Source organism: Pteropus medius, unplaced genomic scaffold (assembly GCF_902729225.1).
Source record: "Pteropus medius unplaced genomic scaffold, Ma_sr-lr_union100, whole genome shotgun sequence".
NCBI lineage: Eukaryota > Metazoa > Chordata > Mammalia > Chiroptera > Pteropodidae > Pteropus > Pteropus medius.
The window spans coordinates 9,517,458-9,624,557 of record NW_024352785.1 but is presented as its reverse complement, the minus strand read 5'-3'; the positions used below and the strand labels follow the sequence as shown (position 1 = coordinate 9,624,557).

Here is a 107,100-nt window from a genome sequence, read left to right as displayed (position 1 = left end):
CTACTTCTTTGGCATATGCAGAAATTCCTAGATATTTATGCTTGAAGCACTGTCATCATTTTATATATCAAGGCACTTCCCGTCCACTTCAATGCTACCAAGCCACCCTGGATATAGACATAAGTTAAGACTGTCTCCCAGGACTGCAGCCTCTCCTAGACTATGCCTGAAGAAGCAGGTCAGAGGGTCACTTTACATGCCAGTCAAAAAATGTAAGAGTTACAGGTCAAACTAGGAAATTGCTCTATCTTCCTTGGTTGACAAATATGACAATTTTGAAAAAATAGCAGGTCATACAAAATAATTGTGAATAGCACAAACATAATTAACTTCATTTTCCATCCCAGACCATGATTTGGCAGTGCTGGGCTGGAGCAGAGTGGACAAAAGGAAAAGATTTCTCACTGGCTTGCTGCCTTGCCAGCCAGGCACCCTACAGTCATTGGGGATATCCACAGAATAAATATCCGCTTTCTCTTCTTGGAGGGAGGGTAGGGTGTGGTTCTTTCATCCCTACTTATCTCTTCGCCCACCTGCACCCCCTCTATCTGATGACAAGGTTTCTCTTTATTCTACACAGTCTTGAGTCAGGTCTTTGCTCACAACACATGCCCAGCCTCCTACCCCATGAACATCACCCTTTCAAGCAACTCAAAGGAACCTGAGGCTTAAAGGCCAGGTTCACATTTAGAAATCTTGGCCTCCTTAGAGTTCCTAGCCCAAGGCCAGTCCTCTTTTTCCACTCTCGACACCCTCCCACACCTTGAGCTCCCTCATGCTTGTGACAAGCTCCACATCACCTCCAACTCCCCTAAACAGCTGTTACATCATCACACCTTGGTCCTAGGGGTACACACCCTGGTGCAATCCAAAAAGGAGCAGGGAAGAAGCCCATGCAGGCCCTGGAGGTGGGCTCAGGTGGGAATGCCTGAGGCATGCTCTAGAAGGGGCCCTACCAATTCCTCATCTTATGGGGAGCACTGGAATGGGATACTCTAGAGCAGCAATCTCCAACCTTTCTGGCACCAGGGGTAGGTGCTCCTGTGAGAATCTAATGCCTGATGATCTGAAATGGAGCTGAAGCAATGATGCAGGCACTCAGGAGCAGCTACAAAGCGCTTGCTGGCCACTCACCTCCTGCCATGTGGCCCTGTTCCTAACAGGCCACAGACCTGCCCAGGAGTTGGGAACCCCTGCTCTAGAGTACAAAGTCCCCTCTTGCCCGGACCTAAGGGTAGTACCGATGGCCACCATTCTCTATGTTACTAGATTCCTTCATGCCTCTGCGGACTTAGCTACTAGAGATTTCATGTACCTCCACTGTGCCCATCTCTTACCCTTTCCACACTTTCCCAGGGCTGAGAGTAAAAAGATTTCCCCTCTTTATATGTGGCAAGGACTTTACTGTCTTCATTTCCTGAGTTTTCTCTACCACTGCCTTGACATGTTAATTGGAGTTTAAGAAATTTAGAAAATTCTTTCTCTGGTGACAAAGCCTGGCTTTATAATTCTTACTTTGCTGCAAACTAAGGTTGCATATTTCCTCCCATTCTCCTTGCTCAAATATTCTATACCTCTCAAGGTAAATTACCTTTGGTGGAATAAGAAATGCAAAGCCAAAAAACATCAAAGATTTTCAAAGTTAGTATCCCTGACACATCACTTTAATAGAAGTAGGGTAGCTAAAGTGAAGGAGGTGGTGACAGCACAGTGTTCTGCACTATGAGGATACCACTGTAATTTAAAAGGTCAGAGATATGAAGATCAAGCTTTCCAGTGGACAAGGAGAAATGGGCCATGTTGACCATTTCCAAATGTATAAAGAGCTGTTCTATGGAGAAGGACTACATTCAGTGGCAAATTCAGAATTTCTGTTTAGGAGAGGCTTAGGGAGTGGTCACCAGTAAGAAAGAAAGGCTCAGAGAACTTGTTCTGAAGGTGATTTGTGTATCACTGTACTCTATTTATTGCACATTTACTAGAGCTGGCTTTAGAGCAGGTGAAGATTACAGGTTAATCTTAACATATAACCATCTTTAGTCTCACTCTGGATCTAGCAGTAATGGGACTGCTGGAAACTTTTAGCGCGTACAACAAATGTTTATTGAATAATGAAATTAATAAATGAAGTACTATGTGAGAAACAACTTTGCAACATCAGAGCTGCACGAGGCTGGAATGGCTAACCTGGGTATAAGTCTCCTGCTGCTGGAGGAGGTGAGGCTCAGCAGAAAAGCAGGGATGGAGCAGTAGGAGTGACTGACTACAGGCTAGCAGTATGTAGCTAGGCTCACTTTCAGATAGCATTCAGTTTAGGCAGGGAGAGTGTTAAACAGGAAAACACAGTTTAGAGCATTAGCCCATTTCTCTAAAATAAGCATTTACATTGCCTGTTCTGAATAAACTGCATTTTCAGAGTAAATAAATTATTCGTTGATAAGGTAAAGTTCCCTTTTTCAGAAAAGTTCTCAAGTGTAGAGGAATTATGGGGGTAAAGATGAACTATTTTGTAAATATTGATTGAGTTTAGGCAACAATCATCAGTGGACGCTGAAACTATTAGGAGAAGTTGATGGAGAACTTTCAAATGGAAGGCTCCCCTGAACCTACAGATCAATCCTATAGTCTCTAAAAGTGGAACAGACATTGCAAGCCTCCAGATATAAATCTGCTAGATCTAACTTCTAACAAGTGAAACAGCAACAAGTAGAATGGGAGCAATCAGCCATATCAGAAGGTAGGACAACCTTAAAACAAAGTGGTTTCTTGAAGTCAGTGGCATGAAAAATGGAGAGGGAGGGATAAGGTAGACTGTTTTAGATTAAAATAAATATTAGGAGACTTAACACATGGACTTTCTTTGGGTCTTCATTTGAACAAACTAAGTTTTAAAAGGCATTTTTGAGAGGATTAGAGAAATTTGATAATGAATTATTAACTATTTTTAATTTTGTGATAATGGTTTGTGTTATATAAAAAATTTCTTATATTTTAGAGATACATTCAGCAATTAGATTGACAGATTCAGAGCTTTGCTTTGAAAAGATTATAGTGGCTTACCTCCAAAGCTTTTTATTCAGAAGGCTATGGTAGAGACAGGAATCTTTTTGTTGTTTTAAGCTTTATAGGTATTTCTGATGAGAAGCCCAATTTAGGGATCACTGTATTAAATAACTCAAAAGATTCTTTCTCACATGGAGAATACATAATCTTAAAGGTGACTTCTGGCTAATAAGTATGTCTCTTAAATAGTTGGGAGCAGTGCCTTTAGTGGGTAGTTAAGTTTCTAGCAAAAAAAAAAAATTTCCTGAGAGGTTCATCAGTGATAGGAAACCTGAGGATTTGGGAAAGAAAAAAAAAACAAAAACAAAAGAAAAACAAGGAGTCTTGCAGCCCTTGCCTTTCTATGTCAGGCCTAGCTGGAATAGGCTATGTCCAACACTGCAGAAGGACAACATTTAAAAAATGGGGATTGACTCAGTATTAGTTATAGTGACAACATTGTTATTTTATCTCTGCATCCCTCATAGATGAAACCTAAAAATGTAGGAAGAATTTCTAAATACAAGGCCTATTAATATGGAAGCAGACAAATGAGTTCAAGAAGCACTGCTTTTAACTTTTTTTCAAACAACATTGAGTGCCTACTAGGAAGACAAAACTAATTACAGAATGTAGAGCTCCAAAGCAAATTATTTCAGCTTTCATGTCAACAACAGGCATGCACTAACATTAGTGTCTAAATGAGTTCATAGAGCATACTCAACTTTATTAAAATGAGATTTTAAATCATAGGAGTTTGCAAACTGCGTTATAACTGTTAAATGTTTAATACTCAGAGACAATAATGCTGCTTCCGTGCTTATAAATATATAACAACATAATGGAAGTTATCCATTAAATGTTAATAGTCGATATAGCATATATCTGGAATGTGCCTTTCCCCAGAGTTCTATGATAGTATATTTGTGGGAGGGGACATCAATGAAGATGCTTGACTGTTAAAAAGAAATGTCTTTCTCTTCGGTTCCTTTTTATTTTGTAATATTACTTCTCATTTCGATTATGTTTAACTGTTTTCTGAAAAGAGGGCGGAAATTTTCAACTGAGGACACAACTGAAAAAAATTCTGACTTACAGGGGATTTTTTATTTCAAAAGAGTTATTTCCTTACTAACAGACTCTGAGTAATTTAGCAACCTGGCTTTAAACACAGGAGACCTAATGACTTTCATCTTTTCCCCTTAAACACCCAGTACAAGAAGAGTTTCAGGACTCGATGTCCCAGGAGAAAAGTGATTGTTACTACCCAAACCGGTGCTGCCATTGTCATCATACTTTTCAACCACTGACACAACTCTGCCTTTTCTGCTGTTTTGTTTGTTTGTTTGTTTTGTTTTGTTTAAGGTAAGCAATCATATTAGAAAAATGTTAAACAGGACAATGGTGACCCAAAGACCAACTAACTCAGCAGAAGTTCAAATTTTCATTTTAACATAGTCTGGCCTTTTCCTATTTCAGATATCTATTACTAGTTCTTAGGAAAAATGGTCAACTTAATAATCTGTTATATTTTGAGAAAAGACTAAGGAATGGCTTAACAAAATAACTCTTAAACCCATAAAAATAAGTAAACAATAATAACTGGAAGGTGATAGCACAGGATTCTAATTTTTTAATTCCACCACTCCTTGCCACTGCATAATAAAATCCTTTAACTTTGAGCATGATAGTGTTGGGCTATTGCAGAAATCACCACAGGCTGAGATGAACTAATTCTCAGTGCAGAGGTGACCTGGAGCTGAGATTTCTATCTCAAAACACTTAATGCTTGAGGAGAGAAGGCTCTGGGCCATGCCAACAACCAACATCAACTGCTTTGTGTGACTGGGACTATTTGTTGCAATACTGTAGCTTCTTAGTAGAAAGCCAGATTGTGGTTCTTACAGCGCAGACCTGGTTGTTTGTACTGGCTTTGCTTCCCTACCTTTTTTATATCATAGAACATGTAGAAAATATTGTTCGCGGGGTACCTGCAGTAAAACTAGGAGGCAGCTTATGGGCAGAATCATCCTGGAGGCTCTGTTGGCCTTGGTCCCACCCCAAACCCTTCTCAAAGGGCTGAAGGTACCATATTTTAGACAGCGGTCCCCAACTTTTTTGTAACCAGGGACTGGTGTTCCTATGAGAATCTAATGCCTGATGATCTGAGGTGGAGCTGAGGCAGTGATGCTAGTGCTGGGAGCGGCTACAAATACAAATGAAACTTGGCTTGCTTGTCTGCTGCTCACCTCTTCTGCGCAGCCAGGTTCCTAACAGGCCATGAACCAGTGCTGGTCTGCAGCCCAGGGGTTGAGGACCCCTGTCTTAGCACACAGGAGTGCATTCCAGGAACTGGCATTTGTAATCATTTGCTACTACCTAAGTGAGGCCTGCAGACCACTTTATTGCAGCAGCAGCGTCACCGGACCTTGTTAGAAGAGCTGACACTCAGACCCATCAAATCAGCATCTACAGTTTAACAAGCTCCCCAGGTAAGTCTTGTGAACATTCAAGTCTGAGAAGTGTTAATCTACAGGTAGAGTCTACCTCAACATATAAGGCCCTTAGAGAGCTAGGACCTCCCTACCTTTCCAGCCACATATTTGGTCATTTCCTTCTCTCAACTCAATCATAGGGAAGTATCTATACCTAAAGACACTCTGCTCTCTCTAGTCTTTGGTTTTCAGCCTAGAATGCCCTTTACCTGCCCTTCTGAACTTTTACTTATCCTTCAACTGTCAATTTAAAAGTCAAGCTTCATCTGCCTAGTTGAATTAGGCAGAGCAAGACACTGGCTTATCTTCCACCCTGTTGCTCCCTAGTTCTGAGGATGTGCCCCTGTTATAATGCTCATCACAGTGGACAGTTATTATCTGTTCACTGTCTATTTTCTCAAACAGACATGGGCTCTTGGTGTCAGCAGCTTTGGTGTGCTCATCTTTGAATTTCTAGCAGATAACAGCGCATGGATAAATCAATCAGGAAATCCTTTTAGTGTATGTACTGCTGAAGTGAGCACCGATCAGGGAATTTTGCTGACCATTTCTGCCAGAAAACTATTTTCTCTAAAGACAGTAGTATAAATAATATTTATACATCATTTCAAAATAATTCTGTTTGTATTTCTGATTTGCAGTTTCATAAAATGCAGGATAGCATGTAAACCCATTTCTTATGCCTCAGGCCAGATGTAAAATTATGATCTATCTTTTCACAATTTAATATATTTTAACTGTAATAAAGTTATTGCAAAGAGAAATTAAATCATAGCAAAATAAGTTATAGATGAAAAACATCTGATGACTACTGTCTACTACATCACTGTTTAATGCTTTTTTTTTCAAAAATGTAAGATTAAATATTGATCATTCACTGTCTTTTCCTTAAAAATATTAAAAAATTCTTATCTCTAGCTGGTCTGAATTCACTTTAAAAATTAGATGCTCGTATTGTACTCCTTTTCATCCTCAAGCATCGTAAACTTGCCTCCACACACATCCTCAGCTGACCTGCATGCACCACTTTTTTATTCCTCATTCTGGAGACTAGGGCCATCCCACCATCTTAGGGAGACACATAAAAGGACGATGTCATAAAAGATCAATTTCCTCCTTATGCCTGAACAATTATCGGTGTAAATTTACCAAAGAATTGCAGCTTGTGAGACCACACCAAGCCAAGCTGATAGTTTCTTTTCTGAGTTTAAGAGAGTAGATATGAAGGGAAGGATGTTCACTCTTTCAGGACATGATGTACATAACTGTCTTTGAGAGAAGGAACTTCTAGGACATGAGAGGGGGAGGCAATGGTGACAACAAAGACTCTAAGCAGAGAAAGAAGAGGATCCAACAGTGTGCTGTTTGCCATCCCTCAGGAAACATGGAAAGGGAGCAAATAATTTCAAAACAATAAAACAGGCAGCACTGACAACTGATTTAGGAAATTGCTTTTCTAATGCAGAGACACTCAATTAAAAAGCAAGATAATATCACATCTGCAAAATGGGCTTTTGCAGTGCTTCAAACCAAGGCCTAGAGGCCGAAAGAGTTAATGTGGCTCCTTAAATCTCTCACAGGGAGGAAAGGGGCCCAGAGAGTGTCTCCCAGATCTGGTTTACAGCCTAAAGAAGAAATGCCTAAGCCTTACTATCAAAGGGCATAAGAAAATAGCATTAATATCCATTGTCCTAAGTAGCTAATCAGTCACTGAAAATGTAAACCAAAAATTTAGGGCTGTCACACACTCCTAGGAATGCCAACATATTTTACAGTCCAGAAAATCCTTCACTTACCTCTTTTCTTCATTCAGACCTCAGAGACACAGGAGTAAGCCAAGTTACTTGGACCATGATTTTGCTATTGGTGTATATCAAGAACTAGGCCACTGAATGCAAGATTCATGCCCTGCCAGAAAATCGCTTCTAGTCCCACTGCTGTCACCAATGAATTCTTCAGAAGAGCCCTTCAGGCTATAAGAATTCAGATGCAGCAGAGCCCCTATGAAACTAAGAAATATTCTTCCCTAACCAGGATTCACCAGCACTTCAGGCTGAGATTCTCCGCCCCTGCCCCCGCCCCCATGGCTAAATAGCCACCTTCTGTCTGGAGGTACCTTTCCTTCCAGGTCCCTTAATGCTCTTTACACATCTGCCATGACACTTAGCTCCTTGTATTAAAATTACCTATTGATATATTTGTCTCTCCTCAACTGCACCAGGGGGGCCCTTGAGCAGAAAACTGAACCTTAATCAGTTTCAGATTCCCAGTGCTTACAATATGTAGTAGGTGCTTATTAATGGTGGTTGAATTGAATGAAATTGAATTCATCTAAGCCACTTTTCCTGCCCAGCTTGCAGTGATGCTGAGAAAGGTAAACGGACAGGACTCCCCACCCAGCTATGTCCCCATCCTGGTGACCTTTAGCAAGCCATTCCCTATGCCAAATCTCATTACCGTACAATACAGGAATCACAAAATGTGCCCCCGAATTGGTAGAAACAATAACAACTGATGTATCTCTGTCTATAAAGTGCCCAAAGCTCTTCAGAGGAGAGGGGGACTATTTGGTTCAGAGTTTCTATAACCGAGAGGACAGTATGTCATTCAGCCCGGAAGAATCTCACAAATGTGACAGGGCGCTACATTGCCCACGTTTTTGTTAATAAACTTTTTATTTTAGAAGTTTTAGATTTACAGAAAAATTTCAGCTAGTACAGAGAGTTCTCAAATACTTGGCACCCAGTTTTCCCTATTATCAACATCTTACATTGGTATGGTACATTTGCCGCGATTAACTCATGTTAATGCATTATTATTAACTATATTTAGATTTCCTTGAGTTTTATCTGCTGTCCTTTTTCTGTTCCAGGACCCTATCCAGGATACATTACATTCAGTTGCCATGTCTCCTCTTGGCTGTGACAATTTCTCAGACTTTCCTTGTTCTTGATGCCTCTGACAATTTTAGGAGTATTGGCCAGGTATTTTGTAGAATGTCCTTCATCTGGGATTTATCTGATGTTTTCCTCATTATTACACTGAGATTATGGGTTTTGGGGAGGAAAGTCACAGAAGTAAAGTACATTTTTATACCTTTCTACTCTTTAAAAAGCCTGTGTCAATTCCTCCCTCTCCCCTTCCCCCAAACAAGCTGTTATTATATTGATAGCGCCTTTTAGGATCAAAGAAATATGGGGCTTTATTCTGGTATGTGTTACAAGAAGTCATTCTTACCTGATTGGATATCACTAGCAGGAATGGACTCTTCAGAGAGAATTTCCTGGGAGGAGTGGCCTTAGAGCCACAGACCCGAGGCTCTCATGGGCTTTTGATTGTGAGCTGAGAAGAGGGACCAACCAAAGGCACCAAGCCCCCTGCATAGAAAACAGACCAATCCTGGTAGTTAACCTGAAGAATATCCTGCCTGAGGGATTTCCTAATCCTTTATGAGTAATGAAAGACTGGAATATGGAACAAGTGATAAAAATATGGCCAAGATCCAAGTCATTATTTTCAAAGAAACACACCCATGCCCTCCCCTCTCCAGATTGGCTGAGGCTTGAAGAGTGAAGGCAGCAAGTGGAGAGTTTATGGATATAAATTGGATATGGGGTGGTGACTAAGAGCATGGCTCTCTCCTGGCTCTGTCACTGCCTCTCGCAATAACTTTGGGCAAGTCACTACTCTTTGTGTCTCAGGGAGACAATCTCTGAAATGGGTAGAATAGTACCTGCCTCATAGAGTGTTGTGGGGATTAAATGGGATGAAATGAGTAGGCACTTATAATAGTGCCTGAGCCATAGTGAAGGCTCAATATATATTAGCTATTATTATTATATTAAGATTAGAATGGAGCTGATCTGGGAGGTATCCTAAAATTAAAACCCTGATACTCAGAAGACTTCTAAAGGAGCTAGCCAGAGAAAGTGTCAAATTTCTGGGAAAGATTCAGGAAAACTCTCTCTTTTTAAAAAAAAAAGAAGAAACAAACTATATTTACCATCCACCCACATGCACCTGCTGTCAGGTAAAGGCAAACGCTTAAGTTTCTCAGAAGTTTGGCTGAGTTATTCTTCCTCATGTCTTCTCCCACACAATTTTAACTTGGAATCATGTTCGAGGGCCATTAACCAGGGCTAAGTATGCTGCACTGGCTAGGGCCATGAAATGGAACCAAGCTAACTGGCCTTCACTGGAACAGTGAATTGGGACTCTGGCCACTCAGCCAGCCAGCTAATGACCTGCCAACACTAGCTTCAACATTCGCCCTCATTTTAGAACTCTGGTAAGGATTTGGGAAACTAGTTTATCTGAAAGTGCTTGGTTATCTGGAAAGTGCTTTTAACTGAGAAATATTATCAGTGTTCTGTTAAGCTCTTTGCCCAGGTCTCTGTCTCTGAAGAATGTGGCAAGAAACAAGTGCAATGATTTCTCCTTTTCATTACACTCTTTTCTTTCACGTTTATACTCCAGGTATAACAAAGAGGATTCATTGAGCCTTCAGTCTTTGCTGGTTACAATTCTAAGCTTTTTACATGTATTAATTAATTTGGTTCTTTTAACAGCTCTGTGCACCATTACCGTTATTGTGCCCATTTTTACAGATGAATAAACAGATACGGAGAAGTTAAATGCATTGCTAAAGGTCAAATAGCTATAATGTGGCTATATCCATTGGGACTAGGTTTGGTTTCATAACAGAAAACTCAAGTAGCATGGTTTAAACAAGTTAGAGTTTACTTTTCTCTGGAGTAAAAGGAGATGGGTGGCAGGTAGTCAAAGGCTAGAATAGCAGCCTCACCATTCTTAGCACATGACTCTATCCTCGGGTTCTCTCCAATAGCCGGGAATTCCTCAAGATGGGAGTGGGAATGCCAGGCATTAGAACTGCGTTTCAGTTAGAAGAGGAGGAAGGAAAGGGCAAGAAGGCTTTCTCAGAAGCTTTACCGAACCACTTCCACTGACATCTCATTGGCCACCCCTAGCTGCAAAAAAGACTGGGAAATGTGTTTTGCTTTTTTTTTTTTAAGTTGGGCACATTTCTGAAGGTTCTATAAAAGAAATGAGAAAATAAAATTTAGAAAATGCATCATAATTTCTCAGAATAATAACTGTTTTGTGTTGGCAGGTGAAGATAAGTCTCTATTACTGTTTTTATTTCCTACTTGCCATCGTCATTTGGAAAATACAAACAAGGTAGTATGTACAATTTTTTTAAAAAAGTTAAAACTTTATTTAGATTTCCAGTTTTCTTTATAATTTAGAGTTATAATTGAGATTTTATAACTTCATAGTATTTAAGTGATTATTTTAGATTCTTACAATTAAGAGTAAAAGAAAGAAGTGGTATTTAGATGAAATAATTTTCTTATTTTTTATTCTGAAATTTTAATCTAAAGTTTTTTTTTTTCCTGCAAGACATTACTCTCAAATTTCTTTTTCAAAGAGTCAATGTCCAATATTAAAGCTTTCATTTTTCTTTTAAGGCAAGAAAGGAAAAGAATATTTAAATTAGATGTTTAAAGGATTTCTTAGTTGGATTGTACTGTACTTATGTCTAAAAGCTTTCTTTTGACCTCTGTATCTCCAGTTGTAAAGTAGATATATTCATTCATTCATTCATTGACTAAATACCTGTGGGCTTCATAGGTGTTAGATCCTTTATATGTGATAGTTATTTCTGTCTCATTGTTAACAAACTAATTGGGTAATGTGGAACAAATTATTAGTTCCCAGCGAGTACTTTTATGGTTAACTAGAAAGTATGTTTTTCATACAGGTAACCCAAATTTGGTATATTAAAAAAGACACTTAAAACTCCTTTTGGAATTATGAGATACAACTATTTCAATCAAGTACATATTATACATAGAAAAACATACATTATGAATCTTTACATATAAGGATACTAAAAGATAAATATGAACAATTTTCCTTTTTAAGAGTAAACAAGGGGGTGGCTCCATAGTCTAGTGGTTAGCATGTCTGTTTTACCCACAGAAGGTCCTGGGTTCACGCCCCAGGCGGAGCCACGGACTATACCCCAGGGGTGCCAGGCCCCAGGTGCACCCCTCGAGTGTGTGGGAAGAGACGCCACCCCCCAAAAAAGCCTCGCCTTCAGAGATCCAGTTCTTAAGGGGAAATGGCAACATCCATAGATCAGGGATGGAAGTGTGTGTGTGGGGGGGGCGGGATTAAAGAGTGGAAAATTTTTTAAAAATAAAAGTAAATAATAAAAAAAGAAGAGTAAACAATATGCTGTGAAATGCCTTTGTAAAATATAGTGCTGTCCCCTAGCAAATTGCTATAACTCTGAAATGGATGTATTTGTAGAAAATATTCTCTCATTTATATTAATGTAGCCATATTGTTTCTCTAAGGATATGTTTATAAATATTGCTACTATGTTCCAGAAATGTGTTAGGAATAAAAACATAGTAGATAAAGCCTCTACAATGGAAAATACAATAACCTTTCCCCTGATGGAATTCAAAATTGTGCATGTCAAGTAAACAGAGAGATATGAGTTCTGAGTCAAGCCTAAGGCTATGGCTGGGGTATTGTGGTTTATTTTCAGTTTGTTATTAATTCTGATTGCCTTCTGACTAGACAAGCCATTTAAACTCTTTGATTCTTTGTGTTTCGTTTGCCAGAGTACACAGCCAACAATGACTGTGGGAGGAACCTCAGAGCACCTAGAAGCTTCAGTACACCAGTTGGAGACCTGTCTAAATGTGTGGGCATTGAGAAAAGGGCCACAAAGGTAGCTTGAGTCCTTAAAATAGAGTGTATTTATTTCAAATTATAAAAGACACAGAACTCTCCATCTTAATTATGGTTTGAAATAAGCAAATGAAGTAAAGCAGTGTCAGTGAGGAGAAGGGAGGCAGCAAGAATAGCAAGACTTTGAAGGAGTGTTCTTTGGAAAGGGAGTAAATATGGCAGTTACAAAAAGGCAGCAAACAGGTTAATAAAATTCTGAACATGTTTTGCCCACTGTGCCCTTGATCTTATTTAGAAAAAGTTGATTTCAAAATTTTAAACGTACACCAAAGCTCCTCTCCTTGCCTTGTCTGGCTAGTTTATAGTCTGGGAACTGGTGACAATGTGCCAGCCTTTTGGCCAAAAGCTTGTCCTTCCTGCTCAAAGTCAATGTTATTTTTATAGAATGATGTTTATAGAATCCCTTTCTTAGCATTTTTTTCTACTTGGCAAATTTCTTCCTAGATATTTTTCTCCTCTATGATAGAACAACAGTGCTGGAGCCCTAGCAAATACTTAAATTAATTAATAAATCAGCAGCCTGTATTGGTGGTGTTAACATTCTTAATTTCAAATGAATAGAAATGACGAGCTGTGCTCTTTGTTGAGGTATGCTGATACAACAAGAAAGAGATTTTAAAAGTATGTCTTGGTGGCAAAATAGAACAATAGACACATTTCATCATTTTTGCCAAAGCCAGTCATCTCCTTGTCTGATAATCACACAGCAGCCAATCTTATACTAATTACTACTTCCTAATATCCCCCAATTCTTCTCACTCACTGCCACCAAGAACAATACTAAATCTGAATCCGAGATCCGATAAATTATCCTGCCTCCCTATGCCTTCCCTCCCCCAACACTCACAAAACAAACAACCTTCTAAAATAAATATGGAATAACAGGAAGATTGCTCTTAGAGTCAGCTCATTTATCTTATTACCAGCACTAATAAGTAATTCCCTTTATCGCTAGCTTATAACATCTCAAAGCAACAGTGTACTCAGGAACCTTCAGGATGGTAAGACACACTGATGCTTAGAATGAGGCAGGAGGAATAATACAAAGTAGACTTTTGCACCAAGACTATAACTGAGATCCTGAGGGGAGGTTCTTCAGCCTTGCAGAGAGCAAACTTTTGTGGTGGTAACACAACCTGGCATGATGAGAGAAGCAGATCAAAGAAACTAAAAACGGAGTATGTGGCTAAATTATTTATGATAATGCTGCAGCTGTATTGATCAGAGGGAGCTTCTTAACCCTACCTTCCCCGTACCTTTAGAAGCTGTCATCCCCCAAAGAATTACGCCCCAGTGTGAAAGGGTGTGGAATGGGTTACTGGTCAGGACCTTAGTTAAGAAAAGACTGGTTATCCAATATAGTTCTACCATATCTAATGACAAACAAACTGATGATCTCTCCACATATCTCATTTCCTAGGAAAGAAATGGTGTATCATTTCACAGTGTACCCTGAAGGAAAAAAGTTTCTGCCCTCCCTACCAAGATCATATTACCTCAGCATCAAAAAGCCTAATACAAAATTGAAGCTTTCAAAACACAGCACGGCATCGAAAGGACATTTATATTTTAAGCATCTTTTTTATCTTGTTCACTACTGAATCTGCACCACCAGAACACTAGAGGGCCTATAGCAGACGATCGGTCATATTGAATGAATGAATGAATGAATGAATGAATGAATGTTGGTATATTGGGATTCAGTGAATTGATCTGGGATTCAGGCACTAAAGGCCATGTGCTCAGCAGCATGTGTTAGGGAACTACTGCCTTCTCTTGATAGCCTGGATTGGCTATCCTAGACTTTCTCCTGGGCAAAGTCTTGCTTGCTAGAGGAATAACTTGTCCTCTAAGATTGAAGATGATGAGTTTAGGATATGTGCACACAGTTCCAACTTTGCCATTTTGAAAACTCTAAGATAAGGACGATTCTTTGTCTTTAAACAAACAATCTCAGAGTAGTTTGCCACCCTCCTTAGACCAAAGATTGTGTGTGATAAACTTCTGAAGAAAAGAAACTGTTAGAAGATACATGTCCTTTTTATCTCAAGGGAAAAGGGACTTGAAAAGAAAACTTAATGCTACTGAGGTGACCAGCACTTCACGTGGAAAAAAAAATCTTATTTGTCGTAGAGGAGAAAAACATATTGATAGCTGACCAAACTGATTTATTCTAAGAAGAAATTCTAACAGTTTGTCTCAGATGAGTGTTGAAAAGCCATCTGGGAAAGGTGTATTGTGATGTATCTTCATTACAGACAGCTTTGGCTAATGTACTACCTGTCTTCTTAACAGTTAACATCTTATGGAATTAAATTTAAAAAGCACATTACTGAAAGAGAAGAAAATGTTAGGTAGATGTGCTTAGTCTTCTGGTGATATTTAAACCCATCAGAGAGTACTAGAACTAATCAGGTTCTAACAAGAGCCTAAAAATGGCATTGATCTTGGATTTTGGACAAAATAGAAGGTAGAGCTCATACAAAGGCTTCTGTCTTTCTCATCCCAAATTCCTAGAAATTACAGATGTTTTTCTGTTTTTGTTTTTTCAATTCACAGCAGTTCTAGAATACGGAAATAGATACACTGAGGGGCCAGAAATTATAAGCAATCCTGAAATATGCAAAACAGAAAAATGTTAACAGACGAAAAGTACTACTTAAAAATGAGAATGACTTTAAATGTGCTATTGACTCGGAGCAGATAAAGAAAACAGGGAGAGCCCTAGGCCAGCAGAAAGTGATCAGATGGAACAAATATGGACATTAAAGCAAAAATGCTGAAGAACATGTTAGTGCATCAGATTCAGTAATGTATTAATAGAATTATAGATCATAAGCAAGCAGGATTAATGCCAGAGTTTCAACATTGGAAAAAATATTAATGTAATTCAATCTATTACTAGATTAATACTGGAAACCATACAGTCCTATTAATAGATGCCTCAGAAAAGCATTTGATAAAATTTAACATGGATGTTATTAGCCCAAAGTCCTTATTCCTCAAAATCCTCAGCTACAAAGGTGAACTATTAGGATGGTTTCTATTAAAGTCAGAAATAAGACAAGAATGACTGTTATTACTTCTGCTATCCAACATTACTCTGAAAGTTCTAACATGATAGGAACAAAGTAATCTATATATTGACAAAGAATAAGGGGAAAATGGCCTAAATATATTCAGATAATACATATTTTTTAAAAAAATCAGAAGCATCAACTAAAAAACTATGAGAAGTAATAAGAGTCCAGTCCAACAAGGTGATCAGAAACTAGATCAACAGATAAAACCTATAGCCTTCAAACTTACTAGCCATATCCACATAAAGGATGTTGGTATAGACTAAATGAGTCTCATCAGAAATTCATGTATTTTTGAATATATGACCCTTGCGATGTATATTTTGAATCCTAACCCCCAATGTAATGGTATTAGAAGGTGAGGCCTTTGGAAGGTGATTAGGTCATGAGAGAAGAACCCTTAAGAATGAGATTATTGCCTCTATAGAGAGCTCTCTCACTCCTGCTCTGTGAGGAAAACAGAAGACCTGCCATTTGCTTGTGTCTAGGTGTGGACCTCTTTGTGTTCATCTTTCCAGAGGTTTGTTGAATTCCTGGATCTATAGATTAATGTTTTCCAACAAATTTGGGAAGATTTTAGCCATTTCTCCATGTATTTTCTCTCCTTTCCTCTGTTTTCCTTCTCTTTCTCAACACCCTGTATATATGGATACAAGTATTTATATATATAATTTGTATGCTATATAGAGTCCAAAATATTGGTATAGCATAAATTATTCAAGTATTCCTTTATTGGTAAAGTGAAATTGCTTCCAATATTTTTACTATTATAAATAATGTTGCAATCAATGTATTTATATATGCTTCCTTGAAGGATGCTTCTCTGAATAGATGCTGAAAAGTGAAATTGCTGAGACATTTAATATTTTAATTGCTGTTGCCAAATTGCTCTCCAAAATAGCCCTATCGATACTCAAAACCAAAGGTTCTTAAAGGTACACATGTCCTTACACTTTTACAAAATTCGTATTACCAATTTCTTTTCATTGCTGATGACTGACAAATAAATGATGATGTCTCATTGCTTTCATTTCTGTTTCCCTTATAACTATTGTAATTGTGCATCTTTTCATGTTATCGGTCATTTGTTTTCCCTTCTTTACAAACTGTTTGTTCATATTCCTTACCCATTTTTCTATTGGGTTGCTTGTTTTCTTATTGATTTATAGGAGGTTCTTTATGCATTCATAAATGTATCCTTTATCTGTTGTATATGTTGCAAATGTTTTATCCCAGTCTCATTTTTTTTTAACTTTAGTATCTTTTGATGTACAGAGGTTTTCTCATCACCATTTGATTGGTCCATCGTTTCACCACTAATTTGAAATGTTACCTTTATTTTTTAGTAAATACAAATCATATAAAATCTAATCACAAGTTTTTAATCTAGATTTTTCTACTCTGTTTTATTGATGTTTGTCTACTTTGATACCAATTTTTCTAATTATATGGCTTCATTTTCATATTTGCTAGAACATAGTTCTTTTATAAATTGTCTTGGGCATTCTTGTGCATTACTCTTTTGAATTACTTTTAGAATTAACTTGACAAATTCTTGGAAAATCCTTGAGAGTTTTATTGTGGTTGTTTTGGATTTACAGATTAATTAAAAGAATGAAGAAATTCATTGCTAACAGACTGTCTTATAAAATATACTAAAGGAAGTCTTCAGAATGAGAGGAAATGACTGCAGATAGCAAGAAATGATGAACACCAGAAATGATATACTTGTGGGTAAATAAATGATATGCATATATTTTTTCTCTTCTGAATTTCTTTAAAAACATGCAATCTTTTATTAGATTGTGTAAAGCAATAATTATAACACTGTATTGTTGAGTATATAACATGTAGATGTAATATATGTGATAATAGAAGAAAAAAATTAGAACTATATTGTAAAGTTGCTGTATTTTACCAGAATTAAGTCAGTATTAATCTAAAGTAGATTGTGATCAGTTAAGATTTATATTATAATTCCTAGAGTTTTAAAAAATAAAAATTTTGTTAAAAGTCAACAGAAGAAAGAAATAGGTATACTAAGAAATATTTAAAACACAAAAGACACTAAAAGAAGAATAGAGGAAGAACAAGGACATAAGACATAGAAAACCAACTTTACCTAACATACTCATGGAACACTACACCCAACAGCAGAATACATATTCTTTTTAAGCACACATGGAATATTACCCCCCAAAAGATGAGGGTAATATTCTAGGCCAGGTCCAGTACACTACAGCCCAAGGCCAGTCACCTCATTTTTAAAAATCATTTTTAACCATTTTTAAGTGTGCAATTCACTGGTATTAATTATATTCATAATCTCATGCGACCAGTATCTAAACCCCAAACTTTTTAATCATCCACGACATAAACTCTGTACCAATTAAACAATAACTTATTCTCCATTCCCTCCAGCTGCACAAATCTACTTTCTGTACCTACGAATGTGTCTATTCTAGATAGTTCATATATAATAAATAACAATATTTGTTCTTTTGTGTTTGGCTTATTTCACTTAACATAATGTTTTCAAGGTCCATCTATACTGTAGCAGATAGCAGAAGTTGATTCCACCTTATAGCCTAATAATATTCCGTTATATGTATTTACCACATTTTGTTTGTCCATTCATTTGTCAATCAACACTCGGGTTGTTTCTATCTTTTGGTTATTGTGAAAAACGCAGCAGTGAACATTTGTGTACAAGTATCCATTTGCATACATTTTCAATTCTTGTGGCTATAACCTAGAATTGGAAATGCTGGGTCATATGGTAATTTTATATTTGACTTTTGAAGGACCATTAAACTGTTCCTTATAGTGGTTGCACCATTTTACTCTCCAACCAACCATATATGAGGGTTCCAATTTCTCCACATTGTCGCCAACACTTATTTTCTATTTTTTAAGTATAGCTGTTTTAATAGGTGTGCAAAAATGATTTCAATTGTGGTTTCGATTACATTTCCCTAATGAATGAATAAGCATCTTTTTATGTGCTTATTGAAAGCTGCCTATTTTCATAAATAAATGGTTTTTTAATTTTCACTCATTTGTTTACCTATTGTTGATGGTTGCTTTCATCCTATAACAGCAGAGTTGAGTAGTCAAGAAGACTATATGCCTGCAAGTGTAAAATATTTACTATCTTACATGGTAAGAAAAAGTTTGCTGATTCCCATTTTAGACCATGAAAAAAGCCTCAATATTATCTTAAAAACATTGAAATCATTCAAAGGATGGTATCGTTCAAAACAGAATTAGATTAGAAATCAACACAAAGAAATATGGGAAATCTAAAATATTTAGAAATTTGAAATAATTTAGAAATTAACATATTTGTAAATAACCCAAGTGTCAAAGAAAATATCACAGGGGGAAATTTGTAAATATTTCTAACTGAATGAAAAAAACAGCATATCAAAATTTATGGAACGTAGGCAAACCAGCATTTAATTATTAAAGACTGAATGCTTCTGCGCTATGATTGGGAATAAGGCAAAGATGTCCACTTCTGTCACTTTTATTCAGCATTATACTGGAGGTTCTAACCAGAACAATAAGACAAGAAAAATAAATTAAAGGCATACAAATTGGAAAGGAAAAATTAAAATTTTAATTACAGATACAGGTGGTCCCCTGACTTAGAATTTTCAACTTTACAAAGTTGTGAAAACTTTCAGTAGAAAGTTTTCTTTCAGTGAATTTTGCTACTTTCCTAGGCTAGTGATATGTGATATGAAATTCTCTTGTGTTGATGGACGGGAACAGTGAGTCACAGCTCCTAGTCAGCCACCCAATCATGAGGGTAAACAACCCATACTTCACTTTGTAGTAGTAAATGCATTTTCAAATTATGATATTTTTGACTTATAATGGATTTCTCAAAACTTAACCCCATTATAAGTTGAAGCGCATCTGCAATATAAGGAATCTACAAATAAAATCTAGAGTAATAAATTTTGTAACACTGCAAAGTACAGCTCATTATGCAATTATTAGTTGTATTTCTGTGCACAATTACCAAGAAGGTAATTAAGAAATCTGTTTCATTTACAATAATAAAATACTTAGCAATACATTTAACAAAAGAAGTGTAATATATCTGAACACTAAAAGCTATAGAGCATAACTAAGAGAAATTAAAGAAAAATCTCAATAAAGAGATATTCCAGTGTTTTAAAACTGGATTATGAGATGGTTGTACAACTACATAATAAAAAAATCACTAAACTGAACACTTACAGTTGATGGGTTTTATGGTATGTAAATCATACCTCAATAAAGCTGTTTAAAAAAAATTAGTTTTTAAGTGATCATTCTGAGTTTAGGTGCTAGGATGTATTTGTGTCAGAAAACTATATTTTATGTTTGCATCTTTGAAATAAAAACTGTTGAAGTAAATATAAGGGTTTATTAAAACCAAGATCTTTTTAGATTCCTTATTCTAGTCTCTAACTCTTAAACTGCTAAACATTAATCATTATAGATTTCAACTTCTAAGCCTTCATAAATGCAATTATTTATCTGTGTCCATAGTTTAAAAAAGACTTGGAAAGTGTATTTTGTCAGTGTTGATTACCAGTAGATAGGAGAAAATAGAGAGTTGTAGATGAAAATGAAGTCAAAAGCTGTGGATCGGGTTACAATTATTTTATTCATTGGCATGGTGATAGAGTAGATTAAATTCTACTAGTTTTGCAGTTAAATTGAAAAGTTTTCTCCCTTAGATGGAAATTGGAAAATAGCAGATTTTCCACAGCATGCAACCCTTTAATATTGCTAGTCTTCTCAGTGTGAAAAATTCACACATCGCATAATCCCTCCATTAAATATCTTTCTCTAAGGTGGAGAAGTTCCCTGTGAAGCAGCATCTGTCATGTTAATTTCATGACTTTTGAGAAATATGAATTAACTTTTTTCTTAAATTTGGTTCCTTTGGAGAATGAAGTTGGACATTAATCTTTATAATATTAGTCTTACTTTGTTCTTACAAGCAAGGGAAATAATTAAGCAACTTTTATTTGGTTCCTATTGACTCTCTGACCCTGTGTCTTTGAAGTCCATGCATAGAATTTCAGGGGAAATTTTAATGTGGTCTTCATTTCATTTGCTTGCCATATTTGAACGGTCTTTGCTGCTCCATAGTGTTCTTCACACACTGACAACAATAAAGAGTGATAAATGCCACTAGGTATCTGAGTAAATGCTCAGGACCCAACCCAGGTTCTAACTTCTGGACACTAATCTGGACTCAGGCAATTCTACTCCCTGCCACTGCAGTAGCTTATTCTAAGACCCTTACCCCCATCCTCATCTTGGTCTTGGGTAGAAATCAAGGCAACTGATAAGGATATTTTGCCTGGAGGCTTTCCTAGTAGCAAGTGATCAGGTGGGAAGACCTTTTATAATAGCGACATTTTCAGGGGAAAGAGTGGCAGCTAGTGTTGCTACATGGCAAAGGGATCCTAGAGGTATTAGCATTAAGCAGGAAGGGGCAGATACAATTTAGTTCAAAACCAGTCATTTTACAGAAGAGAAAAAATGAAACTCAGGAAATTGAATGGATCTACTTCAGGGGTAGCAGAAACTAACAGTTCCCTACCTAATAACTGTCTCATAACAAATCCTTGATTTTGTTTAGAGTGGCTATCAGTGTTTCCACAGTGGAATAATCACTTTCCCTGCCTACCTTGCAGCTAGGAGTGGACATGTGACCCAGTTCTCACAACAGAGATGTAAGTGGAAGTCATCGAATGGGGTTTGGGTAAGGTTTTTAGGGGAAACGTTTGACTTGTATGCCCCTTTGTCTCTACTTTTCTCCACCTTGCTCATAAAGCAGATATAAGGTTAGTTGTTCAGTCTAACACTGATTTTTATCATGTGCCAGAAGCCATTCTGGGCATGAAAAACTCACTTTTAGAGCAATATCTATTTCTGGCAATCTGCCAAATATTACTAATATTAGGAAAGAATACCTTCATAAATGCTACAGACCTTACTTGAATTCTACTAGTTTTGCATATGGAAGCAGAGAGCATACACAAATTCTACACAACCTGAGAAGAACAAGCACCTTCTAAGCAAGAAGCATTATGATTGTTGTCTTATCTCCTGCTGAGCCCCAACAATGAATACCCAGCACATTAACTTTTGCTGCTTCTTCTAATAGGCTATCAGCACCAAAGCAGAGAGGAAAGCAACACACTGAAGAGGAGCAAAGTTCTGGTAGAAGAACAGTCAAGGAGCAACATTAATGGAGGAAAAAATAGAAATTCTAATATATTTTTGGACTTCTGGGCCAGAGAGAAGAAATTAGAAAATGACCAAAAGAAGAGACAAACAAGAAAACCCTGTCTCATCAAGCCTGCAAACCTCCTCTGCTCCTGCAAATTAGGTCATTTCCATAGTCCACCCTGCCACTGATGCTGAGCCCAGCACAAACTCTGCCAACCTGCCTAAGGAAAGTGATTCACGCTTGTAAATCTTATATTTGTGTCTAATCTATTGCTGGCATTTTTTTTTTTAAAAGAAAAACTCAAACCCTTATCACTTTCTGTCTTTTCAAGAAAGATAAGACTGCTTAGAGCAACGTAGTAGACGAGGACTGACATTTTTCAGCCAAGTTTTGTTTTCAGAAGCAAGGATTGTCAGTTATGAATGAATCAGGGAGAAGACTGAGAGGCCATTTCAGCTGCAGCCTCCTAGAGGAGCTGCTATTTTTTAAAAAAAGTATAAAAGATGAGAAACATACACTGAACGTTTATCTCAACGAAACGAACAAATTGGACAGCGAGTTAAGTCTTAACTAAGGGTGAAAGTGTCCACGAACCTTGCTGGCTGGAATACTTTTTTTTTTTTTTTTCAAATTATGGGAAAGTTGAGTATCAAGAGGATATAGAGATACATCGACTCTTACACTTAGAGTGTTCAAAACACAATCATTGTATTTGTTCTCATCTCAGAAGCTCTGGCTTTGTCTTGTCACCTATTGGATTTCAGGAAGGCTGATTGAGATGCAGCTGCTATGCCATTTCCTGGGCCCCTCATTTTTTTTTTTTTTTTCCCAGCGCTGGCAGCCAGATCCTTTGTTGTGCCTCCTCTGCATTCATTCTCTCTGCCCTCGCACCTCCAGACAGTGTGAGGGGGAGCGTTCCTGGCCTCACGCTGAGAGCTCAGACGGCCGCCTTCTCTCGCACAGGATAAAGCACCTCTTTAACTGTCCGGTGGATGTCGGCGCTGCGCCGGGAGTGGCCCCGCTTTTGTGTGGGTGTTTGTCTCGGCAGCGGTCCGACCCCGCGGGAGCGCGGGCAGCGACCCCCGAGGAGGCGGGGCCTCGGCGGCGGCTCCGCCTGGTGATTTCTCGGCCGCCGCCGCCCTCGTCTGTTCCGTTACATCGCGGGGCGCGACAGCTTCACCCTGAGCCGAGCACGCCGGCCGCCGCTGCCCAGAAGCCCCTATGGCCGTCCTCCCACCTACCCCCGCCTTCTGCTTGTTTCCCCGCTTTCTCATTTTTCCTCGTTAACAGCATACTGGCGGTGCGCTTGGCAAAACTCAGACTAAAAACAGAAAAAAAAGGACAAAGTCGATGCACCCGCCTCGCTCCTCCAGAGTTTGTGAAGGGTCGTAACCATGTCTGAGTCGGGAGAGATAAGTGAATTTGGGTACATCATGGAATTGCTAGTCAGAGGCAAGGTAAGTGCTGGGAAGAGCGGAGCAGCGGCCTGGGCCCCCACTTCAGGCACTACCTGGCCGGTAGGTGTGGGCACCCGAGTCATTCCAGGGAGGGGGCTGGGATCCCGGGCGCGCGCTCCCAGCCCCTGCGTCCCGGCAGCTGCAGAATGCAGAGTAGCTGCCTTTTCTTTATTGCGCGGCGTCTCTGAAATGAGTCAAGGGGGACTTTCTGGCGTGTTCGAGGCCAGCGGGGCGACTGCGGGGGCTCCTGAGATGGCGAGGGGCTAGACCTCAGCGTGCGAAGATGCGGAGGAGGGCCGGGCGTCGGCCGAGGGGGCGCTCCCGGATGCGCCCAGGGCTGCCCAAGCGTGATGACTCCGAGTGGGTGACCTCGCCTGCCCAGGGATGGAGGGCGGAGGGAGGGTCCGAGCAGCGGGTGAACAGGCGGGGAGGGCAGAATCAGCTTGAGCGTGAAGTCCTACTGTGCGGCTGGTAAACAGGAGCAGAATCTTGACCACCCGCCTTGGCGTTTTCAGCCCTCCTTCCAGGTCCTTATCTGCTGCCCCAGGCAGGGAACATTTCAAGCCGCCTTACTTTGGTGGGGTGGGGAGATTTCAGCCCGGCTCCTGTCCGGGAGCCCCTTCCAAGCCCAGGCTGGCGCTGTCGGTGGCGCCTCGCGACCACGCCCTCGGCCGGGTCGGTTGGCGCCGCGCCTGGGCAGAAAGCCTTTCAGGGAGGTCTCCGCGCAGCATGCAAGAAACTGCCCAGAGAGGCTCCTAACTGGTTTGCAGGAGGGAGGTGTCGAGAAATGCAAAGGCCACCCGGTGCGCGGTCCGCCGGGAGTCGCCGGCGCGGAGAAAGCGTGAAACGGCATCTGCATTTGCGCTCTGCGCCTGGAGTTTCGAGAAGAGGTGATGGCACAGGGGAGCAAAGGACTTAGGGCTCGGGGTCATTAGAAAGGAGAAGGATGATTCTGCAGGCTTGGTGTGAGCACCTGAGACTTCAGTCTCATACCTCACTCACTCCAACTCCGCGGATATAGAGTGTGGAGCGGTTTTAGCTTCAGGCCAGAGAGTCCTGTGGCTCCGGGGGTTGGGGAGCCGGTTTAATGCACTTCCAGTCTAAAGCGTCCCAGGAGAACCGTTCGCATCCCGGAATTCTCTCCCTTGTTGTGCACTCATCCGAAATAGAATGTGGATTAACATCTCTAAGGTGAGGGCTGTGCTTTGGCTCGCCCCTAGCAATTACAGCTCGAGACCAGAAATACAAACCGAGGACCCTTGTTCACCTTTTCTTCCTAGCCCAGGCTCTATCCTGCTCCTGGAGGGGCCTCCCAAGCATGCGTGGGAACAGACTGGCGGATATACCCAAGCACCTTGTCCCCCCAAATAGCCTCCTATTGGCCACCTCCCTCCCCCCACCCTCTGGAGGACTGATCTGGGGAGAGAAGTCCGGAAAGAAGTGCTGGTTCAGAGTAGAGAAGAGGCACGCAGTCAGAGGGCCAGAACCTGGCCCTCTAAAGCGCACAGCAGGACCCCGGCGCACAGGAACTCGGGTGGCAGGAGGGTGGGGGCAGGGGAAAGAGGATACCTTTGTTGATTACAAAATAAATGGACCACTCTTGATGGATGGAATATAGGATGATTGAGAGGTGAGTTTAGGCCTGTGGTGCTCAGACATTCTTCGAAATAAGCTGGCTAATTTCCTTAAACAGCAGGCAAAACTTTACATTCTGAGAGAATAGTTCAGGGGTAGGACCCAGGGATCTGCATATTGACACCCCAGGTGATTATGAAGCAAATAGGTTAACTTCACATAATGGGGAAGTAGGGCGGAACCATTAGTGAACACTTAAAACTTCTTATAATAAAGTCAGGTAAACTAAAACAAACCTCTCAGAATTAGTAGTGTGTTTACCACAGTATGCTCACTAATGAAAGAAAAAAAACCCAAACCTGGTTTCATCCTCTGAACTTCTCTGCCTCACTCTTGATTAGCTAGGCACGCCCTCCTTACTAGGCTTCGGCAATGGGCCTCCAGCAAACACAGAACATTCTCAGCTGACTTCCAAAGTTAGAGAGGCTGGGTGTCCCTGTGGAATCTCTGAGTTTGGAAAGTAGGCTTTCATAGTAAGAACTTAAGACAGTTCCTCCCTCTGCCTTTTAGTTTATTTGTTTTTGGTGGTGTGTATCATGAGTAGCCTTCTAACTATTTCAGCTCAAGCTTATTCCCTGCCCACTCTCTTTACCACCCCCAAACTCCATTTAAAACCCTCATTTTATGTGTGATTATACAGGATTTGAATAGTGAATACCTCTCTATTAGCCATGGATAGAAGAACTTTGAGATTTACTTGCTTTAGGTTCCATTTTGTAGTTTAGGTTTGTAATGTGGAGAATAATGTGAAACTGGTCTAATTATGCTATGTTTGCTGAGTTAAAGGCAAGGAAAGGCCTGTCATCCTCCTGCCCGCTTCCTCTCCCTTTCCCTCAAAGTCGAGATCAGTGGGTCGGCCATCATCATAATTTCTTTCACTTTTCTCTGATGGTTTTAAACTTTACAAAATTAATACATGCTTTTGCAGAACAGTCATCCTTTGGGGAAAGTTTTACAGAATAAAAGGTTCAACTTCACTCCCACTTCCAATCCACTGCCTTCCCCAGTGGCAGCAGTTTGCTGTGTGTCTATTTTAAATTAAATTAGTTTATTGTGTGTTGTCTGAATGTGGGAGGGGAGCCTTTCATCTTAGGGTAACCTAAAACCCACATGGCAAACTTGATCAGGTTATTTTACTCTGTTGTGATGATTACTTTAATATTTAAAGTACACAGTGATCTCTACCAATGCGGTCTTTCTGCTCATCAAACGATACTCTCTAAGTATGGATAATACCTATGGTAACTCTCAAGAGGTTTAAAAATCAATGTAAATGGAATTCCTCATATTTCACTATCAGAGAAATTCGTATGATTTCTGGAAGCTGCTTTTTGTTCTTTTTTAACTTGTCTCTTTGGACTAAAAGAGAACTTTCAAATCTGTGGTCAATATCTAGAAACTGTTTTAGTCTCTAGAAAGATTTGCCTCATTATTTTTTTATCATCTTCCTACACCTCTTCCCTTCACACCATCAGACACTCTTCTGGAATCATATAATGAAAATTGGATGACAAGGAACATAGAAAAATTTAAATTTAGTATACCTTTTATATTTAGGATATTTAACATAGTTATATTTATGTATAAATGGCCAGAAAGTACTTCTTGTTTCTCATCATTCCGTAGTTACTGTTCAGGCTCTTCCAAAGGGTACAACAGTTTGAGCAAAATAAAAGAGGCTTTGGAATGCTTGCATTGAATAGAGAAACAGGCAGTGATTCCATTACTTGGTGAATTATTACTTTTAACATCTTTTAGGCACAAAAAATTCAAGAACTTTTATAAACATAAAATTTATTTTAAGACAGGAAGATACTTATACTCTGAAAGAATTAGGATTAAAAACCCTCATACCTAGACTAATACAAAATCTTAAACATCTCCTGAGACCAAAACCAAAATACCACCAAAGGATCTGTTTCAGAAGGCTCTATAGATAGTTGCTCACACAACTGAAATCTAAACTGGGTGATAATACTAAGATTGTGTCCACTGCAAAGTATTCTTCTAAAAAATGTTTTTTTTCATACATTAGGATTGGGTAAAATGTGTATGTTGTGGAAGGTAGGGAAGGCAAACAGAAGATTTAGACTTCAGCATTATCATTTGAAAATAGCTATTCATAAATGTCATTATAATTTTCCTCTGATGTTTTCACTACATTTTTCAAAAGATAATTTGAAAAAAGTATCCCCCACACTAAAAAAAATGTTTAAATCATATTTTTTATGAAATTGTAAATTTCATGTTTTATACTTACCTGTGGGCAGTGTAATAGGGATGCTGAAGTGAGACCCAGGTTTAAATCTTGGCTCTCTGGTATCTTCTCACGTGACCTCGAGGATATTATTTAACCTGTGGGTGGAGGTACGTAGGGGTTATGGTTGTTACATGTTCCCACTGAAGGGAATTATACCTATTTCACGGGGTTATTTCAAGGCTTAAATGGATAGTTCAGGCAAAGTTCCTGATTCTGTTATTGGCACATAGTAGGCCCTCAATAAATGAAAGCTGTTACATATAGCCACTATGACAACAGGGTTAGGTCTTGAGACATCTTATATCCAAACTGTGATCATTACTAAGTGGAGGAAGAGTTGCCAGATAAAATATAGGAGGTAGAATATCATTTAAACAACAAATATATATATTAGTATAAGTACATCCCATTCAATATCTGGGACATATTATACTAAAAAAATTCTTTATGTATCCAAAAATTAAATTTAACAGGTTGTATGCCCTGTGTTTTTATTTGCTAAACTCAGCAACCCTAAGTGGAAGAATAATAAGGTGATCAAAGGTAACCTGCTAACAACCTCTAAATATTACTAGTGTTGTTCACCTCGAGGTGGTCAAGTGACCGCTTTGTCCACCGGTCATGCAGCCATTACACTCCTGCTGGAGCAGCACTCTGTTCCTCTCATCGAATTTTAAATGGTCGGTCTGGTACTACCATTTAGTGGGTAAATGCTGACTGGATTTTATCTTGAAAGAAACAAAAGCTTAAGTGGATGGGAAGATAAGATTTACAAAACATCAAACATTAGCATATGAGATGAGTGTGTGTAATTGTGTTAAACTGAGTGGTAAGACTCTTAAGTACCAAAGGAGTTCAGAGTAAGAGGAGCTAATCAATGAAAACGAGACTAATGAGGAAGGAAGCTCTAGATCTGCTGCTTGAAAGATGAGAAGGATTTGGCTAGGCAATGGGAATCTGAACTGCTTGGCTTGATGGACTGCCTCCCCTGAGGTGGTTCCCATAGAAACACTTTATGACAGGTGAGCATGGTATGCCCGAGTCTTGGGTCAATAATTGATAAATGCCATTTACTGTCCCTATTGTAACTTCCTGATACCCATCAGCATAGACAGTATGTGTGCCAGTCATTGTGAAACCCTGTGATTTACTTCATTTATCATCTTCCTTGTTTCCCCTAAGTCCAGGGCTCTCTTAATTTGGTACCCAGGTTGTTAAATGACCAGGAGTTTCCAATAGGGGGCAAAGTTTAGGAGTATGTGGCCATATTTCTTTGTTGTTACTTCTTGTTCAGACATATTAACAGAATGGGACCCTAGTTGTTTGATATCAGACAAAACAGATTAAGAGCCAGTGATGCCTCACACCACCGACTGAAACATGCACCAGGAGTTTAATCTCTTGTTAGGTATTAGGAATCAATATGGAGAAACCAGGTCAGTTTAGTGAGTAGAGTATAGCCTAAAGGGTAACAGGTTTATATTTTAAATGTAAGATAATAAACAATTATTGAGCCTCTGTTTTACCTTACCTAAAGGGTGTGTATGTGTGTGTGGAGTGGTGGTTGGTTGGCAGGTAAAGTAGGAGAAAAGTGATGACATACATCTTTCCTTGACCTTTTGGACTTCATGAAGTAGATAGCTCATGACTCTGAGAGAGAAGAGCAATTAAGTAATATCAACAAGTGGGAGATATACTAATGAGTAAATGTGTACATAAAGTTAACAAATACATAAAGAGTAATTTATATGGACTTGGGGGGTAATAGGCATGGAATAGATTTCCTTGTGTTGATTTTTAACATATATTTTAAAAGAAATTATTGGAAAAAGGAAGTGCTATCATACTCCAAATTAAGGTACAGTAGGCACCAAGGGATAGCATGTATAGTGCAAATGGACAGAATGAATGAATGATTTAAAAACCAGAACAATACACATCTTTCATGTCATTTCAACTTACAAGTCTTTAAAACCTTTCCAACGTCTACAGAAAAGAATCATGATATTCCAGGCCCTCCAAACTATAGTAGACTCATTTCGTATTATTGCAAGTTTACCTCCCTATCCCCTAACGTACATTCAAATATATTCACATGCACATACATTCCCTCTGTTATACTCCTACGCAAAGTTGCTTGTAGTCCAAGATCATAGCTTATTCTGCCCCTGTACAAATGAGTTATAAGGACAGCAACTTACACATATGGAAAGTCATTCATAAATACCTAATTGGTAGGCTGTTATTGTAATCTAGACATGGGGAGAGGAGGCTCAGCGTGAGTAGACGAATTAGTTGTGAGGATGAGAAAGGACAGAATCTGAGAAAAAACAAGAGTATTTGAAGGCTGACCAGAGGTTCAGGGGGACAGAGAGAAAAGGATTAAAAAAAAAACCCACAGGATTTTAAGTTGAGGAACTGGGAAGGATTTTGGTATATATTTGATAACTGGAAGGCTGGAATGTATGGATGTTGAGAGAAATGGATGAGATGATCCAAAGCATGGCCGCCAAGGGGAGGTGGGGGGTAAAAATGACTAGGGAAGTGGGTGGGAGAGCGATGGTTTAGAATGGTTTTCATGTTTGCTATCTTCTTACCAACATTCCTCTTCTTTTTGCTTTAAAAAATTTATGGATTAAATTACATTAAACAGTTTCTGGAAGTATAACATTATAAAGTGCAAACAATACAATACAATGAAAGTGAAAAGTATCTTCCACACTGGATTCCTTCCTTCCCTTTACTTCTCCACAATACTGTTGCCATTTTTGGTGCTCTATTTCAGAGACTTATTTGCCTATATAAGCATATATGCCTATCTTTTTTTTTTTTTTTTGCCAGTGGCAATATACAGAATCCATATGGTTTTGTACTTTTTTTTTAAATCACTTTATTTTAGAAATCCTTTCTCATCAGTACATTCACTTTAACTGCTGCATACTATTCCATGGTATGGATGTACATTATGGGTGATAGAAATTTAGTTTCTATAAGTAAGATCATTGTACACATGTTTTTGTGCACACATGTAAATCTTTAAATGGGAAAATTATTAGAAGTATAATTGCTTAGTCAAGATATAAGCATTTACAATTTTTAATAGTACTTAAAAATTTTCACTTCAAATAAGCTGTACCAATCTACACTGTCAAAAAAAAAAGATTGGACTTGCTTAGTTCCCCACATTCTTGCAGAGTGTATCAACATAATTTTTGAACTTGGAGAATCAGTTGGAAAATGATATCTCATTGAAGGTTGATTTGCATAATGGAAGGGCTTTCAAATTTATTTTCAGCCAGATATCGTCTATACAAGTTTTATCTTTAGTTTGTGTTAATGAAGCCTTCTAATTTCTTTCACTCTCCTAACTAGTTTTGGACCAAAGTGCTATTTAAGTGTGCTAATGTGAGATTACAGCTAGAGGGGAATTATTTAACCCAAGACCAGTATTAAAAATAGAAACTGATTAATAATGCTTTTTAATGGTCGAACTTCTAAAAATCTATATGGGAACATGGTGTGGTACGTTTAGGTAACTAAATTATGCAGGCATTTTCCTCATTTCCCTCCTGATGAGGACGCTTCAGAACCTGTAGGAAGCAAGCCTCAACTTCAGCACGTGGTGCCACGGAACACACATTAACCTGCACCAGAAAAGTCCAGTCATTAGTTGGCAAGGTGTTCATCCTCTCTGCACCTCATCTGTAAATTTAGGGTTTGCATTAAAGACAACTGCTGTGGTCCTTTGCTGTTTTTCTACACTGCTACACTGTTATTTAATTACTGGGCTGGAGAAGATGCTACCACTGCTGACTGTGCTGTGAGAAGGCTGCAGAACTTTCCACAGCGAGAGACGCCTCCCAAGTAGGAAATAGAAGTGGGAAGCATTTCAAAACCTAAACGGGATATCGCGCTACAGCTCTGTGGTCCCTTAACCTAGCTGTTTAGAGCACCTATTTCCGCAGTCTTTACGGAAGGATAGACTTATATAGCCAGCCCGGGAGGCGGTGGCGTGATCTAATACAGCTTCCCAGGTTAATTGGTTTCTCGTTTGTCTTCAAAACTAGATAGAAGACACGCGCTTAAGCCGCGATGGGTAAATTTTACGCTGCTAGTCCCTGAGCTGTCCAAGCCTTGTCTTAACACTTACTTGGCCCGCGCCCACCACGTGGCGCCGTGGGTGCCGAGGCACCTCCGGACCAGCTGTCCCTACTTCCCCGCGCCCTCTGTCCGCTGGGGAAACCGCAGAGCAGCTGCGGGGTCGGGGCGGGAGCTTTCTCGCTGCCGTCTCTTGAATTCAATTCCTGTCCAGCACCCGGGAGAGCGACCCTATACTGTGGCCTGTCCCCGCGCCACTTGGCAAGAACGTGTCGTGCGTGACAGCCCCGCGCCCTGGTGTGTAAAGCAGAAGCAGAAAGCGGAATACGAGTAGTTAGCGATTAGTCAGGGAATGCGAAGTTCATCCTACGAGCCGAGCCGCAAATGGAGGAGGAGAGCCAGGCGGGGACAGGGAGGAACCCACTTGGGGAGACCCCTGTCCTGGGCCGGGGCGGGGTGTCGCGCTGGTTGTCTCCCCATCAGCGCGGCTCTGCGGTGCTGGGTGTGACGGCGCAGGGAGGCGGCCCCGGCCCGCCGACACCCCGCCGCGGGGTAGAGTCGGAGTCAGGAGATGGGATGCTTGGCACCGCGCTTCAGCAAAGCCCAGAGAAAGCAAAGTGAAGCGCAGGAGGCCGCCGGGGCTAGAGGCCAAGGCTGCAGTCTGCCGCAGCCCCGCAGGACGGATCCGCCCGGGTGTCGCCCCGGCGCTGCCGTCAGCCTCCGCCCTCCCCTCACTTCCGCCTCTCGGAGGCTTCCTACCCCCGCAGGGGGCGGTGGCCGCGGCCGTCGTGGGGGTGCAGGCGTGGCGGAGGGAGCCGGGAGCGCACCTCGCGCCACACCCCCGCCCTGCGGCTGGGTCGCCTGGGCACCGCGCTCCCGCAGCCCCGCCTCCTTTGTGCGGTGGGCGCAGTTGCCCGGGCGACGGCGCCGCCCCGCCCGGCCCCGCCCCTCGCTGCGCCCGAGTCCGGGTCTCCGCGCGGCAGCCCGCCCCGCCGCAGTCCGCAGGAGCCGCCGCCGCCGCCGGCCGCAGGGCGGGATTCCGGGGCCGTCGCAGGGAGCGAAGCTGAGCTCTCCGCGCCTGTGCTTTCGCCCGCCCTGGCCTGCTCGCCGCGTCGGTCCGCGGGCCGGAACCGGCGGACCAGCTCTCCCTCCGGCTCCCAGCCGAGGCTCCGCGGCCGCCTCAGGGACCCACCCACAGACCCTGCCCGCCGCTAGTCTGCCTGTCTGGACCCTGCCGTTGATGACACCTGGCGGGAGGCTACCATGGAGGGGGATGGTTCAGACTCTTTGGTGAGTAGGGGAGAGGGGTGGCCGCCTCCCCTGGTGATGGCGGCGCCCCGGGGCCCCTAGCCCCTGGGAGGGAGCTACCCCTCCGCCCCCGGAGGCGCGAAGGCTGCAGTGCGCTGGCCCTGCTTCCTCTTCGCCTTCTCCGCCCCGGGCCGGGTTCCGCAGACCAGGGCGCCCCCATCTCTACTCCTCCAAGGGTCGGACTCTGGGTCACCTGTGCCCGGAAGAGGGCGCCCCTCGGATGCGGTTGTCGTCCACCTGAGCACCTCGGGGAGTTTAATGGGGTTCAGGTTTGTAGAATTAATTCGCTTCAGGGAGTGAGGTGCGCGTGGTGGAGGGGGCGCGTGTCCTGCCGCTCCTTGGGAGGGGCGGACGCTCGAGTCCCGCTCCGACCCCCGCGGTCTCGGCCCCACCCGGCTAGCAGTCGCCGAGAGCAAAGGCTCCTCCCCGGCTGTGTGTGCTGGCGGGAGGCGGGCTCGCTCTGGCAGCTGTCGGGGTACAAGGCTTTGTTTGAAGGGCTCGGATATGCAAACTTATTAGTTTACCGTCGAACCTCATTTATTTAAAACAGTTTAATTTTGGGAGCCACAACATCACATTTCTCTTAATCAGATTGTAAAATGAACACTAATTTTTCTTTTGGGTAAGAATTACTTTATATCCACTGTGCTTTATGTACAAGGAAAATGGAAATGATTTTAGATCTTCCAGTGGGAGGTAAACCTCCCATAAAATGGGATGCGAGAACCTATTTTGGACATTCAGGACGATATTTTCTTTAGATTTAGGCATAAAATCCCCTGCGAAACGAGAGGATGCGAATATATTCTTTGATGTGAATTGTGAGGTGCGGCTATCTTCCAGATTTACCCAAATTGTGACATGACGTGAGCTTTTATTAAATATGTATTGAGTGATGCAGCAAGAAACACTGCAAAGGACAGTGATAAAGCCAGTTCGTTCTAGAGCTGTTATGGATTATTAAAGCACTTTGTGTCACTTGAATAGGATAGTATACATTTTTAATTAAAATATGTGACCTAATTCAATTTTAATTCTCTATATTTTCAGTAGTTGAAATGATTGTACAAGGTTATGAGTATTTTAAAGTTAGACTGTCATTAAACATGGAGGGATGCTGATATAGATTCATAGCCACTGAAGTTTGAGTTACACGGGGGAAAAAACCTACATAGGGAAAAGGTGGGAAAACTGATAGAGATTATCAAAACTTTTTAGTTGTGATAAGAGTCTAAATGTTTCTCATTGAAAATAATGCATATTTGTAGTATTGAGGGCACTTATAATAGTGCTTTCTAATCTTATACACCTTTTCAATATTCATAAAGTGCTTTTAAGATAATTGCTTTGATATTGCAGCATGAGAACTTCAAGCATTTTACCTCCACTACAGTTGCAGCATATGAAAAATGGTCATGTTTAATGTAGAAATAGATTTCAAGTAGGTTTCCACGAACATCTTGGTAAACTCACTTTTTATCAGCTTTTATTTGCCAGTCACAAAGTTAATGTGCTAAATAGGAATAGTCTTATTCTTAGTGCTATATCCTTAATTTTTTATTGAAGTAATCAGCTTTCAGGATTTCACGGAAGTTCTAAATCAATGAATTAACAATGCTTTGAATAACTTCATAATTGATGAAATACTATGATCCCCTAATATTTTCTGCTAATTTTTCTCATACTTTAGTTTTTGCCATCTCATGTCCCTTCAGTTCTAGGCTATTAGATGTTGAGGGGGATTGATAGTATTAGAATTTCATAGCCAAAAAGGAACTTCGGATTTAAAGAAAAAATTTGTTTCTTAATTCTTTTTGGAACAGTAAGCACATATGCTTGCACAGGAGATATAAACATGTTAATATATTCACCTACTAATTACCTTTGATTCTGATTTCTTTTTCTCAATTTAAGGTTACCATTAAGAATATCGAAAGAGAGCTTATTTGCCCAGCATGCAAGGAGCTGTTTACCCACCCATTGATTCTTCCTTGTCAACATAGTATCTGTCATAAATGTGTAAAAGAACTCTTACTGACACTTGATGATTCATTCAATGACATGGGATCAGACAACTCCAATCAGGGCAGTCCTCGACTTCGTCTCCCCTCTCCTAGCATGGATAAAATTGACAGGCTTAACAGACCAGGTATGTGGAACAACCTTGGGGTCAGGGAGTTTCAGTGATAACTATGGAAGGGAAATTATCTTTGTCATTTTGAGGGTTAATCTTCACAGCAGATAAACTAAAACTGTAGTTATAAAGGCACCCCCCACCCCCATTTTAGAATGTCAAAATGAATTCTTATTGTTTTTTCGTATGCACTTAAAGTTGGGTGTTGAATACCGGCTTTGTGTTAAACCTGTTATTAACTGTGTCTGTATTTTAGGAGATGTTCTTACGCTGCGATGTACTTTAATGAGGGATGAAATAATGGACTACTGAAGTACTTACTAGGGCAACATCTATATATAGTAATGTGTAAATAAATATGCACAATTAAGGGGTGAGACTATATAATGACCAGTCGTAAATGACTTTTTAGAGGAATTATTTGGTATCATTTTATTCTACCTGAGGATTTTATTTTCTTCAGCCATTTTTAATCCATTTTAAAAATAAAGGTTTTGAACATCAACTAAATAGTAGTGGATTTCTGTAGTAATGATAGAAAAAGGTCTAATTAGATGTATAGCACCCAGATTTCAGGGCTTCTGAAACCTCTGCCCAACTTGGGCTTTGAGGTTTTAAATTTAATTCTTTTCTCCACTCTGTCCATTTCTTCTTCTTATAGTATGAGAATAACGTATTAATCTTATTAAAAAAAACTTATCAGAAAAGAATCTTTCTGCACATTTATCTTTTAGAGAATGTCCTCTTTTTTTGGTTCATGCTGTGATACGGAGTTTCCTCGGGCGATGTTTATGTCTTTGTGCCATGTAGGAGAGTGGATTAAGAGTAGATTTGTTGTAAGAATAAAAGTATGCTATTTAAAAAACATGTATTTTTCTTTAAATGGTAATCACTAATTACTTAGAAGATATTTTGCACATATAAAAATTATACATATAGAGTCCTGTGCTGCTTGATGATAACCTATGTTCTGAAATGCATCATTAGGTAATTTCATGGTTGTGTGAACATCATAGAGTGCACATAAAACAAATCTAGATGGTATAGCCTACTACACTCCTAGGCTCTACGGTATAGCCTATTGATCCGCTCCTAGGCTACAAGCATGTTACTGTACAAAATAACACAAGATTAAATGAAGGACAAGAGAAAATGATGCAATCAAGAGATATAGTAAGCACAAGATGTATAAGGCTGCTGCTGGTATAATATGGCATACTGTTTTATGGCAAACTTTTTTTTATAGAAAGAGTGAGTACACTCTAAAATAATGATAAAAAATATAGTAAATACATAAACCAGTAAGTTGTTTATTGTCATTATCAAGTATTATGTATTCATAATTGTGTGCTATACTTTTCTACAACTGGCAACGCAGTAGGTTGTTTGTACCAGCATCACCACAAACATGTGAGTAATATGTTGCACTACCACGTTAGGACAGCTGTGACGTCACTAGCAATAGGGATTTTTCAAACCCTTATCATCTCATGCGACCACTGTTGTATATGCAGTTCGTCCTTGACCAGAATGGCATTATGCAGTGCATGACTATATACAAAAAAAAAAATTAGGTAACTGAGAGTGCAGGGAGTATGAGGTTGGAGAGGGTTATACTCATTGCGAAGTCATCATTTTTATGTTTCCATCCTGCTAGGAAACTGGCACAGTGAGGAAGGGAGGAAAGACAGTAACAGCTTGAAATCATCCTGCCAGATAAAACTTGATATTCTTTTGATAGAACCTCTTTGGCTAATTAAAGATCCTTGCCTGATTAACCAAGGGAAATTCCCTTTTTCTTTGTTGATATTTAGTATAGACCATTAAAAGGAATTTTAGTTATATACATTAGTATTTCTACCTGTAATTAGATGAAGCTCATATACGTATTTTATGAAAGCCTGTATTTTATGTGGGCTTCTAATCTTAAGCTTTGGTTAGTTTTTATATGTGATTAATATGAAGTAGGAATGAAATAGGGATGAAATATGGTTAACTAGATGAAAAACAGTCTTCAGGAACTCATACCTCACACAGTACTAGGTACATGTTTAATAAATATTTGTTGAGTGAATGTCGAATGACAAACCTTGGCTACAAGAGTTGTACGAAGCATACCATAATAACCATATTTAATAAAAATGGCATTTTTTTTTTCAGAGCAAGACAACTATTCTACCATACTTTGTCTAGATCAGAAATTACTGAGATGTTCCTCCCTTTTGTTTAGGAAGAACCTTATTAAGTTGGATTATGTCCCGAGGGAGGAAATTAGAAAACTTTTCTGTGAAGAACAACTACAAGAAATAATATTTAATTTGGAGAAGGGACAACAGCAGAATATGATGGCTGTCTTGTGGAAGAGAACAACAATATACTGGGTATCTTCATGGGAAAGATTACAGATCAATGAATAGATGAAATAGGAAGGCAGACTTCAACCTAGCACAAGAGAAAGCAAATACCTAAGGCTCTCCAAAAATGAAATGGGCTGCCTAATTTTGTCAGATCTGTCACTGGAAGTATTTAAATTAGAGGTGAAATTTAGATGCTTCAGGGGCCAAATTAATGAAGCAGGCTCCAGAAAAATACAGGACCCTCTTTCATTTTATTGCTTTTGAGATAGGTATAGAGACAATAAATTTTTCATTTCCCCATTAACTACTATAAGAAAATCAGTAGCCCATGTGTCAGCAGCCATCTGATGAGGCTTCTGTTGGAGACAGTGGGCTGGTTCTGGACTGTGGAGACCAGAATAGATGTCTTGGCTAACGAGGCAATAACCACTTGGCACTAGTGGCTACTAGTATGGGTTTGGGAGTGCCAAACAGTAACCCCCACCCTGCCAAACAACAGCAACAACAACAGCAACAACAAAACCCGATGTGATTTCAGTGCAAAACCTGTTTTTTAAATGTTGGCATTTAATTCAAATTACTTAAAAAACACCATGCCAACTCAAATAGGCTAGGGCAGCCAAAACACATCTTTGACTCTGACCCATCCAGGTTTTGGGCTATCAGTGTTTGGAGTCTTTCTTTTAAACAATGGATGGATGACCACTGTTTGCAAATATTATAAGAGGGGATTTCTGCCTTGGGTTGTAGTTCAAGCCAGTTGTTAAATCAACTGCCACATCTTCTCCAGCCTTAAAGTGCTGTGCCAGTTGCATTCATTCATTTGCCAAATATTTAAGTTATTTGCTAGTTACAGGACATGGTTAAATGCTGAAGCGAAATCAAAAAGATCTGTCTTTCCTTTTTTTTTTTAAGAAGCATATAGCCTAACACTGTACAGAGAGCTTTGTAAATGATGCAATAATTAGAACATAGACCTTCATCAAGAACATATAGATCAAGTTAAATACAGAAGGTGAGAAGGCTCCACGTATAGTAATTGGATCCTGGAGGTTTTTAGCAAGTGAATTAAAATTCTAGTATTTCCTTCTTTCTCATGATCACCAGTTTTAAACTAGTATAAGTCATTGTATTACAAATATAATGTCACTTAACCTGCATTTATGAAACATTTGCCTAATTTTTCATTGGATAGATTCACACATAAATTCATGGGTAAGTAATGTTCCCCCCCCCTTTTTTTTTTCCTGGCAGGTTTCTCTTTGAAATTTTTCATCATTTAGACATGCTTAAGAAGGAAACCAGAAACCCTATTCTGAGTAATTGGCGTGGGAGGAATAGAATTCTAAAAATTAGTTTTGCCATTGGTTTAATAAAAGGATTAATTAAACATGGACTGTTCAGCACAGTAGCCACTAAGCCACATGTGGCTGTTGAGCACCGAGATGTGCTAGTCTGAATTGAGTGTGCTGTAAGTGTAAAAATACACGCTGGATTTGGAACACTTTGAATGAAAATAGAATACAAAATATAATTTTTATATTGATTACAATTTAAAATAATAGTATTTTAGATATATTAGATTAAATAACATATCATTAAAATTTAATATCACTCATTTCCTTTTTATCTGGCTATTGGAAAATTTAAAATGACATGTGGTTTACACTTTTGGCTCACATATTCTTTTTGGATAGCATTGCATTGGACATTTGGCAGATTTTTAAAATAAAAGGGTGCCTCGAAAGAGTAGATTTGTGAGTATAGCAATAGCTTATTAAATTATGTAAAAATAAGAGTATTACTGTATATTATTGGTCATATATATGCCAGCTTTCTTCCTATTTTGTATTTCCCTTTGTCAGAAAGATATAGTTGGTTTTAGTAATGTTTATTTCCAGTGTTATTTACATCAGCAAAAAATCAAAAGGTGCTTGATTTTACTTTGTATTTTCAACAGCAGAAATATGACTGTTTAAAAATACAAATTAATAAGATAAAGCGTAGGTCACTTAAGTGCTGTACTAGCAATGATAAATTCTGAATTCTAAAATAAGCTTGATGAATATTTTACAGTGATGGCTTTATAAATACCATGCGTACCAGGAAAACCACATTTTTTTTTTTAATGTTAATTCAATTATTGTGTTGTGCAGAACACAGTTACTGCTTTATCTTTTGTTAATGAGTTGTGAATCTTCTCTTTGAAAATAAATTCTAAATCCAGCTTTCTGTTCATTGTTCACAGCATCACAATGGAGATCTTTGGGGTGGAGAGGTAGAAAATGCTTTATTGCTTGTGTGGCCGCAGGCAGTAGAGTGTTAGATTTAAATTAAATAACCTTGTATAGATAAGGTTTTAAACATCAGTGGTCAAGTCTTCAAAATTTTGTAGAAAGTGAACAAATTGGGCTGAATGACTTAAAGGTCAACAGGACTAAATTTCCAAACGAGTTCCAATGTATTTAAAGGGGGCACTGATTATTAGTGCTTGCATTTTGTCAATATAACATGACAAAATATTTTTGAAGAAAACGACATATCCCTGTTGTTAGCTTTTTAAATATCAGTTACCTTAAAAATCTTTTACATTTACTTAGTGGAACAAAGCTTATGTTAACAGCCATGTTGTTATTTTGGGGAGGTTAAGTAAGCCAGTACTTTCTTCTATATTTAAAATTTTGCATAAAAGTATTGATAATTTTTGTAGTTAATAACATAATCTTTGCTCGTTTTATGCATATGGTGTCTTTGTTAATGTTTTAAAGTTTGAGGTGTTACCCATTTGTGGATAATGTACACTGCTTTTTTAGGCTTTCTGAAATATTTGATTCTGTATGAAAGATGGGCCAACCTATCTTATTAAAAGATTTTTTTCCTTTTACTCCAGTTGACCTTTAAAGTAAAATTGGCTACTTTTTTTTTTTTTGTGAAATGCTGGTGATACCTTATATCTTATTGGAGAAAATAGACATCTAAAATGTTATCCCTTTTCTGTTTTCCTTACCTTCCTTTACGTGCCTCAACTTAAAAATCTTATAGCCACTTCTAGAAGCCACATATGATCCTTTCCTCTTACAGTCTTCAGTGAGTCCCTGAGAATTTTAAATGTTGAAATTTAGCAATTAGGAGAAAAGGTAACAGTTTGTTTTGAAAAAGTTAATTGCTTATTACCTGTTTTTAATTCAGACAGTGATTGAGAAAAAGGTTTTGCAGGTTGAAAATGCTAATAATACTCAAAGACTAAATGTAACTTCATCAGATGGTCAGAATGTGTGAAAAGAAACATTAGGGTGGCAGTACAAGACATCTGCCCATTGCCAGACACCAAGAAGCCCAACATGAATGTCCAGTGTGTGGAGAAGTAGTCCGCTGACTGCCAGGTGGTAACAGTGGGGAGGTTGTAGCCAGAATATGGGAGAAGATGCAGCCAGCAGAGGTTATGAATTGACTCTCTTCGTTTTGAAATACTTTATTTTCTCGTTGATATTTAGATCATAAAACATATGATTGAAAGCTGACTTTTTGGGGGGATTTGCTGTATACCAATTTGAAGATTTTTTTGGAGTCTTCATTTTAAAATTGTGTCATGATTTACATTTGTTTAATCTGTCTTTGAAATAAAGAAATATGAGGAAAAGAATTGATTCCGTGAGCAGACAGTCTTCAAATTATTTGCATATATTAGTACCCTACAAATGCATTTGACATATAAAATTACATTGCTTGGCCTACATTGCTTCCTTACTTTTCTAAGCCAGCATCATCGTTATTTTTTTCATTATATCATGGTATTGAGCCGTTTTATCCAATGGAACTTTTTACAGTCACAGAAATGTTTGACCCTGCACTGTACAATACTGTAGCCACTAGCCACATGTGGCTCGTGAGAGTTTAAAATATGGCTAGTGCAACCAAAGAACTGAATTTTTAATTTAATTTAAGTAACCACAATTGACTGATGTTTACTATATTAGACAGCATAGCTATAGAAAGTAAGTTAACTGTATTACATTTTATTCTTAGTTCCACTCTCAATTTTTTTCATTATTTCTGAGAATATCTTTAGATATGTCCTGTTTTCCTTGTTGCCCTGAACATATATTCCGTTATTTGATTTTGTGAGAACAATGTTAGAAGTATAAGACAGATGAAATAAAATATGTAAATTCTTTAGCATTTATAAAAATATTTTAGAGCTTGTAAATCTGTTTAGAAAAATAGCCAAGATATATTGATTTAATATTTTGTATGATTTAAGAAGTTTAGTGTGATGCTTTACAGCTTATTATAAAAATAAAAGAGGTTTACAGAAAAGGGATGAAACTTTTTTGTTTGAAATTTCTGAACATGAAGGCCAAAATCTGGGTGTCACCAGTGTATATGTCAAAGCAAGATTTCGTTGTCATGATTTAATTTTGTTTTATCCCATTAATTAATCACAGCCTTCAAAATTCATAAAACCAATAATAACCCATTTAAAAATATATCGATTGTTGAGATTAGCTATACATTTTAATTTATATCACCTAGTTCATGTGTGGAAGCATGCAATTAAATGTGAATTTCCATTTGTTTAAACTTGACCACTGCACTGTATCACTTTCAGAATTATTTGGCTTGTTTTTTCACTAAATGAAATTTTCATTGGCATGTGTTTTAAAATAGCTTTGCTGCTTATTTCATTATATGCCTGCTGTGTTGTGAATCATCTTGGACTGTATTGCATGTTTTAGAATTATTATAAGAATATATTTTATGTAGGATTTTCAAATTTTTACAGGGCAGCTTTTTTTGTGTGTATATTTAAAAATGTAAAAGTTAAAGTGTCTTTAAATGAAGATATTAACACTGTGATGTATATTTGTTGCATAAGTAGCTTTCAGGGCTCAATGCCATTTAGCACGTTGTAGTCACTTCAAATAATATCATGGCTGATTGCCAAATTTTACCTGTACGGATATCATGCCAGACATCTTTTAAGACAGTCTTTTCAGTGATGATAGTAATGTGCCAAGGCAATATTAATATAGCTGTTTAAAGAAGACCTTTTCTAAATGTGGTATGTTAAATTTAACCATTCGTTTTTGGTCATGGACACATGGCAGTATGAAAGGAGGTGTAGGTTAAGAGGTTTGTGTTTATTTTTAGGTAGGTATTTTATTGGCAACCAAGACTACATACTCAAAGATTTATAAATGAGAGAAAGGAATATGGTATGTATGCATGCACCTATGTTAAATGGAGAACCCCGTTATCTTGTGAACCTGTAGATAAGGACTGTCATCCCTTGATTTCTTGATATGTTAAAATTAGGAAAATATTGAATGAAAATGTGATGTTTGAGGTCACTCATTGTATTGTGTATATATTGTAAAATTATTTGTAATACTTTTTGGGTAACTTTTGGCTTAGCGAATTAAGTAATCTTAATGATTCTTTTTTTCAGGTCATAAGAAGATACTAAATGGTTGGTCCTTCTTAAAGTCACTAGATTTTAGGTCTATGAATGAACTTTTCACTCTTATAGATTGCACTCATTAGTGATTTTGCCTACTGAATTTTCCCAGTAAAACAATACTACAGTGGGAAATCCTCTATTGAAGTGGTTCTTAACAATTTTGTGGTCACATATTCTTTTGAGAATCTGATAAAAGTTATGGATTATTTAACCATAAAATATGCATAAGAATATAGAAACAAAATTTTGCATACAATTGCAAATAGTTTGCAAAACTATTTAGATCTTTTTGGAGTCTATCCATAGAGCCTGCTCTTTCATGTATGAACTCATTTTTTATCAACCAACCAAGGCTGTGTTCATTTAAATGGAAGCTAAATTCCTTTGGATATGAGATATAAAAATGACTATAAATGTTGAATATATAATTTCAAAAGAAATCCTTACCCTGTGTAGTATTGTGTTATATGTTTTGTCCATATATCTGTTTGATTTAATGTGGATTTTATATAGGATTTACTATAGAATATTTTCCTTTCCTCTTTGATTTAATAACTTTAATAACTTGGGCCTGTCTTTTATATACCAAAGGAAAACAGTTTTTTAAAAAGCATTTTTTTTTAAAAAAGCGTTTTCAGAATACAAATTGATTCAAAGGGAGCCACTTTGAGCATTGTATTTTTGAAATACATTTGTAGATCTATAAGGCCTAGTAGTTGGAGTTATTTAGTATGTTGCTAGACATTCCCACAGCTTAGAAGGCAGTGTCATGGTTTACTCTATTACAGTACAATGTAATACAACACAGTGGGTGAATGTTCATAATGATAACTGAGTAATGGAAGAAAGGTTATCTCAGATGCACTCTCTAAAGTAGAAACATCACTTCTTTTTTCTTCATTTTATTCATTTTCCTGTTGATGTAACTAAACAAGAACTTACTAATTACACAGGCTGGAAGCGCAATTCATTGACGCCTAGGACAACTACTTTTCCTTGCCCTGGCTGTGAACATGATGTGGATCTTGGAGAACGAGGAATCAATGGTCTGTTTCGAAACTTCACTTTGGAAACTATTGTTGAAAGATATCGTCAGGCAGCTAGGGCAGCCACAGCCATTATGTGTGACCTTTGTAAACCACCACCTCAAGAATCCACAAAAAGTTGCATGGACTGTAGTGCAAGCTACTGCAATGAATGCTTCAAAATTTATCATCCTTGGGGTACTGTAAAAGCTCAGCATGAGTATGTGGGCCCAACCACTAATTTTAGACCCAAGGTAAGTGAATTTTTTGTTGTTAGACTATTAAATAATATTATGAAAAGAATTATCACAAGTCTAAAACTTGATAGTAAGAAAGGAAATAACTTTAAAAGCCGGTACAAGAAATTAAGGCCTAGTAGTTGGAGTTTAGTATATTGCTAGACATTCCCACAGCTTAGAAGGCAGTGTTGTGGTTTACTCTATTACAGTACAATGTAATACAACACAGCGCGTGAATGTTCATAATGATAACTGAGTAATGGAAGAAAGGTTATCTCAGATGCACTCTCTGAGGTAGAAATTATTAAAGTTAAAAAGCTTTTGTGCTTTAATATGATAAACCCATAATTGTCTAAAAGATTTGATTGAGAAACATTTCTAATATTTTTAGTTAGCTAAAATTGTATTATGAATAAATAAAAGTAATTACAACCTAGTATTCTGAAGCTTGTGATATAATACATATAATATTTGAAGTAGAATTTTCACTTCTTAAATATTCTGGGTGATTTAATAAGGCTCAAAAGGTCTTTATGTATAGTCATTTGCCTTGCTGTATGACTGAGAATTAGAATGATTTTTGGTATCTTATACTGCTTTCTGATTTATACAGATTTTAAAAAAACTATAATTGATTCTTTTAATTAAAGTTCTTATTCCTTACAACTTAGTAACTGCGTGTGAAAAATCTGTTTACATTGTGGAGCATAAAACCTTTAATTTGTAATTGAAAAATGGAAGAAAGTTCCAAAAGTTATCTTGAAACTATGAGCTGAGTATTTAACATCATATTAAATAGTGTAGAACTCGTAGAGTAAAACAAAATTTGTGCTTCCATGTTTTGAATGTCTCTTTTTTCAAACTATATCAGTGGAGTAAAAGTTGTTTAATAGTTTTAAATCCTCTGTTATGTCACTATGTCATTTTAAATGCTCAAGGTCATAGATTTTTAAAAAATTATGACTTAAATCTGGTGTCTTAATTTTTTTTAAAAGATTAATTAAAATGATTAATACTATTCCATCACAAAAGAACCTATGATTATTGAATGAATTTTATTAGGCTTGGGTTTTATGAGTTCAGAATTCATGAGATTTTGAGTAAAAATTTTGAGTATATATTGCAATGTTATTCCTTCTGTTTACAAATATAGTAAGAGATTGGTGGGAGAGAACTGAAGAAATAGGAATGAGTTATATTGAGAAAAATGTTTTTTACCCAACTTTCAAGTTGTTAGTATCTGTTATTCAACATAGTGAAATTCTAAAGAGGTTATCCTATAGAATATTTGCCTATAGCTTTGAGTTTTTATGATTATTCCTTGTAGAAAGCCAAAGTCTATATTTTGAATGTAATGGCTTTGAGAATGTAGGAACTTGGACATGCTAAAATATTCAAAATCTTTTCCAGTTGTTTTTCTCCAAAACCTGCATGTTGGTTTTAGGACTTTTCATATTGAACTTTTTTTCCCCTCTACATTATCAGACTAGTTATAATTGCTTATAATCTAAACTGTTGGAATCATGGATCTCATGAACACACTAGTCTAAAGGAATCTCCCTTTCTAAATGAAAATAGTTATTTTACATAAATCTTCAAATGTACCTGTGACGATAGTTTATAGAGTAAATAAAAGAGAGAAATTTAAATCAGGGAAAAACAGTTTTATATTTGATTAATGTGTGTGCCATTAGTATGTAAAAGCAAACGCATCTGGAAATTTATACAGTGTTCCTAGACTCTCCTAGTGGCAGATTTCTGCTGAGGATAGTGAGGCTATAGGTTCTCATAAGTTATTTTTATGGTACCCTATAAAAATATTATTAAGAATGATCTAACATTCTGGTCAGAACCTTTGTACCTTGGTTAAACATTCTACTTAAGCCTGATAGGAATGAAATTTTCACCTTTTTATCACCAAGTTTAAGAGAAGGAACATCTACATATCTAATTGATCATTTGAAATGGAAAAAATAGTGATTCTGATATAGAGAATTTTCATATGATGTACCACATGTTTTTATTTCCTTTTACATTTTCATTCATTTAAATGTCTTTAGTGATTTTCTAAAGCAAGTCTTTGTATTTTGGGGCTTTGAATGCCCTTCAAGCTATGATGAGATGACCCTTAATCATATCTTTATTCTTTACTCAATAGATTTTAATGTGCCCAGAACATGAAATGGAGAGAATAAACATGTACTGTGAATTATGTAGGAGGCCAGTTTGTCATCTCTGTAAGTTGGGCGGTAATCATTCCAATCACCGTGTATCCACTATGAGCAGCGCCTACAAAACCTTAAAGGTAAGACTTGTTTATTTTTGGAACTAAATTTTGATTCTTCATAACTGTATACCTTTAACTTTTTCTTTTTAAAATCATGTATTGTGTGGTCTATTTTACTGAAACAAGTTAACAATGTAAAGTGTTACTTAATGATCTACGAATATTAGGTTGTTAGTGTTTTGACCTGGCAGTTCTTTGTTGTACTGATGCGCTAGTTCTGAACTCAGAAAAGAGAGAGATGAAGGACGCTTCCTTATGATCCCCAAGTGAGTGAACTCAGTGCCTGTGATATTGTGTGTACCTTATAAAGGTACACTTTGAAAGACAGTAGCTATTTTAAGATACTTGATTCTTGCTTCCTGTAGAATTAGTAAAAACTTTTGATTATTCAGGTGGATCCTTACTAGCTGCAATTGTTACTTTTTGTCTCTTAACCTTCTACATGCCTATTTTAAAATTTTCGAATTTGTTTGATAATGCAAAGCAAAGTAGGCAGTGGTATAATGCTATTTTTTTGTTTCATTTTTTTTCTTTCAAATGGTATTTTAAAAAGGAATTGATTCATAAATCTACCAACCATTTAAATTTTTGTTTCCTTTCTATTTGTAACAATAGGTATATACATTTTTTGGTCTATATCTAATTTTCATTTATATATATTCAGTTTTATATTGTCAACCAATGGTCATTGGCACCAATTCAGTGCCAACAGGAATCCCCTGTTTGGAGGGCAGTGAGGAAGGTTACTTTATTGAGTACAAACAGCTCAGTTGTGATACAGTACAGCTGTGAGAAAGCACAGTTTTGGAACAGCTCTGTAGTATTATAGCTCAATAATGAAGCAGCGTGGCTCTGAGGAAGCCCTGGGCTGAGGTGGCCTGGGGCTGAGGCCTCTATCTGGCTAGATGTTTCTTCTGTGCTCTGATCTGGTCCTGTCTGCTCCACTCTGTACTGTGTAGGTCTGTTCCACTCTTCTCCAGCTAGACATCTTTAGTGTTTCAGCTCCAGCCAGGGAAACATGGTCTTCAGTCTTCAGTGAAAAGGGGAAATGTGCTCCCTGAGCTGGGTGCTGACTTATATAGACTTGAAGTCCCCTACCCTTGGTACCTGATTGGTCTGTCCTCATACAAGTGAGGACTCTAAATTCTTACAGTTTGATTGGTCCAAAAAGCACTGTCCTAATTGGTCAGAATGGAGCCACTGATCGGTTGGAAAAGATGCTAATGGGGATATAGCTGCACAGCTCCTATTGGATGGGGGAAAACCTCAGTCCTGTTGGTTGAAATACAGTTCTAGGAATTCTTTAAGAAGAGATGGCTCAGATGGCAGGAACACAGTACAGGCAGGCAGTTAAGTGTGGGAGGCAGGCAGTTCAATGCAGGCTTCTTTATCCCTGAAGTGCAGTTTGTGTGAGAGGCCCTGTGTAGAAATTGTTACTGGGCTCTGTTTTTTTAAAATTTGAGCACAATTGGCCACCAGGAAACCTTCTTGGTAGGTATCTTCTTTCTTAGAGTCTACAGTAGTTTGCATTTTATGTGTCTGCCATGCTCAATCTTCCATCTACATTGAGTATGTGGATTATAGGTATATTTATTTTATTGTCCTTGTCTACTGCTACTTTCATCTGTGTCATTGCTATGTCAGTTTTAACTGATTTTTCTTCTCATTATGATTTGTATTCCCCTGTTCCTCTGCATGCCAGGTACTATAATTTTACCTTGTTGGGTGTATTTTTATTTCTTGAGTTTTCTTTTGGTATGTGATTAAGGTGCTAGGAAACAGTTTGTTCCTCTTGGGTTTTGCTTTTAAGCTTATTAGGCAGGACAGAGCAACATTTAGTTCTAAGGCTAATTTTAGCCAGACTGTTGAAGTAAAACTCTTTCTTTTCCTGATGCACTATGACTTTTGAGGTTTTTTTTTTTTGGTCTGGCCAGTGGGGAATAAGCACTATTCCCATTCTTGTGTAAGCTCCTAGAATTGTTCCCTGTAATGCTTTTAAGCAATTCTTTCCTGGCCACTGGCAGTTTTCTCACACAGTTTTCTCACACATATGAATTGATCAGTACTCTGCCGAATAGGTAAGGGGGACCCTTGTATATTTCTGGCGTTCCTTCTCTAGCCATCTTAGGTCTTATATTTTACCAGCTCAGACCTCCCTGGACTCTCAGCTTCACCTCATCTCATGGGAGATCCTGGCTCCATTAGAGTTTTCCTCTGCACCAGGCCTTGGGAACCTTCTCCATACAGTAAGCTGGGGCAACCATAGGCTCATCTTGCTTCTCATATCTCAGTGTTGTTTCTTAGTGTCCAGTATCTTAAGAGCTCTTTCAGATATTCTTTTGGGTTTTTAAATTTTTTCAGGTAGGAGAGAAAATCTAGTCATTGTTAATTTATTATGCCCTCCAGCGCCAGTACCACTGTTTAAATTTAACTTTGACAGCTTTTTGTTTGTTTCTTGGTTTGATCTTACACAAATTATCCAGAATTTTTTTTTGTTCCCTGAAATAAATCTTTGACAATACTGTACACCTGTTATTCTTTAAATTCTGTTATTTCTCTCATATATGTTTCAGACTTTGTAAAAAATAGACTCCATATTGGATTATTCAATTTCTAAAAGTAGCAAACAGATCACCTTAGATCTCCTCATTCCTTTTCACTTGGTTTTAGATTTTTAAGCTAGAGGGCTGCATGATACAGGTTTACATTATTATTTTCATTTTTACTTGAGTGTTGCAAGGGGAGAAGAGAAATGGGCATCATAGTAGGATAACTTTGTCTCTGTATTTTTGTCTCTTTTTGTTGAAATTGCTGAAGCACGTTTCCCATCTGCCTCTTTATTGGATTTGCCTTCTAATACAGGTAGACTGTTGTATGTGGCCTCTCTCTGGAATTTTTACCAAGTTGTTTTGCGAAGGTTGCCCTTTCAATTCTGGAAAGTGCTATTACTTTTGGGTGAACTGGCCTAAATAGTTAATAACTGAGAGGAATTGTTCTGCCATTGGCAGTCTTGTTAGGTGAGACCTGTATTTTTTTTTCCTGCCATGTAATCATCTCTCCTGTTAATCTCCAGACAGTCAGAAATATACACATGTACACGCTCAAAATAGAGCGGTTCTTTGTAGCCGGCCTTTGCTGGTTGACTTGCTCTTCTAGAATAGGGGCCAATATGGAGTCTTTCCCACCTCCCTCCATTGGGAACCCAGTTTACTCTTTCCTCTGACCACCTTGGACTGCTAAGGCTTTGGAATTCAGTTTTACCCTGAAAAGGGGGCTGCAGTTGGGTATTTGCTATTGCTATCTTTCCCTCAGTCTGGCCACACCTCAAGACCATGCCTCTCCAACTTTGGTTGCTAGTGGGTTTTCCAGGATTTTTTTGGCTTTTCACATAACTGTATGGTTGGTTTCTCATTAAGAAGAGCTGGTCATTAGCTTATCTTACCTCAATTGTCTACACTATAGTAGTGAGCTAACATTTTACTGAGGAATATTTCTTAAGGAATTTTTCCTAGTTTTATTTTTCTTTATTTCCATACATTTCTAGGAGGAAGTTAGGAGTCTTGTTCATGTACTGTTATTTCTTCTGGAAGTGGTGGCTTTATGATTTTAGACAAATGATTAGAAACTAAGGCCTAGGAAAGTATAAAATGTAAACATCCCTATACACAGTACCTGCTGAATGACAAAGTAATACAGCTTCTGTATTTTAGGGTATGTGAAATTTGTGGTGAATACTATTGTCATATTTGTTGAAGTAATTTGGCACTTGACTAAAGTGTATCATTATGTACGCTTTCTTCCCAGTATTTTATTCTGAACATTTTCGGACACATAGCAAAGCTGATCATCACCTTTGAAATTATATGTCCCATGAAAGCAGGGGACCATACTGGTTAGATATATTATTCTCCTAGCCCGCTCACATAAAAGGTATTCAAAGTAATTTTGAATGAATTTATCTCCCTTTCTCTCTTCCTTCTCCCTTGCTTTGTTGCCTCTAATGTTTCCTTGGTACCTTTGATTGAAAACCTGATTAAAAGATGGAGGCAGTGGTTCTCAAACTTTGGAGGGTATTAGAATCACTTGGAACACCTGGTAAAACTACAGAGGCCAAGTCCTCTCCCACTTCAAGGAGCCTGGACCTGTGTGTTCTGCATTAGTTCTCAGGAGACTGATACACAGCAGTATTTTTGAGAACCATTGCTCTAGAGGAAAGCTTTTGAGCAATTTTGGCATCCTTGAACAATTAGCTTCTTATCAGTTCCTAGAGAACTGGAGTCCTAATATATCTAGAGGATTTAGAACTGCTTCCCCCACTGGAAGAACTTCCTGAAGGTGGGAGCCATGTCTTTGTACATTTTACTTTTATTCTCAGTGCCTAGTATCAGTGTTTGGTGCTTATACTTTTTGGAGACTTCTGAATAAATGGATACACTGGCCTTGGGTTAAAATGGATGTAGTCTTAACACAGGCTGCCTCGGTCTGTGAGATGGAGAAGACTGGAGCCATCTCTGATAAAAGCTTTCATTAGCCAGAGACTTTGTCTAAGCATTACAGCTCACTGGGCGTGACCCCTGGTGCTCTTAATCCTTATACCGTGTTTCTGAATCCTGTCATCTATTCTTCTCTATCTTACATTTCTAGATTAAGCTGTCTTAGAACCAAGCCCTACTTAAATATTCAAATTCTTCTCTGCTACCGTAGCTAAAAAGAGTATTACTCCCTGGACCCAATACTTCTGGTGTCAGCATGGGCCTGACAGGGACAGTATTGGAGGAACTGTCATCTTCCTTGCATCTTGGAACTGAGGAAGTACCTCAGCCTGTGGAATGGTGGTTTGTGTTCTGTGCAGTGAGGAAGTTCTAGTTCAGCTATCGACTATGTGATATTTGTACCCGATGTACTTTGGATTTCTCATCTGTAAAATGCTAGGTTAAGACATAAGATTTAATGTCTTTTCCTATTCTTAACATCCTATAGTTTCTTGGGTCCCATCTTGTCTTTAGTCCTTATAAATTTTGTTTCTCTATCTAAGAGGTCCTTCCTTCCTCTGTTCCTCCAGTGAGCCCTCAAGGAAACTCAGTTCTAATTGCTGGGTGTTCCAAAGAATTAAAGATGGGTCTTACCAGAGACCTGTCACTTCTGCATATGCTGTCTTACCCATTACATGGTTTAAGTTTTTTTTTTTTTTTAAAGATGACGATGAGATAGGTAGGAGACTCACTTCTTTAATTCCTATAAGTTGGATCTCTGACCCTTTTCTTACCCACCTCTTTTATTCAGCAATGACCAAGAAATGCAAAGATCCTCTTTTTAGGGCTATAGCTTGGAAGGTGTTTTCTGGATGGTCTCATTCTTATTCAGACTGAATACATGTCTTTTATAATGTTGTACCCCATGATGCTTCAGGGTGTTTGTTTTTTAATACACTCAGACATATTACATATTATTTTGGGGGGGGGCTAGACTGGGGATTCTACAAAACTATGATGTTATCTCTATGGTAAACTATAATTTCAAAATGACTACTTTATAAACAAGTTATTCTGGTAGCTTAATTAAATATTTTTGTAAATCTGTATTTTCATTGTTATTAATTATTTAATGACTATCTAAGCTGAAATGGCCCTTGAAAATCATTTTCGAAGTGTCTTTGTTGCTGTTTGTGTTGTGCGGGTATGGGTATGTGTGTGTGAAAGAGTGAACTATGAAATCTGATGGAAGACCATAGTGTTTGAATTGCTGCTCTTCTCTCTACTTAGAAGCCTTAGGAAGAAGGGTTCTGGGAGTGATGATGAGATAACAAAAATGTACTGTTTGTGTATTTAGAATTTTTGGCTAATATGAGCATCACTACCCTGTTCTGTTTTCCAACTTGCTTCTAATCTCATATATCCTTGGGCCTCTATGCTCAAGCCAGTAACTATTTACTCTGGGTTAATAACGATAATTGCTGTATAGTTGATTTTACTGTCTGATCATCTTAGGCTAAAGAGGATAGAATACTCATTGTTGTATAAGAAAAAAATTTGCAAGACCTGTGTTAAACTTCTATTTTTACTTACTTGTATTACTAATATGTTCCAACAGGAAAAGCTTTCAAAAGATATTGATTACCTTATTGGCAAGGAGAGCCAGGTGAAGAGTCAAATTTCTGAACTAAACTTGTTAATGAAAGAAACAGAGGTAAGTGATAAACTGGTTTGCATATTTTTCATTTATTCATTTAGATAATTATTCATTTATAAAATTTTGAGGGTATTATATGAGCTGGGAATACAAAGTTGTGTTAGATTTCACTTCTGCTTTTTTGGGACTAAGGAAAAAAATGTAAAAAATTGTAATGCCACGTGATGAGTGCTGTGATAGAAGTAATGATTAAATGATATTGGAGCATGGAATAAAGAATGACTAACTATGTGGCAGTTAGGTCTCAAAAGGGAAATGATAGCTTTTACAGTTATATTTTACAAAATTAACATCACATTTGAAAAAATGTACTACCTGTCGATAGAACCTAGTTTATTTAAAATTCTAGATATTTCTAAATATGTTCCTGACATATGTTCACCAAAGGACAGGAATTAGAATGTTCATAGCTGCATTGTTTGTAATAGCCACAAAGTGGAAACTACCCAAATGTTCATCAGTAGTGAAATATAAATAGTAGTAAGAATGAACATCTTCAGCTACATGTAACACTGTAGATAAATCTTGGAATAATGTTGAAAGAAAGGCACCAGATACAATGGAGTAAATACTATGTGATTACATTTATAAAAAGTACCAAAACCGGTGACTGGACTATATTTTTAGGATTCAGGATAGGAGTTGATGAAGAGGGGAGGATTAGTGCCTGGGACGGGTATAAGGATGGCTTCTGGGATACTGGTGTTGATGTAAGAAACATCTAAACCTGTAGAGAATTTTAATGAGTTTTTTTGAGCCAAACTGACGACAATTGCTTGGAAGCAGAATCTCAATGGATTAAGAAAATTCTCTGGAGAATGGCAGTTTTGCAGCTTATTTTATACATTAGAATCAAAAGAGGAGATGTAAGGAGGATTCATTGATGGTAGATTAAGGGGGCAAGAGAAAGTGAAGCAGGAAAGTCCCTGGGACTGGATAAAAAGTAAAACGGAGGGACCCACTTATTTTACTTTGGAGGGTATGGGAGTTAATAATTAACATTTACAGCCCACAGAGATGGTATGGGGGTGCGGGTTAGGGTGAAGATAATAACCACAGGGCTTTGTGGTCTCCTCCTCTGGTGCAGTGGGTTGTACCCTGAGGAGTCTGGATAAAAGGGATGACTCTGATATTTCAAAGGTATGTTATCTTAAATGTAAAAAGACAATGAACAGGTTTACTTAAGGTAAAAACTGACCTCTGTCAAGAAAGCTACAGGCTCAGGATGTGACTACACACCATGACCTGCTTTTAGTTAGAAATTTTTATAGTCAGACCACCCTATCTGATTACTTTTGGTCTCTGTAGGGACCACTATGCTGGTCTCTCCTGAGCTTGCCAGGTTTAGTATGTGGCTTTTTTTTTCATCCACTCTGGTAATACTCTTTTATTTAATCTGGATGCTGGTTACAAGGGTGTGCTTGAAAAGAATTATTGATCTTCTACACTCGCATATACATTTTTCTGTTTGTATACTATATTTCAATAAAAAATTAGAAAAATTGATAGCATTTAAAAAATATAATAAAAGAGAATAGGATTGGGTTATTTTAAAATTCCAAATATTTTTAGCTGTCTTTAATGTGTATTTCTTTTTTCTTTGAAATAAATTGAAGAGCCATTACTCCTGATTACTTTAAAAGTTGTAATTAAATATAAAAATAATCTGAGACTGTTACTTCTTAAACTTTTTTCAAAAATGGGCTAAAATTATTGAGAAATTATGTGAATTAGCACCATATCACTATACCAATTAGCACCATAACAATAGTATTGATCGCTTTTAATATTCTTTTTCTGATATTCACTGATTGCATTTACCACCCTAATTAAGTTGTTTTTCCATGTAATTTAAAAGTGGAATTTTGTTTCTATATTTTTATCTGATTGACAAACTTTCTTAGTTTGTTGGTATAACCCTCCAACACATAGCATATTATCACCTACATTATCGAGTTGCTTCAGGGATTGCATCTTTGGTCATTTTAGGTTTGTTTTTCTCTTGGTTCAGTCATGCTACCCTTCTGAAGTAAGGAAAATCCAGTGCCTGTTTTTGAGTTTGTCATTCAGTAGTTTGAAAATTGAGGAACTCGGGCGTCAAGTATTCATGTAAACACTGATTCCTTGGGATCCTGGAGAAATTATTTAGCTTCTGGTATACCTTTGACCTAAGCCGCATTTGTAGGCTTATGAGTAAGAATCTTTTACACTAGAGAATTTTTTCCATTCTTGATTCTTACTCAGTGATGACTGTGATACTTGTCCTTTTACCTGTAATATACTTAGCTAGGGAAAAAATATCTTTTTACCTGCATATGATATTTCTGAGTTTAATGCCTCGATAGGCCATCGACATACTACCAAAATGTTACCACCCTCTTCCTCCTTTTCCATCCTTTAAAAAAAAATTTATTGTTGGGGTTAGGAAACAAGGGAATCTGGAAAAAATTTCCTTTCATTATAAATATTGGCCAGAAGTCATTAGAAAATACACAGTGTACTTCTGTCATATATTTTCAGATTTTAAGAATGTTCTTGAAGGCTTTTTTCTTTTGGCTGCTACTTAGGAGTCAATCATGATGAGTGCTTACAAGTACTCCGCTGGTCTTATTTGCAAATCGATTTGATCTCTGATTTTGACATTGAAAATGTTTAATAAGCGCTGCAGATAGGATCATTTTTTGACAAAGTAGAGGAATAGCTACATTGTACAGTGAAAATAATGTTTATTGAGAATACGTGACATTATGGTGGTATTTTATTTAAATAATCTTTTTCAGTCTTCAGAAAAACCTTAAATGGTTTTTCTTATCCCTAGTTTTCAGTAGAGAAAAATTCAAGCATACAGAAATTAAATAATTTACATAAAGTCACACAGGATTTAATTATGCTTACAGTTCTATTAATTTGACGAGTTACATTTTTATATCTTAGAAAAGGATATCATTTTACTAATTTTCATGGCTGTGGTTTACTTTTTTAAAAAATTGGAATAGAGTGGAGATGGTCAAAAATTTCCTGAATTAGAAATGAATTAAAAATTCTAAAATTGTATTTTCCAGTACTTGGTTAAGTCAGTTTATTTCTGCCTCAATTTCCTTTGTATTCATAGTGAAGGTTTTTTTTTTAATTTAATAAATTAATAAATTTATTAAATAAATTGTTTATTGCTGGACTTTAGAGATTAAAAGCTTAAGGAAGGTACAATATTACAAAATTGCACACTATGTCTAAATGAAATTTGCTGATTATTCCTTGGTAGGTGTATTTGATGGCCAAATTGTTCTGAAAATTTCAAAGACTCAGAATTTATTTTCTTCATAATTTTTAGGTTTGTTTTGTTCATTTTTGGTTATTTTGTGAAAAAAAAAACATTTGGATTTAGCAGATGAGGTAACATTTGGCTTGTTTTATAACAGTGTAATGGAGAGAGGGCCAAAGAGGATGCAATTACACATTTTGAAAAGCTCTTTGAAATTCTAGAAGAGAGGAAATCATCTGTTTTGAAAGCAATTGACGCTTCAAAGAAACTACGATTAGACAAATTTCAGACTCAAATGGAAGAATATCAGGGGCTTTTGGAGAACAATGGACTTGTGGGATATGCTCAAGAAGTGCTTAAGGAGACGGATCAGTCTTGCTTTGTACAGACAGCAAAACAGCTCCACCTCAGGTATTTTACTTTTAATTTACAATCTCTTTAGCAATGTCATTAAATGCTGCTACATGTTTTCACTTTAGCTTTGAATGGTTTATAATGCTGTTATGTTGTTAGTGGAGTACTCTTACTCTTAACTGAATGTTGGTGAAGTTTCTTTTGTTAATCACATTGCAGATACTTAGTCGTATTTGCCTTTTTAACGAATCATTTTTATATAATGTATCTGTCTGCAGAATACAGAAAGCTACAGAATCTTTGAAGAGCTTTAGACCTGCGGCTCAGACTTCTTTTGAAGACTATGTTGTTAATATATCTAAACAAACAGAACTTCTTGGAGAATTGTCCTTTTTCTCTAGTGGTAAGTTTTAGTAACAGCAAAGCCTTACTTTTTTAGTCTGAATTTGTGTTGTGTAAAAAAAAAAAAAAACTTTTTCTTCAGTTTGATGGTATGAAGCAACATCTCAGTTGCCCAGAATCATTGTATACTAAAATCATTGTATTTGTTTTAATAATTATGTTTTTTATGCACAAAAACCATATTCTATTGATTTGTATGTGTGTTTCTTTTTTTAATTTTATTATTAGTTTCAAGTATACAGTACATTTATATAGTTTATAAAATAATTTCCCTAATTGCTCTTTCTCTCCTCTGGCCCTCCACCTAGCCACTACATTAATGCTAACTACATTCCCTATGCCGTGCTCCCCATCCCCTTGACCATCTATCAACAACTAATTTGTACTCCTTTAACCCTTCCCCCAAACCCTCCTCCCTTCTGGCTATGTTTTTAAACATTGTGTGAATGGCATTACATTGTATGTATCCTTTTTGTAAATTGCTTTTTAAAAAAATTACGTTTAAGATAAATATTTGTTAATATACAAAGTTCTGGTTTAAAGTTGTGTTTTAACTTTATCATATTTTGTTATATAAATCATTTCTCTACTGAGACCGTTTCTATTTTTTTCACTACTGTGATGCTGTAGTGAACATCTTCAGCAGTATTTCTTTGTGCACATGTAATGTGAGTTTCTGTATGGCAGAAACCTAGAAGTGATATCTTCAGGCTAAAAGTGACTCTAAGATGGTCAAGTGTTTACCTTGCTATTTTAGTTTGCTAGGGCTGCTGAAACAAAATATCACAGACTGAGTGCCTTAAACAACAGAAAGTCTTTTTCTTACAATTCTGGGGGCTAGAAGTCTGAGATCAGGGTGTTGGCAGGGTTGGTTTCTTCTGAGGCCTCTCTGGTTGGGCTTGCAAGTGACTGTCTTCTTCCTGTGTCTTCACGTTCTTCCCTCTGCATATCCAAATTTTTCTTGTAAGGACACCAGTCATATTAGTCATATTAGATTAGAGCCCACTCTAATGACCTCATTTTAACTTAAGTACCTCTTTAAAGACCATCCTGATAAAGTCACATTCTGAGGTTCTGGGGATTAGAGCTTCAGCATGTGAATTTTGGAGGGGACACAGTTCAGCCCATAACATTTGCTTATGTTTATGTTTTGCTGTTCCCTGGCAGGGAGGTCTTCCTTTCCTTTTTTTCGTCTCACCTATTCATGTCCCTCAGATTTCTCTAGTGATGGTGAACAATTAGAATCCTTAGAAAGGTATGCTTGTAGTCTAATTGCTATATACATATAGATGTGTGAATTTATACGTTCAAAGGAAATTTGTCTTGTTGAAAGTTAAAAACTCTGAAGGATTATTACTGTGCCCTTTCTTTTCATACCTATACCTGAATCTCCTTTCAGATATGTACTTATTTTGTTTATTATTACAATATTGTTTCCAATTTTGTATTTGTTACTCTCAAATGCTGATTCACTATACTCCCACTTTTCTCGAAAGGTGTACTTAAATTGTTTTTCATACTTGTGCTAGTTTATTTAGGAGTATCAGGTCCTCTCTCCCCTGGGGATCCCAAAACAGTCTTTGGAAAGATGGGTTTGAAGTGGATAATCTTGGGTTATATCATCGTATAATAAAGAACTGGTAAAACAGGTGGGTGAGAATGGAAAGTAGTTACCTAGCTTCTGGCTAATGGATGTTCTCATTTTTTTTCCTGTGTGCACATTTTTTTTTAGTAAGCTATGTTTCAAAAAAGGAAAGAAAGGGATTTGGATAGGCCATACTAGTCATGTCGTTTTGTAACTAGCTTTTTTTTCCTTTTTCCTTTAAAATGTGTTTTGAATGACTTTCTAGATCTCATTAGGGCTACGTAACATTTAGTTGTGTAAGTGTACCATTCCCAGACATGCTTATACGTTGCCTACATATAGCTGGGGGATAAGGAGAAGAGGGAGACTTCTATTTTCCATTTCATATACTTCTCTATGATTTGATATAAATACATGTTTGTTTATGTGTGTGTGCATGTGTAACTTTTATAGCTAATTCATACTATATGACCCAAGCAGTTAAGCTTATTAGAATTTATTCAATGGAAAGGATTATGGATATGCACAGTGATTTAGCTGTGATATCTTAATCAATGTATCGAAAGTGAAAAATTAGAAGCATGTTTCTGAAAACAATTAAATGTTGATACATCCATGTAGTGGAATACCACTGGGAGAAAAATACTGGCAGGGTCTATACAAAATTATTGTAGTGATTATCTTTGAGTTACTTACATTATTTTGTGTGTTTTCTGTAGTTTCTGATTTTCTTACAAAAATATGTATCATGCTAAGAACAAGAAAAAATTGTTTAAATTTCTTACAACTCTATGGAAGAAGATATGACAAAAAATTGTGTAATGTTTCATTGATGTTTTTTGTTATTTACACCAAACTTGGATTTTATAGTTATTAAGATAATTATAGGAGAACACAGATTAAAAATTTTAAGTCTAGGGTTGTTATTCAGTAGGTGGAAATTGAAGGCATATAGTTAAAAATTTTAATTTCTAGTGTTTTAGAATTAATATAGTATCTAAAGCCAAAATTGAGTCTTTTAATTTTTCTTTTTTTCATTCTTCTCTTTTATGAACACAATTATATCTCTTTAAATCTCTTTTTTATTATTTATTCTTTTTAAAAAATTGTAGGAACACTTACCATGAGAATCTATCCTTTTAGCAAATTTTAAATGTACAATATAGTTGTTGACTGTAGGTCCAGTGTTGCACTGCAGATCTCTAGAGCTTATTGTTGTCTTGTTTAACTGGAACTTTATGCCCGTTGATTAATAACTGACCATTTCTTCTCCCCAGCCCCTGGTAACCCCATTCCAGTCTATGATTTTATGAATTTGACTATTTTAGATACTTCCTATAAGTGTAATCATTCAATTACTATTTGTCTTTCTATGTCTGGCTTATTTTTCTTAGCATGTCCACAAGGTCCATCCATGTTGTTGCATATTGCAGGAATTATCTTTTCTTATACACATAGCATTATAGATTTAGAAAACTGGACAGTACAGTAATCATTTAAGTCAATACATCATTTTTATTGAGGAAAAACATAGGTGCTTTAAGACAGTATTTTAACGTTGTTTTCTGTTTCATAATTCTTTCAGGCATAGATGTGCCAGAGATCAATGAGGAACAGAGCAAAGTTTATAACAATGCTTTGATAAATTGGCACCATCCAGAAAAGGATAAAGCGGATAGCTATGTCCTCGAATATCGGAAGATTAATAGAGATGAGGAAATGTTGTCTTGGAATGAGGTAGAAGTTTGTGGCACAAGTAAAGTTATTTCAGAACTTGAGAGTAACTGTAACTACGCTTTCAGAGTAAGAGCTTACAAGGGTTCAATCTGTAGTCCTTGCAGCAGAGAATTGATTCTTCATACTCCTCCAGCTCCAGGTATTGTGACTATTGGGAATAGAAACATATAATTAGAAGAGACCTTGATAAAAAAAATAAACTAGTTACTGTCTCTATGTAGACCTACATTGAAACCAGCTCTCGTTTCTAAAAGATTCTAGAAAAGTAATCCTTACCCAGCTAGGATTTAGAAATAGACTGAATACTTGAATTTTCACCATGTAGGCTGAGAATGTAGGATTAGATATTTGAAGGAACAGGACTGTTAATTTGGGATTAAAGAGCATAAATGCTGTCTTACAAGCTTGAAATAATATAATTCTGTATTTTTTGATTAGTTTATAGAAATCTGTAGACATAGCATCTAGGTAGATATTTTAAAAAGTTATTGGTATAATATGAAATATAATTTTGATTAACCTAATTCTGACTTGTCTGGATTTTCTCCTTAACGCAGTACTTCCCAGCACTTCCATGGGGATGGAAAGCATGTATTAGAACCACATAGATAGCTTTCTCCCCATACTACTTAGCCATGCCCCCTCCTCTGCCTAGTGAAAAATCACTGATACTACTTATAGAGTATCTCTATGAATAGGGTGACCATTTAAATTTATTTTGCAAACTGGGAGACTTTTGGCACGAATTATCATGCCAGAACAACAGGTATTCCCAGGGAGAATGGTCAGCCTACAGACGGAAAATGGTTTTAGCTTGCTAGTAGACACTTTTTTTGTTATGGTATAATATAGTTAAAATTTTCCATTTTAACCATTTTTAAGTGGCATTGAGTGTACTTGCAATGATGTGCAACCACCACCACTCACATCCCTAGAACTTTTTCATTTTTCCCAAACTGAAACTTCGTGCCCATTAAATAGTAACTCCCCATTCCTCTTCCCCAGAGAGCCTGGTAACCTTTGTTCTACTTTCTGCCTCAATGAATTTCTTATTCTGGGTACTTCATAAAAATAGATTCACATAATCCTTTTGTAATCCTTTTGTGACTGGTAGATTTTAAGGTTCATCCATGTAGTAGCATGTATCAGAAATTCCTTCCTTTTTTAGACTGAATAATACTCTCTATTGTGTGTATAAAGCACATTTTCTTTATCCGTTAACCCGTCGATGGACATTTGAATTGTTTCCACTTTTGGGGCTAGCAGCCAATGTTATGCTTAATGGGTTTGAGTTGATAGAGACTTATGAGAAGTGGTGTTATCTCCATTTTCTAGTTGGGAAAATTAAAGTTTATGCTAAATTCTAAATTGTAGTTAAATGCTTGAGCAAGGGTTCAAACCGAGGTCACCCTGAACATAAAACTTGTGCTTTTTTTTAACACTGTACATTATTTCTCATGTCTGTCATGTTGATGAATAAGGAAAAGATGTTATTAAAATAGCAGTTATTTTCCAAATTTATAAAACTTGGAATAAATATTTAAGAAAATGTATAGATAATTATGAAAATATACAACTCTTAAGGGATAAATGGACAGATCTAATAGTGTGAAATATTTGCAGCAGATTTGCTATATCTATTCCAAGGAACTGCATTCATAAGTTTTCTCAAATATTTAAAATATTTTTTTCTGCCTTTGAGATTTCTGAAGATTTTCAGGAGTAGAGAATTCTTTGGAAATTTTTTCTAAGTTAGGGTTTTGGTTCGTCATAGTTTAGTGTAGGGTAGTATGTACATCTTGTGTCTTTTCAGTAATTTCTATTTGAAAAGCCTATCATATTTAACTTTAAATTATAGAAATGCTAATAAATATTTTTTTCCAGACTAATTTTAAACTCTGTTTTCAGTTTTCAGTTTCCTCTTTGATGAAAAATGTGGCTATAACAATGAACACCTCTTGTTGAATTTGAAGAGAGACCGTGTAGAGAGTAGAGCTGGGTTTAATCTTCTGCTTGCTGCGGAACGGATCCAAGTGGGTTATTACACAAGCTTAGACTACATCATTGGAGATGTTGGAATTACAAAAGGGAAACACTTTTGGGCCTTCCGTGTGGAACCATATTCGTACTTGGTCAAAGCGGGAGTTGCTTCCAGTGATAAACTGCAAGAATGGCTCCGTTCACCCCGGGATGCAGTTAGTCCAAGGTAGATTCTTTTATTGATCTAGAACTTGATAATTCTTTTAAAAGTAAATATCCTTGTTTAGGGATGATAAAACTGAAAATACATGGATTTATTTATTCCATTTCAAGTACATTTCTTAGATTCAGGTGTTTTGCCTATGCTCCTGTGGCTGGCTAAGCAAAGGAGGCAGGTTTCTTGTATTCATACAGTGAACAATGAGATTTAGCAGTTAATTTCTGATGCCATGAGAAAATAAGTCTGTTTTGAATACCTCTTGATTACGATATAGCTTTGCAGTTTTTTAAGTTTTGAAAGTTTTTCACATCAGTTACCTTAATTATGTGATACGTATATAGTGAAATGCTTCTCATTAACATACATCACAATAGATATTAAGTTATTCTTTTGTTATAGAACATTGTTTTTTTAAATGCCCCCATAAGAACTTTACAAAATTGAGTCATGGTAAGCATGTTTCCATAGCAAAGAATTCCAACTTCTTAAGAGATTGACTATTTAATGGAGATTGCACAGTTTAGTTTTTTAAAAATGACGTAAGGTGAACTAGCCCAGACAAATAATTTTGACCACTGTGTGAACAGAATCCCAGGTTAACAGTGATAGGAAAAACTTTTGCACAAAGATGAGAAATTGACTTGACGGTAAAAATTGTATCAGGGAAATGGTTAATTAAACATAGTGTCATTTAAAAAAAATGGCATTTCCACTTGATAAAATATTAGTATTATCCTGTTTCAAAAGTTTGTAACATGAGAAATGTTAGAAATAAAAAAAACACTTATTATAATTATTGATGTATGATCACAAATATGTAAAAAGCAAATTATATATAGGAAAAAAATGGAAGAAATTTTGTATCACAATTTTCTATAAACTGCCGCTGTTTTATACCAGAGAGGGAAGAATCCTTCATAATACTTGTTTACATAATAGAGCCATGTAGAAATCTTAAGTGGGAAATAGTTCTTCAGAAGAGAATGAAACATGCTTTCTTTTTCTCCTACATTATTATGTAGCGCTCATTTATTTTACTTAGTTTGGTAATTCCTTGGATTAGGGTGCACACCTTAGTTTTGTATTTTCTTATGATCGTGTGCCATAAATATTTAATCTTTGATAGGTCTTTCAGTTCCCATCCCACAATTTGTTTTTAATAGGCTAAAGTTATTTTTTATGTTCTCATCTTTGTATATATGTTTTATGGCTGAATTTGGGCCTGAGTCTGTGATATAATTCTGAATGGCAATGTGTAATCTTTATGTTTTTAATTATATTTTAATAGAAAATTTTGATAATACAGTTTAATCTTAAATCAATGTATATTATGAAAATGTTTCAAAGATGCTTGAAGGTTTTATGGTTAATGATACATGTAAGATTCTACTTTGTGTATTGTATTTTAGGTATGAGCAAGACAGCGGGCATGACAGTGGAAGCGAAGATGCCTGTTTTGATTCTTCACAACCCTTTACATTAGTTACCATAGGCATGAAGAAATTTTTTATACCCAAGTCACCTACTTCTTCCAAAGAACCTGAAAATAGAGTTCTTCCCATGCCAACAAGTATAGGGGTTTTCCTTGACTATGACAAAGGCAAAGTGGGTTTCTATGATATGGATCACATGAAATGCCTTTATGAGCGCCAAGTGGATTGTTCGCATACGATGTATCCAGCATTTGCATTAATGGGTAGTGGAGGAATTCACCTTGAAGAACCCATCACAGCAAAATATCTAGAATACCAAGAGGACATGTAGTTTAAGCAGCAAGTTGTGACTTAGGATGAAAAATGTGAGCAAAATAATGCCTTGGTGTTAACCTTCGTAACTAATTACATATCACCTGAGTATTCTGTCGCCACACTTGTCTTTGTTGTGTGTGTTTCTTCTTTAAACCACAGAAAACCTAAACAGCCTTGCCTCTTCCATGTCACTATTCCGCCTTTCACAAATAAAAGGAAAAAGACACTCTTTCCTGGTTAACACTGAAATGGTTAACTGGATTGTTCTTTTTTATGAACAAGAAATCTAATTTATTTGTTAGCTGGTGTTGCTGACACGTTCCTTTTTTGGGGCTGGGGAGGCATACAAATGTATTTATTATGCTTCCTTCGTGGTTTTTTTTTTTCATTTTTATATCATGTTTATGTCCTAAAGAAGATACTTTTTAAATGCCTTATGGATAGAAATTAGTAATAAGCCTCGTGTCTTACATTTGTTTTTAATAGAAAAACAAAGGTATAAATGGGTAAAAAGAAAAAGACCATAGAAACGATAGTGTATTTAAATGGAAAATTATGTATTTTGAGGTGTGTAATATTAATAGTATATTGCCTGGAAAATGAATATTACTGTGTTTGTTTGTTTTTTAAGACCCTAGACTGTTTTTTACCCTTAGCTGTAATCCCCATAGCTGTATGTGTAGTAAACATGGTTTCTTGTGGGAAACACAAAGTTCTTGATTAAAACATAAAGTTTTTATTTCAGAACATTTTTTTTTCTGAAAAATTTTCTTTTTAGTTGCTCTATGAAAATATTTGCACTTATATAAAATAATATTTCGTAAATAATAGTGAACATACACTGGTATTTGTCATATTTTGGGTTTTTATGGGCCTTCTTACTGTGTCTTGTGATTTTTTTTTGGCACAGATATTACATATCTGATTGTTCTGGTTTATATATGTTTAAAAGTTCATGATCTATTTTTAGTGTCATTAAATATATTATTAAATGTGGAATAACTGGTCAGTTGTATGACATTTTCTGTGGCTCATTGGTAATGAGCATTTGTAATAAGTAAAAATACAAATTTAATTTAGGAATAATTAAAGTTATAATGACTTTTAAAAGTTCTTTTTATTTGAAAAATTATATTTTTTCTAAATTTTATGTTCATTTTTGAAAGTTTTTTTTTAGGTGGTTTTATATAAACTGGTTAGTTTTTTTGAAGTTAAAATGTTAGAAACTAGACTTATGCATTTTAGCATTAATCATTTTGAGATGCTTGTGACATATTTTAATAGACTAACCAAAACTCTTAGGTCTTTTAAAAATACATATATTCTAATGGAAATCTATTATTCAGGCTTTAGCCCTAAATTAGGTCCCCCAACCCAACCCAAATAGAAAATATCATGGAGAATTTTATTGTTAGTAGGCTTTGTTACTTTCCCATGTAAGAATAGCACTTTATGACATAGGCTAAATTCAACAAATATGCAGTATTATGTGGATCATTGTGCAATAAAACTGCTAAAGTCACAAGTGTGGTGAAGTTTGATAGTCTTAAGCCTGTGTAAGCACATATTATGTAGACATTTTAAATATAAAGCTTTCACAGAAATAAGAAGGCTGTTTAAAACATTGTATAGTTGTATATAAATTGTTCTGGATTTTAATTTGTAATAAAAATTAAAAGTAAGTATAATTATTGAAATCTGCATTCCAGGAATTCTATGTGTATATGGAAAAATGGAAACAAATTGTTCATGAAAAGATGTTTAGCTGAATATATGAACTCAGAGATAAAGTTTTATATAAAGTTATTTTGGGTACTTAATAGCTTTTCATTTCTTGTGGAAATGATCATTAGGAAAGCTTAACATGAAACTGATTTACTTCAATTAATCGATTAGTTTGTCTAATTTTTCTGATCCATAATAGATGAGATTTTGATCAGAGTGGCCCTTTAGTTCACATTTATACTCTTGGATTATGGGGCTCTGGTAGTTGTGGTTGGTTGTGGATCACAATGAATTGTTACTAATGCTTGATTTGATGAGTCTTTAAAGAGATAAATAAGAGGAGATTCAAAGCTATCCCTATGATACTGTGTAATAACTTCTCATAGTCACAGTTGCTTTTCTTGAAAGTAGTAGGAGCTAGAGCTATCTACTGGAGATTGAACACAATCTGGTGCTGTTAAATCTTTGCCAAAGCCCATCATCTGATTAGGCTCTGAGAGTGTGTCCCATACGAGGACATAATCAGTTGTATTGCTACAGAAAACAATTGAGAACTGGTGTTACAGGCTAGAATACACTTAAGAAATTACGTTCTACTGGAAAAGTCTGCATTCATTTTAAAGGCATTTTACCTGCCTGTTTATGGGAATGACATCCTGAGAATTAGAGTTTTTCTTGAGACTCCTTTGCTTTTAAAAAACAAAAGAAAACAAAAACCTTGAAGGAGGAATTTAAGATTTTTCAGTTTGGTTTCAAACTACTTTGTTTCACAAAAAGTATTTAACTCTTGTTATTTATGAGACACTGTGCTGTGTACTGGGTATAAAGTAAACAAGACAGTCTAGGTTCCTGTCTTTAGGAGCTTAATTGCTAGGAAGGAGAGATGATAAAAGTGGAAGGAACTAGTGAGCACTTGAGGTGGGAGCTAATATTAGATTTGGTGATCAGGGAGCCCCTCTGAGGAAGTAATCAGTCTTGATCCCTCTAAGTGTAAAGCTGATATCTTTTGGAAAAGTATACCTGACATGATTAGAGCAATGCTGATTTTCTAACTTCTTTCCTAGGTGGGGTGGTGAGTACTGTTAGCTACTGTAACTGTATTTTATATCTCTTTGAAATAGCTATATATTTTATCTTTATATTTCTGAAATATCTGTGTAACACCTTAATTTATCTTCCCCATTTGAATTCTTTGTACCCTAGCCGATTTCTCTTTTTTAAGCAAAACATACCTGACTATATGGAAGTAATTGTAGTCCCGAAATTATTTTTCTGGTCAAGTTTTGTGACTTACCAGTTCTGATACCTTTGTCATATAAGCATTTGAATTCCTTCTTGGAACCTTAAAGTTTTTTGGTGATAGATAATTCTTAAAACATTTAAAAATGTTGTAAAGGTTAGTACATGCCTAAAGAGTGATCTAACAGTAGTTTATAGATCTGGGGAAAGGAGAGGACTCTATGAGCAAATAAGTTTGGGTGATACTCTCTTAAGAAAAGTCAGATATTTTTATTTTTGACTGCAGGAATTCTAATAGCATTTAGTGTCTATTTGATTTTGAATCTCAGAGTATTCTAGGGAACAGGTGGACATAGGGGTTAGTACAGATTTTTGGTTAGGATTTATATATGAGGTTTGTCATTTAATAGGTGTGATCTTAGACAAGTTGTTAACCTATGAGCTTCATTTTATCTGTAAACTAGTTGTATGTACTTTTATCTGTAAACTAGTTGTATGTACTTTAGGTAAATTAGATAATACATACAAAGTACTTATCAGTGTCTGGTATAGTAAGTACTCTATGGTTGCTTCACATGTATTCTGCTTTTAAGTAACATTTCTGAAAATAGTATTTAACCTCGTAAGAGATCTTTTACAAATAATGAAAATATATTTGAATACAAAATTGTACTATAGGAATCACAAGTAGTATATTCAACTATTGTTCACTTATAATGCCCAAAACCAAGCTGGAGAGATGTAAGAACACTTAATTTGAGGTGTAATTCAACCAGTCATAAAAATTCAGCTTTCTTTGAGATCAAGATAATACGATCCAGGTGTGTTTCTTTGTTATATAACAACGAGCCTGCACTCATAAAATGCACAAGAAGAGGACTTATTTGCCTGCATCAAGTATCAGCGTCAGGTAAACTGAGTTGGTGATAGATTGTGGCTCCTGGAACCTGCTGATGGTCTTGTTAATTGAGAAGCAGCAGGCACTGTGGAGTAGTGCTTCTCGCATGTTAACTTGCACGTGGGTCACCTGTGCATCTTGTTAAAATGCAGGTTTTAATTTGGTAGGGCTGAGGTGGGGCTTGAGAACCTGCGGTTCTAATCAGCTCCAGGTGAAGCCAATGCTTGCTGATCCTGGGTCACAGTATGAGTGGCTGGGCTTCAAAGAACAAGATTCCTATGTTCACGTATGGCTAGAGAGCCTGAAGAGGAGGTACGAGAATATAAATTAGTTTGCAGTGAAAATTTAGCAAGCTCAACTGGAATGGGAACTGTCACCCGAAGTAGGCCTCATGATATTTACAGGTAAGGCCAAAATTATCTCTTAAAGAAGTTTTGAATCAGCTTGGGCAAGCACTAATCGAAATTCTGCCAATGCTGTGTCATACAGTACAGGCATACCTTGGAGATAATGGTGGGTTCAGTTCTAGACCTCCACAATAAAGCCAGTGATAATCTTTATGCTGGGGGAGGGTCTTGCCTTCAATCTGTAAAAAACATCTGTGAAGTGCAATAAAGCGAAACAATGAAACAAGATAACCATGTATAAGAGAGTGTGGGCTTCCCAAATTAAGTGCAAGGATTATAGGGCACCTCCACCATTTAAAATAAACCAACATGGTTTGTTTTAATTTTCAGCATGTATCTAATATGTCTTGAGTAGAATTTGCTTGATCTGACCCTTGGTCCTTGACAATACAAAATGAGTTAAGTGTGAGACATATACACATTTAGCTACAAGGTTTGTTAGATAGGATTTATCATTTCAAAAGTTTACCATTTGTTGATTGCTGTATTCTAAAACCTATGCTAATTGCTTTATGTAAATCTAATTTTAATTCTCACATTCTTAAGAGTGGATCATGTTACCCATTTTGCAGGTGAGAAAGCTGGTCATCACAGAGATTAAATAACCTGCCTAGAGTCTCAAAGTTTATCAGTGGCAGGGCTTGGATTTGAACTCAAAACTTATCTCAAAATCTAAATGTTGAACTCTTATCCAACCTTCCTATTACACTTATTTAAATATTGAGAAGTGTTTGCCAAATGAAGAGATGACAATAATTGAAAATACTATTTCTATCATTAACAAGTTTTTAATAACTGCATAGAATTTCATTGTCGGATAGTTAGATTTTCTAGTCTTTGCTATTATAAATAATATTTCAGAGGATGTCCTTGGTAGATGGCTTTCAAGTGGCCACTCCAGGAGGAATGTGTCTGTATATGTTTTGTTTCCTTATCTGGAAATGAGAAAAATACCTGTCCTGTAAGAAAGCAAAAAAACTTAATGCCCTTTCTGCCTTTGGGCAGGGCATGCACTCTTCCATTTCTGGGCCACTTCCTGTCTTTGTTACTTGCCTGCCTCTGAAAGCCTTTGTTGTTCAAAGTTCACATAAGAGTTTTGAAGAGCAGTATAATGAACTGGGAAGATGAGAAATTCTCAGTCTTTCCAATATCTTTACTAGACTCAGTTTTTAAATGTTTTTAAGGAAACTATAACTGAAGTTGGTGATAGAGTTCGACAAGGATTCCGGTGGTAAGAAATCATGTTCGTAGGCGATTTTCAGATTTAGATCTATTCAAAAATGGATAATTTAGTTATTAGATTCCAGCTAGGGAAATCCTGTTATCTATCAAGTATAGGATTATTCTAGGTAGCACCTCATCATTAGTAGAGATGTGTGTACTTTGGTGACAGTGCCCCCAAATTCATAGTCTAGTACACTACACATTTTTCCTTTACCCTAAAATATAAGTTGCTTCAGAAAAGATTTTAATTTAATGTATGAATAGTCTCATTTGTGTTCTGTGAGATAATTTCCATAACTCCCCCAAAGATTTTTTTTCCTTCAACAGTTGTAATTCATCCAGGAGCCACAATAACCTCTTCAGTTTTTTAAGCTGTCTACAACTAATTTGTATGTAGTTTGAGAACTGAAATTACTTTATACTTCAAAAGGTTATTTATGGAACTAGAAAGTTTTTCAGCCTATATTAACCTCATCATATCTCAGCAGTCCACTTATGTACAGTTTGATTTAAGGACAAGAGAAATGAAAGAAGCATTGATCTAAAATAATCACATTGAATATGGTCCAATACATATATTTTAAAATCTATTATGGTGATTTGGTTAATAAGTTTGGAAACTTATTGGAAATCCAATAAGTTTCAGCTGCACACTTTAACAGTAAGGCATATATATGTTTACACTGCGTCTTCACCTCCCATAGTTAGATTTCTTTCTGTCACAGCATATTTGACCCCCTTTACCTGTCTATCTCCCCACTCCCCTTTCCCCCCTACCCTCTGGTAACCACTAGTCTATTGTCCATGACCATGAGTCTCTGTTTGTCTGTCCTGTTCGTTTGTTGCTTTCAGGTTTATATCCTACATGTAAGTGATATGTGATTTTCAACATTTTTCTGTCTGGGTTATTTCACTTAGCATGATTACCCTGAGGTCCATCCATGTTGTTGCAAATGGCAGTATTTCATCTCTTTATGGCTGAGTAATATTCCATTGTATATATGTACCACAGCTTCTTTATTTAATCATCTATCATAGGACACTTCAGTTGCTTCCATGTGAATAATGCTGCTATGAACATTGGTGTGCAAATATCTTTTTGGATATGGGTTTTCAAGTCTTTGGGGGTCCAAAATATTTTGATGATGGAGATAAAGTTCAATTATTTGAATCAATTTTGGCAGCTCCTACTTAGGAATGTATTTGACTCACCTAGACTTAATTTATGGACTATAATATTATTAGATTATGATAACCCATGAGTTTGACAAAGGATATTTTTAAGTCTTTCCAATCTAGATACCCTGTAAATAAGGACATTAGACAACTTTTAGCATTCAGATGACTGTTGATTGGATCTGGATATCTGAGGAATCCATACTCGCATTGGTAGAAGAGATAGGTGCAGTGTGACAGGCTCAGGCAAAGGAATAGGCTCTCATGTGCACTATTAAAATATTCACTGAATTTAGCTGGCCATCCTGATCTTTACTAAGAGACTAGATTGTAAACATGAGGAAATTAGTTACAGACTGGATCTCTTATACACAAATGAGTTAAGTGTTTAGAGGAAGATTAGAGAATCTAGATCATTGCATTTTCCTCATACATTCTGGGAAAGGATTTTGAGTAATTTTAGACCATCTGTATTTGCTTTTGGGGTTTTAGGATTCTGTACCTTCAGAATGTGAATTGACTAACACTACAGATATAGTGGAGCCCTAACTCTCACATTATCCTAATTCCTTAGGTACTTTCATCTTTGTACATGACTTTAGAAACCACCTATTTCCCAGTGGTCCTGTAGTTTATTATCTCCAGCCTAGACCCCTTCTCTGACTCCCAAGCTCATTTATAAGAAATATATTTGGGCTTTGTCTCTATTTCGGGCACAGAACTCCTAAAATTTTTGGAATTTCCTAAGTGATGAAAGGGATAAAGGTCTTATGTTAGAGAGGTGATTTTTGGAAAGCCCCTAGGTCACCTACGGTTAGGGTCTAGTTGCCAGTGGAGCCAACCCCATGATTTGAGGATTGGAACTTTTCAGTCCCAAGTCCAACCTCTGGGTAGGGAAGAGGAGCTGGAGGTTGAATCAATCATCAGTGGCCAATGACTCAATCAGTCAAGCCTGTATAATGAAGCCTCCATAAAATCCAAAAGGAGGAGTCGGAAGAGATTTTGGGTTAGCGAACATGTGGAGATTAGGGGAGAATGGTGCACCCAAAGAGTTTGGAAGCTCCATGTCCTTGCCTTATATGTTGTCCTATGCATTTCTTCTGCCTGGCTGTTCTTTATATCCTTTTCTAATAAAATGGTGATGTAGTAAGTAAACTTGTTTCTCTGAGTTCTATGAGCCACTCTAGCAAAATAATCATACCTAAGGAGGGAGTTGTGGGAACCTCTGATTTAAAGCCGGTTATTTGGTCAGAAGCACAGGTGACAACCTGGACTTGCGATTGACCTCTGAAATTGGTGGTAGGCTGGGCAGTCTTGTAGGACTGAGCCCTTAAACTGTAGAATCTGATTTTCTCTCCAGGTACATAGCATCAGAATTGAATTGAATCGTAGGACACCCACCTGCTATCCAGAGAATTGCTTAAACATGTTGGGAAACTGCCCCCCTCCCACACGATTGGAAATGGATGTAGAACCCTTACATGAATTCACACTTGGGTGTTTCAATGGTACCTCAAAACTAAACTGCAATTTCCCAGGGCTCTTGACCTTTGCTAGCTCTAACTAGGTAATTCATATTAAAAGAAGAGCTATTGAAAATCTTTGAAAAGATAGAATAGCGGGGCAGAGAGATAATTTAGAGCAGCGGTATCCAGACTTTTTGGCACCAGGGACCAGTGCTCCTGTGAGAATCTAATGCCTGATGATCTGAGGTGGCGCTGAGGTGGTGGTGATAGCACTGGGGAGCGGCTACAAATACAGATGAAGCTTTGCTGGCTCGCCTGCAGCTCACCTCCTGCTGTGTGGTCCGGTTCTTAATAGGGCACAGACCGGTACCCATCTGTGGCCCGGGGGTTGGGGAACCTCTGATTTAGAGCATCCTTTTGGTATGCTCGGTCACTCATCCAAGTGCACCAGAAAATCATGTCAGCGATTCGCCATGTCACTTTTGAAAGCCATTAATAAGTCATAGATAGAGGATAATGGCTTCTATGGTAAGTTCTCCCCACTTCCTTAACTCTTGTTGGTGTTACCGAAATTCTGGCTCAGTTGCTGTCCTGGATTTTGCCAACAAAGTTCTCTTTGGCATGCTTTTTGGATTCATCGCTTAGGGACTGTGGTGCAATATAAAGAACTCTGGAGTGAGGTAGACAAGTTTAAGCTGTAGACATTGGCAAAGTTTTATAACCCCTCAAAGCCATAGTTTCCTCATCTGTAAAATAGAATAATACCTATCTTGTAGACTTTTTGAGGACTAGATAATGTAATGAATGTATGCCTGGTATATAAGTATTCAAAGAAATTTAATTCCCTCCCACCTGCACAAACTGGGAACAAACTTCACAAAGCCCCAGTTTCTCTAGCAGCTCTTGATTTCTGTACAATTCTTTTCCCCAATGAGATTTACTCATTGGCTCCCTTCAGTTACATGAGCATCTCCTGCATCTCCCTTGATCTTGTTAGACTGGGTAAATAAAATTTTTTTCCTTGTTTGTTTTTCCTGATAATTTAACTATTTTATTTGTGGAGCTAGACCAATCAATATCTTGGATTGGATGTTGCCCTTAGATTGTTGTATTGCTTCAATTGATTACCTTGCAGTTACCTTTTGAAGCAAGTTCCCTCTGTAGCCTACTTGGCACACTGCCTGACATATAGGAGGTGCTCAGCAAAATCCATACCCGATCAGCCTGTGGTACAACTGTCATCATGTCAGCATTAACATCTAAATTATTATGACTTTTAACTTGTACACTGGAAATCCCCAGAAGTATCAGATATATATTCAGGATCAGGTGTGCTCACGTGCTTCAACTGTTACCTCCAGCCCTTCTGTCAGTGAGCAAAAATCTTGAACAGACACATCACAAAAGAAATCCCAAAGACCGATACATATTTGGAGATGTGCAACATTAGATCACATTGAGATATTGCTAACACATCAACTTGGCAAAAATTTTAAAGCCTGACAATAAGTATTTGCAAGGCTCTGGATCACTCGGAGCTCATACACTGCTGGTGGAAGGGTAGATTGATACAAACATTTCGGATAATAGTTTATTATATAGCATATTTGAAGATTTGTATACTCAATGACCCCGCAATTCTGCTAATAGGTATATGTCCTAGAGATTTCATGGTTATGTCCATCTGGATCATGTATAAGAAAGCTCATAGTCCCAACCTGGAAGCAACCCACATGTCCATCAATAATAGAATTAAGAAATAAATTACAGAATGTGTACGCGGTGGGCTACTATAGAGAACAATGAAAATTAACTACGACTACATACAACAAAGTGAATGAATCTCATAATGTTGTGCAGAAGAAATGCAGTGCTATATGTCTGTATGATAGTTATATCAAGTTCAAAAACACAATTTTCTAGAACACAAGTCCCATAAGGGGAAGAATCTTTATTGTTATTTTATGTGCCTGTTTAGCGAATAGTTATTGAGTGACCTTAACCATATTGTTTAGGGATGTATATGTGGGTATCAAAATATAGAGACAAGCCACTGATTTCATTTTTATGTACCATGAAAGTCAGGATAAGGTTACCTCTAGGGATGAGAGGAGGTATGACTGGGAAGGAGCAAATGGGGAGAAGTCTTCTGAAGTGCTAGTAACTTCCTGACCTGTGTGATGATTACAGGGGTGTTCACTTTAATTTATTCCTTAAACTGTACATCTTATATAATATTTCACAATGAAATAGCTAATGCAACAGGCTTCTAGTTTATTTGATTTCATGTTTATGTACTTATTTTGGAGCATAGGTGAGAGGAAGGTGCATTTAAGGACTTTGGTTAGATCGCATGGCAATTGTTCTCATCGAGACTGCATGTGAATGTGATTGACATCAGTGACCGCAGAGCTGTTGTTTGTTTGCAGCAGGACACCTTGGTAGTGGCTTAGGCATTAGAGACCTGGGTTCAATTCTTGCCATACCACTTACTGGCTGTGTAAACAGGGAAAAATTAGAAGTAGCTGTTTCCTCAACTGTGAAATGGGCAATGATAGGAGCCACTTCACAGGGTGGTAGTGATTAAATGAGGATTAAACAAGATAAACCATGTGAGGCATTTTTACTGCCAGGGTCTCAGCCAGCTCCTGTGGGGCTTTTGTGTGAGTTAGAAAAGACACCCTCCTCTTCACAGACACTGCCTTGGGGGTACACAGCGTGGTGAGCAGATGACACCATTGTGTCAATTAGACCAAAGCACCCTTTCCAGGCAGTGGCACTAGCTGAGTTGGTTTGTACCTCCTGGGTACTGCTGTGCAGTAAATAAACTGCAGAACTCTATGTAGCAGCCTTGGCACTTGGTGTATAGTTAATGTTTAATGTAACCACCATGATACAGATGCAAATTGCCATCCACTCAAAAGACGAGCTATGTACTAGGAGTCAGCTGAGCTTCCATGGAAATAGAGTCTCAATGCTTCCTGTTGGAGATTTTTTAATACCACCTGGAGGAATCATTTTCTGTCCATTCTATTGTGCTTTTAAATACAACTTCACTGGAACAAGCGATCTTTGGGGAATTTTTAGACCCATCTTTGGTCTCAGAGCTGGGTCTGGAAGATCAGTTTCTTCGTCTTTAGAATGGGAATTGAACTGGAACTGGTTCGTGGACTTTGACTGGGTGGAAGGCAGGGCTGCTTCAGTGTTAGCAGAACAAGATATGATGAGGGTGGGGTGGTGCTGAGTGGTGAAGCTGTTGTTACCTTCTAATATTTTTTAAAATTTGAAATTCTGCATAAGAATTCATTTGGAGACACGGTTTCACTGAACTAGATGACCCTCTAAAGCCCCTCTTACTCTAACATTCTCTAACTCTTAAAACTTCAGGAGAGCAGCATGATATAGAAATTAATGTGTGAATTTTGGTATCAGACCCTTCTCCATTCAATTCTCTAAAATTGAATGACCTTGAGCAAATTATTACCTCCTGGAATTTAGGGTTGCTGTGATGGTACAATGAATAATACATTTAACAGAAAAACAAATGCTCAAAAATTGTTAACAATTTTAATTGCGAATTGGACAGATCCCTGTATCATAAATTTTGACTTTTCCATATTTCATAATTACTCTCCCAAGATAGAACTTTCCTAAAGAGCAGTCTGGCCTTGTTCAGTGGTCTGAACAGCACTGGAGGACCTGTATTTTATGCAATTTTAGACATAGAGGAGGGCCTGCTACCCTAGGAAAATTGAGCATATGTTCCCCAAACATTGGGAAAGTAGGAAGACTTTTTCTGTGGTTCCTGTAATGAAGCTTAATTAACAAGTCCCCTGTCCTCCCTCCTTCTCTGCTACGGAATGACTGTGTTTAACCTAGTCTGGATATGTCAGGGAGAAATGGCACTGAACTTTCTTTACCTCTCTCCTTTTAAATTCACAGTGTCTGGGTGAAATCCATTCTTGAAAAAATAGTCTTGCTTTGATGGCTCGTTGGTAGGCAAATGACAGAAGAGGCTGATAAAGGCTTTGGGTTTTGTTTCCAGAGTTATTCACACTGAAAATCACCCATTCTAACTGCCTGGGTGAAAATCAGAATTCAGTGACTACTCCTGGGGGTTTTCAAAATAGTTGGAGAGCAAGTCTTTCACAGTCCCCAAGAGAACTCTGAATGGCATTTTACTTTCTTTTACGTGCTCTTTGGATTCTTCCCTTGAATTGGACAAATCCTCTAATTGTGAGAAATAAAGCAATAAAAATGGGTTAGGCGTGTGCAGTGGAGAGTAGATTCTAAGTGAGGACACTGCCCCCTGGTGCTGAAATGTAGCCCGGCACACTGTACCTCAAACCACAGCTAAACACACTTCTGGGCTTTTCACATTTGCCGGAAGCACCCAGATTATTGTCTTGATTTTCTTTGTGGGTGCTCAAAAGAGTTAATGGTAATTGCATGGTGTAAAAGAAATCTTTAACAGTAACTGTTGTTCTCCTGGGTACTGGTTGAAAAACAAATCCCTGGTCATTTCCAGGGACTGTGATCTTATCTAAGTATAAAGTAGAGGTGGTGGTACCTTTAGAAGTAGCAGCTCATTTCAGTGACAAATGTTGGCTCACAATGTTTTCTTTCACATATGTGGTAAGTGGTTGCTTACTTTACTGTATAAATCTTGCCACTAGGGTCTAAAACCTATTACCCTTCATGGAAGATAATTATATACCTTTTATGTGCCTTGTATTAAATTTGCTGGTGTTAAATTCCGCATACAATGTCAGGATATTGGATTCAGTTTTTTTTAATTTGGCAAACAAATAAGGCAAAAGGCTTATCTGGCTTTTGTTAGCAGGGAGAGCAGGTGTGTTAAAATGGCTCCTCCCTCTGATCACCTGGACCGGCCAGGGTCCAACCAGCAGACAAAAACCACGGTAATTTGAAAAGGAAAATTTAAGCATAAATATTGACTATTACCAGGGATTGGGATAACAAGGAATTGGCTAGTAAAGAGTAAAGAGAACTTTAAAGAATACAAGAATGGCAGCTAGGGAATAGCCACTGTTCTTAGGGCCGAGAGCACTGAAAGGAGGGGGCAAATCTACCTCCCTCCACCCCAAAACACATACCCCTTGTCAGGTGTCTGGGCTGAGATCCAGACCTCACTGGAGAGTGTGCAGCCGTGGCCCACTCCATGGTAGAGAAATCACTGACGTGCCACATTAGTGGACCTTTCTAGAAATAGGTCTTCTGAGGTGTTAAGGGAAGCTGTTCAGAGGGAGGTACCATGCTTTGGGGTGAAAGGGGGTGTCATAAGAAGCTGACAGGGAGCTGGTGTAGACTGCTGGCTGTCAGCTGCCTACTACCACATGCTGCATGAGCCAAGAGTCAAGGAAGCTGTGTGTACTCCAGGAGTTTGCTGGGAGGAGCGCACCAGAACCAGGAAGAAAACTCCCTCCCCCAGTGTTCCTCCCACACCCTCTTAACATCGTGCCAGCTGGCGAAGGAAAAATACAGGTTCCTTCTCTCTTTTCATGGGGAAAGCATTGAAGGGTGGATATTTGGACGATTTGGACGTGAGAGTTAATAAATTGATAACTGATGCACAACGTTTTCCCTGTCTCAATATTAGAAAGTATCCAGAGGAACCTGCTATTGCAATATAGCCACTGTTCCGCTCCACCTCCCCACACCCATGGTCTCAGCGAAGCTACTGGTGCCAGGCACCGAGGACACAACATAAATAAAACATTCCCTGACTTCAATCTTATAGGTTCTTGGGGAGAAGAGCCCCCTCAGTGATTAACTCACTTTGGCTACAGGGACTCCACCGGCAGAGAATGGAGTCTCAGAAATTGGGATGTGGAAAGGATACATGAAGGCAAGGAAGGTAAAATTATTAGGAAAATGATGAGTGATTTACTAAGGCTGGAAGGCATAAGACATGAAAAGGATTGCTATAGACTGAATGTTTGTGTCACCCCACAATTGAAATTGTATGTTGAAATCCTAACCCCACATGTGATGGTATTAGCAGGTGGGGGCTTTGGGGAAGTGATTAGGTCGTAAGGGCAGAGCCTCATGACTGAGAATAGTGTCCTTATAAAAGAGACCCCCAGACGGGTCCCTTACCTCTTCCTTCATGTGGGGACACAGCAAGAAGATGACTGAGTATGAACCAGAAAGCCGGCCCTCACCAGACACCAAACCTGGCAGCTCCCTGATGCGCGTGTTTACATCTCTGATATATATCGGGTATACCTATAAGATTTTGATTGAACAGACTCTTGTACTTAAAACACAATGGTTAAAAAAACATTAAAAATGTGTGCCCCAGGTGATCTCCAGGAAATTGATGTGAAACATTCACTCCTCCTCTGATTTAACTTTTCTTTACTCCCCCCTCCAGCACATCCCCATTCTCTTACTCCTAGAATACGCCACTGAACAGCTTTCATTCTTACTGTCTTTACTTCTTTTCTTCCCACTATGCCTTGAACATATTCTGTTCTGGCCTTCATCCTCTCCGTTCAGGAATGGATGCAGGTTTTGTGGACCCAAAGCTTGTATACTTTATTGGATGGGGAAGCCTCTGTCAGAAAAAAAGTATTAAATTGTGAATATAAAACCAGGCACGAAAATAAACACGTGGAGTGAGAAAATGTTACAACAAATTACAAATTTTAAAAAGCTGATAACTACCACAAACATTAAAGTCCAGAAAAATTACAATATTTTTTTATCACTTAAGTGTCTGACATAGCTTTATGTAACTTTTTACCTATATTCCTTGTTTCCACAGCTCTTTGTCTCTTCATATGATATAATTCTATAATTTAACTTATAGAGAGAATATAATTTAGTCTTTCCTCTAGCATAGTTGTTCAGCATTTGTTTTGTGTTATTGGTAATTGGGATGCATAAAACATCAACTTTACACAAAGATATCTTTATGGTTTGTATTGCTGCTACGGGTTTATACCCAACAAGCAGGAGCACTCTGATAAACACTATTTTGCATGATTTACATAAAAAATAAAATACAGTAATTGTATTCATAGCATTATCAAGTATATGCTTGACAGGAGAGAACTTCCGTTTTGACAATGTGCTGATGAGAATGAATACCCTGCTTATAATTATGAATTTTCATGGACTAGTTTCTCGTTCCATATATTTCAAACCTTGTCTCCCTTCCACTACCCAACTACTCAATGTGTAGGTTGCCAAATCCTCTTACTCTCTCATCAGCATTGGGTCACCACCTTCTCGGAGAAAGTTTTTCTCTTGGTTTCCACAACTTCATATGCTCCTGGGTTTTTCCTTTCTCATAGGCTGTTCCTTCCACATCTGCTTCATGTACTGCAGGGCTCAGGTCTTGGGCTTCTTGTTTATACTCAGTCTAGTGATCACATCCAGCCCCATCACTGTACATAATAGTTATAAAATAATGCCTCCCAAAGTCACACCTCTGGCCTGGACCTCTCCCAGAGCTTGAGATATCTAAGTTATGTACCTACTTACCACACTGCTGTCAGATCTATGAGCACCTCGAAAAGTAATATGTTAAAAATTAACCCAGTCCCAAACCCATCTTGTCCATTTTAGCCAGTGCTTCCACTGTTTACTCAGAAGGGCAATCTAAAGCTGAGAAGTCATCGTTTGATCTCTCTCTTTGCCTCTCACGCACACCAGTCCACTGGCAAGTGTTGTCAATCCCATCTTCAAAATATATTTGGAATCAGACCACTTTTACTGTGCAACCCTGCCCCTGCCACCCTAGTTCAAGACCATCACTATTACTGCCCAGGCCGTCATTGCTCTCAGCTCCCTATTTTCGCCCTTGCTTCTAGCAGTTTTCCTTTAATTCCCGCTTAGACGACCCTCCCCTAGTGGTTTCCTGTCACATTTCGAATGTAATTCAAAGTCTTATGACTGGCAAGACTCCACATCAGTGGTCCTCAAAGTGTGGTCCCCAGGCCAGCAGCATTGGCGTCACCTGGGAACTTGGTAGAAATGCACATTTTCAGGTCCCACATTTTGAAGCAGATACTCTGGAAGTGGCCAGCAACCTGTGTTTTCACACACCCTCTACGTGATTCTGAGGAGCTACATGGGGCTACATGGCCTGGCCCACAGCTGGTCCTCTCGTCTCATTATCTAGTGCTTGCCCTGGCTCAGCTCACTCCTGTTTCACTGGCCTGCCTGCTCCTGGACCGGGACAAATGAAATCCTCTGAGCCTTGGTACCTGTGATTCTTCAGCTGACACGCATTTCCCCCAGCCATGTGGGTGGCTCACTCCTCTCTCTGGGCAGGGCTCTGCTCAAGTGTCATCTTGGAGGGTGTTCCCGGGCCAACCTTTTCTAAGATCACTCACCTTCTGTTCCTTACTTTTCTTCATAGCCCTTGTTGCCACCTGCCGTGATATATTTTATGTCTTTATTATCACTCTCCCTCACTAAAACATAAGCTCTATGAGGTTGGGGACTTTTTCTGTCCCTATCCAGGCTATCCCCAACACCTAGAACATTCTCTAGCACCTAGCAGTGTTCCATAAATACTTGTTGAATGAACGAATGTATCGATGATATTGAATTATTGAAGAAGACACTTCTTACCTCTCTCTTTACCCACTACGAAGGATCTCACAAGTATATCTAATTCCATTATTAATTGACATTTATGGACATTTAGTCCAGTTTAGGTGCATTTTTTTTTTTTTATATCCATGAACCTTAGAGTGATAAAGTAGAAAAGGTTTTAGTATCAGTTAACTTTTTATCTTTACTGTCTGGCTCTGCCCCAGTTGCTGACTTTGGCAGGTGTTTGAGCCCTATGAGCACCAGTTTTTCTTTGGTAAAATAGGAACAATTAGACCCACACCCAAATATAGAGGTAAATTACCCATAAATGCATGTAAGTCACCTTTTACAGTGCCCGATACTGGGAGGTGCTAAAGAACTTAGCTCCTTTGGATGTGGTGCTCTTGGTTTCTGAGCAATGGAGATATCCTCAGAGGGCAACAAGAATGGCTTGACTCTCCCTGGGCTGGTGGGAAGTGGTTTAGAATAAGGAAGATTCTCACCTGGTTAGAAGGCTCAGTACGAGGCAGTACAAAGCAGTTTTTCTGAGGTGTTCAGTATCTGGAAGCTTTGCAAGCTTTCTTTTCTTTTTCTTAGAAAAGCATTCTTGCCTTTTCTGAGGTGCTTGCTCATCTGTGACCAACCATTTTCACTGTTAAAACCCAGCAAGGTAGGCAAATGCAGAGAAGGCCATGCAGTGGCAGTGCTGCAGTTGGAAACCCACCTCCAGGCACTTTATTTGTTTTGTGAGAACCTTCTTTACAGGGGTGAGTTTGTGAAATTCTGGAGAGGCCCAAAGGCTGAGAGGGCAAGTGGGAGGAGTCTTGTCAAGGCACTCTGTGTCTGCCCATTATATGTCTTAGCTGGGCCACAACTGGAATTGATAGAAATGTGTGTGAGCCTCTCCCAGGCCTTCCCCTGTGAGGCTTCTCACTTCCGTCTCCAGTCTCAGTTGTCTTTCCTTATGGCCTGGTGCTGCACTGAAACCCAACCTTCCCGAAAGGCGAAAGGTGACAACTGGAAATGACTTGAGATTGGTAGACTTGTCATCATTTGCATTAGAAACCAAAGTCCTTCAAGATCTCAATGAATTAAATTTCAAAGGTTGAATTTCAGAGGAGGAAATTAGGGAAATGGTCTCCATAGGAACCTTTCTGGGGTCCCTCCAATTACAGTATCCATCGATCATCTGCTCTGGTGTGATTATCAGTCCCTGAGGAATACAAGATACTGATTTCCTTAGTTCTTTGTGAAATCTTGGGTTTTGTTGTTGTGTTTATTTTTATCAAAATAATTACCTCATATTTTGTGATTATTTCTAAGTTTGCCGAAACAAACAAACCTATAGAATTGTCAAAACAGACAATTTAGCTTATTAAAAACAGCTATTATTGAATAATTCCCCTATGATTTGTTTTCCCAATAGCTTACTAGAAATTTAACTTTTAGGAAGCTCTAGACCACAGGGTTATACTTTGTCCTGTAGTTTAAATCTGCCACTTCATCTCAAAGGTAACATTTCCCTCTCCTGGTTTTGCTCAGTGTAAAAAGGAAAGTGAGCTCAGGCTTTTCCTGGATTCTTTCACAATTTCTAGCAGTTCCACTGCTATTGATAAATGCTGACTTCTTTTTACTGGTAAAGCATTTAAAATTTTCTCTTAAGTCAGCATAGAATTTCAAATATATGCTGAGAGCTGACAGTCTCTTTCAGGGCAAATATGTTCGTGAAGCTTATGAATAAAGATTATTCACCATCTGTCTCCTCTTTTTATTTACTAAGGATATTAACCCTTTGCCATGCATATTACAAGTGTTTTTTTTTTCCAGTTTATTGTTTAGCTTTTGACTTTTTTTATAGCATATTTTGTCTCCCAAATGTTTTATGCTTTTAAGTGGTAAATCTTTTAATCTTTTTCATTTATGGTCTGGCCTATGACATGTGCTAATCTCTTTTCTCTTGGTAAAAATTTGCAATGACAGGGGCCACATAAGGTCATTCCTGTGTCTTTGGCACCTTCAGTCCCATTATAAAGTGGGTCAGGCTTGCTTGGGGCCTACAGGATAATGAGTTTTGCTATTGAATATCCTAACATTAAGTCAAGCTTTTCTTTCACACTGGGGTGGGTTTAAGAGGGTTGTATATTGTAATTCTGACTTCTCCCATCTAGGTTTTCCACAGCCTCAGTAGAACCAGCTGAGCTTTCCCAGCCTTCTCTGTGAGCAAATAAGCAGTTTGGGGAAAGGGACTGGAGGTGTCCAGGGGGTGGTGATCTGGCCGATGACTTGTGATTTGTGAGTGCTGGAACCTTGAGAGCAATGCTGTACACATAAGTCAAAACTATGTGGTCAACGTCAGCCTTATCTTACTGGAACGCTCAGCACTTGGACACTGTGCTCCCTCCTTGAAAACCTTTGTTCTCTCAGCCCCAACAGAACAATGATTTGTCCTGTGTATCCTCTTTATAAGCATATGCTGTCACTTGCTCGTAGTTGTAATCAGAATAGACAAATAATATTCTTTCAGTTCACATTGCAATACATGTATCTTTCCATATTCTTATATACTTATTTTTATTGGCCACATATTATTCTATTAGTTGGATATATCAAAATTTCCTTCATTTTTTTTTTTTTTGTCTTAGCCTGGATTTGCTCTAAAATAGACCTCAAGGATTTGAGTATAAGAAATTGATTTGGGAGGTGATACTAGGAAGCGCTGGGAGGGAGTAGGGAGGGAGACCTGAAAAGAAAGAAAACCATTTAGGCTGCATTAATAACTGGTTACTTTTGGGGGGTAACTGGAGCTCAGTCTCATCGGGATCCTTCTAAGAAACTGTGTGAAATACGACTTGGAATTTTTCCACCAACAGATGAGAAAGCTGGGGTCAGGATCAACTTCTTTATCACCTCCCCTCATTGGTTGAGAGTCTCTCCTAGGGGTACTTTAGGTTGGCCCTACATGTGAGATCCAAGCATCCATCTAGGTTAGAGAGTGCTATCAGGCAGACAGATGCAAGAAGCCAATGGACCTTGTAGGAATGGTATTCAGATGACCTCCAGGGTGTGTCAAGGGGCTGTGGGAGGGCATGGATGCATCTTCCATGGTGCATTCTTTTATTCTTATTGAATATACTTGACATATAACATTGTGTAAATTTAAGGTGTACAATGCGTTATTTTGACACATTTCTAGAAGATTGTAATATGATTGCCATTTTTATCATGTTACGTAATTATAAGACAATATTGTTTGTGTTCATTATACTGTGCGTTAGACAGTGCATTCTTCATATTGCTCAGCTCTGTGCCCCACATGAAATTTACTTTGGCACTGATTCTTCTTCAAGATAGTTTGTAGCCATGTCCTTAATATAAGAACTTAACAGGAGCATTAGTGCATTACTACTGCATTCGTTCCACAGGCTGTAATGACAGTCACCCTCTCCCTTATAGACTTGGTGCTTCTGGGCTCCCCTTGCTTTCGCTTAACATTTCTACTGCAGATTGCCTGCCCGATGGAACGATCCAGACTGACTCCCTGGTTACTTTGCCCTTGTAAGGCCGTGGAAGCATTAAGAAACACCCTGGTGAATCACCCAAGTTCTCAGACATATTCTTCTCTGCTCCCATTAAGGAGCAGCAACCTTACCTCCTTATTATCGTCATGATCAATTACTCCTGCTGATATATTACCTTCTAGAGGGGCGCCCCAAATGACCGGGCAGCAGTGGTTACTTAAGGTCTGTGGAACTCTTTACTGTGTCCCCTGTATACGTATTCCAGTCTCAGGGACTGTAACTTCTAATCCTGCAGAACCTGAAGCTGCAGAGGCAGGAAGCCCAAAGCATACAGTGGGCCACTGGAAATAATGGTGAGAATGGTTACATATACTTGTACCCTTAGTTCTCAGACTGGCATATCCTAATAGCTGGGGATACCGACCACGTAATCATTTTTGATTCAATATTTGTATCTTATCTTGAATCGCCACACCCCAACTTTGTGGGTGTCATTCCCAAGTTAATGCCTTAGCTGTGCCTTTAAGAGGCGATTCCAATGTTCTGTCAGGCTGTCAGCCTTCTAGGTGTGGAGTGGTAAGTGATAGGACCAGTTGGTCCTATGGTCATGGTCATGTGTCTGTTGTCACATTGCTGTAAAGTAGGTCCCTTGGTCCAAGGAGATGTTGTATGGGATCCCATGCCAGTAAATCATGTCCTGTGAACTCTCCAAGAAATGTATGGGTACAGGCAGTGTAAGCAAAGAAGGCTAACTCTATACTTGGAATATAAGTCAACTCCAGTAAGAATGAATCACTGTCCTCACTCAAAGTCCAGTGAAATTCACCTTGCCACCAAGTGACTCGTTGGCCTCCTGGAGGAACGTACCATATTGAGGGCTCTGTGTTTCTGCTGCTGACATTTAGCAGTGGGATTAACTAGATTAGTTTTAATAAGAAGGAGCCCATGCTGCTGGGCCTATTCATAGCCTCCATTTGTGGACCTACTGTGCAAACACTGGAGGACAGAGGCTCACCAACATCCACGGGATGAGCCTTTTTGTACGACTTCTCTTGGTGGATGGTCTAGCAGGCATTGGTCTGAATCACAAAGATCCACATTTGGTGCCCATTCTCAGAGATCCATTCATGTGCTTCTTCCCCAGACCTCCTTGTCTTTATCTTCAAATATTGTTGTCTTGCTCCTTCTAGGCCCCTGACTGACCAACCAACCATACCAGTTGCCACCGTCCAGGAGTTCCTGAATATTCTTCCCTCCGACCGCTTCTCCCCACACAAAGTTAATGACCGTGTGCTTCTTGGAGCTCTCCCCACTGCGGGGGTTTCCTGAGGTGTGGTAGCTGTCCATTTTCATGATCCATCCGTGAGCTAGGCATGCTATTTTTTTTCCCCTTTTCCATCAGCTGGTTTTAGGGGATCTCTCCCAAGGCCATATGTAAGAACTAAGGGCAAGACAAGAGTTTGGCACCTTAGGGTCTGGCTCACCTTTTTTGCGTACCTTGGTTGTGTCTTCCAGACCTACTCAGGCCCAATCCTAAATGTAGTATTCTCTTGCATTGAACATTCATGTTGTACTGACCTGACTTTAGAACTTTGTCGATTTGACCGTATCCAGCTCTTGAATTTGAGAAATATGTGAAGTCCTAGAAAATCTTGATTTGTAAAGCAGCTTCTAACATGCTACTAGATTCTGCTGGGGACCTCGTGAGAAGTTGTTTGGAACATAGTGCTGAATTGTCCCACTGAAGCTCAGGAAGTTAGGGTATTTATCCACCAGCTCTCCTCTTTGTCCCATCTTGCACGCTTCGGTTGACAACCTTTCATGGCCAGATGACCCCCTCAGGCATAGAGATGCCAGAAGCCAGCAGTGAGAATAAGAACCACCTACAAGTGCCTGCCAGGGTGGGCTGAGGTCATTGGCACTGGACACCTATCACCTCTGCTTTATGTTTCTCCATTTTTGCCAAGTCTTACTGCTTTTTGCAATGAATAAAACACCGTTTCTCCTTGGAAGCAGCTCATATTTCCACAGGGAACTAAAAAGGGCACAGGTAACATTACAGTAGGGATGTAACAGAACTAGAGTTTTCATGGGACCTCCACCATAAAGAAACTAAACTAAATTCTCAGAATTCTCAGGAATACCTGGAATGGTGAGATTTTTCTCAGGTCAGGAGCTGATTGGATGATTGGCCAGTAAGTGCTTCCATATACACATAAGATTCCATCGTAAGGAGCTCTATCAGATAATTTGTTTGGTTTTAATGATAATGTATTAAATCTAGCATTTTGCTAGAAAGCATGTTCCTGGTGTGTGGGACATGGAGGCACATCAGAATCAAAATCAAAGGCTTGCCTTTCTGTAGTGAAAACATGAATTGAAGACGAGCTCTGAAACTAGCAGAAGAAAGGGGGCAATGCTAAGTGTAGACATCTCCTCTAAGCTCCCGAGGCTCTTTATAAATTGTCTTGTTTGCTTCTGCTGGATGGTTGGAAAATCTGAGAAGTTTTCTCAGGTGAAATCTTTTTGGTTTGTTTAAGCGAGGCAAAGGTGAGTGAAGTTGAAGGGTAATTGCTTCTGGACGGTAGGACCAAGAGAAATACTAGGCCACCAATCAACCTGCCTCTTCCCATGCCTGTTTCCTTCCCCTCAAACTCAGCCTCTCCTTTTGGGTAACATGTCAGAGGAAGTATTGCTTTGCCCGATAAAATAATTTGTTGTTGATTTTATTCCAAAGCCTTTATTGTAAAGTTGTTGCAGCTTTAAAAGGCAGCCACACCGGTTCCAGTGTGTGTGGTGCGTTTGGACTGCCTGAACCTCCAGGAGAAGACATTGGCTTCTTTTTGGGATGCTTGTTAAGCCTCCATTCAAAAGGTACCTCCCACATATAAGCGAAGTCATACAGTATTTGTCTTTCTCTGTCTGACTTATTTCACTCAGTGTAATAACCTCTAGGTTCATCCACATTATTGTAAATGGTAAGATTTCATTCTTTTTATGGCTGTAAAGTACAGCATAGGGAATATAGTCAATAACTTTGTAATAACTATGTATGGTATCCAGTGGGTATTAAACTTATTGGGGCGATCACTTCATAAGGTATGTAAATGTCTAATCACTATGTTGTACACCTGAAACTAATATAATATTGTATGCCGACCATAATTGAAAAATAAATTAAAAAAAATCTTGAACTCAGAAGCTTCCTCCAAACAAAAACAGACCAAAGTTCTTACAGAAAATTAAAAACAAACACACAACCCAAAAGTATCTCCTCTGGAAAGTCTTCCCTGGTCCTTTGGATGGAATTAAGTTTCCATAGAACTTATTTATCATTAGTACTATAGCAGTTATCTGTTTCCTGTTTTTTTGTTTTGTTTTGTTTTTTTTCTTATTAGCATTGAGAAGCACTGGTAGACTGGGTGCTGTAAGGAGGCACCATCTAGGTATTTTCATGTACTGCTACATCTTAGATATGCACATCTAAATTGTTACTACCTCTTCTTCCATTCGACTCTAAAGTCTTTAAGGTAAAAATTCATATTTTATTCTTGTCATCTTTAGTTTTGTGCCTAGCATATCATTTGATAACTTTTGAAAGAAATTAACGAATGTCCTAGACCAACTAGCTTGAACCTAACCTCTAAGTTTATTCATATAAGAAAAACCATGTCGCCTTGCCATGTAATGTAGATGGCAACTCATAGTTATCCATGATTTCATTACCAAATGCTATTTTAATTAAACACTTTTTATTGTGGTAAACATAACACAAAATTTACCTTTAATTGATTTTAAAGGGGAGAGTTCAGTGGCATGAAGGACACTCATGTTGTTATGTAGCCATCACTACCATTCATCTCCAGAACTTTTTCATCTCCCCAAAATGAAACTCCTTAGCTATTTTAATTTTTAAAATATTTATCAAAGTAACTCATGCATATAATTTAAAAATAATATTAGAAGTCTTAAGAAGAAAAAGATCAGTTTCCTACTCCTTCCCATCTCCTTGAGTCATCCTTGAGGCAATTACTTTCTATGGTTTTAATGGTTTCTTTTGATATTTATCAGCATATTTATAAATATTAAGTTTTTACTGCTATTTTATTTTTTATTTTTATTTTTATTTTTAACACCTACAGCGCCTGGTATTCCTAGATGGTCTCCCATCCAAGTACTAACCAGGCCCAACCCCACTTAGCTTCTGAGATCAGCCGAGATCCGGCATGTTCAGGGTGCCATGGCCATAGGTACTGCTATTTTAGAATGTATCAATGTCTCATGATCTATAGACTTCTGTGAGAGTAGCTTAGGCTCTAGCTCTCTTCTTTCCACCAGCTTCATGCTTTCAATCCTTCCTATAGTTATTCCACACTCTTTGGTTAAATCAGTAATGATTGTGACATGATTTAGGATAAGTGAATAATTAGTGTTTATACCGTATGAGTCCATAGTGGTATGTAAACCTGGTTGCTGGCATTTAGGGTGCAGGTGAAGAGAGGGGCTGAGTTCACTCTGAAGTCTTTTATTTAAGCTGTTTGTTTATTTTTGTTGGCCCCATGCCTCACTGGGGACCTTTGCTATGCTTGGCATCCCAGAATTTTCAGCCTATCAGACTTGATTTCTCCAGAGAATAAACCTCAGTCTCTATTGTGGGTGGAGCAGGAAGCCGATGGTGGGTGAAGAAGGGAGTCACCTGGCTCTGTGGGAATGAGTTTATGGAGGGCAGCTGGCTTCTATTTTCAGACTTTCGACCACGTCCTTTTTCTCTATCCCCTTGCTTTGCCCTGCCTTTGATTCCGGATACCTCTAAACACACAGGCCCTCGATGATTCTGCTGACCGAATCCCTGCGCTTCTCAGCAGCACTGCTCTGTGGGCAGCAAGGCGGAAATAGCACTGCTCTGTAAAGTCCACCATGCCTCAGGCTTCCACAAATGTGAGAATATCCCTGTCTCCTCTGTCTCTCTGGTCATTCTTTGTCCTTGTGGGTAATATCTTCTCTATTTTGTCATCATCATTTTAGTTGAGCGTTGGGAGAGAAAGGAAATGAATTGTGTGGTTAATCTGTCATGATTAACCTGAAACTCATATGCACTTTAAATAAAGAAAAGATCCTGACATTTAAAATTTATTTAAGTCCATTAGACCAATTTCTAACAAGTGAGAGCAGAGGGTAATAAGAAGGACTGGTAGATATATCTTCCTTATTCTCATTTTTTTCTCAAGATGTGGAGAAAATTAGGATATAAAATTAAAGCTTGAAAAAGGAAGTCATTTTTGGAAGGTCTCACTGTTAGTGAGATGGCCATGATGTTGCAAGGGTGTGGGCATAGAAAAAGAAAACCTTAGAATCAAATTTGCATGATATGCTTTTGATATGTTTAATATATTTAGAAACATAATTTTATATGAGTTTGGTAAGGATATTATTATTTTTTAGAGACTTTCCATTTGAAGGTCAATAAAAGTGTTAACATTAGGATTTAGTTTTGGGCTGTAGCATGATGTCAGTATTCCTTCTGCTCACAAGTTCGAGTTACTGGGAAGAGCAGTGAACTGCTTTCTCATGCACACCACCACTGTGGGCTCATACATTCTCGATAATGTCTGCTGGCCGCCAGTGAATTGCGAAACTCCTCCTGGGCTGTCTTCAGGAGCTTTCTCTGAATTTCCCCTTCTCCCTGATGCTTTTCTTTTTTTATGCATTTTCTTAATGGAAGGAAATTTCCTACCAGGAAAGGGCACAAAGATCCTTAACTTGTTCATATTGTTTCTTTAGGGAGACACAAACGTAAACAGCAGCAAAGGAGTGAGTGCTCTCAGGCTTTCCGTGGTTGCCCAGTAGATATGGGCCTTGGAAGATCTAAGGATGCTAATTAATATCTGGCAGTGGGCAGCTCTTGTTCAGCTTCTGCCATTCCTTTTCTAGGTTCTTGCTCCTGGGTTGTTGCTCCTGTTTCTTGGCAGTAGGTGGCAAGCTAGGCCTGGGAAAAACAGCAAGAACGAGTGGGTTGTGTGGAGTTGCTTTGATCTTGTAGGGTGCTTTCCCCAGACATGCAGCGAAGTGAGGAATTCTCTGAAAGAAGCAAAAGGATTCCTAGTAGTTATCTCCTCAGGCCATACAGACGGTCATCTCAGTATTAGCTGCTTTAAAAAAATGTCTTTGTATCTGTGTCTAACACACACGCTGACACTCACTCACTCAGTCTTTAATATGGAAGCCTCATTAGCTCCTGTATGCTAACTGGCAGGAAAGACTGTGTCTGGGGGTGATTCTGGCACCAGCCCCTATAATCCAGTTAACTCTGGCCTGCCAGTCTGCTTCTTGGCAGGCATGTCAAGTGAGGTGGTAAAAACTTAGGTTTTGAAGACAAAGAGACTGGGTAAAAATTCCAGTTCTTAAAGTGCCTAGGATTGTAAGTTGGGGCATGTTACACCCCTCCTCTGAGCCTTTGACAGCTCATCTTCCAGCTGAGGTGATAATGTAACAACTTAACGATTGTTGTCAAAGTTAGGTGAAAAGGGCTTATTACTGTTCCTAGAATCAAATAGGTGCTTTAGAAATGGTTTCTTTTAGTATGGTTATTTATTGATTAAAGTATGATGAAAAGGAAAAGTGAAAAAAGAGAGGCATCTCATAAATCTTTCGTCACAAGGGGAAAGAAATATGGGAAAACAACTCTCAAAGCACCTGTGCTACCCCAGGAGGGAGGGTACCACCTTCATAAAGACAGTGTAGTGTGTTTTTCCTTCTTTGTGATGCATGGGAAGAACATTCTGAGCACATCTCAGTAGTGCGCCTTGAAGACGGTAATAAAAAACTGTTTAGCTTGTACGGAGGTACATTCCTTGGTGTTCACTATTAATTTCTGTCTTATTTTTATTCAGATAGTAACAGCATAATATTTTCTAGTCCAGATATATTTAGCCTCATTTAGGAAAAGAATACATGAGTACGTTTAGAGTATTGCTGCATATACTTTTAAATAAAACAAGAAAGCCACATAGTGGAGGGTAGACGCAGGAAGAGGGATGGATGTTTCTCTCTCTGCCTCTTTGGCATCTCACCCAATTCCTCTCTTCTGGGGTGAACAGCATCAGGCCTCAGACTCACAAACCAGCCTAAGCTGTGGAAAGTTTGGCTATCTCAGTGGATGGAATTTCTTTTGTGTGCAAGTGTATTGAGTGTAACAGCCAGCTCTTAAATCATCGACTTGGGATATAGGTGTTTGGGTTTTTAAATCTCACACCTCTAATTTTATTGTGTTCCAACTTGCTGGTATTCTTCTATTAAAAGTAGATAATGACAGTCAACCTACACGTTTATGTATTTAGGGACAGCCTGTGGTCTTCTCCTGCTTCCAAGTCTTGTGTTGAAACTCTGCTGGATACAACAGGTAGGCATGAGTGAGAGGGAGACAGAGCCTCCCTCCCCCATCGCTAGCCAGTTATGCCCCACAGAGGTAAACTCCTGCACCAGACAGCAAAGGTATGTGGTGTGATCACTGGGAGGCATAAGGATAAAAGCATGGGAAGAGAACCCAGGCCTCACCGAATGGTAACTGTTAGAATCACCATCCCATTCAAGACATAGTGTTAATTTATTCCCACAAAGTCCCTCACCCTCAGTTAAAATACATATTTTCACATTTCCTATTTACTGATAAAATGTGATTTAATTGAACCATTTAAAAAAAACTATCACTTCACATGTGCTTGTGGTTCAAAAAGAAGGCAACTGCTGATTGTTCCTAAGAGGAGCCTGGGAAGGATTTCTGAGAGTGGCATTTTCTTTGTTCTTTGGATTTGAAACTCAAATGGCAAGTTTCTGATCAATCCCCTGAAGCCATAGAAAAACTTGATCTAAAATGGTATTTCTAAGTTTTCTATCACTAAACACCCTTTTTATTACTATCTCTGCCACTAGCACTTCAATGGTAAGCTGTATTTATGAAAGCATTTCTAATTTCCTTTTCCATTAAAACATTTAGTATACTTGTCTAATATGCTGGTTATACTTTAGTATTTTGTGACTGTGCAGTTGGTAAGATGTCTATTAAGACTAAAGGTACACTAAAGGATTGCTGTCATTAATTTCTATGGTGTTTCGGAACCCCACTTTGGGAACCACCATGTTCAATAAATCCTGTGTTTGCTTAATTTCTCCTTCCTTCCTTCTTTTCATTGCATATAATCTGCAATATCTATCAGTGAGTACCCTAGCTACTATAACAACACTTGGATGTATGACCATAGGATAAGATATTTGAAATTGAGGTCATCCTGGAAATTCTAAGACACATGATCTTATTAACCAATCTTATGACAATATCGATGTCAAGATTTACTAAATCTTAACCCTAAGTCTTATAATCAATTTATTAATAACAATAATAATTATTGCTAGTGTTATTGAAAATTTATTATGTACTAAACACTGAGCTAGGTCTCTTACATGCATTATTTTTATACCTCATAATAATATTGTGAAGTAGATCACAGCTTAATTTGCCTAAAGAGGAAACTGAGGCTTCAGTCTTATTATTAGGAAGAGGAAGGAGTAGAACCCAGTCATCTCTATGAAGGTCAGGCTCCTAGGTACTCCATGGTATTGCTCCTTCATAAATGGAACCTGAGAAACCTCAGTTTCTAGAGAGACAAAGGAGAGAAAGAACCGGTGTAATAGGTGTTCTTTGTAAGTCTTGGAACTGCTTTTCTCAAATGCTACAGCATGGTCTGCCAAAACAATGCAGTGAGGATAACAAAAGCCTGTTGATGGTAAATTGGGTTGCCATAACCTACTGTGATCTTCCTTGTGTGGCTGTTGGATTTTCCATCTGATAATATTTGAGAAGAAAAATATTTTTCCATCAAAACCTCTGAGAAGCAGTTCAGTGCTATTTGGTTTGGCTGCAAGTGTTCTCCACCTGATAATATTTGAGAAGAAAATATTTTTCCCTGGAAGCAGCTCAGCGATATTTAGATTTGGCTTGATATATTCCCCCTTTTTGTGTATAAACCTGCACTACTGTTTTTCAATACTCTACTGAAGTCCTAGGAATGATGATATACCTATACCTATCTATATCTAGAAAAATCAGTCTTTGTATTGATATATATGTGTGTGTATATCTATATCTATATTTATATATATCTATATATATATAACTCTGTGTAGATCTATCCATATCTGTATCTCTCTCTCTCTATCTATACTTTCTCACTGGGAAAGTATAACTGTCTCTTTTCTCACAGAGAGGAATGATGCAAGATCATTTCCCATGACAGAATTTATTTGCTACTCAGAAAGAAGGACCAGGAAAGCAATAGAGAGCCCTGAATGATTCTGAACAGTCATGAATTATTCTTAATTGTATTAAAATGGCTTCTTACTTTCAGCTGTATTCATCTTGTGCCACCCATCTGTGTTTGTAAGGTAAGGAATGAAGTTAGGTCATCGTACTGCCTAAAGAATTGAGTTGTGTCTGTCTACTTTCACAGGACCCAGTTTATTATTCTTCAAAAACATACACTCTGTTCTAAGGGACTCTGGGTCCTTTGTGCATGGGAACGGCAAATTGAAGGGTCAGGGTGGGAACTGTGGGAGGAAAGAGAAGGAAGAGAGGAGGATGTTATTAATGAGCAGTAGAGAAATGAATATTTCTTATAACCTATCATGTCTTTACTCCCTGAACCAACTGGGCTTATTTTTTAAAATAGTGGAAGAGTTTCAAATGACCTTGATCTTTTGAGGACTGCATACTTTCTTTTACCAAATGAATGGACTAATTTTTGGTACGGGGACTGTCTGGGTTTTGTATGAATGAATTTGCCAAATGGTGCCTAAAAAGCTAGTCTACCCAGCATTTTTCCCAACTAGAGAGAACTGGTGAAAAGACCAGACCCAAACTGTCGGGCAATTATTTTTTGTTGAATTTTGTTATCTTTATCCTTTACCATTTTTGCTTGCGGAACCCAGTTATTAAATTTAAGGACAGATGATGAATCTAGTTTATGGCTTTAAAATCACATTACAAATTTCAATTCCAGGCAAGACAAAAGTACACTAACTGGGATAGAGCAGTAAGGCTTGTTCCAGCATCAGCTACTCATGTAGGTCTTACAAAGACGATCAAGAGTCCATTTCATTTTCTCTGCAAGGTTATTTCTATCAAGGGTGCAGTAGGTCTTCTGATCTACTTTATATCTCCCCCCAAAGAAGCCCCCAAAACAAGAAATATGACTTTAAACCAAGAGAAACAGGAAGAGGCTATGAAGCAATAAGATGTCTCCAGTGGCAGGAACTGGAGTCTGTGGCTTAATTTACTTGAATAGAAATGGAAATGGAAGCTCATGTTCCTTGAGCATGAAAACAGCCAGCAAGATGAAGAATTATAAACTTCCTCTGATCTCCTTGTATTTTGTATACCTAAGCTAATTGCCGGAGTTCTTCATTATTGCCTTTTGGGCAGCTGAGGTAGGAATCAAGTGCATCATTGGTTGTCTGAGACTACCCCAGTAATATTTTATGAAAGTAAAGTGTGTTGTACTTGGAGTCCAAAGATGCTTTGCACCCATCTTAAGCACAGCCTGTACTACTTTTCTACTCATGGTAATGACTTTGTAGAAATCCGCCCACATTCTTGTTCTCTGCATCAGGACCAGTGGTTCCCAAGGACAAGGCTGTGAGAGGGTGATGTATGCAGTGTGCCCTCACAGAGCAGCATGAAGACCAGTGGCTACAAAGAGACTAACATTATAGGCTTAGTCTCCAACTAGGCTATGCAGTTTAGGAAACTTCTATAAAAATTACCCAACTTAAAATATTATTGGAAAATATCTGTAGTGAAGAAGGAAATATGGTAGAACTTCTACATTTCAGAGGTCTGGGAAAATTGATGAAAGAGTCCAAATATCAGACTCCGATAGAATTTATGATGCCACATCTAGTAATGAATATGTCTTTGTGAAACTCTCATCACACAAGACTTATGAATTGCTTTAAATTAAAAAAAAATTTAAATGATTGCCCTTGAAGGCAAATAATAAAAACAGAATAAAAATTTGTGCCTCTATGATGCCAAACCATCTGGATGAAAAGTCAAACATAACAGATAGGCAGGGAATTTTTAGTTTGTTGCAGGACAGATATTGCTTTTTTACTTTTTAAATTTTCTTATCTTTAATAATGGGCCAACTACTGAATGTTTTTATCTTTAGGGAATGCTGACAGTGATGCCGACTGTAGTCAACTTGGCCTTAGTATGTTTTTCTTTGTCTTTTCCTGGGGAGAAGGAGAGGACAAAGGGTGAGGTAAGAAGGAGATAAGCTTATCAGTAGAATGTTTTTGAATTTTACAATATAACAAAACAGAATACGTGACTTCTCTGGGAAAATTTAGAAACCATTCTATGAGTTTACATAGGTCTGTCTGTCCTTTGAGTTTCCTCTATGTTGGGAGACCCAGAGAGAAGCATCCTAGATGGGGATTGCAAGGTCCAGGATGAAGTAACTAAGCTTTAGAAATACATGGTTTTAAGTTGCATCAAGTCTTAAGTCTTGTGAGGATCTCAGAGGCAAAGTGACTTATTTGAAGTCGTAAAACTCCTCAGCAAGTTGGTTTGACTTCATATCTTCCCTATCTTCAGGGAAAGTGCCCCACACTGATAAGGAGCAACATCATGGTCCACAAGAAACACTTTCCTGGACATCTGCTGCATGGGAAGCACTTGCTGGGCACTAGGGATTTGGAGAAGAATTCAGCATGGTCTCTGATGGTAATGTTATAATTTACTATAGAGACAGATTCACCATCATCATCATCATCATCACCACCATCACAAGAAAGTACCAAATGTGAGATAACAGACAAAAGCAAAAAAAAAAAAATAGACAAAAATACCTTACAGTTAGTAGGTATTCGGCAAACCTTTGTTGAATAAATGAATAATGAATGAATGAATGCTGAATTTAGGTCATTAGTAAGGTATGACTCCATCATAGATTAGACTCACTAGGAAGAAAGGCTTTACATAGGTTTTAAAGGAAAAGTAAGACAGCTAAATGGTGAATGAAGGAATCTCATCACAGGAAATATACATTTATCTATAAGATCTGACTTTTCAGCATAGTTTTAATGTGGGAAAACCAGGTCATTTCCCTTAAGGATCATGGGATAACTTAGAACAACTTACTGCCTGGAAATAGATTTAAAGAAAAGCTGAAGTGGATGATGCTACTTGCTCTAGGTGAAAATTCAGATGCCAGTTATACAGCAAGCAAACTTGGAAACCAGAAATAGAAAATATTTTTACAGTGAGTGCCCAGGCAAGGTCAAAACTAATTAAAAACTGAGTAACATTAATAATTCACAATAAAAATAGTAATGAAACTGGCTAATATGGAGCATTGATTATGTGCAGATGCTATGCTACATTTCCTCATTTTTATACTATAATGACCCTAAGAGTGAGCTTTCATTATTACCCTGTTTTATAGGTGATGAAGTCAGGACCCAGAATATGTAAATTACTTACCCAAGGACACAGAGTCATAGAAGTAGAACTTGAACCCATCAAGGTCACTCTGTTTCCAAAGGCCATGTTCTCAGCTACTCTGCTATCCGGCCTCCTGCAGGCCAGCCAGTAGAAGTAAAGAGGAGAGTCTAACATCTACCACTTGTCAGGGTCTGGGGATTGGGACTGGTCCTAGTTATTTACTCAGAGGATACACTTACTTTTCCTAATTTCAGGTCCGAAGTTCCTGAGAGAGTACAGTCTCTAGAAATACAGCCAGGTCTCAAATGAGCTTATTATTATTTTTTTTTTATCTTTATTTGAATTCCAAACAAGTCTTTCTATTAGCACTTTTATTAGCATGTCTGATGCAAGGGAACAAGCCTTTAGCTTCTGCTGTGCTGGTGGTTTTATTCAAAATCATCTGGCTTTTGAAAATAATTGCTAAGTGGTACATTTAAATTTAATCTCTATTCTTTTCTCAAAGATGATGTTCCCATTGTATTTCATTTTAATTAAAAAAAAAAAACTTGAAACCAATAAAATTCATTTGAGCCTGGGAATGGCTTTCAAAATCGTCATGTTGGTGTGTGTCTTGTGTCAGAAAGACCATTGCAAGTAGGGCCAGACTTGTCTGCTCTTAAAAGAACCTGTGGTCCTTATGAAAAATGCATATGTCCAGGCCACTGGAGACTAGAATTCTGTAAATGTTGAATGAGGCCCAGGAATCTGTAATTTTAGAACAAACGGCCCAGGTGAGCCTATGCTTAAGAATGTGTGGAGTGGAGAGGCTGTGGACTGGTATCTGGAGGACAGGCTCTTGTCACGTTTCTCTCATACACCTGCATGAGCTTGGGTGAGGCACCTCTGCTTTCCCATCTCTTTCTTTAAATTTTATTTTATTTCATTTTAGTTTCAGGTATACAATACATTGGTTAGACATATTATATAGTTTATGAAACAATCTCCCTGAAACTATCATCCATCTGGCTCTATATGTAGCTACAATACTATTGACTGTATTCCTTATGCTGTACTCTATGTCCCCATGACTTTTTAAACTACGAATTTGTACTTCTTTAACCTTTCACCTTTTTCTCCCAACCTTCCAACTTCCCTCACCTCTGACAGTCACCAGATTGTCCTCTGTACCTGTCTGTCTTCATTTAGTCTGTTTCTTAGATTCTGCATATAAGTGAAGTTATATGGTATTTGTCTTTCTCTGACTTATTTTGCTCAGCATAATAACCTCTAGGTCCATCTATGTCGTTGCAAATGGTAGGATTTCATTTTTTTTTTATGGCTGAGTAATACTCCATTGTGTATATGAACCGTAACTTCTTTATCCAATCGTATGTTGATGGGCATTTAGGTGGCTTCCATATTTTGGCTATTGTGAGTAGCACTGTTATGAACATAGGGTGCATAGCTCTTTACAATTTAGTGTTTTGATTTTATTTGTCTAAATACCCAGAAGTGCAATTGCTGGGTCAAAATGTAGTTCCATTCTTAATTTTCTGAGGAAACTCCAGATTGTTTTCCATAGTGGCTGAACCCTCATACCAACAATGTATGAGGGTTCCCTTTTCTCCACATCCTCACCAACACTTGTTCTTTGATTTATTGATGATAGCCATTCTGACAGATGTGAGCTGAAATCTCATTGTGGTTTTAATTTGCATTTCTCTGACGATTAGTGACCTTGAGCATCTTTTCATATGTCTGTTTGCCGTTTGTATGTCTTCTTTGGAGAAATGTCTATTCAGGTTCTCCGCCCATTTTTTAATTGGATTTTTTTTTGGTGTTGAGTTGTATGAGTTATTTATAAATTTTGGATATTAACTCTTCATGAGAGGCATCATAGGCAAATATCTTCTCCCATTCTGCAGATTGTCTTTTCATTTTGCTAATGGTTTCCTTTGTTATCCAAAACCTTTTTAGTTTGATATAGTCCCATTTGTTTATTTTTTTCCTTTGATTCTCTTGCCCAAGGAGCTATACCAGAAAAGAAATTACTAATAGCGATATCAGAGAGTTTACTGCTTATCTTTTCTTCTAGAAGTTTTATGGTTTTAGGTCTTATATTTAAGTCTTTAATTCATTTTATTTTATATATGGTATAAGAAAGTGGTCCAGTTTCATTTTTTTTGCACGTATCTGTCCAGTTTTCCCAACACCATTTATTGAAGAGACTGTCTTTACCCCATTGTATATTCTTACCTCCTTTGTCATATATTAAATGAGTGTGTAGACGTAGATTTATTTCTTGACTCTCTGTTCTGTTCTATTGATCTATGTATCTTTTTCTATGCCAGTACCATGCTGTTTTGATTGCTGTAGACTTATAGTATAGTTTGATATCAGGTAGTGTGATACCTCCAGCTTTTTTCTTCTTCTTTCTCAAGATTGCTATGGCTATTTAGGATCTTTTATGGTTGCATATAAATTTTTGGATTATTTGTTCTAATTCTCTGAAAAATGCCATTGGTATTTTGACAGGGATTGCATTGAATCTGTAGATTGCTTTAGGTAGTATGGCCTTTTTAATGATGTTGAGTCTTCCTACCCATGAGCATGGTATATGCTTTTATTTATTTGTATCTTCTTCAATTTTTTGCAATGACATAATTTTCTGAGGATAGGTCTTTTACCTCCTTGGTAATTTGATTCCTAGGCATTTTGTTTTATATTTTTTTGATGTAATTGTAAATAGGATTGCTTTCTTAATTTCTCTTTCTGAAAGTTTATCATTGGTGTATAAAAATACAACTGACTTCTGAATTTTAATTTTGTATCCTGCTATTTTACCAAATTCATTGATCAGTTCTGGCAGTTTTTTGTTTTTTGGTTTTTTTTTGGTGTGGAATCTTTAGAGTTCTCTCTATATAGTATCATGTCATCTGCAAATAATGACAGTTTTCCTTCTTCCTTTCCAATTTGGATGCTTTTTATTTCTCTTTCTTGTCTGATTGCTAGAGCTAGGACTTCCAATACTATGTCGAATGGAAGTGGTGAAAGTGGGCATCGTCTTCTTGTTCCTGATCTTAAGGAAAATGCTTTCAGCCTTTCCCCATTGAGTATAATGTTAGCTGTAGGTTTGTCATATGTAGCTTTTATTATGTTGAGTTGTGTTCCCTCTATTCCTACTTTGCTGAGAGTTTTTGTCATAAATGAACACCGGATTTTGTCAAATGCTTTTTCTGTATCTATTGACATGATCATATGATTTTTATCTTTCAATTTGTTAATGTGGTATATCACATTAATTGATTTGCAGATATTAAACCAACCTTGCATCCCAGAATAAATCCTACTTGATCATGTGTGTAATATTCTTAATGTATTGCTGAATTTGGTTTGCTAATATTTTGTTGAGGATTTTTGCATAATGTTCACTGGAGATATTGGCCTATAGTTTTCTTTTTTTGTACTGTCTTTGTCTGGTTTTGGAATCAGGGTAATGATGGCTTTGTAAAAAGAGTTAGGAAGCCTCCCTCCTCTTGAATATTTTGTAATAGTTTGAGAAGACTAGGTTTTAATTCTTTGAATGTTTGGTAAAATTCACCTATGAAGCCATCTGGTCCAAGACTTTTGTTTTTCTGGAAGTTCTTTGATTACTGATTTGATTTCATTAGTGGTAATCAGTTTTTTCTTGACTTAGTTTTGGGATATTGTGTGTTTCTAGAAATGTATCCATTTCTTCCAGATTGTCTAATTTGTTGGTGTTTTCTTGTAATCCTTTGTATTTCTGTGAAGTCTGTAGTTACTTCTCCTCTTTCGTTTCTGGTTTTATTTATTTGGGTCCTCTTTTTTTCTTGATGAGTTTGGTTAAAGGTTTACCAATTTCGTTTATTCTTTCAAAGAACCAGCTCTTAGTTTCATTGATGTTTTGTATTGTTTTTCTAGACTCTATTTCGTTTATTTCCACTCTGATCTTTATTATTTCCTTCCTTCTATTCACTTTGGGTTTTGTTTGCTGTTCTTTTTCTAGTTCTTTTAAGTGTAAGGTTAGATTGTTTAAGCTTTTTCTTGTTTCTTGAGGTAGGCCTGTATTGCTATGAACTTCCCTCTTAGGACCGCTTTTGCTGTGTCCTGTAGATTTTGAGTTGTGTTTTCATTTTCATTTGTCTCTAGGTATCTTTTTATTTCTTTCTTAATCTCATTGTTAATTCATTCATTGTTTAGTAGCATGTTGTTTAGCCTTCATGTGTTCGTATATTTTCCAGTTTTTTTTCTTGTAGTTGATTTCTAGTTTTATAGCATTGTGGTCAGAGAAAACACTTGATATGATTTCAGTCTTCTTAAATTTACTGATACTTGTTTTGTGGCCTATCCCAGAAAACATGCGGTCTATCCTGGAAAACATCCCATGGGCAGTTGAGAAGAATGTATATTCTGCTGCTTTGTAGTGAAACGCTCTGAAAATATCAATTAAATCCAACGGGTCTAATGTATCACTTAAGGCTGCTGTTTCCTTGATTTTCTGTCTGGAAGATCTATCCATTGGTGTCAGTGGGATATTAAAGTCTCCTAATATGAATGTATTGCCATCAGTCTCTTCCTTTATGTTGGTCAATAATTGCTATATATATATGTAGACACTTCTATGTTGGGTGCGTATATGTTTACTAGGGTAATGTCTTCTTGTATTTATCCCTTTATCATTATGCAAAGCCCTTATTATGGGATTTGCTTTAAAGTCTATTTCTGCCTGATATAAGTATTGCTATCCAGTATTTTTTTAATATTTCCATTTGCATGAAATATCTTTTTTAATTCCTTTACTTTCAGTCTTGTGTGTGTCATTTGATTTGAAGTGGGTCTCTTGTAGACAGCATACATATAGGTCTTTTCTTATCCATTCAGCAACCCTATGTCTTTCGATTGGAGCATTTAATCCATTTATATTTAAAGTGATTATTGATAGATACATAGTTATTGCCATTTAATTATTTGTATTTGTGGTTTTTCCTCCCTGCTTCTTTTTTACAGAAGTCCCCTTAACATTCCTTGCAATTCTGTCTTGTTGATAATGAATTCCTTTAGCTTTTTCCTGTCTGGGAAGCTCTTTATTTCACCTTTAATTTTAATTGATAGTCTTGTTGGGTAGAGTAGTCTTGGTTGTAAGTTCTTGTTTTTCATCACTTTGAATATTTCATGCCAATCTCTTCTGGCCTGCAAAATTTCTGTTGAAAAATCAGCAGACATTCTTACTAGAGTACTCTTGTAACTAACTAGCTGCCTTTCTCTTGCTGCTTTTAAGATTCTCTCTTTGTCTTTAACCTTTGGCATTTTAATGATGATATGTTTTGGTGTGGGTCTGTTTGGATTCCTCTTGTGTTTCCTGGAATTGCATGTCTATTTCTTTTGCCAGGTTAGGCATGTTTTCTGTCATCATTTCTTCAAATAGGGTTTCAATCCCTTGCTCTCTCTCTCTTCCTTCTGGTATCGTTATGATTCGGATGTTGGTGTGTTTGATGTTGTCCCAAAGGTCTCTTAAACTTTCCTAATTTTTTAAAATTCTTTTTTCTTTTTGCTGTTCCAATTGGGTGTTTTCTGCTATCTTATCTTCCAACTCGCTGATTCAGTCCTCTGCTGCATCTAATCTACTGCTGATTCCTCCTAGTATATTTTTCATTTTAGTTATTGTATTCTTCGTTTCTGACTGGTTCTTTTTTATGGTTTCTCTATCTTTTTTAATGCTTACTATCTCTCTGTTGAAGTTCTCACTGAGCTCATCTATTCTCTCCCTAGGTTCATTGAGCATCCTTATAACCAGTGTTTTGAACTCTGTCTCTGGTAGGTTACTTGCCTCCATTTTTTTCGTTTTTTTTTTTTCCCCTGGGGTTTTCTTCTGTTGTTTCATTTGCAGCATGTTTCTTTGTTTTCTCATTTTAGTTGCCTCTCTGTGTTTGTTTCTATGTATTAGGAAGATTCATTACATCTCACAACCTCGGCCAGGTGGCCTTATATAGTAGATGTCTTGTGTGCCCCAGTGATGCAGTCTCCCTGATCATCTGTGCTGGGAGCTCTGGGCATGTTCTTTGTGTGGGTTGTGTGTGTTCTTCTGTTGTAGCTAAGCCTTGATTGATCTTAGGACATCAGTGGATGGGACTGACTCTCAGGCTGACTGGCTATGTGGATTGGCCACACCCACAGGGTAGGAGCAGCTGTGTCGGGGCTGACTCCACAGAGTGGGATTTATTCCAGCAGGCTCATGTACCTGTTGAGACCACCCTTTGGGTGTGCCACTTATGGGGCTACTTAGGTGGTCCTCTGTTATGGTCTGATGCTACCTTCCAGGTATGTTGGTTCTGGGGCTCCTTTAGAGGGCTCCCATGTAGGCCAAGGTCAGCTGCTGCCTTTGATTGTTCAGAGTTACCAGATAGGAGCTACAAAGTGATCCACAAATACTTGCTTCCTGTGCTGAATCTGGAGGCAAGTCGGAGAAACTACGCTGCGAGATGATGTCAGTTACCCCCAGTACCAGGCCTACGATGGTTCCCCAAAAGACTAGTGCACCTCAAGGCCTGAGGCTGTCTGCTAGTTGCCTGTAAGTCTCTGCAGCTGAAAGAGCCTTTGGTTGGTATGGGAGTCGGGTGGGTCAGGGACTCAGGGAGTCATCGAGGTAAAGCCTATAGATTTCACCTGGCCAATGAAGAATCCAGTTTTGTTCCAGAGCTGAATCTTTGGGTTTTTGTAAAAGTCTCAGATTGCAGCAAGGCCAGCTGCTTCCAGGCTCATGCCTGAAGACACCTGAGATCTGTTCATGAATTGCTGTAGTTTGAGGTGGGGCTTGTGGCCCACCACTGAAAGTCTCTCCTGGGATGCACTGGCCATGCATGGGCCATGGGTGCTGAGGACTGTTGTTTGCTGTGGAATATGTGGTCCAGGGAAGGCATAGGGTGGGGCTGATTGCCTGGCAACAGGCCGGCCACAGGCAAGTTGTGTGTTGAGTGGTGTGGGGTCTCAGAGAGACATGGCATGGAATGAGCTGATGCCATCAGGCCAGTGCAGATTGCTGCCAGAGCTGAGCCTTCAGGCTCCTGCAAAAGTCACAGATTACAGTGCCGCCAGCCGCTGTCCACCTTGGACCTGCAGACCCCAACGTTCTGCCTGAGAGACACTGCAGTTTGGGCTGGCACCAGTGGCCTGACACCAAATGTCTCTCTTGTAATATTCTGGCTGGGGGCAGGTGGCATAAGCTGAAGGCTGCTGCCTGCCCATGAATGTGCAGTCCAGGGAATGCATAGGATGGGGCTGGCTGCCTGGCAGCGGGCTGTGGTGGGCAATTTGTGGGTTGTGTGGGGCAGTTTCCCAGGTTGATGGGAGGTGGAGCAGGCTGATCTCCTCCGCCAATGTAGCTTCAGAACTGGCTGTGCAGAAGGAGGGTTCAACCCAGGCAAGATGGCGCCTACCTATATACTTCCCCTGAGGAGGGCACCAACAAAGGAGCAATGGCAGCTGTCCTTCCAGCCTTCGCTCCAGCACCACACACCTCAGTCCTTCCCTCTACGGTTCTTGCACCTCCTGAGCAGCTGACCCTCTGCCGGTGCCCAGGGTCAGTGAGCGAATGGGCCTGTGTACTGGCCCTTTAATGGGGGTGTCTGCATTTTCCATTTCCTTGCATCTCACCCAGAAGGCCGGAATCCCCACTGATTTTTACAATCAGATTATGTGGGAACTCCTTTTTCTAGAATTGGAACCCTGGGCTGGGGAGCCCCTTTTTCCTTCAGAGGGGCCTCTGCAGCCATGCTCTTCCTCCCACTGCTCAACCCATGGGCACAGGACCAGTCTGCTTCGTACCTCCACCTCTCCTACCAGACTTGATTGGCTTTTTCTTTATATCTTCATGTATGTGTTATGATCAGCTAGACTTCAGGTAATTTTCCTAGTTAGTTTTTTATAATTTCCTTGTAGTTTTAACGTGGTCATGGAAGAAGGTGAACCCTGCTTTTACCTTGCTTGCCATCTTGACGGGAGCTCCTTTCCTATCTCTTACTTTCCTAAAAACTCTGCTATTTTCTAGGCCCAATCTCCTTTAGAAACCTGGCCCCAAACATCTGCTGTAGGCCTAAAGAATTTCGATAATAAACCATGTGAGATATTTCAAGGCAGACATACCAAGTTTCAAGGCCTTGTTTGCTCCTTGTTTACGCCTCCATGTATCTGTTGAGCACTTGCTATGGCTTGGGCCTCAACTGCCACCTCTGTGTCTCTCTTAGCCTTTCAGGGTCCCCTCTGTGTTACTTGATCTTCTGCATCTACCAGGGTTCTGGCAATAAGTGGCGGTGGCTGGAGTTATGGCCTTTTGTGGTCTAACCCTTGTTAGATCAGCCACCGTTTTATGGCTTTGTTAACACCCACCCTGCAGTGGAGGGTGTTGAGTTTGTAGATGGATTCTCATTTCTCCCTTCAGAGTGTCACAATGTCTGTTCTAGCCTTCAGAAGTGCCACTTTCTGTGGATGTGAAGGATGGAAACTGTCCCCACCCTGGGAGTCTGTCATTTTGCTCCACTAATGGTTCTGGGGCCACTTGGTGTGGGCCTACTCACTCTGAGCAGAGGGGGCTTTGTGTCTTCCCTTACACTGTTTATTGTCGTGAGCCAGCAGGTGGGAATTGTAAACTCATCCAGACTCTTGATGATTTAAACTGGAGCCAGCTTGAATTATGTCATTTCAGTTCAATGTTGTTTACTGCCATTCTGCTATAGTGACCAGGCTGCAGAGATGAATGAGACCTGGTTTTGGGGCCAGGCATTTCTAGGTTTGAATGTCTGCTCTTTGTAGCTGTGTGACTTTGAACAATATATTTGAACTTTCTGAACCTCGGGTTCCTCAGTTCTGATATGGGGGTAATGAAATTTATTTTGACCCACTGCCTGATTTCTCATAAACTCCTGACATGCGGTGCCATGTTTATTTTAGTGGATGGCTCTCAGAATTCCACTGTCCCACATGATTCTGGATTGTTAAATGAGTGGGAGGGAACATGTCTATGTGGGTGAGTTTATTTGTTCTCTTGAAGAGCCATCTGGATGTAGCCATGTGGATTTCTTGCACTAACTCTGCTTGGGCTTGTTTTGCCCACTGTTGTGGAGAGTGCTAAGAAAGGGCTTGGCAAAAGGGTCAAGTTCAGGGTTGCCAACGGGCTTGGAAAATCCCCCAGTTGGACAATCCTTTCATCGAAGACTGAGGGTGAACTACAGTGGGCAGATCTCAGCATGGGGCACACTTCATGAAACATTATGAGTTAGGAATATAAGGTTTAGCTCCCTTTATGAGCTTTCTTTTTAACTGATAGTGAAAATAAGCAGCTTTGTTCAAAATAAAATTTAAATGCTACAAACCTAGAGTGAATCTTTAGGGTTTTTTTTTTGTTTGTTTGTCTCTCTTTTTTTGGAGAATTGAAAAAACCTTCACTCTTCTTTTATTTTGTCTTTTAACCTCTAATGAGTTTGACAGTGGTATCTTCATACAGTTTTTGTTTTTTCTTCTTTTTCTCCACCTTTTGAGCAAGCAGAGTTTTTTGTGAAATAGAAGACTTCAGTGATTTTGACCTTTACCTCTGGTCCTCTGGGTCCAGCTGGGTGTGCTAGTGAAATTCAAACTGAAGAACAGTCTGAGGTCAGCTTGGTGCATCCCTGTTGGAGGCAGGGAGACAGTGGGACTTGGACAAAGGCTGCGCAAGTTCTATTTTGTGTTTTGCATCCCTGGATTCATGAGTGTCCCTGTCCCTGAGACACAATATTGAGCATTTTAAACTGACGGAAATGAAAAGATAAAACTGCCTTTCAAGCCCTGAATCTCAAGGTTCAGCACTCTCCTAGATTCTCTTTCATCTCTGTAGGATGGCGGCCGAGGCTGTTTTTCCTTGAACTTTCTTCATTACTGCAGACGTCATTTACTGTAAAGAGAGAGTCCTTCACACTTATTTTGGTTATTGTTGGCAAAGCTGCATTTAAAAAAATTTTTTAGCATTTATTTTGAATGCCCCTCATGACATTAAAAAAAATCAGGTGCTCAGAGGTCTCTTGATAAGTGTTGTTCTGTTTTGGGCTTACCAGCCAAGCAGAAGAGTCTTTTGGGAGCATTTCTGTCATTTACACTAGGAAAGGAGGGGGCACGAGTCACAGCTTCTTCACATGGACCCATAATTGCTATCACTAGAAAATGGTTGTCTACAGTTTGAGTACTACTTGTTAGACTTAAATCTTCCACCTCGTCCTGTCTGTGATTGCCCTTCCATCATTAGAGTACCACACACTTGTTCTTTATTAATTCATAATAAAATACAGTTTTAGGTAATACCAAAAATTGGATGTGGTTGAAACTAGGTTTCAGAGACCAGGTAGACCTGCTAGGGAGGGTGGGCCATGCATCCCATGAATGCGTGTATGGGGTCCATTAGGCAGGAGGTGGTGGCAGGAAGGTGCTTGGTGGTCTTTAGCCCCGTGTGACCTGGCTCCATATCACCTCTCCAGTGCCATTTCCCACCATATTCACTTGATTTTGTGCTCCAGCCTTGTTGGCTTTCTTTTAGTTCTTCTAATGTGCAGTCCTCTCTCTGGCTCAGAATATTTGCACATGGTTCCTTCAGCCTGCACTGCTTTTTTCTCCACTCTTCTTTCCTTAGCTTTCTCAGGGGGCCTTCCTTTACTCCACTCGCCTATGATATGCCCTTCTAGCACTCTGTGCTTTTCCTTCTTGGTATTTAGAGTAATTAGCAAGTATGTGTTTATTTGTTTGGTTATAAATTTTTGTCTATAGTTCCATGAGGGCAAAAACAGTCAGTTTCACTGACCACTGCAGATAGCAGAGTGCTTGGTGCACAGAGAGGGTTCAATAAGCATTTGTTAAATTTGAATGGATCAATGAGAGGAAAGAATGGCCCTCTCTGTGGTCATGTTGACTGTGAAGGCGTTGACCCCTCGTATAGAGACTCCTGTGAGGTTTCCATGGCCTGACTGACTC

General features: G+C 38.2%; 1 protein-coding gene, 1 long non-coding RNA gene and 1 pseudogene across 3 annotated transcripts; 2 read left to right on the top strand and 1 right to left on the bottom strand.

Moving 5' to 3' along the window:
• The first annotated feature begins 17,042 nt into the window (after positions 1-17,042).
• LOC120590834 (uncharacterized) lies at positions 17,043-21,671 on the top strand. The gene is made up of 3 exons (XR_005649782.1): positions 17,043-17,137; positions 21,054-21,147; positions 21,582-21,671. It is a non-coding gene; the product is annotated as an uncharacterized LOC120590834 (long non-coding RNA).
• Positions 21,672-22,876: 1,205 nt separating this feature from the next.
• Positions 22,877-65,205, top strand: TRIM36 (tripartite motif containing 36). Of its 2 annotated transcripts, none has more exons than XM_039848480.1 (10): positions 22,877-23,104; positions 34,320-34,554; positions 43,311-43,636; positions 45,780-45,926; positions 51,999-52,094; positions 55,517-55,770; positions 55,992-56,116; positions 59,286-59,576; positions 61,346-61,643; positions 63,047-65,205. In XM_039848480.1, exons 1-10 carry the CDS (start codon positions 23,042-23,044, stop codon positions 63,399-63,401), a joined length of 2,190 nt encoding a protein of 729 aa, XP_039704414.1. In that variant the 5' UTR covers positions 22,877-23,041; the 3' UTR covers positions 63,402-65,205. The 2 variants fall into 2 exon arrangements, with proteins under 2 accessions (XP_039704414.1, XP_039704415.1); XM_039848481.1 differs by lacking the exon at positions 22,877-23,104 and adding an exon at positions 32,085-32,387.
• A 22,537-nt stretch (positions 65,206-87,742) lies between these two features.
• Positions 87,743-87,861, bottom strand: LOC120590968 (uncharacterized; annotated as a pseudogene).
• Between the last annotated feature and the right edge of the window lie 19,239 nt (positions 87,862-107,100).

Coding starts and splice junctions, on each gene's coding strand:
- TRIM36 (XM_039848480.1), top strand. CDS start 23,042: ATGTCTGAGTCGGGAGAGATAAGTGAATTTGGGTACATCATGGAATTG. Junction 43,637..45,779: donor CCACTAATTTTAGACCCAAG/GTAAGTGAATTT, acceptor TTTACTCAATAG/ATTTTAATGTGCCCAGAACA. Junction 61,644..63,046: donor CGGGATGCAGTTAGTCCAAG/GTAGATTCTTTT, acceptor ATTGTATTTTAG/GTATGAGCAAGACAGCGGGC.